Source organism: Mobula hypostoma, chromosome 4 (assembly GCF_963921235.1).
Source record: "Mobula hypostoma chromosome 4, sMobHyp1.1, whole genome shotgun sequence".
Taxonomy (NCBI): Eukaryota; Metazoa; Chordata; class Chondrichthyes; order Myliobatiformes; family Myliobatidae; genus Mobula; species Mobula hypostoma.
This window is the reverse complement of record NC_086100.1, coordinates 36029028-36173206: the sequence shown is the minus strand read 5'-3', so window position 1 is coordinate 36173206 and position 144179 is coordinate 36029028. Positions and strand designations below refer to the sequence as shown.

The window sequence follows — 144179 nt, the reverse complement described above, 5'->3', positions numbered from 1 at the left end:
TTCCCACTGCTGCCTATAAGGAGTTTGTATGTTCTCCCCGTGACAGTGGGGTGGGTTTTTTCCGGGTGCTCCGGTTTCCTCCCACATTCCAAAGACGTAGTCATTGGTAGGTTAACTGGTCATTGCCAATTATCCCCTGATTAGGCTCGGATTAAATTGAGGAATTGCTGGGCAGCGTGGCTCAAAGATCCAGATGGCTTACTCCGTGCTGTATATCAAGAAATAAATGAGATTTTGACATAATCTCTGTGGATTTCTACTTGATTAGTGAACCTTAATCTTCTTACCCATTCCATACAGCTTAGGATAAATTTTGAAGACAGATATTTTTCTTTCTTCTTGTGAGATATATGTTTGGTGACTGGGGCCTTATGGCTGGTTTTAGTGACCACACTTCAAGGAATTATTCAGAATGAGGATACAAATTACGGGAAATAAAAAAAAACTTCACTATCAATAATGGTGGTGTCTGATCTGAGCTGTAAGTCTAGTTACTCATCAAAGAATTATCAAGAAGTTATTATCTCAGACAATAGCAGCTGGTAGCATGATAACTCGCACATCTACACATTACAACTCAAAGTCTAGCTAGTAATGGTGGTGTCAGAGCTGTAAATCCAGTTATTTACCAAAGAATTATCAAGAATTTATGATCTCAAACTGTAGCACTTGGTCGCGTGCCAACTTGCACATCTCCACGTTACAATTCAAAGCATTGCCACTGCTTTCTCCAGCCAACCTATTTACTTTAATTCAACAGCTAAGCATTTAACTAGGACTAAATATAGTCAGTAAAAAAAAGTTTAATACAAGATGATATGTTTTTTTGTTTGTATTATTTTCATTCTGATTTGTTTAAGTAATGAAATAATCTACCTGCACTATAATTTTAGTTCCACAATAAACAGCTTAAAATAAATTAATGGTTGGGGAAGGAGCAAATTGTTGTATATGGCAGGAATTACGCATCAATTTTCCTTCAGTTCCTTTAAAACATTTAGCATGACCTTCAGCTGGTTAAAGTGTAGCATAAATGCAAGCCTTTTCCTTCCTTTTTTAGCTTAAGTAACAACTCTGCGTTAGATAACTCATGGAGCTCATGGAGTGAAGCAAAGTGAAGTGCGAAAGAGAAAAAGATTACAAGATTTTAAAAGCACAATGAGTGTTAGGGCAGTTTATCTGAATGCCTGTAGTATTTGAAACAAGGTCAGTGAACTTAGGCACAAATCAGTACAAGCAGGTATGATTTAGTGGCTATTACAGAAACATGGTTGCAGGGTATCCAAGGATATTAGGTAATATGGAAGGATAGGCAGAAAGATTAGAGAGGTGAGGTAGCGCTCTTAATTAAAGCTGAAATCAGGGTGATAGTGAGAGACAATATAAGGTCTAAGGAGCAGAATGTTGAATCCACCTGGGTAGAGATTAGGAATAGTAAAGGGAAAAAATTACTGGTGGGAGTTGTCTATCGGCCACTGATTAATAACATTACAGTGGCACAGACAATAAACAGAAATATCTGAGGCATGTAAGAATGGAACAGCAGTTATCGTGGGGGACTTTAACTTGCACATAGATTGGGTGAATCACGTTGGTCGAGGCAGTCTTGAGGAGGACATCATGGAATGCATACATGATGGCTTTCTTGAACATCATGTTACTGAACCTACAGGGGAACTTGCTATCTTAGATCTGGTCCTGTGCAATTAGACTGGTAAAGTTAGGGATCCTCTTGGAAAGAGTGATCACATTTCTCATACAAATGGAGGGTGCAATAGTTCAATCAAAAACCAGTGTGCTATGCCTAAACAATAGAGACCTCAATGGGATGAGGGAGGATTTGGCTAGTGTGGACTGGGAACACAGGCTATATGTTGGACGGTTTGGGAAAAGTGGAAGACTTTCAAAGAGATTTTTCACAGTGCTCAATGAAAATATATTCCAGTAAAAGCATGGACAGCAAGAGTGGGGAGAGCCATGGATAACTAGGGAAATAAAAGAAAGCATCAAACTAAAAGCTTGTGGACAAAGTCGCCGAGAGTAGTGGGGAATTGGAAGATTGGGAAAACTTTAAAAAGCAACAAAAAACCACTAAGCAAGCAATAAAGAAAGGGAAGGTAGATTAAGAAAATAAACTAGCACAAACTATAAAGAACAGATAGTAAAAGTTTTTTTTATAATTATATAAAGCAGAAAAGGGTAGCTAAAGTGAACATAGGCCCTTGCAGGACAAGAAGGGGAATTGGTATTGGGTAATGAGGAAATGGCCGAAGATTTGAATGACTATTTTGTATCAGTTTTCATGGTGGAGGACACACTTAACAATGGGAGGTGAGGACCTGGATACAATAGCTATCACTAAAGAGGTAGTGCTGAGCAAACCTGTGATCTTGAAGGCAGATAAGCTCCTTAGTCCTGATGGAATGCATGCCAGGGTACTGAAAGAAATGGCAAAAGTTATAGTCAAGGCTTTGGTGATAATTTACCAAAATTCTCTGGATTCTGGGCAGGTCCCGGCAGATTGGGAGACAACGAATGTCAGGCCATTGTTCAAAAAAGGATGTAGGCAAAAGGCAGGTAACTATAGGTCAGTTAGTTTAACATCTGCAGTTGGGAAAATGCTTGAAGCTATCATTAGAGAAGAAATAGTGAGGCATCTGGAAAGAAATGGATCCATCAAGGTGACATTGCATGGATTCAGCAAAGCCAGGTCCTGTTTGATAAACTTACTAGAGTTCTTTGAGGATATCACGAGCACAGTGGATAGAGGGGAACAGATGGACTTCATTTACTTGGATTTCCAGAAGACGTTTGATAAGGTGCCGCATAAAAGACTTATCCTTGAGGTAAGGATGAATAGAGTTGGGGGTGATATATTAACATGGATAGAGGATTGATTAACTAATAGAAAGCAGAGAGTTGGGATACACGGGTGTTACTCTGGGTGGCAATCAGTGGTGAGTGGTGTGCCACAGGGGTCAGTGCTGGGCCCGCAACTGTTCAAGATATACATTAATGATCTGGAAGAGGGGACTCAATGTAGTGTATCTAAGTTTGCTGATCACACTAAGTAGAGTGGAAAAGCAATTGTGTGGAAGATACAGAGAGTCTGGAGAGAGATATCGATAGGTGAGTGAGCAAGAGTCTGGAAGATGGAGTACAATGTTGGTAAATGCCAGGTCATCCACTTTGGAAGGAGAAATGAAAGAGCAGATTATTATTTAAATGGTGAAAAATTGCAGCATGCTGCTGTGCAGAGGGACTTGGGAGTGCTTGTGCATGAATCACTAAAGGTTGGTTTGTCGGTGCAGCAGGCTATCAAAAAGGCAAACGGAATGTTGGCCTTCATTGCTAGATGGTTTGAATTTAAGAGCAGGGAGGTTATGCTGCAACTGTACTGGGTACTGGTGAGGCCAGACCTGGAGTACTGTGTGCAGTTCTGATCTCCTTACTTGAGGAAGGACATACTGACTTTGGAGACGGTGCAGAGGAGATTGACCAGGTTGATTCCAGAGATGAGAGGGTTAGACTCTGAGGAGAGATTGATTGGCCTGGGACTGTACTCACTGGAATTCAGAAGAATGAAAGGAGATCTTATGGAAACATAAAAAAACTATGAAAGGGATAGCTGCAATTGAGTCAGGAAAGTTGTTTCCACTGGTAGGTGAGACTAGAACTAGGGGACATAGCTTCAAGATTCGGGGGAGTAGATTTAGGAGGAGATGAGAAGGAACTGCTTTTCCTAGAGAGTGGTGAATCTGTGGAATTCTCTGCCCAATGAAGCAGTGGAGGCTACCTCAGTAAATATATTTAAGACAAGATTGGATAGAGTTTTGCATAGTAGGGGAATTAAGGGTTATGTGGAAAAGGCAGGTAGGTGGAGATGAGTCCATGGCCAAATCAGTCATGTTCTTATTGAATGGCAGAGCAGGCTCGATGGGCCAGATGGCCGACTCCTGCTCCTATTTCTTATGTTCTTATGTTCTTACATGTCATGGTAGTGTAGTTATTACAGCTTCGGGTGTTGGAGTTCAGAGTTCAATCCTGGTGTTGTGCATAAGCAATTCAGCCCATGACTGTGAACACCTCTGGGTGCTCCGTTGCCTCCCACAGTCCAAAGGCATATCAGTTAGTTGGTTAAATTGGTGGGATGCTAAGCAGAGAGGCTTGTTGGGCTGAAGATTCTATTCTGCATTGTATCTCTAAATAAAAATAAAAATTTCCAGCATCTACAGAATCTCTCGTGTTTATGAAACTCCAAGGATCTCCTCTGCTTTACCAGATCTATTCCTTTCTGGTCCAACACAGTTTACCTCACATTCATTGATATTAAAGTCAATCTATTACAGATTTGTCCACATTGTTTTGCTGCCACGTATTTCAGTTTACACAAGCTAGTATGATGTCATCATCAGCAGCCTTGAAGCTATGACACTGTTGTTATTGAACGCAGCGAATAGTGAAGGAACACAAGAAGCTGCAGGGAGTTATGGACACGGCTCAGCACATCTGGATGGATGGCATGCAAGACAAAGTTTCATACCTCAGTGCCTGTGACAATAATAAACTAATTGATCAATTGATCAATATATCCGCGTGCGATCCTGGTGGGAGACCAGATCATTGAGAAGTACAATGATATTGAGTTGCTGAACTAAGTGCCAGAATTCTGGACCATGGAGCCAGAGGCACACAAATGAGCCTCACAGTGAGTTCAATTAATTAAATAAATGTAGAATTTAAAACAAAAATCCTCAGTAAATGTACTAGTTTATGTTAAAACCTCATCAAGTTCATTAATGCTCAATTATGACTCTAGATGTGCCTGAATTGTAGTCTCCTCAGTTCAAAGGCTATCAGGGAATAATAATCAAGTCTGCCAATGCCAGCAATGTCCATGGCTCATTACCTGGAGATGAGGTGAAGCCAATCTATAGATGTGTGGTGGAGAGTTTATTGACTGGCTGCATCACAGACTGGTATGGAAACATCAACGCCCTTGAATGGAAAATCCTAAAAAAAAAGTAGTGGATATGACCCAGTCCATCATAGTAAAGCGCCCCCCCCCCCCACTAGAGAATGCATCTACAGGAAATGTTGTCGCAGGAAAGCAGCAGCCAACATCAGAGACCTTCACCACCCAGGACACGCTGGCTTCTCACTGCTGCTATCAGGAAGAAGGTACAGGAGCCTCAGGACTCGCATCACCAGGTTCAGGAACAGGTATTACCCCTCAACCATCAGGCTCTTGAACCAAAGTGATAACTTCACTCAATTTCACTTCTTCATCATTAAGATGTTCCCACAGCCTATGGACTCAAGGGCTCTTCATCGTATATTCTCAACATTTATCGCTTATTTATTTATTATTATTATTTCTTTCTATTTGTATTTGCACAGTTTGTTGTCTTTTGCACACTGGTTGAATCCCAAGTTGTTGCAGTCTTTCACTGATTCTATTATGGTTATTAATTTATTATGGATTCATTGCGTATGTCTTCAAGAAAATGAATGTCAGCATTTTATAAGTTGACATATATGTACTTTGATAATAAATTTACTTTGAACTTTGAACCTTGAGATTGTTGCGGTTCAGGGTCTAAAATGCTAACAAAGTCTCAGACGACCAGGGACACTGCTGCTAGTGTAACTTACACAGAGCACCACACGGTGCTGTGGTCTCCTCTGGCACTGTGATGTGGTCTTTGCTGAGGGGGCTAAATGACCGAATGTGTGCATGCAATGCCTCTGCAGTTCACACAGGGAATGGAGTGGCAGTTTATGCCCAGTGTTCTTAAGGATTTCTTTGTTTCTGTCTTTAAAATGAATAGATTATTTGAAATCTGCATAGATGGGAAGTCAAAGTCAAGTCAAGTCAAGTCAAGTTTATTTATAAAGCACGTTTAAAAACAACCCATGTTAACCAAAGTGCTGTACAAACCATAACAGGTAGCTAAAATCACAAATACAAGAAACAGAGATATAAACAACAAGGTACACAGCTCAAACATCAAAGTTGCTGGTGAATGCAGCAGGCCAGGCAGCATCTCAAGGAAGAGGTACAGTCGACGTCTCAGCCTGAAGTGTCGACTGTACCTCTTCCTAGAGATGCTGCCTGGCCTGCTGCGTTCACCAGCAACTTTGATGTGTGTTGCTTGAATTTCCAGCATCTGCAGAATTCCTGCTGTTTAAGGCACACAGTTTATAGGCACAAAATAAACAACACACGAGCCTAGGCACAAGCCAAAAGTCAGCTACATCAGGAAGATTCAAACGCTAGTGAATAAAGGTAAGTTTTGAGCCTGGACTTAAAAGGGTCAATGGAGGGGACAGATCTGAAAGGGAGGGGAATGCTGTTCCACAGTCTAGGGGCTACAACAGCAAAGGCGCGGTCACCCCTGAACTTAAATTTAGATTGTGGGACAGCCAGGAGACCCAAGTCAGCTGACCTGAGGGACCTGGAAGTAGAATAAGGGGTTAGGAGGTCTGTGATATAGGAGGGGCCCAGCCCATTTAGGGCTTTATAAACAAACAGGAGAACCTTAAAATCAATTCTAAACCTTATTAGTAGCTAGTGGAGAGAGGCCAAGATAGAAGTAATATGGTCCCTCTTCCGGGCACCTGTCAGGAGCCTGGCTGTGGCGTTCTGGACCAGTTACAGGAGGGACAGGGATGACTGACTAATCCCAGTATACAGGGAATTGGAGTAGTCCAAGCGGGAGGATATAAGGGTGTGGATGACTTTCTCGAGATCTTTGAAAGAGAGAAACTGCTTGATTTTTGGCAATAGTACGAAGCTGGAAAAAACTGGTGTTTACAACTGCATTAACTTGCTTGTCAAACTTAAAGGCAGAATCAAGTATCACACTAAGATTTTTGACATGGGGTTTGACAAGGGTGAACAGGTTACCAAGACTGTTGGTAATCACTTTGATGGAGTCAGGGGGGCCAAATAGGACAACTTCAGACTTGCCTTCATTCAGCTGTAGGAAGTTTTGTGCCATCCAACACTTTATGTCCTCAATGCAGTTCATGAGGCTGACTAGATTTCACTGGTCATTTGGTTTCAAGGGGAGATAAAGCTGTGTGTCCTCAGCATAACAATGGAAGGAAATGTCATGTTCTTGAATGATCTGGCCGAGGGGAAGCATATATATAGAAAAAAGAATGGGAGCGAGGATGGAACCTTGTGGGACCCTGTAGGAGAAACTAGCTGGAGAAGAGGGAAATTTGCCTATGTTCTATTTTTGAGGTAGGATGTGAACCAGCTCAAGACAGTGTCATCAACACCAACCCCGTACTGGAGACGGTCTGTTAAAATGGCATGATCCACAGTATCAAATGCTGTACTAAGGTCAAGAAGAATTAGGATGGCAGAGCCACCTGAGTCGGTAGAGAGGAGGAGATCATTGTACGCTTTCGGGAAGGAACTATATCTTATTTTTTTAAAGCTTAATTATATCTTAGCATTCTTAAACTGCCCTTATACTTTATGACACTGAATAGAGTCATATAGATTTATATGCTTGATTACAGTTGTTTACTTAATGAGTGAATACTTCATTTGTAGCTGCTGGCTACAAGAAAACTGGTTTTATTATTTTAGTGAGGAGAAAATGTAGTCTTTTGGGCAATTTTGCTTCCATTGCTAAAATCAAATGTATTGGTATTATAGTGGAGTAAAGGGAATTACAGAGGCATGAGAGAGGAGCAGGCCACAGTTGATTTTAAGGGGACACTAGCAGCGATGATGGTAAAGAAGCAATAACTGCAACTTCTGGGAGTACCTCAGAAAGTGCAGGATAGGTTCATCCCAAGGAAGAAGGATTCTAAGGGAAGGATGCGGCAACATGGCTGACGAGGAAAGTCAATAACAACACATAAACAAAAGAGAGGATGTACAAAATAGCAAAATTCAGTCAAAAGCCAGAAGATTCTGAAGCTTTTAAAACAAACAGATGGCAACTAACAAAGCAACACGGTGAGGAAAGATGACATATAAAGGTAATATAAAAGAGGATACTGAAATCTTTTTCAGAAATATCAAGGATGTGGAAACTATAGAAAGGGCGCAGTGGTGATTTACAAGGATGTTGTCTGGATTGGTAAGCATGCCTTATGAGAATAGGTTGAGTGAACTTGGTCTTTTCTCCTTGGAGTGGCAGAGGATGAGAGGTGACCTGATAGAGATGTATAAGATGATAACAGGCATTGATTGTGTGAATAGTCAGAGGCTTTTTCCCAGGGCTGAAATGGCTAACATGAGAGGGCACAGTTTTAATGTGTGAGGAGATGTCAGGGGTAAGTTTTTTTACACAGAGAATGGTGAGTTGGTGGAATGGGCTGCCGGCAATGGTGGTGGAGGTGGATACGATAGGGTCTTTTAAGAGACTCCAAGATAGGTACATGGATCTTAAAAAATAGAGGGCTATGGTTAACCCTAGGTAATTTCTAAGGTAAGTACATGTTCAGCACAGCATTATGGGCCGAGGGGTCTGTATTGTGCTGTAGGTTTTCTATGCTTCTATGAGTAAAAGTGTGGCAAGAGTGGATGTCATACCATTGAAAATGATGCTGGAGAGATAGTAATGGGGACAAAGAAATGGCGGATGAACTGAATAAGTATTTTGCATCAGTCTTTACTGTAGAAGACAATAACAGTGTGCCCCACATTCAAGAGTGTCAGGGGCAAAAGTGAAAGCAGTCACTATTACTAAGGAGAAGCTGCTTGTGAAGTTGAAAGGGCTGAGGGTGGATAATTACATGGATCAGATAGACTACACTCCAGGGTTCTGAAAAAGGTAGCGGAAGAGATTGTGGAAGCATTTGTAGTGATCTTTCAAGAATCACTAGTTTCTGGAATGGTACCAGAGGACTGGAAATTGGCAAATGTCACTCCACTCTTTCAGAAGACAGTGACGTAAAAGTCAGGAAATTATAGACTTGTTAGTCAGTGGTAAGGTGTGAGAGTATATTATTAAGGGGGAGGTTTTGGGGTATTTGCTAGCACATGATAAAATATGCCAAAATCAGCATAGTTTCCCTAAAAGGAAACATTGCCCCTCAAATATGTTGGAATTTGAGGAAATTATATGCAACATAGACAAAGGAATGTCAGAGGATGTTGTTTACTTGGATTTTCAGAAGGTCTTTGCAAGGCACTGCACATGAGGCTGGTAAACAAGATAAAAGTCCATGGCATTACAGGAAAGATACTAACATGGACTGAAGATTGGCTGGCTGATACGAGGCAAAAACTGGGAATAAAGGAAGCCTTTTTTGGTTGGCTGCTGGTAATTAGTGTTCCGCGGGTGCTGGAGTTGGTTCTGCTACCTTTCACATGATCTGTTAATAATCTGGGCGGTTGACTTGATGGCTGTGACCAAGTTTCCAGATGATAGAAAGATAGGTGGAGGGTCAAGCAGTTTTGAGGAAGCAGGGTGTCTGCAAAGGACTTGGACAGGTTAGGAGAATGGGCAAAGGAGTGGCAGGTGGAATGCCATTTAGGAAAGTGTATTGTCATGCACTTTGGTAGAAGAAATGAAAGGATTGACTATTCAGGAATACAGGAAGGGGAGGTGCAGTTTTGGGCCCCATGCCTAAGGAAGAATGCACTGGCTTTGGAGAGGGTCTGAACAAGGTTCACAAGAATATTTCTGTGAATGAAAGGGTTAATGTATGAGGAGTGCTTGATGGCTCTAGGCATGTATTCACTGGAGTTTAGAATAATGATGGGGAGTGGGAGTTTGCATTAAATAACCAAATATTGAAAGCCATAGACTGAAAGTGGAGAGGATGTTTCTTATAGTGGGAGAGTCTAGGACCAGAGGTCACTGCCTCTGAATAGAAGGATGTCCCTTTATAACAGAAATAAGGAGGAATTTCTCTAGGAAAAGAGTAGAGAATTTGTGGAACTGATTGCTATAGAAGGTTGTGGAGGCCAAATATTCAATGGATTCTGTTTAATTGGACCATCGGTTAATGGGGGCAGCTACTTATTTGGGTCAACACTTAAAGAACAAAAAGTAATCAAGAAAATAACTGCAATTCCCTTCATTTATTTGGACCACTATGCTTCTCAACTGGGACCTGAGACCGTGCCGAGCAGTTTCTAACTAGCATCTATCCAGTGTGCCTGTGTGGTCGTTAGCTACTGCAACATGCTTTGAGTGAACAGTTTTTAAATAACATCAGTTGTGTGTGTTAGTCTTCAGAAAGCAATGATTTGCTGAGAAGTAAGCAGTAAGACAGTTCTGAATTGTTCTGCTCACTGCGCTTGCAAGCATTCATACTTGGAAATGACAGAAACAACTGGGAGTGAAAATGAAGCGATTTCAATACATCAACAAGTTAGGAATAGTGATGAATTTGAAGGTATTGAAAATCATCTTGAATGTTACCTTTGGTCGCCGTGATGAGTTGGTGTGCAGGAAGGAGATAGTCAACATAATGACATGCTGTTGTTGCAACTTTTCCCTCAATGTCAGCAAAGAGCTGGTCATTAACCAAGAAGGGGGCAGGGCACATGCTCCTATTTATGTCAACAGTGCTCAGGACAAGAGAGCTGAGAGTTTCAAATTCCTAGGAGTCGACATTAGTCTCCCAAGGAAATAAAGGTGTTGCTCAGTTTTCTTGATTTATCTATGTTGATGCCACAACTAAGAAAGCTGAACAATGCTTTTGCTTCTTCAGGAGACTAATGAAATTTGACATTTCTTTTTAATCCATCCCACTTTATATCAATGCACCATACATAGAAAGCATCCTGTCTGGATATGTCATGGCTTGGCATGTCAACATTCAACACTTGAAACTGCAGAGAGCTGTAGTCACAGCTCAGTACATCACAGGAAACCAGGAAAAGCCTATACCAGAAAACCAGGTATGATTTGCAAAGGGCTATTTCAAGGGCAAAGTGACAATTTCGAACGAGATTGGAGGCGATATCAGATGCACGGTAACTCTGGCAGGGACTGCAAGACATCACTTCCTACAAAGCGAAACCCAATAGCATGAGTGGCAGCGATGCTTCACTACCAGATGAACTCAACACCTTCTATGCCCACTTTGAAAGGGAGAACATAACTACAGTTGTGAAGATCCCTGCTGCACCTGATGACCCTGTGATCTCTGTCTCAGAGGCCGATGTTAGACTGTCTTTAAAGAGAGTGACCCTCAAAAGGCAGAAGGTCCCGATGGAGTACCTGGTAAGGCTCTGAAAACCTGTGCTGACCTGTGCGGGAGTATTCAAGGACATTTTCAACCTCTCACTGCTATGGGCAGAAGTTCCCACTTGCTTCAAAAAGGCAACAATTATACCAGTGCCAAAGAAGAATAATGTGGGCTGCCTTAATGACTATCACCCAGTAGCACTCACATCGACAGTGATGAAACGCTTTGAGAGGTTGGTCATGACTAGACTGAATTCCGGCCTCAGCAAGGACCTGGACCCACTGCAATTTGCCTATCGCCACAATAAGTCAATGGCAGGCGCAATATCAATGGCTCTCCACACTGCTTTAGACCATCTGGACAACACAAACACCTACGTCAGGATGCTGTTCATCGACTATAGCTCACCATTTAATACCATCATTCCCACAATCCTGATTGAGAAGTTGCAGAACCTGGGCCTCTGTACCTCCCTCTGTAATTAGATCCTCGACTTCCTAACCGGAAGACCACGGTCTGTGCAGATTGGTGATAACATATCCTCCTCGCTGATGATCAACACTGGCGCACCTCAGGGGTGTGTTCTTAGCCCACTGTTCTACTCTCTATATACATATGACTGCATGGCTAGGCATAGCTCAAATACCATCTACAAATTTGCTGATGATACAACCATTTTTGGTAGAATCTCAGGTGGTGATGAGAGGGCGTACGGGAGTGAGATATGCCAATTAGTGGAATGGTGCCACAGCAACAACCTGGCACACAACGTCAGTAAGATGAAATAGCTGATTGTGGATTTCAGGAAGGGTAAGGCAAATGAGCACATACTAATCCTCATAGAGGGATCAGAAGTGGAGAGAGTGAGCAGCTTCAAGTTCCTGGGTGTCAAGATCTCTGAGGATCTAACCTGGTCCCAACATATCCATGTAGTCATAAACAAGGCAAGACATCAGTTATACTTTATGAGGAGCTTGAAGAGATTTGGCATGTCAACAAATACACTCAAAAACTTCTATAGATATACCGTGGAGAGCATTCTGACAGGCTGCATCACTGTCTGGTATGGAGGGGCTACTGCACAAAACCGAAAGAAGCTGCAGAAGGTTGTAAATCTAGTCAGCTCCATCTTGGGCACTAGCCCACAAAGTACCCCGGACATCTTTAGGGAGCGGTGTCTCAGAAAGGCAGCGTCCATTATTAAGAACCTCCAGCACCCGGGACATCCCCTTTTCTCACCGTTACCATCAATTAGGAGATACAGAAGCCTGAAGGCACACACTCAGTGATTCAGGAACAGCTTCTTCTCCTCTGACATCCGATTCCTGAATGGACACTGAAGCGTTGGACACTACCTCATCTTTTTTAATCTACAGTATTTCTGTTTTTGCACGTTTTAAAAAATCTATTCAATGTATGTAATTGATATACTTGTTTATTTATTATTACGTTTTATTTTATTTATTATTATTTTTCTCCCTCTGCTAGATTATGTATTGTATATACTTGTTTATTTATTATTATTTTTCTCCCTCTGCTAGATTACAGAAACATAGAAACATAGAAAATAGGTGCAGGAGTAGGCCATTCGGCCCTTCGAGCCTGCACCGCCATTTATTATGATCATGGCTGATCATCCAACTCAGAACCCAGCCTTCCCTCCATACCCCCTGACCCCTGTAGCCACAAGGGCCATATCTAACTTCCTCTTAAACATAGCCAATGAACTGGCCTCAACAGTTTGCTGTGGCAGAGAATTCCACAGATTCACCACTCTCTGTGTGAAGAAGTTTTTCCTAATCTCGGTCCTAAAAGGCTTCCCCTCTATCCTCAAACTGTGACCCCTCGTTCTGGACCTCCCCAACATCGGGAACAATCTTCCCGCATCTAGCCCGTCCAATCCCTTTAGGATCTTATACGTTTCAATCAGATCCCCCCTCAATCTTATGTATTGTACTGAATTGCTGCTGCTAAGTTAACAAATTTCACATCACATGCTGGTGATAATAAACCTGATTCTGAAACCAGCCTTGTCTCCGTAGACTCTGCCAACACTTCTCGTTGCCTTGGTAAAGCAGCCGACCCTGGACATTCTATCTTTTGCCCCTCCCATCGGGTAAAAGTTTCTGAGGGTGCCACAGTTCCTGAGGGAACAAAGATCGTGTTAGGGCAACAGACAGGAGGTTCCTTGGACAAGAACGAAATTCCTGGATGGTATATTGCCTCCAAAGTGCCACAGTCAGGGACATCAAGTCCACAGCATTCATAGGTGAGAGGGTGAGCAGCCAGAGGTCGTGGTTCACATTGGTATCGATGACATGGGTAGGAAGGATGACAAGGTCCTACAAAGTGAGTTCAGGGAAATTAGGTGCTAAAGTAAAGGATCGGACCTCCAAGGTTGTGATCTGAGGATTGCTACCCATGCCATGTACTAGTGAGACAGAAGTAGGAAGCTCATACAGTTTAAAATGTGGCTAGGGAGATGGCACAGGGGCGAGGGTTTCAGATTTTGGGATCAGTGGGCTCTCTTCCAGGGAAGTTGGGACCTGTGCAGAAAGGATAGTTTGTATCGGGACTGGAGGGGGACTAATATCCTTATAGGACAGTTTGCTAGTGCTGCACCGGTGGTAGGGGAGAGGGGTTAAACTAGAGTCGCAGAGGAATGTGAACCAGAGTGCCAGAGCAGATAGTGGAGTGGTTGTGGAGGCAGACGTTGTTCAGTCTTCATACAAAGTCAGGAATTGAAAGACTGAGTGTCTTATGACTAGTGTTCTGAGATGTGATAGAATGGGAGGGATTAAGGGGGGGGGTGGCATTACTAGTCAGGGAAATGTCAAAGCAGTGCTCAGACAGAACAGACCAGAGAGCTCGTCTACTGAGGCTATGTGGGTGGAACTGAGGAATAAGACAGGTATGACTATGTTAACGGGATTCTATTATAGACCACCCAACACCCAACAGAGGAGCAAATTTGTAGAGTGATCACAGACTGTTTGACAGTAGGTGATTTTAACTTTCCACAAATTGACTGGGACTCCCATACTGTAAAAGGTATGATAAAGTTTGTAAAATGTGTTCAGGAAACTTCCTCTGTTTCAAAACAGAGACGCGGAGAAATTTCTTTAGCCAAAGGGTGGTGAATTTGTGGAACTGATTGCCACATGCAGCTGTGGAGGCCAGGTCTTTGGGTATATTTAAGGCAAAGATTGACAGGTTCTTGATTGGACAAGGCATCAAAGGTTATGGGGAGAAGTCTGGGAATTGGGGTTGAGGAGGAGATAGAAAAAAGGATCAGCCATGATTGAATGGTGGAGCAGACTCGATGGGCCAGATGGCCTAATTCTACCCCTATGTCATATGGTCTTAAACAATATATTTAAGGTCCAACGAGAGAGATTGCAATACTTGATCTCCTATTAGGGAATGAGACAGGGCAGGTGACAGAAACTGCGTAGGGGATCACTTTGCATCCAATGACCACAATGCCATTAGTTGTAAAGAAAATATGCAGAGATAGGTCTGGTCCTTGGGCTGAGATTCTAAATCAGAGAAAGGCCCATTTAATGGCATCAGATAGGATCTGGCAAGTGTGGATTGGGACAGGTTGTTCTCTGGCAAAGGCGTACTTGGTAAGTGGGAGGTCTTCAAAAATGAAATTTTGAGAGCACAGAGTTTGTATGCTTTTGTCAGAATAAAATGCGAGGGTAACAATTTTAGGGAATGTTGGCTTTTGAAAAATAATGAGGCTCTGCTTAAGAAAAAGGAAGAGGTCCATAGCAAGTATAGATAGGAAGGAGCAAATGAGCTGCTTAAGGAATATAAGACATGCAAGAGAACACAATAAAGAAATCAACAGCACCACATTCCCCACATTCCAAAGACATGCACCTAGGGTTAGTGAGTTGTGGGCATGCTATGTTAGCACTGGAAGCATAGTGACATTTTCTAGGACTTTGTTAGTTGCTGACAAAAAATTGAGGCATTTCACTATATGTTCTAATGATTCAATGTTCTTGTGCCAAATAAAGCTAATCTTTCTGGGTATGGGAACTTCATCAGTTAATGGTACATGCTTGAATGTTTCAGGTGCATGTAAAAGGTGCTGGCACAACTAACCCATCAGCAGAAGATACGTGGACAAGGAGCCTGTGAATTTCATGTCTTCTCAACATCAAGGATAATGAGTGTTAAAAAAAAGTGTGAATAATTGGCTGTGGTCTGCAGAACTGTTTTCCCAACATTATGGAGGAATGTAGGTGTAAATTGTTCTGTTACATTCAACAAAAAATTAAGTTTAACAGAAAAGTGAGAGTATACAGCAATGGATGTTCAATGAGATGTACCCCTTGCAACACATTGTAATAAAATTGACTGAGCTTTTTTGCTCATTTAAGTATTATGTATGATTTATTTAATTTATTTTTGTTGTTAACGTTGCTTTTATGAAGCTATTTGCCCATTATGCTGCTGTAAATAAGCTTTTTACTTGTGCATATGACAATAACCATGACTTTGACTTTTGAGATAATGACTATCTTCATTATTGTGTGTGTGTAACCCTAGGTTCAGCTAGCAGCTTAATCTCGAGGAAGACAGCTTCCGGCCCGGCCAAACTTAAGAAATCTTGTTTTGAGTGGATGCTGCGTGATGTGTTACCCTGTTACAAATCAGTACCATGAAATAACAAACAGTACACAATATGTGATTAATTGATTGAGCTTTATAATTCTTAATTTGACTCTATGGTTACTAAAGAAACAAAAAAGTAAAGGGCCCATTCTCATGAAACAGTCTAATGCACAATATTGGAGCTCATGGTTCCGTCTAATTGTTCCCCGTCGACCTCCTCCGAGCATCGCCGACCTTCGGACCCTCACTCAAAATCCATTCCATCCGGCAGTCTACCAACTCTCTCCATTCGCGTCTTCTCTCCTCATCTCTCCCCAGCAAAAAGACCGTGAATCCCTTCTCTCAGACACGCAAGAAAGAAACAACATGCCTCTCATAGTCATAGTCATACTTTATTGATCCCGGGGGAAACTGGTTTTTGTTACAGTTGCACCATAAATAATAAATAGTAATAAAACCGTAAATAGTTAAATAGTAATATGTAAATTATGCCAGTAAATTATGAAATAAGTCCAGGACCAGCCTATTGGCTCAGGGTGTCTGACCCTCCAAGGGAGGAGTTGTGAAGTTTGATGGCCACAGGCAGGAATGACTTCCTATGATGCTCTGTGTTGCATCTCGGTGGAATGAGTCTCTGGCTGAATGTACTCCTGTGCCCAACCAGTATATCATGTAGTGGATGGGAGACATTGTCCAAGATGGCATGCAAATTGGACAGCATCCTCTTTTCAGACACCACCGTGAGAGAGTCCAGTTCCATCCCCACAACATCACTGGCTTTACAAATGAGTTTGTTGATTCTGTTGGTGTCTGCTACCCTCAGCCTGCTGCCCCAGCACACAACAGCAAACATGATAGCACTGGCCACCACAGACTCGTTGGATGGCACACATTCCAAAGCCCCCGTTATCTCTAGTCATAACCCAAACATTGCTGCTACAGAGAAACCATGACATTAGCAGTGAAACATTACAGTGTGTTACACTGTCCCCCCACCAAATTTAGTCATGTCCTCATGACGTTGAGATAATTTGCCAACCTTTCCTGCAAAACACAAAGTCCAATCCAGTTGTAAAAGACAATGACGTAGCTCCCCGAAATGGTAGGGGTCACATTCTGTTCCCCCAGTGCTACATTGGCCAGTCTATCTGGTGCTCTCCTAATTCTCTGGACCTCTGTTCCCCCTCACCTAACTCTTCAGGTTCTGACACGAGTGGGGCTAATCCTGGTCTCCCTGGCGAGGCCTCCCCCGGCCTCTCACTCATGCCCACCGGCAACCTGGACCCCTCTGTCCCATGGCCAAGCCCTGCTTCATACCTTGAAGGTCCCACTGCAACCCAGGCTGACCACAGATAGTCCCCCCCAATTTCACCTGTCTCAGTGGGAGAAGGGCTGGGACTCTCTACCTCAATCAATAATGAGTTAGCAAAAGGCAGCATATACCACACATCCATGTCCTCGTCCCCCGAATCAGTATCACTGTTAGTCCTGCAGTTGCTTTTCCGCAGAGTCCTCTTATTAGGTGTAGGCTCCAGGTTGGACTCTGGGTCTACCTGCACCTCTTGTCCCAGGGGCAGAGGTGCTTCTGATGGAAAATGATGACAGGTCCATTCCCATCCTCTGGTTTCACCCGGAAAACTGGTAGGTTTGGCACCTGACTCCCCACCACATAGGGCGTAGCCGCCCTGCGGTCAGCCAACTAATGCTTCTCAGGTAGCCCCAGATTCCTTATGAAGACTCGGTCTCCTGGCAGGAGTTGGGAGAACCTCACCTTTTAATCATACCTCCTCTTATTTCTTTGATTCTGCTTGGCAACTGCGAGCCCAGCTAATTCATAAGCCCTTTTCAAATCTCTTCTCATATCAGACACATACTTCAGATAAGTCTTCGGTGGTAAGTCACCCTCGCCAATCCAAAAACAAAGGTCAATGGGCAACCTTGCGTTGCACCCAAACATCAGATAGTATGGCGAGTATCCAGTAGCCTCATTTTGTGTAACTGTGGACCAGATATCCAATATGTTGACTTCACCTGCTCTTCTTGTTGATCTCCAGGGTCCCGAGCATGTCTAGCAAGGTCCGATTAAACCTCCCTGGCTGGAGATCACGCTGCGGATGATAGGCATGGTTCTCGACTTCTCGACTCCAAGCGTGCCCCATAACTCATGGATGAGCCTACTCCCAAAATCCTGTCCCTGATCACTATGTATCTGTCTGGGCAGGCCATAATAAATAAAATACATCTCCCATAACACTTTGGGCACCGTGGATGCCCTCTGGTCCTTGGTAGGAAAAGCCTGCGCATATCTGGTATAGTGGTCCGTGATGACTAAGACATTTACCGTGTTCCTGGAATCGGGTTCTATTGACAGGAAATCCATACATACCAGGTCCAGGGGGCCCGCACTCTGCAAGTGCATAGGCAGCGTCTTCCGCCGTATGCATCGAATGCACGACTTGCAGTATTCTTCAACTTCCAACTTCATTCGGGGCAAGTGAGAACGGTTTCTGAGCAATCCATAGGTCTTTTCAACCCCCAAGTGTCCTGAATCATCATAAAGTGACTTCAACGACATCCTCCGATACTTCTCCAACAGAACCAGCTGACGATGCCGAGGTCAGTCCGGGGGTGACGTGACCGATATAGAACCTGGTACAGCAACTCCAAACGAGGCCATTCTCTCAGTAATTGAGGCACTACCGCGTGTTTCGTCTTCTCTGCCTGAGCCATGTCTCCCTTTTTGACCACTGACCAAATGGTACTGATGCCCGTGTCATCTCGCTGAGCAGCTGCCACTTCCCCAGAACTCAATTCCGGCAGCTGATTTGTCTTCAGAGCAGTCAGGTTACAGTAAACTTGGGGAATGGTGTCATCAGAAGCTCCCAATTGATCCACCGCTTGATCTTGTCCCTCCTTTCTCTCTGCCTTCACGATGATGGCAACTGACACACGGCAATCGGGATTCCGCAAAAGCCAGCACTGGCGCCTAGTTCAGCAGCTCCTTCAGCGACTGAAAGGCCTCCTCACACTTTGCATCCCACCTTGGTCCAAAGGGCTCCGATGGGCTAAGATACTCTCACCCTCCTGTCCTTTTATTCCCCCTCCATTTCTTCCCCAAGGGAAGGTAACCGCACAGAAGCTGATTCAATGGGTGACTTAGCTGGATCGTAGCTACTCCATATCATGAGACTATGTGCCCAATGTAGCTAACAGATGTTTGGCAGAGCTGGCACATGTCCAGGGAAAGATTTAACCCTTCAGCTTTCAGGTGGCCCAGCACCTTCAGTAGCCTCACTTCACGTTCTTCCAAGGTGGACCCAAACACTATGAGGTCATCCAGATACACCAATACCTCAGACAAGTTCATATCTCCCACCGCCTTCTCCATGACTCACTGGAAGGTTGCAGGAGCTCCCAATATGCCCTGGGGCATCCTTTTGAACTGGAAGAATCCCTGGGGACATATAAATGCCCTTTTCTCATTGTCGGCCTCACTCATGGGGATCTGGTAATATCCACTCCTCAAGTCCAGCCCACTGAACCACTTCACACCACTCAGACATACCAGCGCATCTTTGATCCTCGGGACCGTATACTGGTCAGGGATGTGTCCAATGAGCTTCTAGCTGAAAATTGTGACCAGAAAGGGAAGTGATTAAAATTTATTCTGAATCAGATGTGAAATTTTAAGTATGTATCATTAGGGAACTTCAGCAGGGAACTGTAAGAAAATCTTTCAACAACAGCTGACATATCAGTTCATAACTGCACCTCACCTAGTTTGTTTTGAGAACTGAATTTAACCGGAACTGACAAGTATTAGAAGAGCTTCAGGCTCTGGAAACTTACGTGAAAGAAAAAGCTGATTTATTTCTCTAATTTGTCCTGATGAATATTGGTACAAAATGTCTGTTGTAACAAGAACTCTGATCACAGGATTGGCCTGGAATCTTCAGAACTTGTGTCTTAATCAACTGCTCACAAGCAGGAGAAACTTGGTATTAAAAAAAAACATGAGGGGGCTAAAAGAACTGTTCTGGTTTTAAATTTTCATTAACTTCTTTATTGCTTGCAAAATAAAGTTTGTTTGGAGTGATCGACTTCAGGAAGCACAGTGGAGTCCAAGACTTTGTCTATATCAGAGGCAGTAAGGTGAGGGTGCTTGAGAATTTCAAGTTCCCAGTTGTAATTATCACCAACAATTTGTTCTTGTGGATGCAAAGGCAAAGAAAGCACACCAATGCCTCTCAGAAGGCTAAGGGAATTCCACATGTCCTTGACAAGGTTACCAAGTTTTACAGACACACTATAGAGATCTTCTTATCAGGATGCATCACAGTTGGTATGGCAACACTCCACCTGAGACTGCAAGAAATTGTGGAGAGTTGTGAACACAGCTTAGTCAATCACACCAACCAGCTTCCCTTCTATTGACTCCATCTACGCTTCCTGCCGCCAACAAAAAACAGCTAACATAATCAATGGTCTCTCCCACCCCAGTCATTCTCTCTTCTTCCCTCTTCCATTGGGCAGAAGATACAAATGCTTGGGCGCATGTAACAACAAGCTCAAGGATAGCTTGTATCCTGCTGTCATCAGATCTTCCATACTAAAAGATGAACTGTTGAGCTCTTAATCCCTGAATATACCTTGTCGTGGCACTTACTCTTATTGAGTATGTTGTTATCTACAATGAACTTTCTCTATCACTGCAACACTACATTTTGCATTATTCCTTTTCACAGCCTTCGTGTAATTATGCATGATATGATCTGGCAGAATGACGTGCAATATGAGAGCTTTTCACTGTATCTTGGAGCATGTGCTGATAACAAACTTATCAAAACCAGTGTGAAAATGAGATATTTAAACGAGAGATTTATAATTCAGTTACTGGAAGAAATTCATCAGTCGAAGAGGTCATCAGGCATAAATTCAGCGCTAATCCTAATATCATGTTCTAGGTGACTGCATGATTTTATATTTGTGCCATTCTGAATGCTGGAATTTAATTACTGAAGATTGAAATCATCAATCACTTCTGGTGACAGTAACATGACAGCAAAAGGCCTTCTGTGTTTCATTCAAACCGGATCAGCATTGGAATCAGAACCAGAATCAGAATTATTATGTCATGCAATTCGTGGCTTTGTAGCAGCAGTACAGTGTGTTGTGTTCTTTATATTTATACATACCGTGGGTTACTAATAAAGAATCATGTTCTGGAAGACATAGAACTTTTATGTACAGCAACAACCAAACCACGTTTTTACAGAGCCATGTTCTCGATCATTCTATCATTTCTACGCATGCTCAGAACTCTCTCCAATCACGTTCTGACATGTCATATCACCATATCTTCCTTTCCTTAAAAAGAAAAACAAGTCGCAACATTGACCAGAGCAAATGCATAATTTAATGCCTCTATCAGTCTCTCTGGGGGTTTACGAACACGAGTAGACCTTCTAAATGGTTCACACAGTTCTTGTGTTTCATCGTTACTTCCACGTTTTGTCTGGTCTGCATCAGTTAACTGAAACTCTGAAGTTGGCTCTTTCTTAAGGTCTTAGCGATCTCTTCTTAGCACTGATCCTGTCATGGTCCAGTCCATGAAATCCGCATTCCGGTTCACGGTCCGGTCCATGTTCCTTATTCCAGGTTTTCTGGTTTTCCCCAGTTTCTGTTGAGGCTGGCTACATAAATAGCTTCAGGATTCAGCCTCTGGCTGTGACTGGAAAATGGGGGGGGGGGGGGAGAGAGAGAGAGAGAGAGAGAGTTACTCGCTGGTTGTAAAGAAGATAGATAGAGAGATAGATATACTTTATTGATCCCGAGGGAAATTGGGTTTCATTACAGCCACACCAACCAAGAATAGAGCATAAATATAGCAAAACAAAAACCACAAACAATTACAACAAAATGCAAACTGTGCCAGATGGAAAATAAGTCCAGGACCAGTTTATTGGCTCAGGGTGTCTGACCCTCCACAGGAGGAGCTGCAAGTTCGATGGCCACAGGCAGGAACGACCTCCCATGCTGCCCAGAGTTTATCTCAGTGGAATATGGCCGAAGTCCACCAGTAAAAAGTTCAATATCCGGTCTACAAACATGTTCCCCGATCGTAATATGACCCGGATTGCACCATCTGTTGTTAACCAGAACAGTAAGCACCCAACTCCTTTACGCTTACCGCTTTCAGTGCACTTCCGGTCAGCCTGAACAGTCTGGAAGCCGTCCATGGAAAAGTTTTGATCGGGTATGTCCTCGTGCAGCCCCGTTCCAGTGAAACACATAACACTGCACTCCCGAAATGTTCTCTGACGCCTGGCTAACGCCGTGAACTCGTCCATTTTATTACCCACCGAACTCCTTTTCTCCATAGTCTCTGTTGTCTTGACCCGGTCCTCTTTCCTCGACTTTGTGATCCCCCTCTGCATCCTCTGTGTGTTTTCCTCCAGATTTCAGCAGGGGTGTCCGCCGCTCTGCTCGCTAAACCGGCCGGCATTAGCGCAAGCAGCTGGTCCCTGGAATAAACAATGTGACCGTGCTTCTGTCCCGCTAATGAGATGTGTCGGAATCTAACTATTTCCAGCGCTAAAAACCCAAATAAAACTCTCACTACCAGCATGTTAGAGAGGGTGCAGCTTCAACGTGTTACCGTGAAAAAAAACAAAAAATAACGTAAGTTAAAAAGTAAGAAGAAAAAAGTAAGAATACTTATCGGAACAGCTGTAACAGGCTGCATGCACGACTGGCGCATGCGCACTAGAACAAACAAGTACAGTACAAATGATCTAGAAAATGGTTCAAGAAAACTTCAAACCTCAAGAATTTTTTATCTGCTTTACTGCAAGTAAAGACAAGATCTGTCATACGTTATCAAAATGAGAAAGAACTTTGATACAATAGAGAAAAGCCACTGTATTGGTTGGTGTCTGCAGGGGTCTTGAGAAAACAATCAAAGGGAGAACCCAGAAGAACTTTTGAATACAGTGGATGTTTATAGTTTGAAGTAGCCTAGCTAAAGTAATCAAGGAAACAGCTTGAAAAACAGATGAAAAATGTGCAAAGAACAAAAGAATCATTGTGATCATTATCGACAGTAGGAGTATGATTTCCGCCAACTGCTTCTAAGTTTTGCTGTTATGTGATTGGAATACTTATCTTCAGATTGGAAACTTCAAAATCAATCTATATATCCAACTTGAAGCCAACCTAACTATTGGTAAGAAAGGGAATCATTAAAATGGGAAATAATTCACCAGGAAGAGAACAACATAAAAGGAAAAATTCAGGATGCAATATCAGGATTGGTGTGGAGGATCAAAACAGTTCAAAGTTCAAATTAAATTTATTATCAAAGTACGTATAAGTCACCTTGAGTTTAATTTTTTGCTGTCATTCACAGTAGAACAAAGAAATACATTAGAATCAATAAAAATTATACACTAAGACTGACAAACAACTAAACTATCAAATACTAAATAAATAGATAAATTTGAGAACATGAATTGTAGAGCCATTGAAAGTGAGTCCACAGGTTATGGAATCAGTTCAGAGTTGAGGTTATTCACACTGGTTCAGGAGCCTGATGGTGTCCTGAACCTGGTGGTGTGGGACATAAGGCTCCTGTCCATCCTTCCCAATGGCAGCAGTGAGAAGAGAGCATGGCCTGGATGGTGGAGATCCTTGTTGATGGACACTGCTTTCTTTCACACAAGTGGAGAATGTCTCCTTCAATTGTTTTTGTTCGCCTACAAGTAAGAGGCGGTGGGGGGGGGGAACAAATCAATGCAGAAAGCTATATTTCTGGAAGGAGAGAGGAAAAAAAGTGCAGTTAGCTGCTGCTGTTAAATTTGGTAGTGGGTCCTAAGGGCTGTCATGTGGCCATGCAAAGATGAAGTGCTGTTTCTCAGACTTACACTGGGGCAATGTAGAATGTGGAAAGCAGAGAGGTCAGTGTGGGAGTCTGGTATCCGTGTCAGGTGAAAAGTGAATAGAAGCAGATTCAAGATAGATTTTAGTCCTTGTATGTTGACAGAGAAGTGCATTGGATAAGTTGGTGAGCTGCCGACATGATTAGCCGTACAGAATTTTCCAACAACCAGTGTATTGTTAAATAAAGGGACGAGAATAGATTCTAAATGTTCTGGATAAAAAATATCGAAGTACCAAAGTGGGGAAACTGGGAAAGGATAATGAATGGTTGCAATGATTAAGGAGGACATTGTGTTGCTGAAAAGAGATAAAATATCCTGAAAGGAAAAATACCAAATTTATTTGTTCAGAATTAAGAAATAATAGAAATGCAGTTACAATTATTAGCTACTCTATAGGCTAATAGTTACTGTGGATAATGATAAGAGCAATTTTTCAGAGATCTTGCAGAAATATGTAAAAGCCATAGGGTAATGATAATGGTGGTGGAGGGTGGGTCTTCAACTACCAGGGCCTGACATGCCACACAAAATAACATGTAGGACAGTGTTGTATAGTTGTTATTTCCAATAAATGCAGGCAACATGGACAGTTAATTAACAGATCACAACACATTGGAGGGTTGCAGATGTTGTTCTCTAATTCAAGAAAGGGAGTAGAGAAAGCTCAGGAAATTATAGACCAGTGAGTCTTACTTCAGTGGTTGGTAAGTTGATGGAAATTATCCTGAGAGGCAGGATTTATGAACATTTGGAGAGGCATAATATGTTTTGTAGTCTGGGGAAAAATACACACTCAAGACAACAAATACTTTTTCGGGTTTTAATTCCTTTATCTGTTTTAGATGTTTTAGTGCCGGAAGAGGGTCTCAAAACAAAACGAATGAATTTACAACCAGTTCCTGCCATTACAATCTCAGTTTAACTTTTGATCCACACCCTTGTGTATCGACGAATTGTGTATGCAGTATAAAAATACATAAAGCAAACCGCACAAAACTAATGCAAAACTAATACGGTAGTGGCAATTCTGAAGGAACACAATACGAACAGCATTAGAATCCCACCAACCCTGTACCTTATACATAGCAGCACAAATGTAAATGAATACATCTCATCTAAGATGTCTACTCCCTTTTAGTTCACACGTGCTGAACTTCCGAACAGAGGCTAAACATTCACGTTACGTGGTTACATTCACAATCAGTAATGATACAATAAAGTTAGACAAAAGGTATATTTTGGCACAACTTTTACAAGATATTGCCTGGTAGTTAAATTACAGGAGGACTGACCTGCTTGGCTGGTGAGGAACTTTGCACAAGCCATGCTATCCAGCGTTGATGCCTTTACTCATCAAAATCTCAAGCATCCACATGTAAAACATGTCAAATTACCAATATTCTCGATTCGCCAAGAAGCATAAGTGAATTCGCATGGATATCGTCAGTTAATACTCACCTTTCCTCACCTTGTCCAGTATTTCTGGGAGGAATTTAATCCCAAAGCCCCACCAGCTTCTTCTGCAAAAAACAAAAAATGGTCTCCCCACTATCCCGCGCGTGTGTAATGACATCACCATCTCCACTTAAAGGCACAGACAACTATTCTAGTATTACCCGGATGGATGCCTAAGTACACTTTTAACGATAATGAATAAGATTTGATGGTCACCTGGTTACATATGGTTAGGAATAGTCAGCATGGTTTTGTCAAAGGCAGGTCGTGCCTTATTAGCCTGATTAAATTTTTTGAGGATGTGACTAAAAACATTGATGAAGGTGGAGCTGTAGATGTACTGTATATGAAATTCAGCAAGGCATTTGATAAGGAACCCCATGCAAGGCTTATTGAAAAAGTAAGGAGGCATGGGATCCAAAGGCACATTGCTTTGTGGATCCAGAATTGACATTCCCACAGAAGGCAAAGAGTTGTTGAAAACGGGTCATTTTCTGCATGGAGGCCAGTGACCAGTGGTGTGCCTCAGCGATCTGTTCTGGGAACCCTTCTCTTTGTGATTTTTATAAATGACCTGGATGAGGAAGTGGAGGGATGAGTTAGTAAATTTGCTGATGACACAAAGGTTGTGGATGTTGTGGATAGCGTGGAGGGCTGTCAGAGGTTACTGCGGGACATCGATAGGATGCAAAACTGGGCTGAGAATTGGCAGAAGGAGTTCAACCCAGATATATGTGAGGTGGTTCATTTTCGTAGGTCAAATATGATGGCAGAATATAGTATTAATGGTAAGACTCTTGACAGTGTGGAGGACCAGAGGGATCTTGGGGTCCGAGGCCATAGGATGCTCAAAGCAGCTGTGCAGGTTGACTCTGTGGTTAAGAAGGCATATGGTGCATTGGCCTTTATCAACCGTGGTATTGAGTTTAAGAGCCGAGAGGTAATGTTCCAGCTATATAAGACCCTGGTCAGACCCCACTTGGAGTACTATGCTCTGTTCTGGTCACCTCACTACAGGAAAGATGTGGAAACTATAGAAAGGGTGCAGAAGAGATTTACAAGGATATTGCCTGGATTGGGGAGCACTCCTTATGAGAATAGGTTGAGTGAACTCGGTTTTTTCTCCTTGGAACGGTGGAAGATGACAGGTGACCTGATAGAGGTGTATAAGATGATGAGAGGCATTGATCATGTGAATAGTCAGAGGCTTTTTCCCAGGGCTGGAATGGCTAACATGAGAGGGCACAGTTTTAAGGTGCTTGGAAGTAGGTACAGAGGGGATATCAGGGGTAAGTTTTTTACGCAGAGAGTGGTGAATGCGTGGAATGGGCTGTCGGTGATGGTGGTGGAGGCGGATGTGATAGGGTCTTTTAAGAGACTCCTGGATTGGTAAATGGAGCTTAGAAAAAGAGAGGGCTATGGGTAACCCCAGGTAATTTCTAAAGTAAGTACATGTACGGCACAGCATTGTGGGCCGAAGGGCCTGTATTGTGCTGTAGGTTTTCTATGTTTCTATGTTTCTAACAGAAAAGAAACCAACAGGCCTCTGGCGATGAGAATTCTCCTGGTATCATTGCCATGAGAACCCGGGCCTTAATGGAACAAAGAGATGCTTCGGGTATCAAGTCACCAAACCCTGATCAACTGATGACTATTGTGGTTAGATGATGTCAGAAGCAATGTTCTGAATCTTTCCATCATAATTTGGTCATGTTGAGATGTTGCACCTTAAGCCGGAGAGTGCATAAAAGTGCCGTGCATCATTCAACCAAGCAATGTGAGCAAACAACACCAGCAAGGTGAGCAGACCACTCTCCCTCTTGCTGTGAAAGATCAGCTGTAGACACTCCAGGTCGACACCCTTCATCAGGATTGAAGGGAAGAGGGGATTTAACTGATATTTAATTATGTTCCCTCGGGTTTCTTGCTTTGTGGCTGACTGTGAGCAGACAACTCTTAAGGTTGTATAATGTATACACACTCTGATGATAAATGCACTTTGAATCCTTTGACTCTCAGTGGGAGGAGTGTGTAAACACTGAAATCTCAAACTTCCAGTAACTGTTCTCCCTCTGTGCATTTTCCCTGTCTTTTTTATTTCTCCTGATCTGCCAGGTCCACAGTAGTCTGTCTCTTTCCTTACCCCCCAACTCCTTCAACTGACAATCACCCACACACTCCTCCAACTGGTATACCCTCACTACTTCCCTCCCTTCACTCCATGCCCCAGTGTCCTCTCCAAATAGCAGCCAACTCCTCATCCCTCTACCCTCCCAGCTTCCGATATCACTACGTTCTTCCCCCCCTCCCCCATCTGCTTACCATTCTCCCCACCTGGATCCACCTATTAGCCGCTAGCTCATTTTCCACCCCTTCCCTCCACCTCTTTCTCCTGGTTATTGCCTCTCTTTCCTTCAGTCCAATGATGGGTCTTGATGCAAAGCATCAACTGTTCATTTCCCTCCATAGATGCTGAATTCCCAAAGGGATCCAGGTCCCAGCATCTGTAGTCTCCTGTGTCTCCAAACGTAAATGCTTCACTTTTTGACCCAGTTGAAATGAATGTGAATGATTCTTGACAGGACCATTCCAGAAAGCCGATGTTTAGGAGCTGGACTGCACAACTAGGGCAGAAGTGGAGGTGGATTCGATGATGGCATTGAGTAGAAAGGTGGATATGTGGATAAAAGGACAGAAATTGCCGGGTTGTGGGGAGTGGCTGGGAAATGATTTTCACTGGATTGAACTTGATGGGTTAAATTGCCCCCTTCATGCTGTAACTATTCCATGATCCTGTGATTTTTAAGGAGAACTCAAATTTATGAAATAGTTTTGAAAAAAGAGGCTGGTGAAATCAAGTCTGATTATTCTGCCACTCTAGTTTCTGTTACCTCCGCCTGAGTGCTGCTCCTGAGACAGTACAGGGTGTTCAGGACAATTTAGCAATAGGAATCTATGATAATGGCAGACTATCACAATTTGCAGTGGATTACGGGAAACACTGAATGAAGCAGGGGCATGGTGCAAAGATTGCTGATGTGAAACTTTATCAGTAGTCATATGCTCAATTGTTTGTAATTTACAGTTCACATTCTTCACTGGCTCACATAGCCTCATTCTCACCTGTAATTAAGTTAGATAGCTCAACAACTACAGTATAATCTTTGTTTTTACTTCAATCCATCTTGACCTGATTATCTTAACCACACATTCCAAAGTTTTAACCAGTGAGGTGATACCTTGCAATCATACGGCCTATGGAGATAAGAAAAGAGCATCGCTTTGCAACTTCTGAACAACTGTCTGTAAAGTTCAACCTACCCAACACTCATTTCTTCAGATATCTCCAAATTAGACATTTTATCAACCCTTTAATACCAAACTTTCCTGAGGTACCTGATAGAAATGTTGTGGACTTGTTTCTTCGTATGAACCCTTTGGGTAAAGGTTTAATATCCACTGTTCGGGATATGTTAGCGATTTTGAGGCGAGCCCCCTTTGACAAAATTAAAACTGCCTGGGAGCATGATTTAAATTTTCCTCTGTCTGACGAGGTTTGGGATTCAATTCTCAAGTCAGTTAATTCAACTTCTTTATGTGCTCGCCCCTGTCTTTTACAGTTCAAGGTTGTACATAGGGCTCAGATGTCTAAAACTAAATTATCACGGTTCTATCCTGATATTAGTCCCTGTTGCGACAAGTGTAAAGGGGGCGAGGCTTCCCTTATTCATATGTACTGGGCTTGTCCTAGCTTGGGGAAATTCTGGAGAGATGTCTTTTTAACTTTATCCCATGTACTTAATTGCTACTTGGAACCTAACCCTCTGATTGCTCTCTTCGGCACCTTGGGAGAAGTTAACACGCATCTGTACATTGGGTTAGGTACATATACAACGTCGTACATTGTCTTTTGCCTCTCTTTTGGCCAGACGTGCAGACCTTCTCAAGTGGAGAGATGTTGCCCCACCCACTCATGCTCAATGGCTCAGAGACATTATGTCCTGCTTAGACCTCGAAAAGATTCATTATTCACTTCTTAATTCAGACATAAAGTTCCAAAAGGGGTGGGGACCTTTTCTTGAATATTTTCATAATTCCCATTTGGATTAAGGGTTCTTCCCTCTTTTTTTCTTTTGCGTTTAAATCCCTTACTCCCAGCTTCTTTCAGTTAAGATTTATGTTTTTTTTTGACGATTAAAGAAGAGGAAGTACCAGCGCTTTTAAGGAATATAAAAGTGGATAAGTCTCTGGGTCCGGACAAGATAATCCCTAGGACCTTGAGGGAAGTTAGTGTGGAAATAGCAGGGTCTCTGACAGAAATATTTCAAATGTCACTAGAAACGGGGGTGGTACCGGAGAATTGGCGTATTGCTCATGTTGCTCCATTGTTTAAAAAGGGTTCTAAGAGTAAACCTAGCAATTATCGGCCTGTGAGTTTGACGTCAGTGGTGGGTAAATTGATGGAAAGTATTCTTAGAGATGGTATATATAATTATCTGGATAGACAGAGTCTGATTAGGAACAGTCAACATGGATTTGTGTGTGGAAGGTCATGTTTGACAAATCTTATTGAATTTTTTGATGAGGTTACTAGAAAAGTTGACGAGGGTAAAGCGGTGGATGTTGTCTATATAGACTTCAGTAAGGCTTTTGACAAGGTTCCACATGGAAGGTTAGTTAGGAAGGTTCAATCGTTAGGCATTAATATCGAAGTAGTAAAATGGATTCAACAGTGGCTGGATGGGAGACGTCAGAGAGTAGTGGTGGATAACTGTGTCTCAGATTGGAGGACGGTGTGTAGTGGTGTGCCTCAGGGATCTGTACTGGGTCCAATGTTGTTTGTGATATACATTAATGATCTGGATGATGGGGTGGTAAATTGGATTAGTAAGTATGCAGATGATACTAAGATTGATGGAGTTGTGGATGATGAAGTAGGTTTTCAAAGCTTGCAGAGAGATTTAGGCCAGTTAGAAGAGTGGGCTGAAAGATGGCAGATGGAGTTTAATGCTGAAAAATGTGAGGTGCTACATTTTGGTAGGACTAATCAAAATAGGACATACATGGTAAATGGTAGGGCATTGAAGAATGCAGTAGAACAGAGGGATCTAGGAATAATGGTGCATAGTTCCCTGAAGGTGGAATCTCATGTGGATAGCGTGGTGAAGAAAGCTTTTGGTGTGCTGGCCTTTATTAATCAGAGCATTGAGTATAGGGGTTGGGATGTAATGTTGAAAATGTATGGCATTGGTAAGGCCAAATTTGGAGTATTGCGTACAGTTCTGGTCACTGAATTATAGGAAAGATGTCAATAAAATTGAGAGAATATAGAGGAGATTTACTAGAATGTTGCCTGGGACTTCTCTGTTCTTGGCCACAATTGTCTGCCTGACACAACAGCCCATATCTCATAAAATACTAGTTTGAAAGCTCATCTTGCCCATATACTCTGGTCTTCTGTGATCTTCCCTTCTCAGCAGTCTCCTTACACTGTGAAACCAATAGTAAGCAAGGGCTAGTCTACGGTTGTTTCTGAAAATCCTGCTACTCCTTCTCCTCGGCCTGTTTTGAGTTTCAAGGTCTGGCAGGATAAGTGACAACAATGCTGATGTGGCCATTGAAACATTCAAAATGAAGTTATCATATTGTCACATCCGTAATAGGGAAAATAAGTTACAACTTTTATATACCTTGATCCAGCATTTTCTAAGCATTCCCTCTGCACAAACTCTGTGGACAAAACCTCTGAAAGGGCTACAGATGTGTGGCTGTGCTATATTAGTTTGGCTGCAAATCATTCAGTGGAAATGGTCTTTTTGCTTGATGTTCACCCTTCCCTAAATGGAAAGTGATCCTCCGGGGATCAGCTTGCTGTGTCCTGGTTATTGGTGCAAATTTCTGATGTTAGTTTTGTAGGACTGAGATTTTTAATCAAATGGCAGTACAGGGAAAATGATCAAAAGCCTATGAGGGTAAGAGTGAGGGTAGGGCGGAGGGATAGAATTGGTAAAGTTAAGCCTGTGGACTTGGAGAGTGGGAAAGAGATGGTAGATCAGAAATTGGAGTTAAGGCCTTGGATAGGTGAAGAGCATCAGTATGAAATGGCAGGGAAGGAGGAGGGAAAGGAGTGAAGACAGACCTGAATGCTGTACACATATGGCTGCACAAAGTCATGGAATGTTTCAATTTCTGGGGTGTTGCAGATGGAATTAAACTTTTTGTAATTGTCAGCAAACATTCTTCCATTAGCTTTTGGAGAGAAGGTCATTCAGAAATATGCTGAAGGTGGTTGGGCCAAGGAATGCCTTGAGGAATGCCTGTAGTAGTATGTTAAGGTTAGGACGATTAACCCACATCTGCTGTTGCGTCTGGTGTACTCTGACCATGGGTGAGTTTTCCTTTGGATTCTTATTGACATTACTGGGGATCCTTGATGCTACAATCAAATGCTGCCTTGATGTCGAGAGCAGTGACTCCCGCTTCATGTCTAGAACTTGGCTCTTGATCTACTTTCATCAAGGCTGTAATGAGTTCGGCAGCACAGTGATCCTGGCGAGACTCAGACTGGACAACAGTGAGTAGGCTAATGGTGAGTGAATGCTGCTTGGTTGTACTTCTGTTTACACTTACCATCATTAGACAGATTCAGCAGTTAGAACAGTCCTGCTTTTCAAGGACTTGGACATACGTGGGTAATTTTTCTATTGGTCTGGTAGATGGTACTGTTGTAACTGGTTCAGCTAGGGACATAGCTAATTCTGAAGCACATGTTTTCATCAAGCTTTACCTTAACCAGTGTTCTCAGATAACGCAGAGAATGTACTAAACAGACTGAACTCTGCCTTCTGAGATCTTGGAGGAAGCTAGACTTCAGACTTTCCTGCTGAATTTTGCTACAAATCATTCCGCTTTCTTTGGTGGACACACTTGACCCAACTTTCATTGACAATGGGGACATTCTAGGCAAATTGTCCTCCTCCATTGAGTTGTTTAATTGCCTATCATAAAACTTGACTGGATTTGGTAGGACTACAAAACTTTAATCATGGGTTCGTTCCATGACAAGCAAAAGATACACTGTCTTGAACTCTTGCCAATACAAGGGCCACTCCAGAGAACTATTGGGCTATAAAACAATCAACTTAATCTAAGATCCCTCTCACTTCAGGCATTTCCTTTTCTCCCGCTTCCCGTCAAGCTCTGTAGTTTCTCTGTAGCTATGCTATATTGCACTATATTCTGCCTTCCATCTTTCACTTTTGCTACTTCGATGTATTTAAGAATGACCATGCTGGATAGCATGAAAACTGAAGCTTTTCACATTTTCTTAGCACATGTGACAATAATACACCAATATCAGTACCCTACAATTTACAACCAACACTCAGGTGGACACTGTGCAACCTGTTTAGGATCACAGTGCAGTTCTGCAGGGATGTAATGCATTTATAGTGTTAGAATATAGTCTTACTTGGTCACCAAACTCTCAGAAGATCATGATGCTCTGGGGAAACGTTATGCAGTCCTACCAGGATACAAGTGGATTCTTTATGGTCCAATTATTAGTCAATCCAGGGCATAAGTGCTGGCCATTTGGAGTTTGAACTACCTTCCTTTTTTAAATTGTGTTTCCCCTCCGGTACTCTGATTTCCTCTCATGTTCCAAGGATGCTGCTGGTTGATAGGTGAATTGGTATAGTGTAGGATAAAAGAATCAATTGGCGTGGAAGGGATTCCATAAGACCATAAGACCATAAGACAAAGGAGCAGAAGTAGGCCATTTGGCCCATCGAGTCTGCTCCGCCATTTTATCATGAGCTGATCCATTTTATCCTATTTAGTCCCACTGCCCCACCTTCTCACCATAACCTTTGATGCCCTGGCTACTCAGATACCTATCAATCTCTGCCTTAAATACACCCAATGACTTGGCCTCCACTGCTGCCCGTGGCAACAAATTCCATAGATTCACCACCCTCTGACTAAAAAAATTTCTTCACATTTCTGTTCTGAAAGGGCGCCCTTCAATCCTGAAGTCATGTCCTCTCGTACTAGACTCCCCCATCATGGGAAACAACTTTGCCACATCCACTCTGTCCATGTCTTTTAATATTCAAAATGTTTCTATGGGGACAAGGGAAGAAAAATGAAATTAGTGTGCATGGGCGCTTGATAGTTGGTCAGATGTGGTGAAGAGCCTGTTTCCAGACTGTGTGACACCACAACAGAGAAAGACAGAGCAGTCCTGAGGGAACAATGCAATCTGAAATGGTCAACACACGCTCAAATGCTGGAGGAACTCAGGCAGCATCTATGGTAGGAAATGAACAGTCAACATGTTGGACTGAGATCCTTCATCAGGACTCATTTCCTTCCATAGATGCTGCCTTATTTATTGAGTTCCTTCACCACTTTGTGTGTGTTCTCAGGGTTTCCAGCATCTGCAGAAACTCCTGTGAGTCTGAAGCAGTGACTGTGTGGTTCTACTACAAAATAGCAAAGTCCTTAAAGGACATTACAGCTGAAGGGTGGACTGCATTTGTGCAAATAATCCAAGCTGCAAATATTAGGCCAGCTACATGACAGGCTAAGGTTCAGTTCATATTTGATCTTCACTTCTAAGGGCAACTCAAAGAGACGATCTGCACAGAGCCATACACATTGGATGTTGATTGCTGCAGGCCTGCTTCCTTTGCTTGGTGGAGAGACAGGCACAGAGGAAGACGTGTCACCTCAGTTGTAGTGAGGACTAGACCTTAAGCCACCAGCTGGTGTTGTCGCTTGGTGTCCAGGCTCAGCTGAGGGTGGTCTCTCCCGTCGGTGCTGCCCTCTGCCCTCTGGAAAAGGGCGAACGGTATGCTGGCATTCATAGCAAGAGGATTCGAATACAGGAGGTGGGAGGTACTACTGCAGTTGTACAAGGCCTTGGTGAGACCACACCTGGAGTATTGTGTGCAGTTTTGGTCCCCTAATCTGAGGAAAGACATTCTTGCCATAGAGGGAGTACAAAGAAGGTTCACCAGATTGATTCCTGGAATGGCAGGACTTCCATATGATGAAAGAATGGATCGACTAGGCTTATACTCTCTGGAATTTAGAAGTTTGAGGGGGGATCTGATTGAAACGTATAAAATTCTAAAGGGATTGGACAGGCTAGATGCAGGAAGATTGTTCCTGATGTTGGGGAAGTCCAGAATGAGGGGTCACAGTTTGAGGATAAAGGGGAAGCCTTTTAGGACCGAGATGAGGAGAAACTTCTTCACACAGAGAGTAGTGAATCTGTGGAATTCTCTGCCACAGGAAACAGTTGAGGCCAGTTCATTGGCTATATTTAAGAGGGTGTTAGATATGGCCCTTGTGGCTAAAGGGATCGGGGGTATGGAGAGAAGGCAGGTATAGAGTTCTGAGTTGGATGATCAGCCATGATCATACTGAATGGCTGTGCAGGCTCGAAGGGCCGAATGGCCTACTCCTGCACCTATTTTCTATGTTTCTATGTTTCTTTCTTTGATCGGTGGAATTCCAGGCTGGACTGCAGGGAACCACCAATTTGTGGGACTTGTTGCTCAGGGTCTTGAAATAAAAATGTGTTTTCTTAGTGACTATGCTTTGTTTTCTCTTTCTCAATATTTTGAATGTGCTTGTATATTGTTGCACCTTGGCCCTGGAGGAATGATGGCTCATTTGACTGTATCCATGTATGGTTTGAATGACAATTATAATTGATTTGATTTGATTGATTTGATACACTAGAGTGGCTGAAGGTATAAATCTTAAATAGTTCTTTTACTGACACATACACGAAAGTTTTGGATTGAAATTTACTTTTTGGGGTGTGAGTTTGTCTAACTGAGCTGGATTCAAACATTAGCTAGAATAGAAGTTGCTAACTGTGTATACTCTTTAGGTAGCAGATATACAATGTTACAGTATGTAAAATACACTTAACTTTTGCTCGCCAGATAATGGGAAAGACTGAGCCATACACAGAGGTCTATTATATAACAATTTTATTTAACAATCCAATTCTTAATAAAATATTATAAGGTTTTGAAGGTATCAGCTTTAGTAATTAATTTCCAACTTTAAGAATGATACAAATATAAAATCACACATTCACATTGAATGTAGGACTTGGTCTAGCACTGTGGTTGACTTTTTGACTGCAGACTTGCTTTGCTGATGACCATTAGATATCAAAATGACATCAGTCTTCTCTATCCATTTGCAGTCTGCCATCTCATGCCATTCCAAATTCATTTTCCGCATCAATTAACAGGGGGTTTAATGACATTTTAAAAATTGCAGTACTGCTTTTAAACACCCTTGTGACTCTTGTTCTGACGTGTTCCTGCTTGAGAGCACTGAATTATGCAAACTGTCCTGAAGTTTTCAGATGAATCCTGAAAGGTTAGCCATTTAGTACAGATGGGATACAATCTTGAGCAGCTTTACCATAGTGATCTGATTTCAATCAGCAAAGAAAAAGAAGAAACTATGGTTACTCCATTTTCCACCATGTCCTTGCTTTATGCATTGGAGTTTCACTCTAACGTTGCTCTTCACAGCACACAACTGACGGGCTGACAACAATATCAATTGATATTAATATCGACTGAAGACAGTACATCCCAAAATGTTCATTAAGGAAGAAACTCTAATAACATAATCAATACACTCCTACTGCAATATCCAAAGTCTATTAATTGCAAGCAGTTGTGTTAATCACCTTTCACAATAAGTCTGCTCATTGAGATGCTGGTCCGCTTTTCCTTTCTAAGTATTTGCAGTGGCTGCTTCATTCGGTTCCTAAATTCCTTTATGTTCATCATGCACAGGAGGAAAATGAAAACTCCCTAAAACACAAACATTCTCAAGTTAATCACTTACTATATGATATGCATTTTTCCGAATGCAACAGTGATTAATTATTTTAATAAATGCAAGTTCAGGTGTTTATATTGGGAAATAAGAAAGATAGATTTAGCCCTAAATTTGTCTGAATAACGGAAAACATATATTTTTATGTCAGCTTCTTCAAGCATCAGCATGAAAGGTGATAATTTTAAAAGAAACGCATCCTTAAACTCCTGGACAAAGAACTCTGGACACTCCTCTGCAAATGGATCTTTTTTATTTCCTGGTCAACGGCTGAAATCAGTAAGGCCAGTTGACATAATCTCCTCCACGATTATCCTCAGTACTAAAGCCCACAAGGCTCTGTTCTCAGCTCCATACTTTCTACACACTCATGACTCTGTGGCTCGGTTCTCCTCTAATTCCATTTGTAGGTTTGCAGGTGACACCTGTGTTGTGGGGTGGATCTCAAAGGATGATGAAGGTGGAGTACAAGAAAGTAGAGAGGCAAGTAGCATGATGTCAAGATGACAACTGCTTCTTCAGTTGAAGAAGGTGGTCATTGTTTTCAGGAAGTAAAATGGACTACATATACCTGTCTGTATCAGTGGTGCTAATTCATGATGGTAATGGTTAAGTGCTTCAATTCCTAGGTATAAGTATTCCTGATCAGGCTGTATGGATGGTATGGACAAGAAAGCACACCAATGCCTCTGCTTCCTCAAACAGCCAGAGAAATTTAGCTATTTTTGCAGTTGCACAATAGAAGGATCCTATCTGGATGCAGTACAGCTTAGTATGGCAACTGCTCTACCCAAGACCACATGAAATTGCCCACCTCCACTGAATTCATCTATACTTTTCACTCCCTTGGGGAAAGCAGCCAACATAATCAAAGGCCCCTTCCACCTTGGTCATTCGCTCTTCTCCCCTCTCCTGTTCAGCACACAAACACAATCTTTCCACTCTGTGTTGGTAAATGTTACAATAATGAATCAATGCTAATTTTTATCCCAGTTTTGACATAATTTCAAGCATGACTCCAGATGAATATAGATACAGAAACCTTTTTTCAATTTGTTTTTTGATCACAACAATGCTTGTCTGGACCTAAAGGGTGCATTGGCTCTAAAATTACTCATTATTGTACTCTGATATATTATTGGCATATGAACAGTATAACAAGTCCTCGCCTTCCAACTGGAGCAGGAACCCATGGCTTGAAAATTCAGTGCTGCGCTGGTAGTTATGTTATTTTGAGCACCCTGTTATCTTCTGGCAGAGTTCCAGAGTAATCAAAATGTATTTGAAGGAAAGCCAAGTAGTTTACATTGTACAGGGTAATTTGAAGTGCAATAAATGTGATGTGTTGGTTGTCAGTGGAAAAACATAGGCCGGCAGAAATATGGCACCTTCCACACTGCTAGAGTTGAGAGTGCTTTAAAAATACATTTGTTTTGAGTTCCCTTACCTGGAAAGAGTTCAATATACAAAAAATTGTGCTGAAAAAGGCGTATGTTACTTCAATAAGCATTAAATAACCAATGACCCAGCTGATGCCCAATGTCACGGTGTTAGCAAATATTACGGCAAAATTCCTTTGAAGAGTTTTCTTAAATTCTCTATAAAAATAAAGATAAGTTTCAGTTGATAATTTTTAATAGAACGTGAAAGGCACTCATGCAGACTGGTTCATTTAAATTTACTTGACGAAGTATCATATTGTTCAGATATTATTGTTAGATTTACAGTTAGAGAATATGACAGTGTTACTGAAGACATACTTGTACCAATGTTCACAAATTAGCAAAATATATCCACAGAGGAATGTTTTCCATCTTCACACTAGATGGCGGGGAATGAAAAGTTATAGATCTCCTATATGTCTCGGCTCTTGTTAAATTCAGTTCTCAAAACATTTCAGGTGATTTTCAGATATGATTCTGCTCAATGCTGAAGTTCATTTATGATTTTATGAACTCAAAATATCAATTAAACCATGGAACATGTATTCTTTCCATTACGTGTGAAATGAGTGATTTTAATCAGTGGTTTGTAAATGCATTAGTTCCCCGTGACGCAGTACAAGCATTTGAAAACTTATTGTACCTACTACATCATACAATTAATGGGATTTTTAAAAAGTACATGAATGTTATTCCAAATATTTTTACGTTAATAATTTTAATTTGTTTGTAATTCCAACTTTTAAAGTGCCCATGCACAAGTCTCATTACAACCTCAACACTTGCCCACTCTTCATTAGTATTGTGAGTGGGATAGAAGGACTGTATACATTAGTTGGTTTGGATTAGGGGTTCCCAACCTTTTTCATGCCATGGACCCCATCATTTACAGAGGAGCCTGTGGACCCCAGGTTCTGAACCCTTAATTTGATTGTGCAGAACTCAATGCCACAGCATAAACTCGGATGAGGAGAACGATAGTAAGGTAAGGGAATCTTGGATGACCTGAGAGGTCCTAAATTTAGGTAGGAAGGAAAAGGAAGCAAACGTGAGGCTTTAGAAGCTAAAATTAGGCTTGGCCCTTGCCAATAGTAAGAAAGTGTTCAAGAAGGCAATTAAGTAGGTCAAACAGGGGCCATGAAATGTCTTTAGCGAGCAAGATCAAGGAGATTCCCAAGGCGATTTATAAATATAGTAAGAAAAAATGAGGGTGACACAGGAGAGGGTAGGTCTACTCAACAACAAAAGAGGGAATGCATGCTTGGGGTCAGAATAACTGGCATTGTACTGCAGGACAGGAAAATTGCAAATGTTATTCCGCTATTTAAGAAGGGTGGGAGGCAGCTGAAGGGAAACTATAGACCTGTTGGCCTGACATCAGTGGTTGGGGAGTTGTTGGAATTGATTGTTAGGGATGAGATTACAGAGTACCTGGAGGCACATGACATGATAGGACAAAGCCAGCATGGTTTCCTGAAAGAAAAATCCTGCCTGACTAACCTACTGCAATTTTTTGAGGAAATTACAGGCAGGGTCGACAAAGGAGATGCAATAGACATGGTGTACTTGGATTTTCAGAAGGCCTTTGACAAGGTGCCGCACATGAGGCTGCTTAGCAAGATAAGTTCCCATGGAATTACAGAGAAGTTACTAACATGGGTGGAGCATTGGCTGGTCGGAAGAAAACAGAGAGTGGGAATAAAGGGATCCTATTCTGGCTGGCTGCCAGTTTCCAGTGATGTTCCACAGGGGTTGGTGTTGGGACTGCTGCTTTTTATGATGTATGTCAATGATTTGGACTATGGAATTAATGGATTTGTGGCTAAATTTGCCGATGATACAAAGATATGTAGACAAGTGGGTAGTGCTGAGGAAACAGAGCCTGCAGAGAGACTTAGATAGTTTACGGGAATGGACAAAGAAGCAGCAAATGAAATACAATGCTGAAAAGTGTATGGTCATGCACTTTGGTGGAAGAAATAGAGAATTCAAAATGCAGAGATGCAAAGGGACTTGGAAGTCCTGGTGCAAGATACCCTAAAGGTTAACCTCCAGGTTGAGTCAGTTGTGAAAAAGGTGACTGCAATGTTGGCATTGATTTCTAGAGGAATAGAATACAAGAGCAGGGATATGATGTTGAGGCTCTATAAGGCACTCGTGAGATCACACTTGGAGTATTGTGTGCAGTTTTGGGCTCCTTATTTTCGAAAGGATATACTGACATTGGAGAGGGTTCAGAGGAGATTCACGAAATGATTCCAGGAATGAAAGGGTTACTGTATGAGGAACGTCTGGCAGCTCTTGGGCTGTATTCCCTGGAGTTCAGGAGAATGAGGGGGGAATCTCATAGAAACATTCCAAATGTTAAAAGGTCTGAACAGATTAGATATGGCAAAGTTATTTCCCATTGTAGGGGATTCTAGGACAAGAGAGCACGACTTTAGGATTGAAGGACGTCCTTTTAGAACAGAGATGTGGAGAAAGTACTTTACTCAGAGGGTGGTAAATCTGTGGAATTTGTTGCCATGAGCGGCTGTAGAGGACAAGTCATTGGGTGTATTTAAGGCAGAGATAAAAACGTTCTTGGTTAGCCAGTGCATCGAAGGGTATGGGCATAAGGCAGGGGAGTGGGGATGACTGGAAGAATTGGATCAGCCCGTGATTTAATGGCAGAGCAGACTTGATGGGCTGAATGGCCTACTTCTGCTCCTATATCTTATGGTCTTACCTTAAGTACTAAACTTGTACTTAATGTCAATATTTACTGAGAAGGATTTGGAAGACAGGGAAGGCAATGTGGAGCATACTGATGTATTGGGACAATTTGAGATTAACAAGAGGTAGTATTGGAGGGCTGGGTCTTCAGAAAAAACATTAAATTGGATAAGTCCTCAAGGTCTTCAGTAAAGCATTTGACAAGGTCCCTCTGTTGCAAGGACGAGGCTGAGGACAAACCCAACTTCAGGACACAGGCATGAAGTCAGAGTCGTGAGGCGTTAGCACCACCGCCATCGGGGAACCAGTATCCAGGAGAGCCTTTGCACAGAGACAAGGTTTGCGTAGGGTATCCAGGAAACAAGGCAGAGCTTAGAACTGACAGTCCCAAGGAATCAGGAAGCAAGGTTTACTCACACTAGAGTCGACCAACAAACTGGCAAAGCATGGCTGTGCCACCTGAGTTTTAACCTATGTTTCCTAATGTGTTCCTATGTTTCCAAGTGTGCTGTAATTAGTGGAACTGGGAATGCTTGGAAATCAGACGAGGGGATTAAGGCCCAATTAAGGAAGTAATAGCAAGATGGGGAATTGCCAGACAGGACCATGACACCCTCATCGTATGCTGATTCAGAAGATAAAGATGAATTATATTCGGGGTGAATTGAAAGACTGGAATCAGAACTAGCTTGTCCATTGAAGACAGAGAGTAGCGGTGAAAGGCTGTTATTTAGGCTGGAGTTCCATGACCAGTTCTGTTCTGCAAGGATAGGTACTGGGATCTCTGTTTGTGATATGCACCAATGATTTGGATGAAAATGTAGATGGGTGGATTAGTACATTTGAGGGTGATCCAAGATTGGTGGAGTTGTGGACAGCGTAAGAGATTATCAAATAATACAGTAACATATGGATCAGTTATAGATTAAGGCAGAGAAGTGGCAGATGGAGTTTATTCTGGGTAAGTGAGGTGTTGCACTTGAAGAGGTCAAATGAAAGGAGGAAGAATACATTTAATGATAGGCCTCTGAATCGCACTGAGGTATGGAGAGATCCTGGGTCCAGGTCTGTCATACACTGTAAGTGGCAATGCAAGAGGATAAGATGGTGAAAAAAAAGTAAATTAGACCATAAGACCATGAGACATACAATCAGGGCAATATTAAGCAAGTTGGCACATCGATTCAGCTCTGCCATTCCATCATGACCAATTTATTATTCCTTTCAGCCCCATTCTTCTGCCTTTTCCCCGTAACCTTTGACACCCTGATTAATCATGAACACATCAACCCCTGCCTTAAATATACCCAATGACTTGGCTTACATAGCGACTGTGGCAATGAATTCCACAGATCCATCAAGCTCTGGCTGAAACATTTTCCTCCTCTTTGCTTTAAATGGATATCCCTTTATTCTGAGGCTGTGCCCTCCATTCCTAGACTCACCCACTATAGGAGATATCCTCTCCGTACCCACTATAGGAGACATCCTCTCCATATCCACTCTATCTGGGCCTTTCAGTATTCTGGCCAATGCCTCAAAGCGGCATTTCATCCTTGGCTTTTGTATTCTAGTCCTAAAGTCATAGAAAAATACAACCTATAAACAAGCCCTTTGGTCCATCTAGCCCATGCCGACACCATTTAAACTCCTACTCCCATCGTCAGAGAGGAGCCCTCCATACCCCTATCATCCATGGTCCTAAACAAATTTCTCTTAAACATTGAACTTGAGCTCACATGCACTACTTGCACTGGCAGCTCATTCCACACTCTTACGACCCTCTGAGTGAAAAAGTTTCCCCATATGTTCCACTTAAATTTTTCACCTTAACCCATGACCTCTGATTGTAGTCCCACCGAACCTCAGAGGAAAAAGCCTGCTTGCATTTACCCTATCTACACCCCTCATAATTTTGTATATCTTTATTAAATCTCCCTTTAGTCTTCTACATTCCAAGAAATAAAGTCCTAACCTATTCAATCTTCCCTTGTAAGTCCCGGCAATATCATTGTAAATTTTCTCTGCACTCTTTCAAACTTATTTACATCTTTCCTGTAGGTAGGTGATCAAAACTGCACACAATACTCCAAATTAGGCCTCACCAGCATCTTATACAACTTCGACATAACATTCCGTCTCCTGTACTCAAAACTTCGATTTATGAAGGCCAAAAAGGCAAAAGCTTTCTTTATGACCCTATCTACCTGTCTTGCCACTTTAAACAAATTATGGACCTGTATTCCCAGATCCCTTTGTTCAACTGCACTCGTCAGTGCCCTACCATTCACTGTGCTGGTTCGTCCTTCTGAAGTGTGTGACGAGAATACACATAGATAAGATGTTAGCTGTCCTGTGTGATCAGCAGTTGGTCTGCCACCTGTCTTCAAGAGAGAGATAAGGAACACAATGAAACAGCATCTGGAGATGTGTAATGAAGGGACGGGAGAGAGAGAGCTGTCTGGAGCGGCTCCCCCTTTGAACCCTGAACTGTTTGAAGTGATGGACAGGCGATACCCCAGCAGGGGGATAAAAAGGGACAGGTTCGCTAAGGCAGGATACACAACACCCGAGGTAACGAGACCCTGGAAGCGGTGCGCCTCTCACGAGTCGGTGGGAAGTATCAGACAACGCACAGGGTGGAAAGGTACGATCAGCAGGAACCCGGTGTGTGTCCGCCCTTGCTTGGGTGCCGGGTTCACTGCAGAGGATCGACCGCATCTGGAGGAGGGGTCACAGTCGGTGACCTCAGGTGACATCACCAAGGACCTGCCCAAAAGCTGCTTGTGAGCAATTATCGCCGGTCTGTGAGTGGAAGCTGTTTCTGAATGATCAGTCGTTCCCGTTCTCTCTCTCTCTCTCCCCCCACGTTGTCCATCACCATGGCAACGATTACTGCGAACTGAACTAAATTGGACTGAACTTTTGTGTCACTTTGAAATTTGGTCATTTACCCCTAGACAACGATAGAGCTTGATTGATGCTGTTATCTTAATTCTGTGCACATGTGTGTTTATCATTGCTGAACTGTTGCATTTATTATCCTTTCGATTACTGTGTTGCTTGTTTCTTTAATAAAACTTTCTTAGTTCTAGTAATCCAGACTCCAACTGAGTGATTCATTTCTGCTGGTTTGGCAACCCAGTTACGGGGTACGTAACAAGTGCAATACCTTTACCATCTGCCATTTATCGGCCCACTTTTCCAGCTAGCCCAGATCCAGCCGCGAGCTCTGATATTCTTCCTTGCTGTCCACTACACCTTTGATTTTGTTGTCATCTGCAAATTTGCTGATCCAGTTATCATCCAGATTGTTAATATAAATGACGAGCAACAATGGACCCAGCATCAACCCCTGCGGTACACCACTAGTTGCAGGTCTCCAGTCATAGAGGCAACAATCTACTACCCCACTCTGGTTCCTCCCAGAAGGACATTGTCTAATCCAATTTACTACGTCATCTTTAATGCTGAGCAACTGAACATCTTGACCAACCTCCCATGCGGGACCTTGTCAAATGCTTTGCTGAAGTTCATGTAGACAAAGTCCACTGCCCTGTCTTCATCAACTTTCCTAGCAACTTCCTCAGAAAGCTCTATAAGATTGGTTAGACATGAGTTACCACGTACAAACTATGCTGACTATCCATAATCAATCCATGTTTTACCAAATATTCAAATATGCAGTCCTTAGGCTATCTTCCAATAGCTTTCCCACTACTGATGTTGGACTCACCAGCCTATAATTTCCTGCTTTATTTTTAGAGTCTTTCTTAAACCGCGGAACAGCATTAGCTATCCTTCAGTCTTCTGGACGATTGTCACTAAAAATGATTCCAATATCTCTGCTGGCGTCTTTGCAATTTCTGCACTTGCCTCCCACTGTTGGAGGAAACTCCTTGTTTGAGGCCCTGTGAATTTATCTACTGTAATCTACCTCAAGACAGCAAATACCTCCTGTTCTGTAATTTGCCTGGGGTTCATGACCTTGCTGCTGCTTTGCCTCATTTCCATAAAATAGAAAATAGTCCACTCCTTTATTCCTTATACAAAAGCACATGAACATACACTTCCCTACACTATATTCTCCCAGTATTGATCAGTCTTTCTGGAGACACCCTCCTTCCTCAACACCACCTATCTTTGTATCATCTGTAAATTTGGCTGCAAATTCCTTCATCCAAATTATTGGCATATAATGTGAAAAGAAGCTGTCCCAATACCGATCCCTGTGGAACAACCCTAGATACTGGCAGCTAACCAGAAAAAGCTTCCTTTATTCTCACTTTGTTCCTCCTGCTTTCCCATCTGTGCTGATAGCTTTCCTGTAATGTCATGGGCTCTTATCTTGTTAAGCAGCCTTATGCATAGCACCTTGTCAAATGCCTTCCGAAAATCCAATTAAACAACATCCACTGATTCTCCTTCGTCTATCCTGTCTGTTACAGTATTTCCTTAAAGAATTCCAATTGATTTGTCAGGTAAAAATTCCCCTTCAGGAAAACATGGAGACTTTAGCCCATTTTGTCACTTGCCTCCAAGTACTCTGAACCCTCATCCTTAATGATGAATCCCAACATCCTCCCAACCACTGAAGCCAGGCTAAATGACCTATAAGTTTCTTCCTTCTATCACCCTCACTTCTTAAGAGTGGAGTGACATTTGCAATATTCCATTCTGGAATATAGCGATTCTAGAAAGATCATTATTTCTGGCATTCTACCAGTGTCTTCCACAGTGAAGACTGATGTAAAATACCTAACTTCATCTGCCAATTCTTTGTCCCCCATTTTCTTTACCTTGGGAATAGGTTTTAATGGGTAGTAGTGGAAACAGGCAGTTTGGTTACCATGGGAATAGGTTTTAATGGGTAGTAGTGGAAACAGGCAGTTTGGTAACCATGGGAATAGGTTTTAATGGGTAGTAGTGGAATCAGGCAGTTTGGTTACCATGGGAATAGGTTTTAATGGGTAATAATGGAAACAGGCAGTTTGGTTACCATGGGAATAGGTTTTAATGGGTAGTAATGGAAACAGGCAGTTGAAAAGTTTCAGATAGACACATGAATACGAAGGGAATAGAGGAATATGGATTATATGCAAGAGGAGGAGATTTAGTATAAATTGGCATCAAATTGGCACAACATTGTGTTCTGAATGTACTGTTCTATGTTCTGTAATTCCAAGTAACATCACTCAGAGCCTCACCCTCTGTATGCCCTCAGGTTTTTCTGGTTGCAGACCATTTTCGACATGATCAATCCAAAGATCACGATGTTCACTAGTAGCACCAAAGAGATTGGAAGCAGGAATGCCCACAAAAGCACATTTTCTCCATCAGCATATTTGCTTGTTGCAAGCCAGCAGCTGAAAGTAAAACCTTCACACTTTAAGTAAACAATGGTAATCAGACAAATCAAGGTAAAATTTTACTTTACGGTAATATTCAGTAAAGTATCAAGGAAGCTTAGAAAAGGTTTAGCTCAACAATGTCAGTGTGATTTCTCCCCTCTATGCCGATTTCAAATTAATCCATTCACCTTGAAAACAGATACTGTACAAAGATCACTGGGCAAAAAAAAAACAGCCAAGCCAGTGCCAATCCATTCTTGTATGTGACCTCTAGTGACACTGCATATACATCACATCTCCTACCATCATCAGGGCTGTGCTGGAGCTTATTTAGCCTTCCCAGTAAAGATATCACTCTTGCCAGATGAGGACACAGCACCAGGTGGTGCCCTGAGTTGTAAACTCCAAATACCTCTTTAAGGGGAGAGGGATGACCTGGGCTTTCTTAGACTTCGTTCGCATTTTGAACCTTGAACAGGTACAGTAAATGGGATTCGATGCAAGTTAGTGTTTAACAGTGTAGTAGAACGACTATTATCTGTTTCTACTGCTCAGCCAAAGAAAACCTTTGTGAGCTAAATATTTTTCAATCCCCACCAGTCCTACCCCCATCTTTATTGAATCAGAATCATGGTTATTATCACCGACAATATGTTACGAAACAGTGAGAAAACATCGCAGTCAGTGGCAATCATCCATAGTCAGTCACATCAGGTGTATATGAAGAATTTAGACTGGACTTGGTAAAACTTATATTTACTAATACTTGTACAAATGTTAATCATAATAGCCTAGATAATCACGTTAATTTGATCCTCTCACCTTTATTTTCAAGTAAAGATGAGAAGGAATATAAGTGTGGCAAAACATTTGTACTGGAACCATCATAAAGTTCATTTCAAGCAAAATGCTCAAGACCAGGTAGATGTCATCGTTATCACGAATGTGAACCACAAAGCAACACACATCAAAGTTGCTGGTGAATGCAGCAGGCCAGGCAGCATCTCTAGGAAGATATACAGTTGACGTTTTGGGCCGAGACCCTTCGTCAGGACTAACTGAAGGAAGAGCTAGTAAGAGATTTGAAACTGGGAGGGGGAGGGGGAGATCCAAAATGATAGGAGAAGACAGGAGGGGGAGGGATGGAGCCAAGAGCTGGACAGTTGTTTGGCAAAAGGGATATGAGAGGATCATGGGACAGGAGGCCCAGGGAGAAGGAAAAGGGGGAGGGGGGGAAAACCCAGAGGATGGGCAAGGGATATAGTCAGAGGGACAGAGGGAGAAAAAGGAGAGGGAGAGAAAGAATGTGTGTATATAAATAAATAACGGATGGGGTACAAGGGGGAGGTGGGGCATTAGCGGAAGATGAAGCCACACTCAGGTTGGAGGAACAACACCTTATATTCCGTCTGGGTAGCCTCCAACCTGATGGCATGAACATTGACTTCTCTAACTTCTGCTAATGCCCCACCTCTCCCTTGTACCCCATCCGTTATTTATTTTTATACACACATTCTTTCTCTCTCTCTCTCTCTCCTTTTTCTCCCTCTGTCCCTCTGACTATACCCCTTGCCCATCCTCTGGGTTTCCCCCCCCTCCCCCTTTTCCTTCTCGCTGGACCTCCTGTCCCATGATCCTCTCATATCCCTTTTGCCAATCCCCTGTCCAGCTCTTGGCTCCATCCCTCCCCCTCCTGTCTTCTCCTATCATTTTGGATCTCCCCCTCCCCCTCCCACTTTCAAATCTCTTACTAGCTCTTCCTTCAGTTAGTCCTGACGAAGGGTCTCGGCCCGAAACGTCGACTGTACCTCTTCCTAGAGATGCTGCCTGGCCTACTGCGTTCACCAGCAACTTTGAAGTGTGTTGCCTGAATTTCCAGCATCTGCAGAATTCCTCGTGTGAACCACAAAGGGTTTTTTTTTTAATGAGGTATGGGTGTCGTTGGCAATGAGAGTTTTGTCATCTTTCATTGCCCTGAAACTGAGGTAAGTCTGAACTTTCACATTGAGCATTAATGAAGGATGGGGGTTTTACCAAAATCCGGTATATCTGTACTTGTTTTTTTTCCACTAACTTTCTTTTAAATGACATATTTATTAAATTAATTGAATTCATATCCTCCAGCTGCAGTTGTGAAGCTGAAACTCATTTAATAGATTCATGATGCAGAACTCTGGCCCTTAATTCAGTGACATAACTATTTTAACACAATATCCAAAAACAAGTTACTACCCAAAAGCACAAACACGAGGAATTCTGCAGATGCTGGAAATTCAAGCACCACACATCAAAATTGCTGGTGAACGCAGCAGGCCAGGCAGCATCTCTAGGAAGAGGTACAGTCGATGTTTCGGGCCGAGACCCTTCGTCAGGACTAACTGAAAGAAGAGCTAGTAATAGATTTGAGAGGGGGAGGGGGAGATCCTTCTCCTATCATTTTGGATCTCCCCCTCCCCCTCCCAATTCAACTTTGATGTGTGTTACTACCCAGAAGGATTTGTAAAGGTCCCTTCATTATTCATTGCCTTGTTTTTAAATTTGAACTCACATTTTATCTTGTCTGTAAGACTTAGGATATGTTGCACCAATTGTTATAATCGCAATTAAAGCTGGTACACCTAAAAGAAGAACAAAAGTTTGGTTGGTACAATGCATCTATTCCGGGAATGCAGCAAGTTTTGTTATTACTCCCCTTTGTTATTCTTTCTAGATGGTGATTAATAATACTGATTCTACAAGTGACAGATCACACGTTAACTCTTCAAAATAGCATTATTTCTTGGAGATTCTGAACTGGTAAGACAATAAGAGCAAAACAACATCAATGTACCCAGGTAATGTGCACTCATGCATATTTCTTACATCTTCTCACATATTCAGCCCATCAAGACCATGCTGGCTCCAAGCAGAGCAAGCGCGTCCATTCAGTTCTCCCTCATCTCATTCCTCTGTGCTCCTGCAACTTTTCCTCTCTCATGAGCCCAGTAACCTCCCATTATAATCCTTTTGCTACCTACCAGCACTAGAATGTGATAAAAAGGTGGGCAATTCACCTATCAGCACATCTTTTTGGATGTGGAAAGAAACCCGTCTGAGTGCAATTGGTCATGAACAGATTGCACAAACTCTACCCGATAGCCCTTGCTTCAGGGCTGAGCCAGATTAGTAAATACCAATAATCTGCTGTCTGATTATTCAGAAATCCCAGTGATTTGACATCTGACCCAATGGGTATTGATACCACACTCTTTCTGATTCTCTGGGGCTTCCATTTCCCACATTATCTCTGCTTCCCTGGGATCTCCAGTATCCATACATCCTGTGATTCACCGGGACTCCCAAATTCCCACACTCCCTCTGACACACTGGAGCCCTGATTACGGTGTTCTCCCTAATATACTAAGCCTTGGTTACAATGTGCCTTCAGCCACACAAAGCTCCTGTTTATTCTGCTCCCTCATACATAATGGGTCCCTGGTTACAGTGCAGTCCTGATCTCTACCAAATACTTAATATAACACTGATGGTTATATACCTATGTGTGAAACCATGGATTGTCATCAATTCTCACCCAGCAGCAACATGTTTCAATAAAAGTTAGCTACATGTGCACATCATAGAACTTTTTGATAAGGATTTAAAGGATGCTTTATTAATAAATAACAAAATAACATTCTGGTAAGCAGTTAGAATACAGACCATAATATCACCATATGCTGACGAAATGAAGCTCAGAAATGTAGTAAACGACAGAGAATTTTAAAGAAGAGAAAATCTGTAGAGGCTGGAAATGCAAGCAACACACACAAAATGCTAGAGGAGCTCAGCAGGCGGGTGCGATATGTGGAAAATAAAATTTTACACATACAGGAAAGTGGATGAAGACAAGGCAGTGGATGTTGTCTGCCTGGATTTTAGTAAGACAAGGTTCCACATGGGAGGCTGGTCAAGAAGCCAGAGAGTGGTAGTAGAGGGTTGCTTCTCTGACTGGAGGCCTGTGACTAGTGGTGTGCCACAGGGATCGGTGCTGGGTCCATTGTTATTTATTATCTATATCAATGATCTGGAGGATAATGTGTTTAGCTGGATCAGCATATTTGCAGATTACCCCATGATTGGGGGTGTATTGGACAGCGAGGAAGGCTGTCATAGCTTGTAGAGGGATCTGCATCGACTGGAAAAATAGTCTGAAAAATGGTCGATGGAATTTAATGCGAACAAGTGCAAGGTTTTGTACTCTTTTAGGACCAACCAGGGTAGATCTTACACAGTGAATGGCAGGGTACTGAGGAGTGTGGTAGAACAAAGGGATCTGGGGAGAAAGGTCCATAATTCATTGAAAATGGTGTCACAGGTAGATATGGCAGTAAAGAAAGCTTTTGTCACATTGACCTTTATAAGTAAATGTACTGAGTACAGAAGATGGGATGTTATGTTGAAGTTGTATAAGATGTTGTTGAGGCCGAGTTTGGAGTACTGTGTGCAGTTTTGGTCACCTTCCTACAGGAAAGATGTAAAGAAGATTGAAAGAGTGCAGAGAAAATTTACAAGGATGTTGCCAGGTCTGGAGGACCTGAGTCATAAGGAAAGATTGAATAGGTTGAAGATTGAATATTCTTTAAGACCTAGAAGATTGAGGGGAAATTTGATAGAGGTATAAAACATTATGAGGGGTTTAGATAGGGCAAGTGCAAGCAGGCTTTTTCCACACAGATTGGGTGGGTTTCACCACCAGAGGTCAGGGGTTAAGGGTGAAAGATGAGGTTTAAGGGGAATATGAGGGGAAATTTCTTCACAGAGAGTTGTGAGAGTGTGGAATGAGCTGCCAGAATAAGTGGTGCATGTGAGCTTGATTTCAATGTTTAAGAGAAGATTGGATAGGTACAGTACATGGATCATAGGGATATGGAGGACTACGGTTCTGGCGCAGGACGATGGGAGTAGGCAGTTTTAATGGTTTCGGCATGGACTAGATAGGCCAAAGGGCCTGTTACTGTGTTGGACTTTATGACGGTAAATGTGAAGTAGGAAGAAGGATGAAGGCTGGAAAATGAAATGACTGCACAGAGAAATCTTTGAATATCGTAAGGTAAGTTGAGAAGATGATTCATGAGCACAATTGTTAAGCTACCAGACAAGAAATTAGAGTTCTGAACTTTTGATTTTTCTTATTGCTTAGATCTTGAACTCTGCAGAGTAATGATCATTAGCAGTTGTTACATAATTAGTACAAGCAGAGTGCATCAGTTTCTTACCCCATGCCACGCCTGCTGCCACTTTGGGAAAGTAGCTTGTCTCCAGTTGCTGAATGATGCGATTAAATGAACTATACAATGCAACTCCCTGTGCACACATCCAGCCAAAGGAAGCCAAAAGGAAGAAATGTAATAAAAATGTTGCTGCTGTGCAGAAGGAGCTGTTACTTTTTGCATCTTTTGATCTTGAATTCTCCTGTGTGGTATTTCCTGCAGATATCTCAGCCTCAGTTGTTGCCCAGGAACTGTTGATTGCCCCAGACAGAAAGGTGATGTACACCCCCAGCAGAGCAATGGATAGGTTGACTTGCAGTTTTCCATTCACACTTCTACGATAATCCCTTGATTTAAAATTAAATAAATTAGACAGTGTCACACCATAAAATTAGTATGATCGACACATTAGGCATTTTTCTTATTTATCTGAGTTTAGCTAAAAAGTAAAGGAACTTTAAACTCATCTTTCCCTATTATATTCCTGTGCAACTGAGGCAAAAATGGAACTGAACTATAAATGCCTTGTAATTTTCTCCTGACCAACACACAAAAAGAATGAAACTTATGTTTAAAATCAGCCAGGGTTGGGGAAAAAAAAGGAGCCAACTGTGGGTGCAGTGGAGGTACCCTGGAAAGTGATCAGCCAATCTATGTTTAATGTGGAGGAGACCATATATTAAGTACCAAATGAAATACTCCAGATCAGAAGTGCAAGTGGACCACTGCTCTGTCAGGAGGGTCTTTTTAGATCCTTTAATGTTGGGAAAGAGTGAAGTAAAATTAGCTTTGCATTTCTTTTGGTTGCATGGGGAATTGCCATGAGAGGGGAAATGGAGACAAACGAGCCTTTAATTGTTTAAGTGGACCTTGAAGATGAATGGTGGTAGAAATGTCAGAGAAGAATTACGAAGGATGATTTGTTGAAAGTGCAGGCTAGTGGGGTGGAAGATGAGGACCAAGAATCCCTATTTTTGCTCTAGTCAGGTACTGAGGAGGTGAGAGAAATGGTGTGAGAAAAAAGATGAGATGTAATTGAAGTCTCTGTCAGCTACAATAAAGGGAATTACCTGATTCAGGAGAAAGGAAAACATTTTGTTGACTCTGGTGTAGAAAGTGTGCCATTATCAGAGCAGGTAGAAATGAAGTGGAGGAACTGAATGAATGGAATGGAGTCATTACAGGAAACAAGCCAACAGGAACTGTAGCTAAGGTAACTGTGGGAGATGCTGGGCTCAAAGTGGAGATCAGAAATAGGGAAAAGAGAAATCCAGAAAACAAAAGAGAGAAGTCAGAAATAGATGTGAAATTGGTAGCAGAAGTCAAGAAAATTCAAGGTTCTGTATTTGCACATGAAACTGCGCAAATATAGTCACCAATGTATTGGAAAAAGAACTGAGGTAGGAGGTCTAAGTAGGAAGAGAGTCCTGACTGCCAGTTTTTCCTGCACTGTACCAACAAGGCCCATCAAAATCCAAAGGAACAGCAGCTTATTTACCAACCATTCATATTTCAGTGAAATTCAACAACTTTTTAAGTTTATGCCAGATCAGACCAGTAAGGTTATCTATCTGTAACAACAAGACAGTATCTCTCTTTGCATAGACAATGCTTGAAGAGCCTGGAGATTTTCACCATTTTGCTTTGGCTTCTGGTTTCAGCAACAGTTGAGCTGGACCTCGCTATTTTAAATGTCCCATTTTCCTTTGACCTATCCCCATTGCCCTATGAACCAAAATCCTGCATAAACATTGGAATTGCCTCGATCAGATACATTCTCTTTGTCTTGTCCATCATTTCCAATCCTCTTAGTTTGCAACTTAAAGTTAACTTGTTTACTCACTTTCTGATGAGGGCTTTTCAATCTGAAACATTAACTCCGTTTCTATTTCCACAGATACTGACTGACCTTCAGAGTGTTCCTGTTTTTATTGCAGCAGACTTCCAGCTTCTGCTATTCTCAATAATCTATGAGGTATCCCTACTATGGAATGATGGGTATCATTTAAATTCAAAATTAAAGCAATTTTTAGAGCAAATTTTCAGCATTTGTAATTTGAACTTGCATGTTGTATTTGTTATTGAGGGATAGTGCAGAGCACACCAGGGCACCAGCATGCAGGATTCTCAACTGAACTTTACTGATAACTCTGCTTGTGGTTTGTGAACTCCTCCCAAGTGGACATGGTTAATTGAGTGGCATTGGAATAACACTGTTAACTATCACTACATTTCCCCTTCTTAAAAAAAAGTAAAAATAGGTATGTACATATTGTCCAGGGAACTGCATTGAAATTGAAATTGAGGGATTCAGTTCACTTTACACATAGCACATAACTTATGCTTCTCACATAAATGTATAAGAGTTGCCATCAATTATAACTGTCTTTGTTTTAGCGGTCTCTCACTCTCTTTGTATAAAAAAAAATGGCCAATATTATAATTGTCTTCCTCTTTGTTTTTAAATGGTCTCTCTCTTTGTTTACCTCCTTTTTTTCCACAAATTCATTTTCTTTTAAGAACAGTTCTGCGCAGGGTTGGAGGTGACATCGGATGCATATCAACACTGGCAGGGTTTGGAGGACATTAATTCCTATAACGCAGAATCCAACAGCATGAATGACAGTGATGCTTCACTACCGGATGAGCTCAACACCTTCTGTGCCCACCTTGAAAGGGAGAATATAACTACAGCTATGAAGATCCCTGCTGTACTCGTTGACCCTGTGATCTCTGTTTCAGGGGCCAATGTCAGGCTGCCTTTCAGGAGGGTGAACCCTTGTAAGGTGGCAGGCCCTGATGGAGTACCTGGTGAGGTTCTGAAAACTTATGCCAACCAGCTGGTGGGTATATACAAGGACATTTTCAATCTCTCATTGTTATGGTCAGAAGTTCCCAGCTGCTTCAAAAGGGCAACAATTATACCAGTGCCCAAGAAGAGCAGCGTGAGCTGCCTTAATGACTATCATCCAGAAGCACTCACATTGACAGTGATGAAATGCTTTGAAAGGTTGGTCATGGCCAGAATGAACTCCTGCCTCAGCAACAATCTGCACTCACTGCAATTTGCCAATAGCCACAACAGGTCTAAGGAGATGCAATCTCAATGGCTCTTCACACAGTTTTTAGATCACCTGAACAATACAAACACCCATGTCAGGATACTGTTCCTTGACTATAGCTCAGCATTTAACACCATCATTCCCACAGTCCTGATCAAAAAGCTACAGAAACTGGGCCTCTGTACCTCCCTGTGCAAATGGATCCTCAACTTCCTAACCGGAAGACCACAATCTGTGTGGATTGGTATTACCATAGAAACCATAGCCCACTGCTCTACTCTCTCTACACCCATGACTGTGTGGCTAGGTACCGCTCAAATGCTATCTATAAATTTGCTGATGATATAACCATTGATGGCAGAATCTCAGATAGAGATGAGATATACCAGCGAGTTGAGTAGTGTTGCAGCAGCAATCTTCCACTCAGTTGCAATAAGACCAAAGAGCTGATTGTGGACTTCAGAAAGGGTAGAATGAGGAAACACAAACCAATCCTCATAGAGGGATCAGAAGAGGAGAGAATGAGCAATTTCAAGTTCCTGGGTTAAAAGATCTCTGAGGATCTAACCTGGTCCCAACATATCAATGCAGCTATAAAGAAGCCAAGACAGTGGCTATATTTCATAAGGAATTTGAGGAGATTTGCTATGTCACTCGAGACACTTGAAAACTTCTACAGGTGTACCATGGAAAGCACTCTGACAGGCTGCATCACTGTCTGCTATGGGGAGAGGAGAGGTGCTACTGCACAGGACTGAAAGAAGCTACAGAAAGTTGTAAAATTAGTCAGCTCCATTTTGGATACTAGCCTCCAAGACATCTTTAAGGAGCGGAGACTCAGAAAAGCGGCATCCATCACTAAAGACCCCCATCACCCAGGACAGGCCCTCTTCTCATTGTTACCGTCAGGAAGGAAGTACTGTATAGAATCCTAAAGGCACTTGCTCAGTGATTCAGGAACAGGTTCTTCCCATCTGTCATCCGATTCCTAAATGGACATTGAACCCATGAATACTCCCTCACTTTTATTATTTCTGTTTTTACACTACTTTTAATTTAACTATTTAATACACATATATACTTACTGGAATTGATCTACTTATTTTTCCCCATGTATCATGTATTGCATTATACTGCTGCCGCTAAGTTAACAGATCTCACGACATATGCCAATGATATTAAACCTGACTCTGAGTCATTATGTGAAATGTTTTCAACATTAGAACCCTTTTTAAAAAAACACTAAATTTAACGGAGGTCAGGGAGACTATCTAAACACTCCGCAAGTCACTTGCCCTGATTAGACCTTGGAGTACATCTCTGTGGTGGAGCAGATAAATGACCCGAACTGGTATAGGTTCCTGGAGCGGATGGAGATTCTTGAACAGGTGTAAGTGGTCCTCATCATAAAGATCAGGCCTCTCTATATCTATCGTTACCTTTCCTAGATTTTGAAGGTGCACAACCACACAACTGTTCCACCTGATTTCTCCTTGTGATCAAGCAACACACCCAAAATGCTGGTGAAGGCAGCAGGCCAGGCAGCATCCATAGGAAGAGGTACAGTCGACGTTTCGGGCCGAGACCCTTTGTCAGGACTAACTGAAAGAAGAGATAGTAAGAGATTTGAAAGTGGAAGGGGGAGGGGGAGATCCAAAATGATAGGAGAAGAGAGGAGGGGGAGGGATGGAGCTAAGAGCTGGAAAGTTGATTGGCAAAAGGGATACGAGAGGATCATGGGATGGGAGGCCTAGGGAGAAAGAAAGGGGGAGGGGGGAAGCCCAGAGGATGGGCAAGGAGTATAGTGAGAGGGACAGAGGGAGAAAAAGGAGAAAAAAGGAGATGGGAGGGGGAAGAGAGAGAGAGAGAGTGTGTGTGTGTGTGTGAAATAAATAAAGGATGGAGCCCGGAGGGGAGGTGGGGCATTAACGGAAGTTAGAGAAGTCAATGTTCATGCCATCAGGTTGGAGGCTACCCAGGTGGAATATAAAGTGTTGTTCCTCCAACCTGAGTGTGGCTTCATCTTGATAGTAGAGGAGGCTGTGGATAGACATGTCAGAATGGGAATGGGATGTGGAATTAAAATGTGTGGCCACTGGGAGATCCTGCTTTCTCTGGTGGACAGTGCGGAAAGCAGAATGACTTCTCCTGCTCTGCGCCCCACGTCCAAACGTTTCTCTGAGAGAGGTGGTCATGTAGTGGCTTTGTTTTCTCTGCCAAATTTGGAATGAACTTTCCCAGCTGGTTTACCTTGCCAAGGAAACTACAGATCTCTGAGACATCTATAGTTCTGAACTCCTCCCAGCCTGAATCTGGTTGCACTCCCTCTGAGGACAGTTGGTGGCCTAAGAACTTCACCTCCAACTTTGAAAATTCACATTTCTTTTTTATTCAGGGTGATTCCAGCCTGTTTCAGTTTCTCCAAGGCAGTTTCCACTCTTTTGTCATGTTCCTCAGTCTCTGAAGATGAGTATATTATCCATGTGGCAGACTATTCCTTCCAGACCCTCCAAAATTTGGTTAATCCTCTTCTGAAGGAGTTCAGGGCTGATGAGATGCCAAAAGGGAGTCTCTTGAAGGCATTACATCCATATGGTGTGATAAAGGTTGCGAGCTTCTGTGACTCAGGAAATAAACGAATCTGCCAGAACCCTCGGTTTGCATGTAGTTTGGTGAAGAAATTTGCTCCACCCAGCGTACCCAATGTGTGCTCAACAGAGGGCAGAATAAACTTCTCCCGCCTCACTGCATTATTCAATTGTGTTAAATAAATACAGATCCTCAATGTGTCATCTGGTTTGGGAACAGGAACAAAGCCAGCACACCAGTCAGTAGGATCATTCACTCTCATTTTGATGTCAAACACCTCCATTCTCTCAAGTTCATCTTTGACTTTGTTCATCAATGGGACTGGTACATGCCTCTTTGTGGTCAGAGAGTAGGGTGTCACTCCTGGCCTCAGTTGGATAGGGTACTCTTCTTTCAGTACCCCCAGGCCTGTGAACAACTCCAGGTGCTTCTCCTGCCACTGAACATCGTTTAGCAAATCCAGCCTTGCAGTGAGGTTCAGCTTCTCAATGGCATGTCGTCCCAGTAGTTGTGTGTGACAACTGCCGCAGTGTAGATTTTTGAATATCACTGCCTCATTTTGCAATTGCATGGTGCATGCTGCACCAGCCTTGTCTAATTGAATCCAGAGCCCCAAGGAAAGCTCTCTCTTCGCCTGAATCATGGTCTCCTTTGACCTCCTGAATATCTGTTTTTGAGTGACACTGGCTTTTTATTGGCTAACTCAATTGAAATGGCGACACTTGACTGCTTTTGCTGGACAGAGCTCTTGACGTGGAGTGGAGACTTGTCACATCTCCTGCAGTTGGACATTTTACCAGCTCTTTGTTTCGCTTGTCTGTTTTGTGTGAGTTGAGCTCTACTGTCACCCTTTTCTGTAGTATTTCCGACTGCACCTTGTTTGTCCCCTTCCTTTGCTTTTGTACCGCTTCTCGATTTTCCTTGGCATTGTTTTTGTGACTGAGTTCTGCCTGTTGCCAACGTACATTCTCACTCTGCCTGACCGTTGTAATAACTTCCTCTGGTGTGGGTTTTGCCTGCAAACATTCGGTGTCCAGAAGCCCGGCAACAATCCTGTCTCTAATGAACTCATCTCTCAGATTTCCATATGCACAGTTGTCTGACTGGGCATACAATGCTAACATGAAGTCATTTACACTTTCATCTAGCTCCTTTTTTCTGGAGTTGAACTTTGTCCTTTCATATATCACATTTTACTTTCCTGTGAAATATTCTTTGAATTTGTCCTGAAGTTTTGTACTCCTTTTTCTGACATTTGTCAGTCCAAATCCACCCACAATGTCACCTGCTTTGTCACCCATGCAGTGTACCAGTGTTTTTCTGAAGCCTGAGTGATATTGCTTTCAACTCTAAATCTCTCAAAGTGCCTGTGCCATCCCTCAAAGTCCTCTGGTTTAGAGAAATCAAATGTCTCATGGGGCTTTATTAAGTAGGCAGGTGTAGATACAGCATGTATTTGCTCTATTTTCCTGTTTGCTTGTTTGTTTATTTATTATTTTATTTATTTGGACTACAAAAGTTTTCTTTTCTCTCCCTGACAGTTTGACTGACTTTCCTGCTGCGCTTGTGTCTCTGTGCACTTCCCCTAGCTAGTGGCCCACAGCTTATTACAACATATCCACTTTAAGGTGTGGCTTGAAGGTGTTGCCTAGCAACCCTGGCCCTTTCTCAGCTCAGCCTCGTGGTGCATACAATTAGCAAATTAGCATAGGCAGTTCAGGTTGATAAGTCTACGGATTTTTTCCATAGATATATGAGAACAAGAGCAGTCATACTGTAAATTCTTTCCTGTTGGCAATCTCTCTTGGTCTGTAGCACCAACTCTTCAATGATCAACCACTTCTGACACCATGTTGAGTTTGTTAGTGAGGGATAGAGCAGAGCCCACCAGGACAGGATACTCAGCTGAATTTTATTGACAACTCAGCTTGCACAGTATGTGAATTTCTCCCATTTGGGAGTGGCAAACTGAATGGTATAAGAATAACGCTATTAACTCCATCTTTGCAAACATAGTGAAATCATACTGTAAACATTGGTACTTCTATGAAAGTACTGCACTGAATTCAGCACCACCATAAGTTAGAATTTATAATGGTGCTGATTTTTATGATTTGTCTACACAGAAGCTCAGATGTGCTTCAGTGAAAATCTGCCTAACCCCATTTTCATCAGCATGTAGATCATATGAATGTCAGGTCTGGCTCCTGAAAGCAGAAACCCCAATAGCCCAAGGCATCAGAACCACAATTTAATTTTTAAATACTTGCGACTCATCCTGGATGCTTCAACTGTTGTTGCCCTAAACCCTAATCCTTATGGGAACCCATGGAGCTGGCACAGGAAAAGGCAAGACGACTTTAAGTAATTAAAGTTACTTGCATAGATTTTTGTTTACAGTTACTGCACTGAGCAAACACTGTTAATCCTGGCTCATGGTTGCCTGCCTTGATTGACATGGTTGCTTTCTGTGGGTTTTGTTTTAGCTGAAACTGAATGGCTACCATATCTTAAGCTGGTTTCCAATGGAATTCACAGGGTCCTAACATCAAATGGTCCATCAAGTGGTTCAGAATTTTTCTGTCTGCATATTACATATTGATTCCTTGTACAAAAAAAGTCACCACGATATAAGTTATAAAAAAAAGTCCTTACCTCATTCGGATTGGTACCACAATGGTTGCCAATAGTCCTATGATGGATAATGCACATCCAATGTATGTAATTATGTCCAAGTATTGTAAAGTATCAGGACTAACACTCTAGATGGAAAATTTAATTAACTACCATTAACTATTATTTCATTTGTGATTATGAAGAATCAAAGCAATTCATAATGATACTATATAAGTTGCATGACTGAACATATTAGATTTGTTGCTCATGTTTCTGGTTCAATACTTCAAAACAATATCTTAGCTTGTCATTATTAAGACTATTTAAACAGCTAGTTGAGGTGATCATGTTGCTCTGTTTTGTGAAACAACAGGCTAACTTAAAGGACTAATCTCCAACCTACTTTGAGTCACTCTAAACATAATTTTGTGCTTTGACATGCAGGAACTGAGATAGGACACTCCAGACAGGACTAGTAACTGAGCTAACTGTGATGATTTGATAATGTGGATCCAAACTGCAAAAGCAAGACCATGATGGACCAGATGAAGCAAAATATAATGCCTGTCCCTTCACCGAGGTACCCTTTCTTGACTTCCATGCTAGTTGTTATTGTTGTAAGAACCCCACTGATAGGTAACATTTTGTTTAACTATCTGAATTTTGATTTTGTGTGGTTTAAGGACATCTTCAATCTCTCACTGCTGCAGCCAACGTTTCCACCTGCTTCAGAAGGGAGACAATCATACCAATGCCTAAGAAGAGCAGGTTGAGCTGCCTCAACGACTATCGCCCAGTGGCACTCATATCTACTGTGATGAAGTGCTTTGAGAGGTTGGTCATGCTTGAACCAATTCCTGCCTGATCAAGGACCTGGACCCATTGCAAATTACCTATCACCACAATAGGTCTGCAGTGGATGCAATCTCACTGGCCCTCCACTTGGCCCTGAATCACCTGGACAATAGTAATACCTGTGTCAGCCTGCTGCTGATTGACTTCAGCTCAGTCCTCATCAACAAACTCCAAAACCTGTGCATCTGTACCTCTGTCTGCAAATGGATCCTTGATTTCCTCACCAGAAGATCACAGTTTGTGCAGATTGGAAATAATATCTTTTTCTCACTGATAATCAACATTGGCATACTGAAGAATGTGTGTTTAGCTCTGCTCCACTCTAACTACACCCATGATTGTGTGGCTAAGCACAGCTCAAACTCTATCTATAAATTTGCTGATGACATAATTATTGTTGGCAGAACTTCAGATGGTGACAAGGAGGTGTACAGGGGTGAGATAGATCATTGGTTGAGTGGCTTCACAACAACAACCTTGCATTCATTGTGAGTGAGACCAAGGAATTGATTGAGGACTTCACAAAGGGGAATTTGAGGGAAGATGCACCAGTCCTCAAAGAGGGATCAGAAGTGGAAAAGGTGAGCAGTTTTAAGTTCCTGGGTGGATTTTGGAAACATAACAATAATAATAATTATTATTATCATTAAGTTTATTTCACATTCTGATTTATAGAGTACTTTTCATACAGATGATGTACTTCAAAGTGTTTTATAATGGGATAAAAGTACAAAATTGAAAATAAAATAAAAAATAAAAAAACATGAAGATAAAAGACAAAAATACTTTATTAAAAGTAAGATTAAATATATAGATTTTGAGCTTGCATTTAAAAGTGTCAAATGAGTTTGCATCCCTTATAGTTTTAGGTATTAAACTCCACAGTTTAGGAGTGTAGTTCAAAAAAGCTGACCTGCCAATAATCTTTTGAGGGAGATTGTTTAAATTTAAGAGACCAGTGGAAAAAGACCTGAGAACTTGAGCAAAATTATAAAACAAAAGCGATTCTATGATGTACTGTGGTCTAAGAATATTAAGAGCTTTAAAATAAGAAATCGAACTTTAAAATCAATTTTAAAAGATTGAGGAAGATAATACAGTGAAGTTAGTACAGGAGTGATCCGTTCCCTCATCCTGGTTTTGGTTAAAGGTTTAACAGCAGCATTCTGAATGAGTTGAAGTTTGTTGATAGATTGCTTTAGAAACCCAGTAAAAAGTGCATTGCAGTAATCTAGTCTATTTGATATAAAGGTGGTGAATTAGTTTTTAAGCATCATTACGTCATGGAAACAAGTGTGTCTTTGCAACATCTTAAGTGCAGAAATGCTGCACTGGTCACTCCTTTTATGTGGGACTGAAAATTCAAATCTGAATCAAGGATAACATCCAGGCTTGATCCTTCTGATTTTACAAGGAGAGTCAAGTTCCCAAGTTAGTCAAGAAGTTTATTTCTTTTGGCTTTGGGACCAACCAAAACTATTTCAGTTTTATCTTCATTTAGCTTTAGGAAATTGTTGCTCATCCATTTTTTCATTGCAGCCATACCAGAAGTCAGAGAAGATAGGGTGTTATCAGACTCAACCAAGACATACAATTCTGCCATCTGCATAAATGTGGACATTAGGTATAAGCTCTCCAATGATGTCTCCTAAGGGGAGCACGTAGGAGGAGAAGAGTAGGGGACCAAGACAATTTTCTGAGGAGAAGTTACATTGTATCTCTTAGAAAATTGGTCTCCAAAACAGACAAAAAAATTTCTCTCTAAGATAATGAACGAAATCAATTAGGGGCATTACCGGAAGGCCATCCCAGTTCTCAAGGCAGTCTAGGAGAATGTTGTGATCATTTGTGTTGAAGGCAGCTCTTATATCTAGAAGAATTAGAACTTAGCCTTTGTGGGCATTAATGTTGATCCTAAGGTCACTGACCATTTTGGTAAGGGCCATCTCCATGCTGTGGTTTACACTAAAATCCAACTGAAACTCTTCTAGAATATTGTTGTCATTCAGAAAGTGGTTGAGTTAATTCAAAATGACTTTAAGAACCTTACCCAGGAAGGGAAGATTTGATATTGGTCTATAGTTAGCTAGTACCTCACTATCAAAATTTGGATTTTTAAGTAGGAGTTTGACAGTTGCAGTTTTGAAGGCATTTGGAAATACTTCAGTTGCAAGGGATGTGTTAATAATTTTCCTAACAGAATTGACAACACTATTAAAAGTGTCCTTAAAAGTGCAGTAGGGACAGGGTTGAGACTGCGAGTAGACCGTTTACTCTTTGTTACAATCTTATTGAGTTCTGAATGAGAAATACTTGTAAATTTTAACATAGTTGCTGTGGTTTTACAAGGATAGTGGTAAAGGTTACCAGTATCTGTAGCTATACTCTCCCTAATGGAAATATTTTTTTGATAAAAAATATTGTGAAATCTTCACATTTTGTGGCAGATAGTTACAATGGCTGCTATCGCAATTGACTTTAACTTCCCTAATATTGATTGCACCCCCCCCCCCAACTTAGAGCCAAAGGTTTAGATGCAGCAGAAATTGTTAGGTGTGTCCAGGAAGGATTCCTGACACAATATATGGACAGGCAGACTAGAGGAGAGGCCATATTGGATCAAGTACCAGGCAATGAACCTGGTCACTCTTGGTGAGTGAGCAATTCGGAAACAGCAACCACATGCTCCAGACCTCTACTATAGCATTGGACAGGGATAGGAGCAGATGATAGGGAAGTATTTAATTGGGAGAAGGTATATATTATGATGCTATTGGGCAGAAACTTGGGACCGTAAATTAGGAAATGCACAATAGAAGTGTGGAGGGGGTTTAGGGAGCACCTGCACGGGGCTCTGGATAGGCTTGTCCCATTGAGGCAAGCAAGGTGAAAGCACCATAGTTGTCAAGAGAAGTAGAACATTAAGATGTAGGAAGCAAGGATCAGAGAGAGCTCTTGAGTTATAAGATAGCCAGGAAGAAGCTGGAGCATATTTTGACTGGAGTTTGGAGACCAGTGGCGTTCCAGAGGGATTTGCTCTTCTCTTGGTGATTTTTATAAATAATTCATATGAAGAAGTGGAATGGTGAGTTAGTAAGGACATAACTTTAAGGCAACTGGAGGAAAGTATAGTGGCTATGTCAGAGGTATGCTTTTTTACACAGAGAGTGGAAGTATGTGATACGCCCTGCCGGAGGTAGTGATAGAGGCAGATACATTAGTGACATTTAAGAGACTCTTAGATAAGCACATGGATATAAGAAAAATGGAATGTCACGTGTGTGGGAAAGGTTAGATTGATTCTGTAGTAGGTTAAAGGTCAACACAACATTGTGGGCCAAAGGGCTTGTACTGCACTGTTCAGTTCTACATTCTATTTTCTTTCTAATAAAACCCTCTTATTCTTACAACCGTGAGCACGTAAAATCCCCATTCCTGCTGACCATTTTGGGGGTCTATGTTACAGCCCCACTTGAGTGACACTCCTCTCCTTGTTTCTAAGTTCTACCCTTAAGGCCTAATTAGACCATCCCCCAGAATGTCATCAGAGCACGGCTGTTATTTTTTTCATTAGTGTATGCCTGTACCTTTGTTGCCTGAGTATCTGTATTCTGGAATATTGAGCTGCCCTTCTCTCAGTCATGTTTTCATGTTTTTTTTAATGACTATAACATCCCAATCCGCAGAGACAATTTGTGCTTTGAGTTTGTCCGCCTTCTCTGTTAAGCCTTGTACTTTGAAATAAATGCAGTTTAATGGAGTATTCCTTCACTGCCTATACTATGCCCTTGACCATCCTGATTACAAGATTGGTCTTAATGGATACTGCTTTACCCATGACTTGCTCCTGCTCAGTGTCCCAACCCCTGCTATTCTAGTTTTAACTATACTAGCAAATTTTCCTGCAAGGATATTATCACTACTTTTATCTTATCATCCAAAATAAAGACAAAGTTTATTATATCTTACCATGAGAACTGCGAAGTTAGTTAGATGATCACAATTACATGTAAAATATGAGTCACTTTTTGCTAGTTTACATCCATTTGTACTCCATTCTCTAGTGGTGTAATTCCAAAAGACACATTCATTTTTATATGAATAGAATCCATCATTTAGCTCCTGTGAAGAGAAAATAAAATGGGGTTCAAACCTAGAGAAAGCTTTTCTGTAATCTCTCCTGAAATATAAATTCCCTTTAATTTAGCCAACATAACCTGGGAGGTAATTTTAATATTGGTCACAAAAATAGTCTATTAAACTCTAACAGAATGATTCAATTCCAATTTATCCATTTACAAGATGACTGCTTATTAAAATACTTTATAATATCCAATCTCCTTTGAAACATCAAGCATTTTGGCACCAATAAAGAAAGGAAGAATTTCAAAAAGAAAAATAATGGTATTTCATTAAAAAAAATTGATTTGAAGATAAATATCAAACACAGTCGAAGTCTCCTTTCAAAAAAATAAACTCACAGTGCACATTTAGTCAACTTATCGCCAGGAATGGATTGCATGCTAGGAAGTGGAGGGAGAGGTTGAAATGGCCTTCATTTGTCTGCAGTGTCTTGATTATGTTCTTTGAAAGCCCATGTCATCGGCGCAAAGGAATGGTGGCTCTGAACCAATAGACATTGGGAAGCAGCATTGTTTGTAATAAAGTGTTTGAAGATGTAAGAAAGCATTAGTGTGGAGTGTCCAGTATGCAAAATATAGAAGCATAGAACATAGAAAACCTACGGCCATATACAGGCCCTTTGGCCCACAATGCTGTACCAAACATGTACTTACTTTAGAAATTACTTAGGGTTACCCATAGCCCTATATTTTTCTAAGCTCCGTGTACCTATCCAGGAGTCTCTTAAAAGACCCTATCGTATCCGCCTCCACCACGGTCACTGGCAGCCTATTCCAGCACTCACCACTCTCTGCATAAAAAATTTACCCCTGACATCCCCTCTGTACCTAATTTCAAGCACCATAAAACTGTGTCCCTTCATGTTAGCCATTTCAGCCCAGGGAAAAAGCCTCTGACTATCCACATGATCAATGCCTCTCATCACCCATAGGCATATATATGAAGATAAATATATGTTGGGATCATCTATTGTATCTGGTCCTCCTAATGCGGCCTTCTCTACATTGGTGAGACCGAATCTATATTGGGGGTCCGCTTTATCGAGCACCTCTGCTCTATCCACCAAAATCATAATTTCCCAGTGGCCAATTTTAATTCCTATCCCCATTCTGAGCTGCCCCAGTCCTGTTCTGCCATGATGAGGCCACTCTCAGGCTGGATAAGCAACACCTCATATTCTATCTAAGTAGCCTTCATCCTGATTGCATGAACATTGATTTCTGCTTCCGGTAATTTATTGCCTATTTTTCTTTTTCCCTCCCCCTTCCCTCTTCTTCCATTTCCAACTCTGGTCTCTTACTTTATCTCCTCACCTGCCTAACACCTCCCGCTGGTGCCTCTCCTTTCCTTTCTTCAAAAGTCCACTCTCATCTCCTTTCTTTCCAGCTCTTTACCTTTCCTACCCACCTTGTTTTTCCTTTCCGCACTTGTGGCACGTTGGGCACAGCCTTTCATTTTAGCACAACTTTAGCATTTTGTCTGTTTTTTATGAGAATAAAAATGCTGGCTCGACGCTGAACCCAGCACAGAAGGAGAGCGTGCAAGGAGCTGGCCGGATTCAAAGCCGGGATCACCTGCCTGGAAGTCTGGTGCAGATACCACTACACCACTGGTTCGCTTCACCACCCACCTTGCTTCTAACTTGTTCTCCTTCCCTTCCCTCACGTCTTTGTTCTGGTCTCTTCCCTCTTCCTTTCCAGCCCTGATGAAGGATCTTGGCTCAAAATGTTAACTGTTTATTCATTTTCATAGATTCTGCCTGACCTGCTGAGTTCATCCAGCAGTTTATGATTGCGCTAAGTAGGCTGCGAATGTGTAGAGTGATGTATATTAACTTAGCAATAATGCTGATTTATTGGCACAGCTTGACCCTGATTCAATTGGTTTGGAGTTCAAATGACTCAGAAGGCTTAAGCACAAATACCTTGGTTGGGAATGAGGTCCATGTTGCAGATGCTGAACCAAACCTTTAATAAGATTCAATTTTTCATCATTAGTGATGAAAATCATTAAGTTCTTCCGTAAGTTTACAGCATATGAAGTTCTTTGGACCAAAGGTCAAGTGCTTTCCTGGCATATATGATGAATAAACTCTTCATGGGCTTCCAACCAAATACAGGTTTGTCTTCAATAATATTTTCCAACACATTGGTCCAAAGAACAAATAAACTCTTCTCAGGCTTCCAGCTGGGACCAGGTATCAATTATAACCTATGTTTCGATGGCAAACTCTACCATCCCCGATGAAGTTGGCAGAGTTTGCCATCACAATGTCAGTTATAATCAATACCTGTACCCAGCTGGAAGCCTGAGAGAGTTTATTTGTTCTTTGGACCAAAGTGTTGGAAAATATTATTGAAGACAAATCTTGGGAATTGTATTTCATTAGCTTCATTTGGGTGAATAGATACTGATGTCAGAGAACAGAAAATGTTGCTCCAAAATCAACCATATGAGATTAAATAGTGACATTATCACATTCAGAGACAAGGACAAAATTACTTAATGCTACATTAACCCAATTTTTAACATTTATTTTTCCAACATATCATAGGGCGGACAAATTTTTATTTAATTTAGAGATACAACAAGGTAACAGGCTATTCTGGCTCATCAAGCCTATAATGCCTAATTACACCCATGTGACTATTTATCCTACTATTCCATATGTTTTAGGAAAGTGGGAGGAAACCAGATCACCATGTGGTCATGAGGAGAACATAAAAGTTCCTTACGGACAGCGGCAGGATTTTACCAGGCTGAGTTTATTTTATGAGACTGAACTGGATTTTATGTGACAGGAACAGGACAACCTGTGTTGCTGGCTAACCACTACACCACCCTATCTAGTCCAATTTCTAATTCAAGTTTTTTTTTGGAATTCGAAGCGTTCACTGTGAATTCAGAAGAATGGCATGACAAATGCAGCTCTACCCACCCCGCTTGCCTGTTTTTGTATGTCCACCCATTATTTTGAGTTTTCTTACCATTTTCCTTAATTTTACTGTTGCTTTAATATCTGTTTTATGGTCCTGAACAGAGGCAGCTATTACTTGTGTCTTCAAAACCACACCGCGTGTGCTTTTAGGAACTGGAAAAAATGGGGCTTTGTCATAGAGAACAAATCCAACGTTATCTGCATCCTCTAAATTAAGGATAGAAAATAAAGAAGATTGAGAAATTGCAATTAATAATCAACATCATACAGAACAAGTTTAACTTTAACATAATTTATATTAAAAGCAGAAAACATTCACAATACTCAGTACAAGCAATCAAATGCCTAGGTTTGATGATGATGATGATGACATTATCTCAGGCCTGAGAGGCCAGCATCGGGCATTTTTTCATGCCTTACAAGGATCGGAAGGCTGTGTGGGGCACCACTCCTCACACAGACATTTCGCAGTATTTCTTTTTTATTTTACTAGGTCAAGTTGCGAGCTTAACATGCAACCCGGCGCGGATGGAAAGTGTTCTCGGGAGCGACCTGACTGGATTCAAACCCGGGAACCTCCGTTCCGGAGTCCGGCGCTGATGTCACTGCGCCACCAGCCGACAAATGCCCAGGTAGGTCTAAGGTAAGGACATGTTTGGCACAGCTTTGTGGGCCGAAGGGCCTGTATTGTGCTGTAGGTTTTCTATGTTTTCTATGTTTCTATGTAAATACAACAAAGCACTTTATAGATGCCAAACTAGCAGATTTTCTGTATACAGTATTAGGTTCTTTTGCTACCCAATACACATTCAATTCACTTTTTCTTTAAAGTGACAAATTGTTTTACAAAGTTTCCAGTGAGGTTAAAGGAAACTGAGAATTATGGCATTGTGATTTAAAAGGAGCATGGGCTGGGCCCCTAATGATTTTAGAGAATGTACTGGAACAGGACCCCCCCTGGAGTTAATAGGCATACAGCAAAAGGGGCATGGTGAGTTGAAGGAGGTGCAGGAAAAGTGGCGTCTTGTGGATAGAAAAAAAAGATAGTAAATCTCTGATTATATACTAAATTTAGTGTAGGAATCAGAGCCATATAAGTAAGATGTTGAAATACCAGGATTTCTAAAAAATCAAATAGTGCTTAAGTAGAGATTTAATATCTGAGCCTTTTCCAGCCATAGAATGGCACTTTGCAAACTTTAGTGAACAGCGCATGTTTTAATTTTCTTCCTTGATTTTAACTTGCATTGCAGTCGAGCCTCAATTAGTGGGAGTATGCTGGAAGGAGAGAGACAGACAGGAAGAGAGATGAAGTCCTGCAAAGTGAATACAGACGATTAAGAAAGCAGAAACTCTATGGTTGTAATCTCAGGATTAGTCCTTGTGCTAGTGAGGGTAAGGATAGGACGTGAAAGCAAATGAGTACGTGTTTGAAAAGCTGGTGCAGGTGGGATACCTCCCGCTACTTGGCGCATTGAGATCCACTGGGCAGGTCATGAGGTGTGGAAGATCTGACAGGCTAAACTGCAGAATATCTCATGGGGAACTCAGATGAACTTAAAATATAGATCACCATGTGCGACTGTGGTGGTTATTACAGTCTCCCCATGAGCTCAGCTCAGCTCAGCATTCTGAGGAAGATATGCTTCCAGAATTTTAGAAGTGGGGTCAAGAGGGGAAATCACACTATTGACTAAGGAGAACAGCACAGCAGAGTACTTAGAGTGGCAACACACACAAAATGCTGGAGGAACTCAGCAGGCCAGATAACAGCTATGTAAAAGAGGAAATAGTTTGTATTTCAGGCCGAGACCCTTCATCAGGGCCAGAGTACATAGAACATAGAACATAGAAATTTACAGCACATTAAAGGCCCTTCGGCCCATAATGTTGCGCCGACCAAGTAACCTTCTCTAGATACTGCCTAGAATTTCCCTAGCGCATAGCCCTCTATTTCTCTAAGCTCCATGTATCTATCTAAGAGGCTCTTAAAAGACCCTATTGTATCCGCTTCCACTACCGCCACCGGCAGTGCATTCCACACACCCACCACTCTCTGTATGAAGAGCTTACCCCTGACATCCCCTCAGTACCTATTTCCAAGTACCTTAAAACCATGCCCCCTCATGTTAGCCATTTCAGCCCTGGGATAAAACCTCTGGCTATCCACACGATCAATGCCCCTCATCATCTTATACACCTCTAACAGGTCACCTCTCATCCTCCGTTGCTCCAAGGAGAAAAGGCCAAGTTCACTCAACCTATTTCATAAGGTACACCCTCCAATCCAGGCAACATCCTTGTAAATCTCCTTTGCACTCTCTAAGAGTACTTAGAATAGGCATCCCAGGAGTGGATGTGCAAGAATTCCATATGCATAGAATTTAGAAATAAAACTATTAAAAGGCCCCCAATAGTCAGGAGGTAAAGGAAATAGATTCATTGGCCACTGACTGTGTGTTCATGGTCTTCTGCTGCTGCAGACCATCCATGTCAAGGTTTGATGTGCTGCACATTTGGAGATGCTCTTCTGTTCACCATTGTTGTAACCCATTAGAGGAGTGGCTAATCTCCTCTGACCACTCTCATTAACAAAGCATGCTCATCCTCAGAACTGCCACTCACTGGATGTTTTTTTGTTTCTCACACCATTCGCTGTAATCTCTAGAGACTGTTGTGCTGAAAATCCCAGGAGATCAGCAGTTTCTGAGATACTCAAACCACCCTGTTGGCACCAATAAACATTCTATAGTGAAAGTCACTTGTAACACATTTCTTTCCCCCTTTTTGTTTGGTCTCAACAACGACTATACCTCTTGACTATATGTTTTTATGCATTGAGTAGTTGCCATGTGATCGGCTGATTAGAAATTTGCATTAATGAGCAGGTGTACTAGCGTAACTAGTAAAGTAGTCAATGAGTGTGTATGTAAGGAAATCACAGATAGATGTAGGAATAGTAGAAATGTAATAGTGGCTAATTTTAATCTTTGTAATATTGACCAAGACTGACTTTGTACTAAAAGATTTGTGTAAAGCTTGTCTACAAAAGTTTTCTGATGAACCTATGAGAGAAGGGGCTGCATTAGATCTGCCCTGAGGAAATAAGGTTGGAGAAGTGATTGATGTGTCAATGGATGAGGACTTTAGGATCTGTGGTGAGATGAAACAGAGTTTGTGATCTCCCTTTTGGAACAGTTATAAAAATGATTTAATATGTTGACCGGATGGATATCAAATACTGAAAGGCCTAGATAGAGTGGATGTGGAGAGGATGTTTCGAATAGTGGGGAGTCTAGGACCAGAAGGTACAGCCTCGGATAGAAGGATGTCACTTTAAAACAGATGAGAGGGCATTTCTTTAGCTCAAGGTTGGTGAATCTATGGCATTCATTGCCATAGATGGTTGTGGAGGCCAAGTCACTGGGCATATTTAAAGTGGAGGATGACAGTTTCTTGATTAGTAAGGGCTTCAAATACTATGGGAAGAAGGCAGGAGAATGAGATTGAGAGTGATAATAAATCAGCCATGAGAGCAGACTCGATAGGTCAAATGGCTTAATTCTGCTGTGTCCTAGTGTCTTATTGTCTTATTAGGGCTTGGGCTATCAGGTGTTAGGCTTAAAGAGAAAAGAGGCTCACCCTGGGATATCACAATTAAGCTCAGGGTGAACAGCATGCTTAGTTTGGTTAGAGTAGAAGTGGGATAGGTGCACCCCAGCTGCAGAGCTATCAGTTTTAGCACAGTAAGAAGCCATGGCTAGATCCAGGCCAGGACAGCAAAGACAAAAAAAACCTCTTTAAATTAGGAATTCTGTCTCTGAGCTGTTCAATGCTCAATATTACCACAGGAGGGTGGATGGTGGAGGGAGCAGCCACATCAAATTTCCATCAGCAAACTCCCACCAGCATTTTCAACATCTTCCTGGGGTAATGTATATCAAATATCTCTCACTCAATAGACCCTATTTTGGGCTAACAATATGCAGGAGGTTGGCAATGTAATCTGATTATGCCCGAAGTAACTTGAGGGATATGAGTTTATCGATCTTTCTGCTATCTGTTAGTGTAGGTCAAACTACAATTCTAATACAAAATACTGGACTGGAGATGAAATACGACAAAATAAACAAGGAACATTAACATTTTTTGCTTGTTATAAATAAAGTGCCAATGTTTATAAAATGATATTTACAGCATTGCCATGTAAAATCACAAAGAATTTAAGCGACACAGATGCACCAATAATAATTACATCTTATAAATAATAATACCTGTACCATAATCAATATAATTAATCTTTCATTGAAAGTCTCTTTTGTTCATTTACTAAACAGATCAAAATTTATTTATAGTTAACGTGAAAAGTTCTTACTGATGTCAGGTAGGAAGATGTGTGCCTGAATATTTGATTCATTGCTATCGTTGTCATTTTTTACAAATTCAATTGCATTTTTTTGAAGGATGTTGTTGGTACCTGTAGAAATGCAAAATGCAGAAGATTATTTAAATACACTAGCACCAGGTATGAAGACATCAGATCTCTTTTGTTTTAGCTTTTATACTTAATTCCTTGAAAAGTTGAGGTACTAAGAAGAGTAATAGATTCAATAAATATGATAGAGAGGAAAAAATACATCCCTTTCATGCATGCTTCCAGTATAAGGAATAGTTACTTTAAGATTATTGTCAGTCCTTTCAGCAATACTTTCGCTTTGGCACATATGGAAAACTGTGGAAGTCAGAAACAGTACCAGGACACTTAAGAAAAAGTAACAACTGTAAACAGTGCACTGTAATTTTCCAGTGAACTTTGAACTGTCCCAAGCCCAGCTGTAAAAAGAGGAGTGTTGGATATGGAACTAGCAACCCCATCCCTTTAAAAAAACAAACTGCAGAAATTCCAACAGAAGCTCCTAAGAGCTCATCCCTGGGCAAGGAAGATGGGCTATACCTGGGAACTTGAAAAACTGACCCAGGGTAGAGGACTCTGACGAGTGACTGTTGGTGGCCTCTGCCCCAGTAAGTGTGATATGCTTCACTAACTAATTTTCCAGTGAAACCACACTGAGTTTTTTTTATAATTACAGAAACGTTGAGACATTGGAAATGGATTAAACAGGAAATACTATTTTGTTTTGAAAATGTATTTGTGAATTTCAATCTAGTTGATACTTGTGCCTCTATTGTTATTGCTATTCATTTGATTTATAAAGTGTGCAGTCAGGAAGAACAATTGGATCTTTCATTTAACACTAACACCAATGTTTTTTTTCCAACAGTTTATTGCCAAAAAATAAATAATGGAACTTTTTCTAAGAGATCAGAAATATTCTCTTAAACTTCAGTGATATAGTTTTGATATTAATCTAGGCAAAGGACTGAAGGTGTCAATGCACGCAGTATACGGAATAAGGTAGATGAACTTGTAGCGCAGCTATAGATTGGCATGCATGATGTTGTGGGCATCACTGAGCCATGGCTGAAAGAAGATCAGAGTTGGGAGATTGAAATGCAGGGATACGCACTGCGTCGAAAGGACAGGCAGGTCGGCAGAGGGAATGGTGTGTCCTGGTTGATAAAAAATGTAATCAAATCCTTATAAAGAGGCAACATAGAACTGGAAGATGTAGGATTTTTTTTTAATAGAGTTAAGAAACTGATAGGAATTATATACAGCCTTCTGAACAGTAACCAGAATGCGGGATATAAATTATAACAGGAGTTAGAAAAGGCATGTAACAAGGGACAATAGTGTTAGGGGATTTCAACATGCAGGTAGATTTGAAAATCAGGTTGATGCTGGATTCCAAGAGAAGGAATTTGTGCAATGCCTTCGAAATGGATTTTCAGAACAGCTTGTGGTTGAGCTCATGAGGGGGAAAGGGAATTCTGGATTGGATTTTGTGTAATGAATGAGATTTAATTAAGGAGCTTAAGGTAAAAGAACCCTTAGGAGGCAGTAATCATACTATTATATAATTCACACTGCAGTATTAGAGAGAGATAAAGTCAGATGTATCACAATTAATGCCCTGGCTCACATTTTTACTGCTGTCCTGCTAAATAAACCATGATGGAATGGTAGAGCAGACTATACTGGAGTGGCCTATTTCTGCTCTTATGGTCTATATTCATGTAAAATCTTACTTTTATAAAGAACAAGTCCTCTGATATTTGTTCCATTTTGCTTTGATTTCACTGCCACCAGCGGACACACTTCATCCAGCTCCACTTCAGTTGTCTTATTTTCTAGTGTCAGAGACAAACTGAAACAAAAAAGTAATATATTAATTAAGCTTATTACTCACTTTAGGGAAATAACTTTCACTAATCATCGTCTCATATCATGCAAGAGGTGGCATGCCAAAGAAAGCTTCCATTGATTTATAGTTTTGTTCTCACCCCAATGTCTTCATAAGTTTTAAAACTTTACTCTAAACTCTAGAAAGAAAATTTGCCTAGATAAATAATGCTAATGAGTTTGACACCAAAAATGTGCTGTTGTACATGTGTACTGAATCCATAGTGGTGAGAGGCAATGTAGAGGAGGCCCAGTAGTCCCATTTGAGAGGCAATTCGAACAGTGGAACCCTAACATTAAAATCTAATTACTCAAGGAACACATTTAATCTTTCGACCTACCTAACTTATTTTCTGATTTGTTGCATTTTACAAATCATCTGTATAATATTGTTTTCTGCAGATAGCTGGCCTACTTCAAAGCAGTCAGGTAATTATTCAGGCAAACACGAGGAAATCTGCAGATGCTGGAATTTCAAGCAACACACACAAAATGCTGGTGAACGCAGCAGGCCAGGCAGCATCTATGGGAAGAGGTACAGTCGACATTTCAGGAGGGGGAGGGGGAGGGGGAAGAACTGAAATGATAGGAGAAGACAGGAGGGGGAGGGATGGAGCCAAGAGCTGGACAGGTGATTGGCAAAAGTGATATGAGAGGATCATGGGACAGGAGGCCTAGGGAGAAAGAAAGGGGGAGGGGGGAAGCCCAGAGGATGGGCAAGGAGTATAGTGAGAGGGACAGAGGGAGAAAAAGGAGAGAGAAAAAAATTAATAATAATAAACAAATAAATAAATAAATAATGGATGGGGTACGAAGGGGAGGTGGCGCATTAACGGAAGTTAGAGAAGTCAATCTTCATGTCATCAGGTTGGAGGCTACCCGGACGGAATATAAGGTGTTGTTCCTCCAACCTGAGTGTGGCTTCATCTTGACAGTAGAGGAGGCCATGGATAGACATATCAGAATGGGAATAGGACGTGGAATTAAAAATGTGTGGCAACTGGGAGACCCTGCTTTCTCTGGCAGGGGTGATATACTGCGGCCGGTGCTCCCGATGCGGCCTTCTATATATTGGTGAGACCCGAAGCAGGCTGGGAGACCGTTTCACTGAACACCTACGCTCAGAGAACACTTGTAAGGATATTGTCAGGTCTGGAGGACCTGAGTTATAAGGAAAGATTGAATAGATTAGGACTTTATTCCTTAAAATGTGGGAGATTGAGAAGGGATGAACATCCCCTCTCAAGAGGAGGGGAAGATGAGGGGAAACTTCTTCACTCAGAAGGTTATGACAGTGTAGAATGAACTGCCAGCAGATGTGAGCTCAATTACAGCTTTTAAACAAAGTTTGGATGGGTAGATGGATAGTAGGGGTATGGAGAGCTATGGCCCCAGTATAGGTTGATGAGAGTAGACAGTTTAAGTGGCTTCATCGTGGACTAGATTGGCCAAAGGGCCTGTTACTGTGTTGTTCTTCCCTATGACTCTATATTGGAAGTGCTACATAGTGTGGATGTGGTGAGGACGTTCCCAATACTGGGATATCCAGAATCGGAGGGCACAGCCTCGGATTTGATGGACGTCTCTTTAAAACAGATGAGGAGGATTTTCTTTCTAGAAATTTTCTTTCTAGGAAATAAGGCAGAGTGGAATTGTTCCATTCCACACCTTTATGACTATCATGCATTTCTGATGTGATGAGCACAGTATGCAGCGTTTATTCACTTTTGACTTTAATAAGTAAGAAACGTAGGTGAGGTAAGAGCAAAAGTAAAGGTTTACAGTTAAAACATTGAATAACATAATTAAATTAAGAAAGGCATGGCAGGGCGAGTAATGTGCTACTTTCGCCATGCGTCCCAGCTAATAGGTGCCACTGAGACCCATGGTGGACACATCTGTAGTAATTTTCTATAGCTCGAGGAACTTGAACACAAAATTGACGGGCTGGAGTCCAAGGGTCAGATACTGACAGGGCTAAGTCACCTACGTACTTTGTTCCAGGAGCCAGTCACGCTCCTTAGACGCAGTGTGCAGAACTAATCAGTCCATAGGGACAGGGATGTGACAATGAGCAAGGGTGATATGGGAGTTCAGAAGGTAGTGTTAGAGCAGCTCCAGCTCTTGCAAATCCAGCAGATGTAAAATTCCTGCAGCTTGTTGGGGCAAGAGCAGAAATTGCAAACAGTAAGCAAACTGACCACAGCACCATAGTGCACGGAGACATTCAAACTGGGATATTGTGATTGAGTACAGTATAGCTCAAGGTATAGGCATCATTCTCTGCATCCCTGGGCCCAAGTCCCAAGGGTTGTGCTGCCTGCTTGCTACTGGTGTTTTTATTGAGTCTAGAGAAAAATTTATATGGGATGGGGGTGATCCAGATTTTATGGTCTACATGGGAAGCAATACAAGAAGGTTCTCCTGAAAAAGTGTAACAGCTAGATCTCAAACTTAAAAGCAAAATTACAAAGGTAATCTCAAGGTTATTAACTGAATCACTTACAATTTGACAGAGGACAATTACAAATAGGACAATTGAATGTGCAGTTAAAAGATGAATGTGGGAGAAAATTATTTGAAATCATAAAGCAATGGCACCCATACTGGTGAAATAGGGAGCTGTTTCATGAAAACAGTCTTTTGGATCAAACTGGGGCAGTATCCTAACAAATCACATTAACTAAAGCTGTGGATAAGGCTTTAAACAGGAGGGAAATTCAGGTCAAGGGATAAGAAGAACAAAGCAGATACCCCATAATTATAATTTCCTTTTTTCCTAATCACAATACCTTTGCAGCTGTTGCTGTGCCTCAGTAATGACAATATCGTCTGCTTTCAGTATATTACAGAATCCCTCTATTACGTTTGCTTGAGTCTGTAGAGAAACACAACTTCAGTCATAGCTTAATTTCATATTAAGTCTGCAAGTATGCACGTTCCTAATGAGCAAAACTTAAATAAATCAAATAAGTTAGAGTTAATAAAGTTGGTTAGTAAGTGCAGAAAGAAACAATTCTCCTTAAAATTGCATCAGTTTTTCTGGCTCAGAAGAGGCTGCCTGGTGTCCTGGATAAGGGGTCCCCAAACTTTTTTGCACCGCAGACCGGTTTAATATTGACAATATTCTTGCGGACCGCGGACCGGGGGGGGGGGTGTTCAAGTAGGGTTAAACTCACCTCAACATGTCTTTTACAGTTGGGGTTGCCAACTTTCTCACTCCCAAATAAGGGACAAAAGTAGCAGTCAAATCCTGACGAAGGATCCCAGCCCAAAACATCGACTGTACCTGTTCCTATAGATACTGCCTGGCCTGCTGCGTTCACCAGCATTTTTTGTGTGTGTTGACGGGACACTTGTGTTTACCCCAGGAAAGACTACCATGACCATGAAGCCTTGCGCGGGCACCTATGTGCACATGCGTGATGTGCGCATGCGCGTACATGCCGATTTCCCCCCCCCACAAATCAGTTTTGGCTTAATCCTCCCGCCTACACTGTACATACATGATTTCTTCTTTATATAGGCTGCGTATTTATCATATCATTCCTGCTATGTTGGAGTTATTTTAGGTTTTATGTGTTATTTGGTATGATTTGTTAGGTTATGTTTTGGGTCTGGGAACACTCAAAAATTTTTCCCATATAAATTAATGGTAATTGCTTCTTCGCTTCACGCCATTTCGGCACGAAAGGTTTGATAGGAACGCCCTACCTTAGTGGGGGAAATACGGGACAAGGCCGGTCCCGTATGGGACAAACCAATTTAGCCCAATATACGGGATGCCCCGGCAAATACAGGACAGTTGGCAACCCTATGTTCAAGTTCAACAGTGCGTGACAGGGAATGAGGAAAGGTGCAGCTGACTCCTATTGTTTCCTCCCGGCCCGGTAGCACATACTTTGCGGCCCGGTAGTTGGGGACTGCTGTCCTGGATAGTTCCAACAGGCCACTTTGCAATCACCATAACTGTAGCAATCACTACAGTTCTAATGCATTTTTTCTCTATAATCAAGTAATGCTTAACTGGAAAACCCTAAAATACACTTCACGCAAATATTTTGTCTGTTCTCTTCACTCCTCCTCCACCTCTCTGCGGCTTAAAAGATCAATGTTTTCCCACTTTTCCAGTTCAGATGATAGGTCATTTAACTAAAAAAAAAGACTCTTCTCTTTCTTGCTCCTTAGCTACAACCTGACCCGCTGAACTCTTTCATCATTTTGAGCTTCAGATTCCTAGCCCCAGAAGTTCTGTTTTCTTCAATTACTGACTCTTCTTGTGACCTGGGCTAATGGAAGTTAAGAGAATTCCTTGGGGAAAAGTGGCAAAAATGGATGTAGAGGAAGATAAATTTCTCTTAGCAGCCTTGTTTTCTCTGTCCACCTCCATCCCAGTTTACCAAAAGCCTCTGCAATATTTAAAGCATCACAACCTATTGCCTGACGAAAGCCCAGCATCACCAAACACAGTAAGTACTGATTTATAATGGAAATCCAGTTACGCTAGAAATTAAATACCATCTTTTCTAGCTTAATCACTTATTACTAACCTCAGAATTGGCTTTTTCAAGATTTTTTATTACTCCACTGAGAATCTTTGTGGCTGTTATAACTTCTTTTTTCCCTAAGTTTTCTGAATTTGATGTCAGAACCACAACTTGACTTGCTGCTTCTGTAGAATCTGCTGAGTTATTGAGAGCTTCCTGTGTGAAAAGAAACAAAAACTAAACATAAAGTTCAGGAATAAAATAAATTAAAAATTTAAATAAAATGCAAAATGCTGTAACATTTCAAGTATAATCTTTATCAGAACTGTAATGTAATGGTGTCATTGTCCCTTTGTAGCTGAGAGATTGATTATTAGACCACAAGACCAAGAGACATCGAATCAGAATTAAGCTGTTTGGACCACTGAGACTGCTCTGCCATTCAATCATGGCTGATTTATATTTCTTCTCAACCCCATTTCCTGCCTTTTCATACCTTACTAACCTACCTTACTTTGACAGCCTTACTAATCAAACTGCACTTTGAATTGACCCACTGACCTAGCCTCCACAATTGGAAGTGGTTATGATTTCCACGGATTCACCACCCTTCGGTAAAAAAAAAATTCTCCTCATCTGCTTTAAAGAGACGTCCATCAATTCCAAGGCTGTGGATATCCCAGTATTGGAAACATCCTCTTCACACACTATGTAGCCCTTTGAATATAGAGTCACAGAGAAGTACAACACAGTAACAGGCCCTTTGGCTAATGTAGTCCATGATGAAGCCACTTAAACTGCCTAATCTCATCAACCTATACTGGGGCCATAGCTCTCCATACCCCTACTATCCATCTACCCATCCAAACTTTGTTTAAAAGCTGTAATTGAGCTCACATCTGCTGGCAGCTCATTCTACACTGTCACAACTCTCTGAGTGAAGAAGTTTCCCCTCATGTTCCCCTCCTCTTGAAAGGAGATGTTGATCTCTTCTCAATCTTCTACGTTTTAAGGAATAAAGTCCTAATCTATTCAATCTTTCCTTATAACTCAGGTCCTCCAGACCTGACAACATCCTTGCAAATCTTCTCTGTATACTTTTGATCCTATTTACATCTTTCCTGTAGGAAGGTGACAAAAACTGCTTTTTTTAATGACCCTATTTACCTGTGACACCACTTTTAATGATTTATGGACCTGTATTCCCAGATCCTTTTGTTCTGTCATGCTCCTCAGTGCCCTATCGTTCTCTGTATAAGACCTACCCTGATTTGTCCTACTGAAGTAATATCTCACAGTTGTCTGCATTAAATTCCAACTGCCATTTGTCAGCCCATTTTTCCAGTTGATGCAGATCTTTCTGCAAGCCATGACAGCCGTCCTCACTCTTCATTATCACCTTTCTTGGTGTCATCCCCAAACTTGCTGATCCAGTTAACCACATTACCATCCAGATCATTCATATGGATGATAAACAACAGTTGACCCAGCACTGATCCCTGCGGCACACTATTAATCACAGGCCTCCAGTTGGAGAGGCAAACACTTACTACCACTCCCTGGTTTCTTCTACAAAGCCAATGTCTAATCCAATTTACTATCTTATCTTGAATGCCAAGCCACTGAAACTTCTTGACCAACCTCTCATGCAGGATCTTGTCAAATACCACACTCCCTTCAATACCCCAGGCCCTGGGGTTCCACACTCCCTTCAATACCCCAGGCCTGAGGTTCCACACTCCCTTCAGCACACATGGGCCTGAGGTTCCACACTCCCTTCAGCACACATGGGCCTGAGGTTTCACACTCCCTTCAGCACACATTGGCCTGAGGTTCCACACTCCCTTCAATACCCCAGGCCCTGAGGTTCCACACTCCCTTCAGCACACATGGGCCTGAGGTTCCACATTCCTTTCAGCACACATGGGCCTGAGGTTCCACACTCCCTTCAGCACACATGGGCCTGAGGTTTCACACTCCCTTCAGCACACATGGGCCTGAGGTTCCACACTCCCTTCAATACCCCAGGCCCTGAGGTTCCACACTCCCTTCAATACCCCAGGCCCTGGGGTTCCACACTCCCTTCAGCACACATGGGCCTGAGGTTCCACACTCCCTACAATACCCCAGGCCCTGAGGTTACACACTCCCTTCAGCACACATGGGCCTGAGGTTCCACACTCCCTACAATACCCCAGGCCCTGAGGTTCCACACTCCCTTCAGCACACATGGGCCTGAGGATACTCTCCTTCTTTGACTCTCACTGGCCTCCTATTCATGCTGTTTTAAAACTCACTGGGTTCTATTTCCCATAGTACTTTTAAACTAATAGCTTTTATCTGGGATATTTATTATTCTACAGTGTAACAGCTAAAATTTAATGCATTAAACATATAGTAGAATATTGATTGGATTAACATCCAATATGCCTGAGCATTTGCCAGTTTGGAACCATGAAATTTGTGGATGTGCTGAGTTAACAGAGTTTTACCATAGCAGATTTTAACCTCTTTTTTTCCCTCTTTGCTGAATTGTCTATAATTCGAGAGCATATGTTTAAGATCATGAACAGCAAGTTTAAAGGGATCCTGAGAATAATTTACTGTTGACCAGAGAACAGTTGAAATTTGGAATGCTGTTCTTGAGGGTTGTGGAGACAGGTACTTTCTCAGTATTTAAAATGTATGCAGACAATCACTTGGACTGTCATAGCGTATGTGGACTAAGTGATGGCAAATGGGAATAGTGTAGATAGGTATGATATTTGCATTGACATCACGGGAAGAAGCACCTGTTTCTATACCAAGTGACTCACTGACCAGTCCTCCTTCGTGTGATGCTCTGGTGCAAAGTATTCTGACTCCCCTCCTCTGCATGACAGGCCTCATAGATAAGGCGTGTGAATACAGGTGCCTTACCCACTAGTTCAGTGCCATCAGCAGTAGTCCCATTTTCTCTTGCTTAGATCCCCATAACCTTCCTTTAGTTCTTGGGCCACACACCCATACTTGGAGAAATTGCAGTAGCTATCAACTCACCGGCCAGCACAACTTTGGCATGTGGGAGAATATTAGAGAACTGAAGGCAGTCACCTTCTGCTGTGCTCAGTGGCTGAGTGGGAAGTCAGATTTAGCCTCTGGCTTCAATACTAGTAGCCCACTACTGCTGATGCAACAGGATCAAACAATAAGAGGTGACAGATCTGAACTTCTATATCTGTTTTTGTTCCTTTGAGATATGGCATTTATCCATAATATTTGCAATGTTTCAGAATGCCATTCACAATCAATTACACTCAAAGATGATTATACACCGAAAGCAATATCTAATAAGGAGTTTGAGGAGATTTGGTAGGTCACTAAACACTCTAGCACATTTCTACAGATATACTGTGGAGAGCATTCTGACTGGTTGCATCATTCACTGGTATTGAGTCTCCAATGCACAAGTTTGAAAGAGGTCGCAGAGGACTGTAGACCCCACCATTTCCGTCACAGGCGCAGGTCTCCCCACCATTGACAATATCTTCAAAAGGCGGTGCCCCAAGAAGACAGCATCTATCATTAAGTACTCTCACCATCTGGGACATGCCCACTTGTAATTTATAGATTTTTATGCTCTTGCACTGTACTGTTGCCACTAAACTACAAATTCCACATCCCATGTCATGGTAATAACCCTGATCCTGATTCTGAGGTCAGAAGGTAAAACAGGTAATGTCAAAACAATTGCTCACTAGCACAGTGTGACAAAAAAAAATACTTGTGGTTGAAAGGAAAAGCCATAATATTTTTCCAGAATTTGCAGTGAATTTCCAGTGGTCAAGCAATGCTTAAGAACTTATATGAAGAGGAATTTTTGCACCTTAAGGGAAGGAATGTATTCAGCTTCTGGTAATATGGGCTGAATTCTGTGTTAGAAGTGAAATGTCAAAAACTCTATTTTTTCCTGTGTTTCCAAATATGACTAAAATAGGCACTTTACCTCCCCATCAATTCTGCATGAAGACTGGAGAAGCCTCCTTGACTGCCAAGATGCAGCATTCATTACAATATGTATCAGTTCACAAAATTGCCCAGTCACAAAATATGACTGCTGCAACTTTCCACAACCTGTTTTAGGTGAAGGCAAGGTTGTTTGAAATGGTCAAAGGTTGCCTCCAAATTGATAGTCATTCAGAAAATAGCAAATTTAACGTCTCAAACCTCATACAAGGCACAAGGCTTTTAAAAACTTCTGGCTTTCATATGCTAACACATCATTTCATAATGAAATTTCTCTCCGCATTGAGGTGAATACTATTAAGACCAAGATATAACATAATCTCCGTATATCATGTCAATGCCTCCAATTCTAAAGTTAGGAAGGAGAAGACCTGATCACTGCAGTGCAATTTCTCTGTCAGAACTTCCCCAAATACCCTTCATCATCACTTCCATTCTTGAAAAATGTTACAAAGAATCTTTAGATAGAAACAGACTATTAAGTCCAATTGTCTAGGCTATTGTCATGTTTCATCACACCATTCACAGGAGATGGTATGTTATTTATATTATATATACTGATATAAATTGTCATCATTCAAGTTCATTAATTGTTTATAGTTGATATTTTCACTTACCAATACACCATCCAGAGTCTGAGAACATTTAGTCAGAATTGGGTTTGTAAGATTTAATCTGCCGTTCTTTAAAATACATCGTCGAGTTGCAAGATTTACTCCAGCTAATGAAAGTGAAAATTTATAAATTGACTGTTTTAAACATGTTTTAATTAGAATGAGAGAGTCATAGAATGTTACAACACAGAAACAGGCCACTCAACCCATCTAGTCCATGACAAACTGTTATTCTGCCTGGTCGCATTGACTTGTACCTAGACCATAGCCCTCCATAACCCTCCAATTTATGTACTCATCCAAACTTCTATTAAATGTTGCAATAAAACTCACATCCACCACTTCCACAGGCAGCTCATTCCATATTTGCTCCATCCTCTGAGTGAAGAAGTTTCTTTTCATTTCCACTTAAATACTGAACCTTTCACCTTTAATCTACCGTAAAACCTATAGGTCCAGTGTCACCCAAACTCACTGGAAAAAGACTATCTATACCCCTCAAAATTCTGTTACCTCTACCAAATCTCCCCTCATTCCCCTGTGCTCCAGGGAGTAACATCTTAACCTATTCAGTCTTTCTCTCTAACTCATGCCCTCAAGTCCTGGCACATCCTTGTACATTTCCTGGTACTCTTTCAATCTTATTGATACCCTTCCTTTAGGTACAGTAGGAGACAAAACGGCAAACCAATTTGGCTTCACCAATATCTTATACAATATTAACATAAAATCCCAACTCCTGCATGCAATACTCTGAATTATGAAGGCCAATGTGCCAAAAACAAAACAATTATGATTTAACCATTTGACAGTATGGCTAGAGCAATTAATGAAGATGGTGAACACTACTTTTTCTTGTCCTCCGTCTCCCTTAAAAGAATGTAAATATCTCCAAAGATTGCAGGATCAATTTTGGACAAAATATGTTGTAACAAAACATATTGGTGAAGGCGGAGTAGTGGATGTGGGGGTAAGTCATTGGATCAGCTTCCCCATCGTCAGCTCATCCAGAAAATCATGAGGCATGGGATCTATAGAAGTTTGGCTGCATGGATTCAGAGTTGGCTAGCCCACAGAGAGTGGTGTAAATGAACCCTATTCTGCCTAAGGTTAGTGACGAGTGGCGCCCACGGGGATTGTTCTGGGACCCCTGCTGTTTGTGATTTTTATAAATTACTTAGTTGAGGAAGTAAAGGGTGGGTTAATACATTGGTGGATGACACAAAGGTTGCAGGTGTGAAGGGTTGTGTAGAACATTGTTGCAGATTGCAGTGAGATACAGACAGGACACAGAATTAGATGGAGAAGTGGTAGATGGAATTCAATCCAGAAAAGTGTAAAGTTACACATTTGGAAAATTGAACTTGAAGGCTAAGTCAAGGTTGTTGTAAGGAATGTGGAGGAACAGAGGGATAGAACATACACAGTACTGAACAGTACAGGCCCATTGGCCATTTTCTCTATGCCAAGGTCAATCTAACCCTTCCCTCCTACATAACCCTCCATTTTTATTTCATTCATGTGCCTAATTAAGAGCCTCTTAAATGTCCCTAAAGATCTGTCTCTACCACTGTGACTAACAGTGTGTTCCATGTACCTACCACTTGCTGTGTGAAAAACCTACCTCTAACATCCCTCCCATGCCTTCCTTCAAACCTTAAAGGTATGCTTGTATCAGCCATTTCCACCCTTGGAAAAAGTCTTGGCTATCCACTCTATTCCTCTTATCATCTTGTACACCTTAATCAAGCCATGTCACATCCTCTTTTTCTCCGAGAAAAGCCCTAGTCACTTAACCTTTCCTCATAAGACATGCTCTTTAATCCAGGCAGCATCCTGGTAAATCTCCTCTGCATCCTTTCTAAAGCTTCCACATTCTTCCTAAAATGTGACAAAGCTGAACATAATACTCCAAGTGTGCCTAACCAGTATTTTACAGAACTGTAACATTACCTTGTGACTCTCGAACACAATCCCTGAATAATGACACATCATACGTCTTCTAAACCACCTTGTCCATTTGTGCTGCAACTTTGAGGGATCTGTAGTTTATTGAGGGATCTATAGATCTATTGTTTAACGTGTACTTGACAGACAGATAAATAGAGGGATAGCTTAAGCGAAGCGGCCTGTGGAAAACGGCCAGTGAGTGAGTGGGCCAGCGGAGGAGTGGAGATTTGAGGCTTTGACTTGAGAGGCTTCGATGAGAAAAGGCGGAGGACAAGCTAGCTCGCAGTTAGTCTTTACAATGTCTCCTGAGATGGTGATGTGCCTCTCATGTGAGATGTGGCAGTCTTGGGGGAACTCCCCTCTCCCGCAGAGTCACATCTGCCAGAAGTGCATGCGGCTGCACGATTTGGAAGACCGTGTAAGGAAGCTGAAGCAGCACCTGGATGACCTTCGACTCATAAGGGAGAATGAGGCAGTCACAGATGAGAGCTACAGGGAGGTAGTCACACCTAGGCTGTCGGAAGCAGGTCGTTGGGTGACAGTCAGAGGGGGGAAAGCGAAGGTGAGCAGACAGGTAGTGCAGAGCACCCCTGTAGCCATTCCCCTGAATAATAAGTTTACCATCCTGGATACTGTCAGCGGGGACGACCGACCAGGTGTGAGCCACAGTGGCAGGGCCTCCAGCACTGAGTCTGACCCGGTGATACAGAAGCGTGGGACGGAGAAGAGGAGAGCTGTCGTCATTGGAGACTCTATAGTCAGGGGAGCAGACAGGAGATTATGTGGACATGAGAAGGACACCCGCATGGTTTGTTGCCTCCCCGGTGCCAGGGTCTGGGATATCTCTGACTGGGTGCACGACATCCTGGTACGAGAGGGAAAGCAACCAGAAGTCGTAATACATGTTGGGACCAATGACATAGGCAGGAAGAGGGATGAGGTCCTGAAGTGTGAGTTTCGGGAACTAGGCAGAAGGCTGAAGAACAGGACCTCAAGGGTGGCGTTCTCAGGATTGCTGCCAGTGCTACGTGACAGTGATGGTAAGAATTGGAGGAGATGGCAGTTGAATGCGTGGCTGAGGAGTTGGTGCAGGGAGCAGGGTTTTGGATTTTTGGATCATTGGGATCTCTTCTGGGGAAGGTGGGACCTGTACAGATTGGATGGGTTGCACCTGAACTCGAGGGGGAGCAATATCCTTGCAGGTAGGTTCGCTGGCATGGTTCGGGAGGATTTAAACTAATTTGCAAGGGGGATGGGACCCGGAGCGATAGAGCAGTGAAAGAAGTGCATGGAGTAAAGCCAGACCTAACATATGGAGAGGCTTTGAGGAAAGAGAAGCAGAATAAACGGTGTAAAGACAGTAAGGTAGAAGGGCTGAAGTGTGTGTACCTCAATGCAAGAAGCATCAGGAACGAAGGTGATGAACTGAAAGCTTGGATACATACATGGAATTATGATGTAGTGGCCATTACAGAGACTTGGCTGGCACAAGGGCAGGAATGGATTCTCAATATTCCTGGATTTCAGTGCTTTAAGAGGGATAGAGAGGGGTGGCATTACTGGTCAGGGATACTATTACAGCTACAGAAAGGGTGGGTAATGTAGCAGGATCCTCTTTTGAGTCAGTATGGGTGGAAGTCAGGAACAGGAAGGGAGCAGTTACTCTACTGGGGGTATTCTATAGGCCCCCTGGTAGCAGCAGAGATACAGAGGAGCAGATTGGGAGGCAGATTTTGGAAAGGTGCAAAAATAATAGGGTTGTTATCATGGGTGACTTTAACTTCCCTAATATTGATTGGCACCTGATTAGTTCCAAGGGTTACATGGGGCAGAGTTTGTTAAGTATGTCCAGTACGGATTCCTGTCACAGTATGTGGACAGGCCGACTAGGGAGAATGCCATACTAGATCTAGTATTAGGTAGTGAACTGGGTCAGGTCACAGATCTCTCAGTGGGTGAGCATCTGGGGGACAGTGACCACCGCTCCCTGGCCTTTAGCATTATCATGGAAAAGGATAGAATCAGAGAGGACAGGAAAATTTTTAATTGGGGAAGGGCAAATTATGAGGCTATAAGGCTAGAATTTGCGGGTGTGAATTGGGATGATGTTTTTGCAGGGAAATGTACTATGGACATGCGGTCGAAGTTTAGAGATCTCTTACAGGATGTTAGGGATAAATTTGTCCCGGTGAGGAAGATTAAAGAATAGTAGGGTGAAGGAACCATGGGTGACAAGTGAGGTGGAAAATCTAGTCAGGTGAAAGAAGGCAGCATACATGAGGTTTAGGAAACAGGGATCAGATGGGTCTATTGAGGAATATAGGGAAGCAAGAAAGGAGCTTAAGAAGGGGCTGAGGAGAGCAAGAAAGGGGCATGAGAAGGCCTTGGCGAGTAGGGTAAAGGAAAACCCCAAGGCATTCTTCAATTATGTGAAGAAAAAAAGGATGACAGGAGTGAAGGTAGGACTGATTAGAGATAAACGTGGGAAGGTGTGCCTGGAGGCTGTGGAAGTGAGTGAGGTCTTCAGTGAATACTTCTCTTCGGTATTCACCAATGAGAGGGAACTTGATGGTGGTGAGGACAATATGAGTGAGGTTGACGTTCTGGAGCATGTTGATAGTAAAGGAAAGGAGGTGTTGGAGTTGTTAAAATACATTAGGATGGATAAGTCCCCGGGGCCTGATGGAATATTCTCCAGGCTGCTCCATGAGGAGGGGGAAGAGATTGCTGAGCCTCTGGCTAGGATCTTTATGTCCTCGTTGTCCACGGAAATGGTACCAGAGGATCGGAGGGAGGCGAATGTTGTCCCCTTGTTCAAAAAAGGTAGTAGGGGTAGTCCGGGTAATTATAGACCAGTGAGCCTTACTTCAGTGGTGGGAAAGCTGATGGAAAAGATTCTTAGAGATAGGATCTCTGGGCATTAAAAAAAATAATGGTCTGATCAGGGACAGTCAGCATGGCTTTGTGAAGGGCAGATCGTGTCTAACAAGCCTGATAGAGTTCTTTGAGGAGGTGACCAGGCATATAGATGAGGGTAGTGCAGTGGATGTGATCTATATGGATTTTAGTAAGGCATTTGACAAGGTTCCACATGGTAGGCTTATTCAGAAAGTCAGAAGGCATGAGATCCAGGAAAGTTTGGCCAGGTGGATTCAGAATTGGCTTGCCTGCAGAAAGCAGAGGGTCGTGGTGGAGGGAGTACATTCAGATTGGAGGATTGTGACTAGTGGTGTCCCACAAGGATCTGTTCTGGGACCTCTACTTTTCGTAATTTTTATTAACGACCTGGATGTTGGGGTAGAAGGGTGGGTTGGCAAGTTTGCAGATGACACAAAGGTTGGTGGTGTTGTAGATAGTGTAGAGGATTGTCAAAGATTGCAGAGAGACATTGATAGGATGCAGAAGTGGGCTAAGAAGTGGCAGTTGGAGTTCAACCTGGAGAAGTGTGAGGTGGTACACTTTGGAAGGACAAACTCCAAGGCAGAGTACAAAGTAAATGGCAGGATACTTGGTAGTGTGGAGGAGCAGAGGGATCTGGGGGTACATGTCCACAGATCCCTGAAAGTTGCCTCACAGGTGGATAGGGTAGTTAAGAAAGCTTGTGGGGTGTTGGCTTTCATAAGTCAAGGGATAGAGTTTAAGAGTCATGATGTAATGATGCAGCTCTATAAAATTCTGGTTAGGCCACACTTGGAGTACTGTGTCCAGTTCTGGTCACCTCACTATAGGAAGGATGTGGAAGCATTGGAAAGGGTACAGAGGAGATTTACCAGGATGCTGCCTGGTTTAGAGAGTATGCATTATGATCAGAGATTAAGGGAGCTAGGTCTTTACTCTTTGGAGAGAAGGAGGATGAGAGGAGACATGATAGAGGTGTACAAGATAATAAGAGGAATAGATAGAGTGGATAGCCAGCGCCTCTTCCCCAGGGCATCACTGCTCAATACAAGAGGACATGGCTTTAAGGTATGGGGTGGGAAGTTCAAGGGGGATATTAGAGGAAGGTTTTTTACTCAGAGAGTGGTTGGTGCATGGAATGCACTGCCTGAGTCAGTGGTGGAGGCAGATACACTAGTGAAGTTTAAGAGACTACTAGACAGGTATATGGAGGAATTTAAGGTGGGGGCTTATATGGGAGGCAGGGTTTGAGGGTCGGCACAACATTGTGGGCCGAAGGACATGTACTGTGCTGTACTATTCTATGTTCTATGTTCTATTTTGCACTCCAGTAAGTACATAATACTTCACAAATCAACCAACTGATTCCAATGGCATGGAAACCACGATGATTGGAGCTGATGGATTTGTTGCAGCCTTCATCCGCCTTCACAGCCGTTGAGTTCGAAGTAACTTCATCCGCCTGTTCCACCAGTGAGGTCTTGGTTGGATTGTTCTTCGTCAGGGACCTCACCCTCGACCTTACCACCTTGGGTCACCCTACCAGAAGCATAGCTCCAGACAGCATCGCTCTCGGGATCTCAGGACCACACAAGCCTCTCCATCATGACAAGGTGACAATCCTTGGAGAAGGTCCGTTAAGTGTCGTTGTATTACACTATAGGTTCGTTAAGTGTTTGTTAATAGCCTCTGGATTCTTTCTTAGCCTTAGGCACTAGTAGCATGAGAATAAAAGACCAAAGAATGTATCTGTCTCTGCAGGTCTCTCAATGCTTGAGGATTGAATCCCTATTTAATGAGGCATCTCTTGCTCAGTTCTTGGGAACCTCGACCAAGGATTGTGATCAACAGGTGCCTGGGACTGATCTAGGCTGATTTCATGAGTTGGAATTCAGAGTTCCTCTGACAGTGGCCACAATCAAGTAGCGGCTGAGAATTGTGAGCCCTGAAAGCTTTACTGAAATCTTTGTAACTTTACCACAACTTCCAGCAAGACGGCAGTGTGACTGGTCACAGTGGCTTCCAGAGAGTCAACAAAAGGTGCTATGGAAGTGTACTTCGAATGATCACAAGATCTTGTTATACATTAAAAACTTAAAGTACTGCAGGACTACGCCATCTGCAAGATGCTCGCTTGAAGGAGCTGTGCAACGTGCTGTTGCCTGTATTGAAGGAGGCTGACAGTCAAATAGCGAGTGGCCGTCATGGTCGCTTCTCTTGTGATTGCAAGATCCTTGTGGATGTTGTTAATCTGGTACGCCACAAGTCTGATTCACTGATTTATTGGATGAGAGCAGGAGTGGATGGCGGGGGAGCTCCCTGGCGTAACACTCAGCAAGGACTAGGCCTGAAGCCACGGTGTTGCCTGTTTGCAGCTGCCGAAATGAGGAGACGAAGCCATTGTGCTTCACTGGGGGCGGTGTGGCACAACATTCAGAATGGAGTCAGTGCTGCTCTCCCAGGGTTCCACTCGGCAGAAGACAAGCTCTGTTGTGGTTGACTGCAGACTTCTTGGCAGCACTCAATCGACTCGGGCCTCAAGCTGCGGGGTTGCTTGCATTTCAGCTGCTCCGGGAGAGGCGTCCGAGCTGTCGTGTTCTACCAGGGTGGTGTAGCACAGTCGTGGTCGACTGAAAATTTCAATTGGACTGAGGGATCTGGATTATACACCGTACATATATATTTGACTGGTTGTATTTTTACTAACACTCTATATCTCCCTATATATGTGAGCACTGGGCCTCTAAGCTGCAGTATCACCTGTTGAGAAATGATCTCGGTGGGCTGGGAGCTCTGGACTATATACATGCATATTCTGTGTTATTGAATTTTTATTAATATTCTACAGTATATGTCTTGTATATGCGAAGACTGGGCCTCAAAGCCACGGTATCACCAAATGGGTTGACATATAATATTGGTGGGCTGGGGGTTCTGGACTCTACATGCATATTCTGTGTCGTTGTATTTTACTGGTATTCTATACGGGTTTGTTGACTTGTGGTGCAAAGGCTGAACATCTTGCCATGGTGTCACAGGGGTGGGGTGGGGGTGGACTGTCAGGACTCTCTTATTCAGTGAATGTGTTCTTGTGTGTGACTTAGTAATGTGTTTTAGTACCTTGATCCCATAGTGACGCTGTCTCATTTGGCTCTATTCATGTATGGTTGAATGACAATTAAACTTCAATTGAATCGAATTACTAGCATTTTGTGTGTTTATTTGTGCTTTCTGTTTTATGATAATAAATTCAGCTTAAGTTACTTTGTTGTGCCTTTACACTTATTACCACAGTTTCTGGGTGCTCAAATTGGTTTGGGTCTTTTGGGTCTGATCAATACAATTGATAGTCCTCTCTTCCTTTCCCATTCTATTCCAGTACCTCATTCACCAATTTGCTTTAATTTCCAATTCTGATTCACAGTCCCTTTCCCACCCACCAAATACATGGGCTTACTCTTTTCCAATTCTCCTCTCCCCTCATCCCTTCCAGAGACAGGTCCTCAATGATATTTTTTCTTGTAGTTTCACTTGATTACAACTTGTCTCATACACAATCACATCAAAAATCGGTTGCAAAGATCAGGGTACAGTATGTTGATCCGCAGAGTAACAAGCTCAAATTCGGCTCAGAGTCTTAGGCTCGAAGTAAGGGATTAGGCATTGAGAAGGGAAATGAAAACAAATTTCACCTTGCGCTTGCAGAGGTTTTATAGTCTTTGAAGTTCTCTATTTAAGAGGACTGTAGAAGATCAAGAGAGAGATAGATACATTTTTAATCAAAGGATACAGGGACAATGTAGAAAAGTGGTATTGGTATAAGACATTAGCTATATGACTCAAAAACTTCTTTAGATGTACTGTGGAGAGCATTCGGAAAGGCTGCATCACTGTCTGATATGGGGGTGGGGGCAGGGGTGGCTACTGCACAGGACCAAAAGGAGCTGCAGAGGATGTAAGTTTAGTCAGCTCCATCTTGGGCACTAGCCTACGAAGTACCCGGGACATCTTCAAGGAGCGGTGTCTCAGAAAGGCAGCGTCTATTATTAAGGACCTCCAGCACCCAGGGCATGCCCTTTTCTCACTGTTACCATCGGGTAGGAGGTACAGAAGCCTGAGGGCACACACTCAGCAATTCGGGAACAGCTTCTTCTCCTCTGCCATCCGATTTCTAAATGGACATTGAACTCATGAACACTAGCTCACTTTTTAAATATATATTATTTCTGGTTTTTTGTACGTATTATTTCTTCTTCTATATTATGTATTGCATTGAACAGCTGATGCTAAGTTAACAAATTTCACGACATATGCTGGTGATAATAAACTGATTCTGATTCTGATTATAGAATGACAAAACAGGCAAAAGGGACCAAATATCCTTTTCTGCTTTTGCATCTTCTTAAAATGTTAAGTTCTATAAATATGGCCAAGGATGACAAACTCTGATTATTTGCAAGGACTGTTTTTAATTAGCTTTGTTGCAATCAAATAAAACTAACCAACACAGCAACAGGAAGGAAAAATTCAATTTACTTACCATTAGCAGTGCTGGGGTTACAGAGCTGTTTTGAATAGCCAATGGAACCCAGATAAATTTCCTCAAAGGTAACGTTTTGGCCTTCAACTTCCATCGAAGAATTTCCGCAGACAGCCGCTGTAAAGGAAAAATAACTTTTTCAGGAAAATACTCTACAATGTGAAACCTCTCCTTTTCCTGTTTGTTTCTTTCTCTTGAGAGTTCCCTTTCCCACTGGGGTTGACTCTCTGGGCATCAGCGACTCTCCAATTGTGAATGTTATGTGACACGTCTGACCCAGGTGTGCTGAAACTAATTAAGTACCCTTATTACATTCCTAATTGGTGACCACAAAGTGGAGATCACATCCCAATGCAATGTAATCTCGACCTTTGGAATCTGGCAATGTCTGCGAGGACAAAGGAGTTCTGAAACTGCATTATTTACCATGACATACATTGCACATTTGGGTGAAGCACGCTAGGCTGAAATCTACAGTGTGGCTGTTGGAAAACAAGAGATGTTGAATGTTTGGATGTGTAGAAGATGACAGTCATTTAGAAGCCATCTCCAGTCGGCTGCCTTTCACATGCAACCTCAATATGACAGATGAGCAAAATAGGGCTACAAAACAAACAAGCTGGTAGCTTATAGTGATGCCAGCATGAATTTGGAAGTCTTACTGGGAGCCCACTGGTTTCCTAGGCTTCCTGGAACTAGATCATGAAATCCAGGTTACTAAAGGTGGGGTGGGTGGGAGTGGAGCGGGTGTGAATGAATAATAGACAGCCAGACCTATTAATGTGGTGCAACTTCACAGATGGAACTCTTTCAAAGGTTTTTTACACTGTATTTGTGTGAAAGGATTTCTTAAGCATTGCTGGAGTGAGGTTTATAAATGTTGTAACTCACTTATTTTACTATGGAGGTGACAAGATGGAATATACACATTTCAATGGCTGAAGCAGAATGGTAGGTATTTATCCTGCCAGACCTTGGACTGCAGACATCCTTTTAAGGGAAAGACATGGAATGCAGAGATGCAAACCACATATAGACTCAACAAGATTCAAATTTACAGTATGCCTTGAGAAAATAGCAGGAAGGAACAAAATAAAGAGGACACAAAATAGCAAACAGAATGACAACTAAATAGGGAAATGCTCACAAGAACCGAGAAAGAAACTTACAGAAAGGATGCTATTTCTTCAAACGTTAGCTATGTGTGAAAGTCCTTTTCAGTTACATTATTAAATTCCTTGAAAAAGTATAATTGTTTGAATAACAGCTGCCAATTGAACTTAATGATTGGTTAAAAAAAAAAGTGGAAATCAATTTCAGGGAAAGAATTCTTATTCAATATCTTGTAGAGAAGAAAAACTAATATACTTACATTCATTGCAAAGTTTTCCATGGTATTCATTGGTGCAGATACAACTGCATTCATTCCCATTTGCTATGCAGATTCCATTATTCTTACAGAAATTGGGACTACATGAACAACTTGTTGTTGGAGTTGAGGTTGTTGTTGTAGTTGAGGTTGTCATTGGAGTTGAGGTTGTCGTTGGAGTTGAGGTTGTCGTTGGAGTTGAGGTTGTCATTGGAGTTGAGGTTGTCGTTGGAGTTGAGTTTGCCGTTGGAGTTGAGGTTGTTGTTGGAGTTGAGTTTGTTGTTGTAGTTGAGTTTGTTGTTGGAGTTGAGTTTGCCGTTGGAGTTGAGGTTGTTGTTGTAGTTGAGTTTGCCGTTGGAGTTGAGTTTGCCGTTGGAGTTGAGTTTGTTGTTGTAGTTGAGTTTGTTGTTGTAGTTGAGTTTGTTGTTGGAGTTGAGTTTGTTGTTGTAGTTGAGTTTGTTGTTGGAGTTGAGTTTGCCGTTGGAGTTGAGGTTGTTGTTGTAGTTGAGGTTGTCGTTGGAGTTGAGTTTGTTGTTGTAGTTGAGTTTGTTGTTGTAGTTGAGTTTGTTGTTGGAGTTGAGTTTGTTGTTGGAGTTGAGTTTGTTGTTGGAGTTGAGTTTGCCGTTGGAGTTGAGTTTGCCATTGTAGTTGAGTTTGTTGTTGTAGTTGAGTTTGCTGTTGGAGTTGAGTTTGTTGTTGGAGTTGAGTTTGCCGTTGGAGTTGAGTTTGCCGTTGGAGTTGAGTTTGTCGTTGGAGTTGAGGTTGCCGTTGTAGTTGAGTTTGTTGTTGTAGTTGAGTTTGCCGTTGGAGTTGAGGTTGTTGTTGTAGTTGAGTTTGCCGTTGTAGTTGAGGTTGTCGTTGGAGTTGAGGTTGCCGTTGTAGTTGAGTTTGTTGTTGTAGTTGAGGTTGTCATTGGAGTTGAGGTTGTTGTTGTAGTTGAGTTTGCCGTTGGAGTTGAGTTTGCCGTTGGAGTTGAGGTTGTCGTTGGAGTTGAGTTTGCTGTTGGAGTTGAGGTTGTTGTTGTAGTTGAGTTTGCCGTTGGAGTTGAGTTTGTTGTTGTAGTTGAGTTTGCCGTTGGAGTTGAGTTTGTTGTTGTAGTTGAGTTTGCCGTTGGAGTTGAGTTTGCTGTTGGAGTTGAGTTTGTTGTTGTAGTTGAGTTTGCCGTTGGAGTTGAGTTTGCCATTGTAGTTGAGTTTGTTGTTGTAGTTGAGGTTGTTGTTGGAGTTGAGGTTATTGTTGGAGTTGAGTTTGTTGTTGTAGTTGAGTTTGTTGTTGTAGTTGAGTTTTCCATTGGAGTTGAGTTTGTTGTTGGAGTTGAGTTTGCCGTTGGAGTTGAGTTTGTTGTTGGAGTTGAGTTTGCTGCTGGAGTTGAGTTTGCTGTTGGAGTTGAGTTTGTTGTTGTAGTTGAGTTTGCTGTTGGAGTTGAGTTTGCCGTTGTAGTTGAGTTTGCCGTTGGAGTTGAGTTTGTTGTTGTAGTTGAGTTTGTTGTTGTAGTTGAGTTTTCCATTGGAGTTGAGTTTGTTGTTGGAGTTGAGTTTGCCGTTGGAGTTGAGTTTGTTGTTGGAGTTGAGTTTGCTGCTGGAGTTGAGTTTGCTGTTGGAGTTGAGTTTGTTGTTGTAGTTGAGTTTGCTGTTGGAGTTGAGTTTGCCGTTGTAGTTGAGTTTGCCGTTGGAGTTGAGTTTGTTGTTGTAGTTGAGTTTGTTGTTGTAGTTGAGGTTGTCGTTGGAGTTGAGGTTGTTGTTGGAGTTGAGTTTGCCGTTGGAGTTGAGGTTGTTGTTGTAGTTGAGTTTGCCGTTGGAGTTGAGTTTGCTGTTGGAGTTGAGTTTGTTGTTGTAGTTGAGTTTGTTGTTGTAGTTGAGGTTGTCGTTGGAGTTGAGGTTATTGTTGTAGTTGAGTTTGCCGTTGGGATTGAGTTTGCAGTTGGAGTTGAGGTTGTTGTTGGAGTTGAGTTTGCCGTTGGAGTTGAGTTTGCCATTGTAGTTGAGTTTGTTGTTGTAGTTGAGGTTGTCGTTGGAGTTGAGTTTGTTGTTGTAGTTGAGTTTGTTGTTGTAGTTGAGGTTGTCATTGGAGTTGAGGTTGTTGTTGTAGTTGAGTTTGTCGTTGGAGTTGAGTTTGCCGTTGGAGTTGAGTTTGTTGTTGTAGTTGAGTTTGCTGTTGGAGTTGAGTTTGTTGTTGTAGTTGAGGTTGTCGTTGGAGTTGAGTTTGTTGTTGTAGTTGAGTTTGTTGTTGTAGTTGAGGTTGTCGTTGGAGTTGAGTTTGTTGTTGTAGTTGAGTTTGTTGTTGTAGTTGAGGTTGTCATTGGAGTTGAGGTTGTTGTTGTAGTTGAGTTTGTCGTTGGAGTTGAGTTTGCTGTTGGAGTTGAGTTTGTTGTTGTAGTTGAGTTTGTTGTTGTAGTTGAGGTTGTCGTTGGAGTTGAGGTTATTGTTGTAGTTGAGTTTGCCGTTGGGATTGAGTTTGCAGTTGGAGTTGAGGTTGTTGTTGGAGTTGAGTTTGCCGTTGGAGTTGAGTTTGCCATTGTAGTTGAGTTTGTTGTTGTAGTTGAGGTTGTCGTTGGAGTTGAGTTTGTTGTTGTAGTTGAGTTTGTTGTTGTAGTTGAGTTTGTTGTTGTAGTTGAGGTTGTCATTGGAGTTGAGGTTGTTGTTGTAGTTGAGGTTGTCGTTGGAGTTGAGTTTGTTGTTGTAGTTGAGTTTGCTGTTGGAGTTGAGTTTGCCGTTGTAGTTGAGGTTGTTGTTGTAGTTGAGTTTGTTGTTGTAGTTGAGTTTGTTGTTGTAGTTGAGGTTGTCGTTGGAGTTGAGTTTGTTGTTGTAGTTGAGGTTGTCGTTGTAGTTGAGTTTGTTGTTGTAGTTGAGTTTGTTGTTGTAGTTGAGGTTGTCATTGGAGTTGAGGTTGTTGTTGTAGTTGAGTTTGTCGTTGGAGTTGAGTTTGCCGTTGGAGTTGAGTTTGTTGTTGTAGTTGAGTTTGCTGTTGTAGCTGAGTTTGCTGTTGGAGTTGAGTTTGCTGTTGTAGTTGAGTTTGCTGTTGGAGTTGAGTTTGTTGTTGTAGCTGAGTTTGCCGTTGGAGTTGAGTTTGCCGTTGGAGTTGAGTTTGTTGTTGTAGTTGAGTTTGCTGTTGGAGTTGAGTTTGTTGTTGTAGTTGAGTTTGCCGTTGGAGTTGAGGTTGTTGTTGTAGTTGAGTTTGCCGTTGGAGTTGAGTTTGCCGTTGGAGTTGAGGTTGTCGTTGGAGTTGAGTTTGTTGTTGTAGTTGAGTTTGCCGTTGGAGTTGAGGTTGTTGTTGTAGTTGAGTTTGCCGTTGGAGTTGAGTTTGCCGTTGGAGTTGAGGTTGTCGTTGGAGTTGAGTTTGTTGTTGTAGTTGAGTTTGCCGTTGGAGTTGAGGTTGTTGTTGTAGTTGAGTTTGCCGTTGGAGTTGAGTTTGCCGTTGGAGTTGAGGTTGTTGTTGGAGTTGAGTTTGCCGTTGGAGTTGAGTTTGCCGTTGGAGTTGAGTTTGTTGTTGTAGTTGAGTTTGCCGTTGGAGTTGAGTTTGCCATTGTAGTTGAGTTTGTTGTTGTAGTTGAGGTTGTCGTTGGAGTTGAGGTTGTTGTTGTAGTTGAGTTTGTTGTTGTAGTTGAGTTTGCTGTTGGAGTTGAGTTTGCTGTTGGAGTTGAGTTTGCTGTTGTAGTTGAGTTTGCCGTTGGAATTGAGTTTGCTGTTGGAGTTGAGTTTGTTGTTGTAGTTGAGTTTGCCGTTGGAGTTGAGGTTCTTAGAATCCTGGTTGTTGGTGGAATTAGGCTTGTTGTTGTCGATGAGGTAGTTGAGGTAGTCTTTGTTGGTGTTGACGTAGTATCTAATAGCAAAAATATTGTTTGAAAATAATCATAAGCACATATGAGTATACTGCATAATGGGAAACTATGCCAGAAACATCATTCTCTTCTCTGCAGCTGTAACTAACCACCATCACTTCATCATTCTGTGCAAATCACATAACATAAATTATAATTAAAATTATTAATGGCCAAATAACAATAAATTACTTAAGGCAAACAATTTCTCTGTGCAATTAGTAGAGAAAAAATATATTTGCTGAGAAGATTAAAATATAGAATGAATTTAGATGGAGATAAGATTTAGCAAAGGGACAAAGTCAATGGTGAGAACGATGTATAGGCCCACACGTAGTAGTTACATTTTAAGACAGTGTATAAACAAAGAAAATTGGCCTTGCAAGATATGTATTCCAATAAATATGCGGACTCCAACCATAAAGATTCAACATACAAAATTAGCAAAGGTATTCCTGACTACAGCTTCATGTGGTGCAATTGAGAAAGTGCATAGTAAAACAACTAATTTTATATCCTGCAGTGTGTAATAAAACAGGATTAATTAACTATTTTACAGTAAATAATTCTCTAGTGAAGAGGTATCACAACATGATGGAGGAGAATACTTTTGTCTGCAACTTGGTCTTCAAATTAAATAAAGAAAATAACAAAGGAATGAAGGCAGAGCTGACTAAAGTGGAGTAAGATTGCTTTAAAGCTAAGGTGGTGGGTAAGCAATGATGGATATTTGAAGGCATACTGCATAATTTTCAACAAAGAATCAGTGCTAACCAACTTTATCCTATATTTCAGCATTAGGTCGACAGTCGTGCAAGTCCAAAGTTCAGAGTAAATTCATTATCAAAGCAGTATCAGTGGCACAATCACACAAATTGAGTAAGGTGTTCTATTGAGATGTTGTCTACTGCAGCATCCTCAGGTGGCTGCAGAGGCCGGTCTGAGTTTTACCAAAGTACTTACTGTAAATGGCACCGTTACATATATTACCTTAAGATTCATGTGCAGGCATACACAGGAAAACAGAGAAGCATAATAGAAACAATAGAAAACTACACACAAGCAAAGACTGACAAACAGCCAATGTGCAAAAAAAAACAAACTGTGCAAATAAAATAAATAAGTAATACTAAGTTTTACAGCGCTTGAAAGTCCATCCATTGGTTGTGGAATCAGTTCAGAGTTGAGGTGAGTGAAGTTATCCTCACTGGCTCAGGAGCCTGATGGTTGTAGGGTAATGACTATTCTTGAACATGATGGTGTGGGAACTAAAGCTCCTGTACCTCCAGCTTAATGGCAGCAGTGAGAAGAAACCATGGCCTGCACAGTGGGGGTCCTCGATGATAGATGCTGCTTTCTTGTGGCAGCGCTCCGTGTAGATGTGCTCAATGGTGGGGAGGGCTTTGCCTGTGAAGGACTTGGCTGTATCTGCTAATTTTTATGGACTTTTCTCTTCCTGGACATTGGTGTTTCTATACCAGGCTGTGAAGCAACCAGGTCACAGCTCTTTAAGTGCACAGCCAACTTCCATTTAGGTATGATGAGGGTTTCTTCCTTTCAGACAGTGAGTTCAAAGGGCGGTTCCTCATAGCAATCATGGTAAATATTTAAAAAAAGATTATAATGAGAAAATAACGCTACAAGAAGAATGTTCCATCCATAGTTAAATAAAAAGGATTGAAGTAAAGGATTGGAGGTAGGGCAGAAAATTAGGAAAATATTACAAACCAACAAGGCTGCATGGCCAATAAAGGAGGTAAAACATACTTTGAGAATAAGTGAGCAAGTATAGAACCCAGCAGTTAGTGCTCCTACTAGAATAAAGCAATTAAAGTAAAGTTTGGTTCCTTGGAAGATCAAGTTGATTAAGTAATAAAGGAACCTAAGGTAAAGACTTTGAGCAAATATTTTCTAATCTCTCTTCACAATGCAAAGCATGAATGAACCCCAATGTCGAGGAAAGTAGGGAAGCTCAAGGGAAGGAAGGAGTTAAAATCATCACTCTGACGGAAGAAAAACTATGAGATAAGCCAATGAAATAAAAGGCTGCAAATCCCAGAACCTGATGACCTACATTAGGATTGTCAAAATATGGGTGAGAAAGAGGGGATGTGAATTGAAATGTAAAGAATTGCAGATGGTGAAAATCTGAAAAAAAAAGAAAACAAAGTACTGGGATGAAATCTGAAATAAATTCACTAAGTGTTGTGAATCATTTGGCTGAAGGGCCTATTCCTTGCTATATCTCTGAATAAATCAGATAAAGTGCAGGAAATGCTCAACAAAAGAGTCAGCATCTGTGAAGGGAAACAAAGTTAATGCTTCAGATCAACAACCCTTGATCAGAAATTAGGAGGTAGTTGATGTGATGTTTAGAAATTTCCAACAGTCTAGAGAGTTTCTGGTGGATTGCTGCACCAATTCAAGGATGTAGTGTAATGGAAAACAAGAGACTATTCATTGGTTAGCCTAACCTCTGTCATGGTTAAACAGCTTAAATCAAATTAAATTGCATACAGCAGGACTCCAAGAAAAGTATATCATTAGACAGTGTCTTCATAGTTTTATGGAAGCATGACCATGTTGAATTCTTTGAAGATTTAATTAGCAGGGCATATAATACAAAATCTATTAGGATTTTTAAAAAGCGGTAGATAAGGTAGCTAATAATAGATTCCCATAGAAAATTAGAGTTTGTTGTGGGTAATATAAATGTATGGGTCTAAATAAAAGTTATAGTGATCAAATTGTCATCTTCAGGCAGGCTATATCCCACTATAACAAGTGGGATTGAAGCATGGGCCTCAACAAAAATACAACCATTAGCTAGGAAGGCAAAAGAAACATTTGTCTTTATTGAAAGAGGGTGATAGCAAAAAAAAAAGGGAAGGGAGTTCTTGCTACAACTGCTCAGACCATTGATGGGATCATAACTCCTGTGCCATTTAACGTTGCCTGCTTAAGGAGAGACATGTCTTATTGGAGAGAGTGTACAGGAGACTCTTTGAAATGAATCCTGGGATGGAAGGATAGCCTATGGCGGATAATTAACTTACATTCATTAGCTTTTAGAAGAAGGAGAAGTGATCATATTGAAACATAAAATTCTGAGGATGTTTGACAGAGTAACAGCTGAGAGCACATTGATTCCTATGGAGTGTACAGAACAAAGAATGTAATTTTCGAATGAGGAGCCAACCTTTAAAAAATAGTAAGTAGAATTTCTTTACTCAGACAGTCATGAATTTCTGGAAATATGCACACAGAGAGCTTTTGAGGTTAACTACATGAACATACCTAAGGCTAACATCAATATTCTGTCAGATTATAGGAGTCAAGTGTCATGGGGATCAAGGAAGAAAATTTATCTGAGGACAGGCAGTCAAATCTTATTAAATGGTAAAGTCAACTTGAGGTGTCATATGATCTCTTCTTATTGGTATTTCTTCTTATGCAACGTCCTCATAAATAATTTCTGTCTTTAGCAACCGCAATAACACATAGTCCTGTGACTGTGTAACAATCCTACAAAAAATTTTCTCATTCCTGTATGCTATGCATTGAACAATGAATGCAAGTATCTCATATGCTGTTTTAAAAATGTATTCTACTGTATATGCATGAACTGTTGGAGCATGCATTGGGCTTCTTTGTAAAACTATGGCCTGGATTTTTCTTGGTGGTATCTGCCATCCAAAACATCCACTGGGAGATTCCATTGACCCGTTGACTCCATATGTTTGATCCAGATTTAGAAAGGCAAAACAGCCTACGAAGAGCAAAAATGGGTAAAATGGGTGGGCAACAAGACAAGTTATCAACACACCACTGTTAAAACCCAGTACACTTAAGAACTTCCCCTTTACTCTTGACATTCTGAGCCACTTAAAAAGAGGGATATAGGAAGAGTTTGTCCACAATACTTAGAGGATGAATGACTTCCAAACATACACAAACATTTAAATTTTCTTTGAAAGCATAAGAGATACTTGATTTCATAGTTCAATGCATAGCGATAATTTACAACAAAAATCTATTATTTTATTACCCCCCCCACCCCCCGCAAAGACCATTAGAAGCTAAAAGAAAGAGCACAACCTTGGAAAAAGAAGTAATATTTGAATGTGAGATAACACGTAGGAAAAATAAACATGAGAACCACTTCATCTCCAAATGAGATTCACTATCTGTACCTTCTGGTGTTGATAATGGTACAGACTGCTGCTTTGTAGTACTGGCTGATGTTGTATAGGTAACAGATGAAGTCAAATTGTCCCAAGATGAAGTTTTTTCAATGGGAAGGAATGTTGTGGTATGGTTATCCCAAAACGTTGTCCCTCTTGTTGGGAAAGTTAAATTGATTGTGGATTGGCTAACCCACATAGAACTTGTCCAGTTTGTTGGGAGTGAATTCACTGTTGTGAGGTTATACCAGAGTGTGGTTGTTCTTGTTGTCGGGAATGTTGAATTAATTGTAGTGAGACTATTCCAGAGAGTGGTTGTTCTTGTTGTCGGGAATGTTGAATTCATTGTAGTAAGGTTATTCCAGAGCGTGGTTGTTCTTGTTGTCAGGAATGTTGAGTTCATTGTCGCAAGATTATTCCAGAGTGTGGTGGTTCTTGTTGTCGGGGATGTTGGATTCATTGTAGTAAGATTATTCCAGAGTGTGGTGGTTCTTGTTGTCGGGGATGTTGGATTCATTGTAGTAAGATTATTCCAGAGTGTGGTTGTTGAATCTGTAGTTGGGAATATTGGATTCACTGTTGTTAGATTCTTCAAGAGTGTTGTTGTACTCGTTGTTGGGAATGTTGAAATCATTGTAGTGAGACTATTCCAGAGAGTGGTTGTTCTTGATGTTGGGAATGTTGAATTCATTGTAGTAAGATTATTCCAGGATGGTGTTGTTCTTGTTGTCAGGAATGTTGAAGTCATTGTAGTAAGGTTATTCCAGAGTGGTGTGGTTGCTGTTGTCAAGAATGTCGAATTTGCTGAGGTTTCGTTAATTGACCACTTACTTGCCCAATTTGTTGATAATATTGAATTCATAGTTGTCAGATTATTCCCAACTATTTTTGCTGTTGTGGAAGTTGTATTCACTGTGGTTTTCTTTGTCCACAACATAGTGGTCCAATTTGTCATCATTGTTGTGTACAATGTGATGTGTTTCTCTGACTGTGTGGTTGCAAGTTTTTTTAGGATTGTTGCTTTTTGTGGTGCCTCTTTAGCTCGCAGTGTAGTCTTCTGTGATGTGGAAAGGTTTGTATTGAGTATCATCTGGTTTTCTCTCAGTGGTGCAACTTCTGTTCCAGTAGGCTTTTCCTCTGACATCTCGCTTCCCTGCTGTTGTGTTCTTTCAGTTATTGAATGCAAAGTCGTATTCATTATTGCCTGCTTTTTGTTTTGCACAATTCTTCCTGTCATAGGATGAAGATGTGCATTCACTGAAGACTTTTCTATCAACTGATTATCTTCTTGTAAATTTAAAGAAAACATATTGCCCTCAGACATGTTATTTGAACTTTGCTTACTTGTCCTTGATCTTACATTCTTCAACTTGAGATCTTTTAGCAATGTTCTAATTAGTGGGGGCATTGTCTGATTTTCCAACCCTCGTTGTCTTCCTTTTTGCAATTTTGAATGAGTTGTTGATGCTTTTTCCAATGGTATGGATTTGGACAATCCAAAGGTCTTTGGGCTTAATTCTGAAGTTAAAGCAGCACTATTTTCCTCATTTTTACTATCCTTCTTTATTTCCACTATGTGTACTGTGGATTGATGCTGGCCATTTCTTCTTTCTACTCTCATTGTTTTATCTGTTGCTGTATTTAATGGACTTTGTAAAAATATTGATGGAAGAGGACGTTGAGGATGAAGAGTAGAATTCATGTTAGCCTTTTGTCTTGTATTCTTGGAATCAACTGGTCCAGTAATGTCTGGTGATGCATTGCAAATCTGTTAAAAGAGATAGGGATGCTCTAAAAACTATCTCAAAAAATACATCCTTTTGAAATTTTGCAGTAATTTGAATGGAAGTAAGCAATTAGCCACATCCCAAAGAATATATGCTGGGACTTTATCGATTTGCTACTTTTTTTTAATGAAACCAATAACTTAACGGTGAGCTAGTTATTTTCAAATTTGCCAAAGTGTGAATGACCTCATTGAATGGAAACACATTTCATTTCAGGGAAGTGTGGGATCATCTGTAATAGAGAGGTGGGTGCAATTTTTTTCAGAAGCTGAATAGCTAGGAAATGTGGTTCCAATCAATTCTTATTATTCATTACTTATTGTACATGGGTCACTAAACTACAGTGTAATAAAATGAGGTAATGCGGCAGAGCAGTCTGCAACCATGGAGAAAGAGCAATAACCTGTATTTTCATTAGTGAAAATTCAATCATGTTTTAAGTTGCAGATAGTGCAAGAGGTGGATGGAGAGTGAATGCCTGCATGTTCAGCTGACGTGATTGTTTCTGGTACTTTCTAAAAGAAATAAACAAATATCTACTAGTCATAAAAGTAAAAGAAAACTGCAGCATTTATGAAATAAAAACATAATTAATATTACAGATCCAAACCCCTTTGTGGGAACAGGGAGCTTGTTTTAAGTAACATAAGGCAAGATCGAGGTAACATTCAGGTTTGGGCTGACAATGGCCATGTTCAAACCACATACGTGCGAGGAACTGGCCATGTCTGTCAAGCGGACCCAACCACCTCTCCTTGACCTTCAGTACTATTACTATATCCCTCATCTGCTGAACCTCTCTACCATCTTCTCATTTCATTTCAGGTTTTCAGTATCCGCAGCTTTTTATTTGCTTTCCAATTAAAATGTCATGGTCTGCTGTAAAATATAATCCCAAAGGCAATGACCATGATATGGGTATAAAATTGTGGTTGTACAAAGCCTGTGGAACTCTGTACAGTTTTTGGAACCACAGAACAGGATATTGGTAGAGTTGTGTATCAAAGTTTAGATTATGAAGTGAGATTCCAAATACAAATCAATAAGCGGTGACTCCATTTGATTTCTTTTTTAGAATTTACGGGGTATATAGAAGGAAACATTTTTAATAGTAGTCAGTGATAGTGCTTCTTATGTTTATTTGTCCCACCAGCACTTACCAAAGCAGCAGCAGTGCGGGCACCCAGACTTGCCCCATCACAGTACAGGAAAATGGGTGCCCTTGTTAGTTGGTTTATTTCCTATCATCCACTGCTTGCGCTGCGGGGAACTCCACTGCAATGGGAGCCTTTGAAAGTTTCCACCCTAATGTCTGCAGTCTGCCTCTGACAAACTGATTCCCAAAACATTGTGGTGAATTATTGTATATGGACAGCACATCCACACCTTATGGAAAGATGGTTATTGATCCAATAGAGTCATAGAGCACTACAGTACAGAACCACGCCCTTCAGATCTGGCATAGTGATTAGTATGTGTTGTTGTTGTTCGTCCATCGTTGACGTTGATGAGGACCTCGACACCATAATGATGGTGTCGAGATTAGCGCGTGATTTGGATTTAAGTGAGCGAGAGTTGCACAGCGTCAGCCTCACTCTCTCGTCCCAATTCCCATCTGGATCCAGTGGCAAGACAGAGTCTAGACGGCTGGAGATGGGACTAGGCGCAGTGGATGACCAGGACGTCTTCTGTGTCTTGTCCTGCTCTACACGTTCCACGACGCTTGCAGAGACCTTCTTGACCGTTGGACCTTTCATTGGTCTCGTCGGCTCAATCCACCGGAGTCTGTCTTCACATGCTGGGATAGACAATTCCCTATCACACCGAGGGTTTGAGACCCGTCGGCTACCCTCACCTGGGTTAGCCGGCTTGTCGAAGCTGTTGCCCGGGGTGTGGCCGCTGTCGCATGCAAACAGCTACAGGGAGCCACAGGTGAGAGCTGAGTGCCAAGTGGGGACCAAAGGTGGACTAACCACCTTGAAAAGGACGCGACATGTTCCCCCACCAGAGGTGCTACCCCTCCCTGACACCCCATATACCCCTTAGTACCCCTTAGTAAGTGATTAGTATAGCACTTTCATAGTGCTAGTGACTGAGTTTGAATTCCCGCCACTCTTTGTACGGAGCTAGTATATTCTCTCTGGGCTCCTTCGAGGTGCTCCAGTTTCCTCCCACTTTCCAAAAATGTACGGGTTATTGGGTTAATTGGTCTCATGGGTGTATTAGCAGGCTCATTGGGCTGGGGGTGTCTGTAACCAGGCTGCATCTCTGAATAAAATTAACAAATTTTTCACCTGACCATACTAATTCTGAAAGTACTGTTATATGCTATAGTTGAACGAATCAATTGAATTTTGATCTAAGAATAAAAAATAACCAGTTTCATTTAAACACCTCCAAGGAAGAAATGGTGCAGCAAATAGAGCATTGCCTTGGATTTCCCGATACCTCAGTTGGATCTCAACCTTAAGTGGAGTCTGTGTGGAGATGGCACGTTCTCCCTGTGACTGCATAAGTTTTTTTTTCCGAGAAGCTCCCATTTCGTGACCCATACAATAAAGTTCTGATGAGTATGCTAGCTACTATAAAATTACCCCTCACCATAGGATAATAGCAAAACAAAATGAACAGGGTGCTGATTGTCTTTTGAGAGAGAATAGGCAGTGAGGTGGAGGGAAATGAAGAGAGGTAACAGGACTAGTGAGATTGCCCTCCCACTCAGTGAGCCAAATAGTCTCCTTTTGTGTCATTATAAATAAACCAAAAATAAACTATTAAACATAAATCATATCAGAATGCTTACATTAAAAAAATTAGAAAATAGATGGAATTTAACATTGAAATATAAATAAGCGTTACTGAACTTAGAGTTTAAGGCAATGGTAAAAACAACAATAACATAGTAAACTTCTGAACTGAACCAACAAAAATCTTACCTGGCACAGAATGATGAGCACACAAAAATTTCTTCCACTGGCTGCCATTATTAGGGGTAAAGAAAAGGTTGCTTCTTAAAGGGTTTATTCAAATCTTTTGCTGTTACATAGAAAGATCTAAGCGACGAATTGAGGAGATAGGACTGTGTTGTACTTCAAATATCAGCTGATATGTATTTATTATGTCTTCTTTATAAATACATACAAAGCAATCTTCTACGCCTTTACTTATTTATGTTTCTCTAAGGACTTTCCCCTGTCATATAGTCATTTAGTCTTATTAATCATTATCTGAGTAAAAGCAGCAAATGGAAGGAGCATATGACAGGTTTCAAAAGATAATGAGAAGAATGTATTTTGTATTTTAAACCAGGCCAGTGTTTCTGGCTCAGAGATGGAAAATGTAATGAAAAAAGGAAAAAAAAATACAGATGCTGGAAATGTGAAATAAAAATCAGACCAATCACTTGAAACATTCTTTCTTGCTCTGTAGTAGTAGTAATAGTGCATTCACGTGAGTCGAGTATGATGTTCTCCAAGTGGTTGTAATCTGGGATGGAAGGATGGATTCCCTTAATGAAGAACACCTCTACATGACTTGGTTTAACATTGGGAGACTGTTTCATGGGCAGCCACCACATGGTCCTTGACAGATCGGGGTTGGGGTTCACTGGCATGGAATGCAAGAGGACAGGGGATCCCTTACAGCTGCAGCCTTCCTCTGCCTTCACTGCTGTTGTGATGTGTCATTATCTTCTGCCAGCTCCACTGCTGAGGTCTTGGTTGGATTGCTCTTTGTCTGGATAGTCCGTGAGCCAGTAGGGTTGGTCGGTACCATCTGAGGGGAATAATGCTCATAGTGATTTTTGGCAAGGTATACATCTCAAGAGTTAGAAAATATGCGATAGCATTGCACCAGTGGTAGCTTTATTACTTCAAATAAGTAATCGTTTTTTGTACATATTCCATATTAACATCAGCACAGCAGAAAATGTTACCCCGCTCCCCAAAAGGTATAAAACCTAATTTGGAGAGATTTCTGGAGTTTTATCAATGTCATGATATTTTCCATATTGTTGTATCAAATCAAAACAGCCTTAAGCTTTTGTCATAGCATATAGAATTACAGTACAATAACTCAAATGTGGGGTTCCACACGACCATAATCTAGGCTCCATTTGGTTGTAAAATGAATATATTTAATCAAAGATTGCTTTCCATACTTTCATAACCTATTAATAATCTTAATAATTTTTCAAGTCTTCCACGTCTTCCACATCTTCATCTGAACTTTCCACACGCTCTGAGGTGGATGCCTAGTTCTCACAGTCAGCTAGTCTACACACGTGAATACACCTGAGGCCATTTGCAACACACATACATCTTGGGAGTGAACATTTTTTTGGACAGTTACAGGCCAGTAGATCCAGGACGTCATTGGGTGCTGGCTGGCCTTCCATCCAGTGCACCACCAACTGTTCAGCTTCCTCTTCTCTCTCCATCTTCCATCCTCTGCCAACAGGGCTTGGCACTTGTGGGTCCTTCTCCAAACATCTTCTCCATATACCAGCCTGGTAGTTGGCTCGCAGTGCATGTTTTGTTAAGCAGTCCTTGCATGGTGGGAGTTGATGACTTTCGATTTCACCTTTTTTGGCACAGAAAAGGTGATACCTGAGCTCATTGACCTTGGTGGTCGATGCTTTTGGGGCACACAGGAGACATGTAAATGCCTCCAGTTTGTCCATCAGTTCTGGGGAGAGGTCCCATTCCTGACCCAACTCTAAGAATGTGTCCCGAGTTTCCCTGTTGCTGGTCAGATGTTTTAGGTCACTTGGCTTCTCTTTGCCTGCAAAAGCACTTACAGTGTCACATCCTGTATATACGTGCAACCCAATGAGAGCCCTACAAAACTCCATGCCAACAGTGGCAGCAACTTTCCTAATGTCTACAAGCCTTGTACGGGTTCTAGAGCCACACTTCTGGAACAATGGGGCCTCAATCTTGTCACAAAATGCTAAAGACATGATAAAGATATCTGTGTCTTCTGAGCAGATCACTACAGATTGGTATCCCTCTCTTGTGGCATGGGCAGCATGGAGAAGTAGGTGACCATCTGCTTCTTCTTGTTGACACTGAAGAGCTGACACCTCCTCACTGTCTTGAGATGTGATTCTATAACACTTGTCATTCACAGTTGCATACAGAATCTTCTCCTGTAGCTTTGCTCTGTACTCCGCCTTCCTCCATTCATGGACTATGAAGCTAATGAGACTATTTTGATACTGACTTTGGTCAGGAAGCTCCTCCACTGCCTCACCATCTGTGTGCCTGTGATACCTTGCAACTCATGACCAGTCTCTTCACCCTGTAGAGATCTTTCACTATTGTTGATAGAGTTCTCCTTGTATGTGTTGAACACAACATCTATTCTGCTACTCTGATTGCCTTCCCTCAGAGCCATACCCAGAATTGTTGTGGCAACATCTCTGAAAGTAACTTGATCACCTTTCACTCTTTAGACCAAATTCATTCCATCAACCACTGTAGCAGAGTTTCCTGGGAGTTGCTCTTCTACTGCTACATTTTTCTGCAAGGTTGTGGCTAAAGTAGCTTTATTTGTCTTTCTCAGCAATTATTCTGGTGTGGACAGGGCCCAGGGCAATGGTCCAAGGGGATGAGAAAGGATATCCTCCATACATAGACTGCGCCCTTGTGCCATCACTATGATGCGTCCAAATAAAGATCTGTCTGCTTTCAAGATGATTGCCCTCCCATTTGATTTCACTTCTCTCTTCTTACACATATCACTGAATGTTTTCAGCTTGTTGGTTTTCATTGGGTCATGGAATTTCTTTGCTGGTGGGTCTTCCTCCAGTCTCTCATCCTTGAAGGTTGCATAGCATTGCTCAACAATCTCATGTGCCTTCATCAGGTCGGAGGCAATGTCCTTGAGGGCTGCCTTTGCCGTAGAGATGCTAATGAGGTCCCGCTTCTCTGCAAATGGTTTGACCCATTCATGTATGAGGCTAACCACTGCTGAAATTGCTTCCTCATCTTTCTGGATTCTTGGCCGCTGTAGCTCCGCATGACAAAGCTCTGACTTGTTGCCTTGCACCAGCTCCCTTAACTGTCCCAGGAATGCACTGCAGTGCTCAGCTGTTATGTAGTAACGCTTGATAGCTCCAGCGTTCAGGCTGAATTGTGATGTGCCTCTAGGAGTCTGTGTGCCTTTGTTCACTGTGGCTTCGATAGCCTGGTCCACAGGGATCTGCCCAAAGGGAAAGCTACCACCGCTGCAATGCTATCACATATTTTCCAGCACTATACCTTGCCAAAAATCACTATAAGAATTATTCCCCCCCAGACGGTACCGGTGGCCCAAATTTGGGGTCCTGGCTCATGGACTAGCACCAGATTGCTAAACTCCTCTAGGGATTGCTCTAGGGATCTCAGGTACTCACAAGCCACGACAAGGTGATGATCCTCAGAGAAGTCTTTCTCCATAGATGCTGCTTGACCTACTGAGTATATCTGGCAATTCCTGCTTTTCTTAAGAAAATATGAATGTTGCTTTATTGAATAAATAACAAATGAGGCAAAACAACTGATTAATAAATTAAAATAATCATTAAATTCATAAATTAAAATGATCAAGTAATTAAAACCGTAATTCATATATGGAACAGGGTTTAATCAGAAATCCGGGCCAATGATACGTTACACCTTCAGCCTAGGAATTTAGTGAATCTTTCCGTGAACCCAGGAATTCCAGTAAAGTGCTGGTGCAATGATTAAAGTACCATCTTGATAACCATGAGGCCTGGACTAACATTCCACAGACCTGACTTCAAATTCTACCTTTCTAGTTGTGGAATTTGATATTTTTATGCACTGGAAATGAAAGCAAAAAACATTGGTAAGGATGGCCACACATTTACTGGACTCGCATTACCAGGCCAATCTGTAATTTTAGATTTATTGCGAGGGAATTCTTCAAGCTTGTCTGGTTGAATTCCTCTGCAATGATCAGGAAGATATTCGGGTGCACTGTCTTGTAACTTTGATCACAATGTTCAGCTCCTCGAGTGCCAGCTTGGCGAAGGTGGAATGTACACTGCAACCAGGATAACTGCCAAGGTAGACTGGATGACACATGACTGCCAGATGTTTCAGCTCAGGGAGCAGGACAGGGCAGAACTGCCACATCTATGTACCATGATGAGCTAATCATGCTGCCATCTCTGCCTCTACCTGACACTTCTGTCTGATTCATGTGGTGGATTGTGAAGCCCTTGGGCAGGAGTACTGAATCTTGAGTATGGGTGTGAGCCATGTCTCTATAATGCAAAGTACATAATAATCTCTGATAAGGCCATAAGACCATAGGACAAGGAAGGAGAATGAGGCCATTTGGCCCACAGAGTCTGCTCTGCCATTCCATCGTGACTGATTCTTTTTATCTCTCTCATCACCATCCTCCTTCATTCTCTCTGTAACTTATTCAATCCTTCAATATAACTCTGGTCCTCAAGTCCTGACAACATCCTTGCAAATTTTCTCTGCACTCTTTCAATCCTCTTTATATCTCTCCTGTAGGCAAGTGATCAAAACTGCACACAATATTCCAAATTAGGCCTCATCAATGTCTTATACATATCATCCCAACTCCTGTACAGAATACATTGATTTATGAAGGCTAATGTGCTAAAAGCTTTCTTTACAACCCTATCCACCTGTGACACCACTTTCAAGGAATTTTAGATCTGTATACTCAGATCCCTTTGTTCTACAACATTCCTCAGTATCCTCCCACTCATCATATAAATATAATTACAAAGAAAACAGGACAGCACCTCAACTTCCTCAAGAATCTGCAGAGATTTGGTATGTTATCAAAAACCTTGACAGACTTCTATAGATGCATGGTGGAAAGTGTGCTGACTGGCTGCATTACGGCCTGGTATGGGAACACCAATGCCTTTGAGCGGGAAATCCTACAGTGGGTAGTGGATTTGGGCCAGCACATCACGGGTAAAACCCTCCCAACCATGAGCAAAGCTACATGAAATGTCGTAGAAAAGCATCATCCATTATCAAAGATCCTCACCAACTAGGCCATGCTTTTTTCTCGCTGCAGCCATCAGGTAGAAGGTACAAGTGCCTCAGGACTGGCACCACCAGATTCAAGAACAGTTACCACTCCTCAACCATCAGGCTCCTGAACAAAAGAGGATAACTTCACTCATTCCAGTTCTGCACTTCCCTCAACTAGTCATCTCACCTTTAGGACTTTTTATTTTATTATTTCATGCTCTTGTTATTTATTGCTATTTATTTATATTTGAAATTGCAAAGTTTGTTGTTCATTGATCCTGTTTACAGTTATTGTTCTGTAGGATTGCTAAGTATGCCTGCAGGAAAAAGAATCTCAGGGTTGTGTGCGGTGACAAGTAAGTACTCTGATAATGAATTTTACTTTGAACTTTGAGCAAAAGGATAGAAAGGGACAAAATTAGTCCTATGGTAGATCAGAGAGGTGATCTACTCATTCTTTGCATCTGTATCTACTGGGGAGTTGGACACAGAGTCTATAGATGTGAGAATTTGCAGCAATGAGGTCATGGGCCCTATACAGATTACAGAAGAAGAGGTGTTTGGTGTCTTGAGGAAAATTAGAGTGGATAAATCCCTATGGCCCGACAAGGTGCTCCCTTAGACCCTGTGGGAAACTAGTACAGAAACTGCAGGGGCCCTAGCAGAGATATTTAAAACAGCTTTGGTCGTGGGTGAAGTGCTGGAGGATTGGAGGATAGCTAATGTTCCATTGTTTAAGAAAAGTTCTAAGAACAAGCCAGGAAATTATAGGTCAGTGAGCCTGAAATCAGAAGTGGGTAAGTTATTGGAAGGTATTCTAACAGACCAGATATATGAGTATTTGAATGGATTAGAGATAGTCAATATGGCTTTGTGTGTGGTAGGTTATGTGTAACCAATCATACTGTCATAGGGAGGTGGCTGGGAACGGATGCAAGTGCAAGACACAGACACTGAACTACTAGGGACAGGACTAGGATACAGGGTGAGGGCAAGGACATGGACACAAAAACCGGGAACCCAGAACAGGACTGAACAAGAGAGCTAGGAGCCCGGGCTTGGACTCCAAGCCAGAGACTGGATGGACAAGGACCCAGTACCTAGGTCTTGCCTCTGGCTTCTACCCCAGAACTAGACAAGGATGAGGCTTGGCTGGCAGGTAGGACGAGGCTGGAGTCTTCAGGCTTGAGGCTAGAGGCTAGAGGCGAGGCTTGGCAGGAGGCAGGAGGCTGGAGTCTTCAGGCTTGAGGCTAGAGGCTAGAGACTTGAGGCGAGGCTTGGCAGGAGGCAGGAGGCTAGCGGCTTGGCTGGAGACAAGAGGCTGGAGGCTTCTCCTGGGCAGGGCGTGGAACTCCACCCGACGGAGGCAAGGGACAGGAAGGGACAGAACGAACAACGAACCACAGGTAACGACAAGACGGCCTGGCATACCTGATGGAGGCAAGGGTTAGGAAGGGACAGAACCAACTGTAGGTAACGGCAATATGGCCTGACTTACCTGACGGAGGCTAAGGACAGGAAGGGACAGAACCAACCGCAGGGTAACGGCAAGACAGTCTGACTTACCCAGCGGAGGCAAGGGACTGGAAGGGAGCTAGGTATGGGGTGGCTCCAGGACAAAACAGCAAGACAAGGCAAGACTTCAGGCAATGCAAGGCAAGACAGAACTTCAGGTGAGGCGAGAGTTACCGGCAAGACAAGGCAGGGCTTCAGGCCAGGAAACAGAAGGCGGGGAAGGGATACAAGGAGTAAGGACAAGAACAATCCAACAGCCACACCCTGGTCTCTGAAGTTATTTATGCAGCCAGCCCCAATGAGCATTGGCTGCCTCAATTAGAGCTCCACAAGAACAGAAATAGGGTAGACAGGAAAACGTGGAGCAAGGGTCGATGGACCGGACTGTGAACTGGAATACGGACTTCACGGACCGGACCATGACACATACAGTTTTTTTGAGGATGTTACCAGAACTGTTGATGAAGACAAGGCAATGTATGTTGGCTACATGGACTTTAGCAAGGCCTTTGACAAGGTCCTGCGCAGGAGGTTGGTCAAGAACGTTCAGTCACTTGCCATTCAAAGTGAGGTAGTAAATTAGATTACCCATTGGCTTCACAGGAGAATACAGAGAGTGGTTGTAAGAAGTTCCCTCTCTGACTGGAGATCTGTGACTAGTGGTGTGCTGCAGGGATCAGTGCTGGGTCCTTTGTTCTTTGTCATCTACATTACCAATCTGGATGATAATGTGGTAAACTGGATCAGCAGATGATACCAAGATTAAGGGTGCAGTGGACAGTGAGGAAGACAATCAAAGCTTGCAGCCAGATCTGGACCAGCTGGAAATCTAGGCTGAAAAATAGCAAATGGAATTTAATGCGACAAGTGTAAGATGTTATAGTTTGGGAGAACCAACCAGAGTAGGACTTAGACAGTGAGCGGTAAGACAATTAGGAGTGTGAAGGAATAGACGGATCTGGGAACACAGATCCATGATTCCTTGAAAGTGGCATCACAGACAAATAGGATTGTAAAAGAGCTTTTGGCATACTGACCTTCATAAATCAAAGTATTGTCTACAGGATGTTATGTTGAAGTTGTATAAAACCTAATTTGGAGTATTGCCTGCAGTTTTTGGTCATCTACCTGTGAGAAAATGTAAATAAGATTGAAAGAGTGCAGAGAAAACTTACAAGAATGTTGTTGGGTCTTGAGGACCTCAAGTTATTGGGAAAGGTTAAATAGGTTAGGACTTCATTCCCTAGAACATAAAGGATTGAGGGGAGATTATGGAAAATTATGAGGGGTATAGATAGGGTAAATGCAAGCAGGCTTTTTCCATTGAGGTCTGGTGAGATTGGAACTGGAGGACATGAGTTAAGGTGAAAGGTAAAATGTTTAAGGGGAGCATGAGGGAGCACCTTGCCACCCAGAGCATGGTGAGGGAGTGTGAAACAAGCTGCCAGTGGAAGTGACGGATGCAGGTTTTATTTCAATGTTTACGACAAGTTTGGAGAGATACATGGATGGCAAGTGAATGAAGAGCTAAGGTCCAGGTGCAGATCGATGGGGCCAGGCAGGTTTAAATTCTGGTGTGGACTAGATGGGCTGAAAGGCCTTTCTCTGTGCTGCAGTGTTCTCTGACTCTGTTGGGGTTCAATTCCCACCACTGCTTGTAAGGAATTTGTCTGCTCTCCTTTTGGCCATGTGGGTTTCCTCCAGGTGCTCCTGTTTCCTCCCACACTCCAAAGACATATGGTTATGGTTGGTGTGTCATGGGTACGCTATCTTGGTGATGGAAGAATGGCGACTGTTGTGGGCTGCCCAGCATAATCCTTGGTGATTTGACTTGACGCAAAGAATGCATTTCACTCAATGTTTCGATGTATGTGTGACAAATAAAACTAATCTTTTCTGGACCCAGTGTCTTTTCTCTTAGGCCTACCCAGCAGTCATATTATTAATGCACATCAGAAAAAACTTTTTAATATCCTGACTTTTTGTGTGAGGAAGAACATTTTACTTTGTTGGATATCCAATAAGGCCCCTGGACTTTCTGGTTGGTGTAAATTAATCATGAAATACATTCCTTTGGACTTTTTAACATGTCATCATCATCATCATCATCAGGTGCCATGTGCAGTTTGAGCTTTGACTGCCATGGCCCACACACTCCTGTTTCGGGTAAAGTGGATCAATTCATTGGTGTTCATTTCCAATTCTCTGGCTGCTGTCTCCATCATCATTTGTCTTTGTCTTCCTCTTGCTTTCTTCCCTTCAATCTTTTCCGTAATTACCATGCATTCTAACTCCTCTTTCCTAATCACATGTCCAATGAAGCTACATTGCCTTTTCATGATCTCATACATTATTTCTCTTTTTGTGTTTGCTCTGTTCATGACATCCTCGTTAGATAATCGTTTCATCCATGATATTCTTTGCATTCTCCTCAAAAACCACATCTCTGCTGCTACAATTCGTTTCCTCATGTTACTAGATATTGTCCAACATTCTGAGCCATATAACATAACTGGATAAACGTAACATTTCAGTACTCTGAGGCAGGTTGTCACACCTAGTTTGGTATTGGTTAGTATACTCTTCATTCTCATAAAGGTGTCTTTTGCCATCCCTATTCTTCTTTTGATGTCTTTGTCACACCTGCCATCTGATGTCACCCAGCTTCCTAAGTAGCAAAAGTTCTGTACTTGTTTTATGTCTTTCTCATTTATTCTCAGCCTGCAGATAGAATAGTCCTTCTTTTTGGATATCACCATACATTCTGTCTTTTTGCGATTGATAGGTAGATCCATTTTTGCAGGAACGACCTCCCGTGCCACCCAGTGTTGAATCTCGGTGGAATATGGCCGAAGTCCAACAGTAAAAAGTTCAACATCCGGTCTACAAACAAGTTCCTCGATCGCAATATGACCCGGATTGCACCATCTGTTGTTAACCAGAACAGTAAGCACCCAATTCCTTTACGCTTACCGCTCTCAGTGCACTTCCGGTCAGCCCGAACGATCTGGGAGCCGTCCATGGAAAAGTTTTGATCGGGTATGTCCTTGTGCAGCCCTGTTCCAGTGAAACACATAACATTGCACTCCCGAAATGTTCTCTGATGCCTGGCTAGCGCCATGAACTCATCCATTTTATTACCCACTGAACTCATCTTCTCCATAAGTCTCTGTTGTCTCGACCCGGTCCTCTTTCCTCGACTTTGTGATCCCCCTCTGCATCCTCTGTGTGTTTTCCTCCAGATTTCAGCAGGGGTGTCTGCCGCTCTGCTCACTAAACCGGCCGGCAATAGCGCAAGCAGCTGGTCCCTGGAATAAACAATGCGACTGTGCTTCTGTCCCGCTAATGAGACGTGTCGGAATGTAACTATTTCCAACGCTAAAAAACCAAAACTGATTTTTTTCATCTCTTAAAAACATAGAAACATAGAAAATAGGTGCAGGAGTAGGCTATTTGGCCCTTCCAGCCTGCACCGCCATTCAGTATGATCATGGCCGATCATTCAACTCAGAACCCTGTACCAGCCTTCCCTCCATACCCCCGATCCCTTTAGCCACAAGGGCCATATCTAACTCCCTCTTAAATATAGCCAATGAACTGGCCTCAACTGTTTCCTGTGGCAGAGAATTCCACAGATTCACCACTCTCTCTGTGAAGAAGTTTTCCTAATCTCGGTCCTAAAAGCCTTCCCCTTTATCCTCAAACTGTGACTCTTCGTTCTGGACTTCCCCAACATCGGGAACAATCTTCCTGCATCTAGTCTGTCCAATCTCTTTAGGATTTTATATGTTTCAATAAGATCCCCCCTCAATCTTCTAAATTCCAACGAGTATAAGCCTAGTCGATCCAGTCTTTCATCATATGAAAGTCCTGCCATCCCAGGAATCAATCTGGTGAACCTTCTTTGTACTCCCTCTATGGCAAGGATGTCTTTCCTCAGATTAGGGGACCAAAACTGCACACAATACTCCAGGTGTGGTCTCACCAAGGCCTTGTACAACTGCAGTAGTACCTCCCTGCTCTTGTACTCGAATCCTCTTGCTATGAATGCCAGGATATTGGTATTATTCCAGTCTCATAAATGTCATTGATTAAATCAGTAAGTTTTTCTATTCCATAATCTTCAAGGGCAATAATTTGTTCTATTTTTAATTCATCAGGACCTGCTGCCTTTCCTTTCTTCATCTTATTTATTGCATTACGAACTTCAGATTTTAGAATACTTGGACCTTCAATGCTTATCTTAATTTCTGGCTTTTCGCCTCGATTGTCTTCAAACAATTCCTGAATATACTCCGTCCATCTGTTCATAATCTCATCTTTTTCATGATAATGGTACCGTCCTTTGCTTTCAAAGATCCACCTGAAGAACAGGGGAGCTTTTTACCAGTGATATTCTTGATTTGTTGAAGTAACCTTTTTGGATCAGTAATAGGGATTCTTTCTATTTGCTCACATTCCTGGTTTAACCATTCTTCTTTGGCTTTTTGACATAAGCTTTTAACTTTTTTATCTAGGGACTTATGTTCTATAGCATTTGCTTTCTTCCGTCTCCTTTCTTCCATTAGGTTTTTGATTTCATCTGTCATCCATTTATTCTTTGTGCTTTTTTATTTTTTAGGAATCACTGAATTTGCTGATTCTACCAAGGCATCCTTTAGAGAGTTAAATTTCATTTCTACATGATTGCTATCATCTTCAACAGATTCTATTTCTAGACTTTGAAATCTATTCCTTACTTCAGTTGTAAATTTTTGTCTTAAGTTTTCTTCTTTAATTAATTGCAAGTAGTCAACATGTATGGTACACTCAAAAACAAATAGTTTTCATATAACATGGCAACCTTTTCTACAATACGTAGATGTAAACCTGTCTGTTATACTAATAAGGGCTTTTGTATAGGATGTGGTGATGATGTCTATACTTCGATGGAAGTGTTCTGATAGCTGATATCTGTGAGGGGAAGAAATGTAAATGTACCTGGAAATTGAAAGTTTTGTTCTGCTGAGCAAAACAAAAAATTAAAAACAAAACAAACTAACCTTTTATCTTTTATAAACAAGTCAAGTCTATTGTTACATGCTAAATTACTGTAAAGTACAGTATGACAAATAACTTGCTTGCCACAACATCCTAAACACGTTGGTACAGACAGCATAAATCATACATGAGTTATACTGTACATAAAATTATACCACGATGTAAAACTAAAAATAGACTATGTCAAAGCAAGACCTTGTGCACATGAAATGACACAGTTAAGGACAAGAGGTGGACCTTTGTGTCCTATTGTTGGAACATGGTTAGTGAGAAGAGAACATGACCCGGATGAAGGTGATTCTGGTTGCAAACTTCTTCCATCGGCGTCCCTGTCAATGGTGTGGGAGGCCTGTGCCTGCAGTGTCCACAGCTCTGCAGTTCTTGTCGTACTAGGCATGATGTTAGGATGCTTTCAAAAGTGTGTCTTTGGAAGTTTGTTAGAGTATCTGGTGGCAAACCAAACCACCTTGAGCTTTTAAGAAAATACTGGCGCTGCCTTATTCTTCTGCTCTGTGTAGCACTCAGAGGAACAAAATTAATGTTTGAGACCAATGATATTTCATCAGAAAACTGGAACAAAGGATAAGTCCGTAGTTTACTACATGGGGTATGTATGACTCCTGGCATGCCTCATGAAGCTCTTGGAGAAACAAGAAAGACCACAGGTGCTGGAAATCGGTACAGCATACAAAATGCTGGAGGAGCTCTGCAGGTCAATCAGCATCCATGGAGGGACATGGTTCAGTTTGAGACCCTTCATCAAGAATGGAAAGAAAGTGGGGAGATAGCTAGTATAGAAATGTGGGCAGAAGGGATGGAGCAAGTCCTGGCACGTGATAGGTGAGAGGGGAAGATAGCTTCTTTCATCATTCCCCCCCCTCACCCTTCCCCCATTTGACCACCTTCCCCGTTCATTCACTCGAGTAATATGCCAACGTACCAGTGAATGGTATAAATGACAGTGCACCTGAGTTTCTAGGCAAGTACTCCATCCAGTGGTTCTCACCGGCCTGTACAATTTGCAAGGCTTCATTCACCAAGAGAGACACGAGAGACTGTAGATATTGGAATCGGGAGCAACAAACAGGAAAGTGAAGGAACTCAGCATGTCAGGCAGCATTAGTAGTGTTAGTGGACAGCTATGTTTCAAGTTGAGACCTTTCATCAGTCCGGAGGCTGCCTGACCCACTCTGAGTTCTTCAAGCTTCTTGCTTGTTCATGCAACAATGTTTTGTCAAACTAATGAATAAGTGAGGATTCATTATTATATTCCACGGCCTTCCAAAGCAGAGATGGTTTCACTGCAGACCGCATAGAAATTATTGTTGTATATCAGTGTTCAAAGGAAGTTAAACTAAGTTTTATAAACACAAGTTCCTGCAGAGTCTGGAAATCCAGAGCAACACACACAAAATGCTTTCTGTTTTGTAATTCCTAACTGGAAATTTCCCAATGTCCCTGTTCTTAATAAATATAAGTGGAAATATTATAGAACGTTTGGGTAAATATCAACTTTATAACTCATACTCCCTGTCGAAGTAACTGTCATCACTGATGGTAAAATAAAATAACGAAAATAACTGGGCCCACAACACACGCACTCTTGCATTTAAAAAAAATGTTCTTGTGCACAAGGAGGACGGCATCACACTGTTCTGATGTCTGAGCAGAAAACTGCTATTTTTATACAGAATTAGCCTCAGTTATAGATATTTATCATTGTCAATTGTATTCGTTTGAATTCCTTACTCTCAAGAGCAATCGTCATTCTCAATAGAGTTGTTAAAAGTCAATTGAAACTTCGAGCGGATATCCAATGATATTTTGAAGTTAGTAAGGACAATAGAGTTGTTAAAACTCAATTGACACTTCGAGCAGGCAACTGATGATATTTTGATGTAGTAAAGACCATAGAACCTTAGTTTTTGGGTATATTTCGCATTCTTCTGTTATTTCGTCTGTACCCCCTATTGTGTAAAGGGACATTATGCCTCAGAAAAACCTGTTGTTTTGTAACTTCAAAACATTAAACTAATTCAAGGGAAGGCGTGGGGAGTCCGGTAATGTGAGTTTGGCTTCGTCTTTACTTTAAGCAAAGCACGCACGTATCATGCAGTAGCGTGGTGAGTTATGCAATTAATGTATTTTTACGTATAACCCATCATTAATTATTTAAACGAATAAGAATACTTCATTAAACAATATATATACAAGATTACTCAAATATTATTGAAGTATCAAATACACAACACTGCTCCCTACTTGGCTATAAACTCCAACTCAAGGTAGAATGCATCTCGACTATAAACACGGTAGATTATATAATACAACTACCTATATACAGGCATTCACAGCTTAGTAAAATTTAAATTGTCCAATTCAGGCCTAAAGATTTAATCATTGTTGAGGATTTCTTTCTTTTGTGGTATAACGTCTTTCTTGACAATCCAGATCATTCTGTTTGGCCAGTTAAACAATCTTAGGTTCTGGGGTGTTCTCCGTGGTGGCAGGATGAGTTCAATATGAGACTGCAGGTAATTGTTCTGACAGCCCTGGACACCTTTCTTCTCCTTTTTTTCTCTCTGGATCTACTTTGTTCCCTTTATTTTTCCTTCTTATATTCCTTCTCTCTCTCACACCATTCTCTTCTCATTCACATGCTTTCTCTCCAGCTCTTTCCTCCTTTACCTTCTCCTCGTTTGTGCATCCTGATCTTGGGAAGTTGCATTTAGTTCACTGGAGTATCCTCTTATTTATCCTTCTATTGCTCCCTTTATGATCTGATCTCTGTCATAATAGAGAGATTTTCAACTTGCATTAGGGCAAACTAATCAAGAGGGGTGTCTTTTTCAGTAAAATTTTCTGGTACTTTCTTTTCTAAAGGTAAATGAGACAATCTATCAGCATTTCTATGATTAGTTGTCCTCTTGAATTTGATCTTGTAATTGTGTCCTCCAAGAAACAGAGCCCATCTCTGCATTTATGCTGTTAGTGGAACACCCTTCTGTGGATTGAAAATGGATACTAGTGGCTGATGATCAGTATGAGGGTAAACCCCCTCCCATACATGTACTGGTTGAAATGTTTTACACCCCAAACCAGACTCAAGGTCCCTCTATCAATCTGTGTGTATTTTTTTCTCTGTAGTGGTAATGAATGTGATGCAAAGGCTAGGTGGCGTTCACTTCTCTCACTCATAACATATGACAAGACTGCACCTAAATTGTGAGGTGAAGTGGATCATAATCTGTCAGTACAGTGCCTGATATCACTAGTTCCTTTACCTTTTGGAAAGCCGTGTCACACTGCTTTGTTTGTTGCCACTTCTTCCCGATCAGTAGTAAAGAGTTCAAGGGGTGGAGCACAGTAGCCAAGTTTGGCAGAAACCTGATACAGTACTTATTGAGTGCTCTGCTTCAGTATTGACCAAGGGAAAGGATTTGGAGATCAGTGCTGAGGGTATAATTAAGTTAAGACATTTATAGGTCAAGGAGGGGGAAGAGTTGGGCCTCCTAATGACTACTAAGGTGGATAAGTCCTGAGAGCCTGATGGAATTTAGCCCAGGTGATTGAAGGAGGCAAGAGATAAGATTGTTAAGCCCTTGACCAGTATCTTCAAATCCTCTCTAGCCACAGGCGATGTCCAGGAGGACTGGCAAGTGGTTAATGTTGTACATCTGTTTAAGAAGGAAACAAGGGAAATCCCTGGGAACTATATACCAATGAGTCTCATGTCAGTTGTTAGAGAAATTGTTGGAGAGAATTCTTTGGAGGAGGATATATGAGCATTTGGAAACCCATGGTCTAAATAGGGAGAGGCAGCATGGCTTTGTGCATGGCACGTTATGCCTTACCAACTTGAAGTTTTTGACAAGGTGACGAGAGAGATTGATGAGGGTCGAGCAGCAGATGTTGTCTATATAGATTTAAATAAGGCATTTGACAATGTCGCTTATGAGAGGCTAATCCAGAAGCTTAAGATACATGGGATCTGCGGCGAATTGGCTGTTTAGATTCAGAACAGGCTTGCGCATAGAAGACAGAAGGTAGTTGTTGAAGGGACCTATTCGAGCTGGAGGTCTGTCATTAGTTCCACAGCAAACTGAGCTGGGACCTCTGCTGTTTGTGATGTAGATAAATGACCTGGATGAAAATATAGATTGATAAGTTTGCAGATGAAACCAAGATTGGTGGAGCTGTGGATAGAGTAGAAGATTGGCAAAGAATACAGCACAATATAGATCAGTTGCAGGTATGGGCTGAGAAATGGCAGATGGAGTTTAACCCAGATAAATGTGAGATATTGCACCTTGCTAGGACAAAAACAAGGTGACAGTGCACTGTTAAGGACAAGATCCTCAACAGTGTTGTTGAGCAGAGAGATCTTGGGGTCCAAGTTCATAGCTCCTTGAAAGTGGCTAAGGTGGTTAGGAAGGCTTATGGAATACTTGCTTTTATTAGTTGAAGCATTGAGTTCAAAAGTCAAGAAGTTATGTTGCAACTTTATAGATCTCTAGTTAGGCCAGATCTGGAGAGTTGCATACGGTTCTGGTCACCCCATTATAGGAAGGGTGCTGAAGCTCTGGAGGTGGTGCAGAAAAGGTTTACCAGGACCTTGCCTGGTTTAGAGGGCACGTGCTATTATCAGAGGCTGGGTAAACTTGGGTTATTTTATTCGGAGCAGTGGTGGCTGAAGGGAGATCTGATAGAGGTTAACAAGATTATGAGAGGCATTGACAGAGGAAACAGGGAGTATCTGTTTCCTAAGGTTGAAATGTCTAATACCAGAGGGCATGTATTGAATGTGAGAGCGGGTAAGTTCAAGAGGGATGTGAGGGGTAAGTTTTTTACTCAGAGAGTTGTGGATGCCTGGAATGTGTTGCCTGTGGTGGTAGCGGCAAATGCATTACAGGCTTTAAAATGATGCTTGGATAGGTACATGGATGTAAAGAAGATAGGGGGATATGGACATGGTATAGGTAGGAGAGATTAGTGTTTGGGTGTTTTTGATTTGCTTTTTATCTGGCTCACCACAACATTGTGGGCATAATAGCCTGTCCGTGTCCTTTGGTCTTGGGTCACCCACCACTGCTTGAATTTTTCTCGCACACTATTTAATTCTTGTGCATCAGTACTGTGTGACCACAGTAAGTGATGCTTGGTTTAAAGAACTCACGCTCGTCGCATCATGTTCTGAGCCATAATTTTCCAATCTCTTTAACACTGTGTTGAGGTTTTGGAGATGCTCCTTGTCATGCTCGCTGGGTAACAATGACACCATCCTGGTAACACTGAGTGCCAGGGCGGCCTTGTAGCACCTGGTCCACAGATTTCTGCCAGAGTGCAGGTGTAGATACCACTCCGAAGATAAGCCAATTATAGCGATAAAGCCTTTTGTGACAGTTTATGGTGAGAAACCCTTTGGATGTTTCTTCCATCTCCATCTGCAAATTAGTACACTTTGCTGAAGTGTTTTCCTCCAGAAGGTTTGCAAACATATCCACTATCCTGGGCGGAGGGTATTGTTCTGCTTTCAGTATTGGGTTGATGGTAGCCTTAAATTCATCACAGATCCTGATAGACCCATTCTTTTTGGCTACTGGGACCATTGGTGTTGACCAGAGATCCCCTCAACTTTGGAAAGAATTCCTTCAGCTTCCATGCAATCCAGCTCACTGGCTACTTTATCCTGGATGATATAAGAAACCAGATCCGATTTGCAAAACTATGATGCGGTATTTTCATTTTACACTATCCTACCTATGATATGTTTGAGTTTTCCAGTGCCACCCTTGAACACTTCTGTGGCATCATTCAGCTGTTTGCTTTCATTTTGCTTCATCGCTGGGGACGTGGCATGCAAATGGTGGATGGAACTCCAATCGAGTTGTAATTATCTCAACCAATCACACCCCACAATGCTGGTCCTTCTGTCTTACCATATACTTCATACAATCTCAATGTAGTTGGTTGGTTGTTGTATTTCACTGTTACAGAGGTCATTCCACAGGAGTTATCTTTTCTCCAGTACAAGCTCTTGGTTGAATATCTGCAGGCTTCAATTTGGTATCTTCAAAATGCCATTCAAACTCACCTTGTGGAATGACTGAAGCAGCTGAACTAGAGTCTGAATCCATTTTAATTATTTTGCCTTTCACTTCTGGCGCAAGTTAATTAACTGTCTATTGTTAATTTCCAAATTGCAAACCTAAGAGTACACAATCCTGTGTCACTTTCATCATTATCAGGTTTTTCATTGACAGTGGGCAGATTAGTGCTCTTTGTGAAACGGGCACTTGACTTTCTAGCTTTTTCTCTTCTCTGAGCAGCCCATTGGTTTTTGTCTGCTCGACTTGCTGCATTGTAGCATTTTCAGCAAGTTTGTTCTTTAAATCTACATTTGTTTGGTGTATGCGAGCCCCTCCAACAATAGTAACACAATTCTTTGGCCAGTCTGGTTTCTGTTTGTTTAGATGATGCAATTTTATGCACGCTGACTTTCAATACTCACTCTTTTGAACCCATGAATTCTTCCGCTTTCTGGCTTAAAAAAACTCAATCATGTCTTCCCTTCTGAAGGATATGTGATACGCTGCTTTTTGCTTAAAACCTGACCATCTTGCTGCACATGTCGGACTGGGCATTTTACTCTGTGTGTTTTTTTGTTAGTTTGATCGTTTAGCTCCGTTTTAACAGGTCAGTAGCCATTTCGAGTTCATTTTAAAAATACCTCGTCACTAACATTATGGTTTGTAACTTCAAAACATTGAACTAATTCAACGATCTCACAGGAGTCCAAAGGTATGCATATACTTTGTTTACTTCAAGCGAGGTATGCACATATCAAGTGGTAGTGTGATGATGACGTATGCAGTTAACGCATTTTGATATATAACCGGTAATTAATTATTTGAATGAACAATACCACTTAAACAATATTATACGAGATTACTCAAATATTATTGAAATATCAAATACAGAACAAGAGCTTTTTGGAAAAGTCTCACTCCAGAGGCCTCACTCATTTGGTTTGAGTACACACTGCCACAATCTATCTTGTCTGTAGTAAGCAGAGGTATCTCTGGTGGTCTCACTTGACCAAAACTTCCCCAGGCTATCATTATCTTTACTGCAACTTCCACATTCCCATCCACTTAGTCAAGCTCTGTAATGTTGTTAGTATTTTGAAGGTGGACAACAATGAAATTCGTAGTCACCATAGAGAAGAACTTGATTCACTGTGGTGGATAATGGTGTGTTTAAAGCTTGATGAAATGTGACAATGTATGGCCTAATGACTAAATGATTGGCTGTTTCTTTCCAGACATTGATGAATGTGCAAGAAACACACATAATTGTCAACAACTCTGCATTAACACGGTTGGAAGCTACATGTGCAGATGTTTTCCTGGCTTCACAGTAGCCAACGATCATTGTACTGGTAAGATGTGGATCTTCTGTAACTGATAAATTCAAAACTATTGAATAGAAACTCATCTGCATGATACTGCTCTCGCCATTGGAAGTGAAACACAATGTCTATCTCAGGGTCATTTGAGCTACTGGATTTTGCCTGTTTTTTTTCTGTACACAAGTTGCCTTGCAGCCCAGCTACCATTGTTGGGTCAGTTCAGTGGGTATTTAACAATCCTTTTAGAGCACTACAGGGAAATTTGGACAAAACTTGGTCCAGATGCAAAGAGCCAATTTTTAGTGACAGGCAAATATTCCTCCCAAATGAGTCAACTATATATCATGGATCTTATGGTCATTGTTTGCTTTGCTCCAACCACACAATCCCAATGCCCTTTGATCTTGCTCCTGTTCCCACAACAGTCTTTTACCCTGTCGTGATTCAGGTGCATCACCAAACCTGATAATAACCCAGGCCTGGCTCTGACCATCTGATTTGCCCCAATACCTTCCCTATTCCCTCCTCTCCTCCCCTATCCACACCACTGCCATCCAATTTCCTAGTCCCCATCTCACATCTTACTGCTGGCATCCGATCACATCTGGCAAGAGGGGTTACAAACCACTCCTCTAATCCTTTGTCAAAATCACTTCTGTTCTCTGCCCTCTTCTTCCTGCCACAGCATAGGTAAAATCGGATGTATGAATTCCTTGAGTGTATATCAGTATTTCTTGACAAAATATTCCACCTAGTGGTTCTATTTGCCTACACAATCTGCAGGCCTTCATTTGGCAATGTTTATCTGCTTAATGGTTGTCAGGATATTCATCTTCTTTTTCTTGATGTCACTTCAGACTTCTTTGAAACTATTGTGGCAAATCAATTCCAGGAAGAAATGTCAAGCATATATTTCAAGTTTCATAAATGCAATTTAGTATTTTGAAGGCTGAGCACATCAAAAAATCTATTGTTAGAAAGAGCAAATTAACATACCATATGATGACATATTAAAAATGTAATGAAATTTGGCGCTGTCCAGCTTTATGAAATAATGGACATTTTCTCCCAGATGTCAATGAATGTGCAACAAACACATCAAACTGTGATCAAGCCTGCATCAACACATATGGACACTTCGTTGTAATTCTGGTTTCAGCAATGACTTGATCAATCCTTCGCTTTGCGATGGTAGGAATTTTTCTCTGAAATCAATGATTTGGAAATGACTTTCTGATAGAATTTCTGATTGGACTGTTCAATCTGGTTGTTTTCAAAACAAACTTTTCTCTTTAAAAACTTATTCCAAACTTCTGATGCTACAGGAATATTTTCATATCAGAATTGGATGTCTGTCCTTCCTGTAGGATGTTATCGTTCATTGATTCAATTGAGTTTCTTGGATTTACTGTGAATGCCCATATGAAAATGAATCTCAGGGTTGTACTTTGTCATACAGTATATACTTTGATAACAAACTTTGAAATTTGTCTAGGTCATTAGTTAATGCCAGCCTTACTGTATAGGGAGTAGGTACTGATGGAACATGGAAGTGAGCAGTAGAATCATTTCCCATGATCGTGGGAAATACCCGCTCACCTAATCACCTAATCTGTCTTAATTTATCTTGGTCTTTTGTTTGACATCTCGCTCCTCGCCTACAACTCTGCCTCTGCATTAGGTTCTTTGACCCAAAATTTTAACTGGTTTCTCTTTTGACAGCTGCTGTTTGGCTGGCTGAGTTTTTTGATGAGTTTTGTATTTGTTTCAGTAAAGTGTTAACTCAATCTTCTTCAGATATCGATGCATATGTGACCTACATGGTAAACTGTGAAGGAATCTGCATCAATACTTGTAAAAACTTGTACTGCAGCTGTCATTACATCTTCAGCATGGGCATGTACAATTCATTGTCTGATGTTACTGTTACTGATTACATGCATATTTTCTATCAAATGAATTACTTAACTTTATTAAAGTTTATGTGTCACATATTAAGCATGGTTCAATGACCTTAATATTTAATTGTAGATGTTCTAAATGTGTGGTTATTTGATTTTCCACTTTATTTAAGCCAAGAATGATCCTACGTTAAATATTTAAAGCCAAATAGAATGCCAATTCACCTGACCATATTAGGATTCATACTTTAATCTCCACACAAGGTACTTAATTTGCTTATTTTTATTTACTTCCTCTTGCAAAATTTCCCTTTACGTGCTAGATATGAAGGGTGTGTTTACTGCAGAATTTGATAGTCATGCAATCTTTCATATTCAAACCATTATTTCCATTAGTTAGTAGTAATTTTTGCATTATTTACAGCACAGTATAAAATTATTTGATGATTCCTGCCTGTGTCACTCGACAGTGAAGATAGGAAGAGAATGAGGTGATAGATAAATGCATGGCTGAAGAATTGGAGCAGGGGGCAGGGATTCAGATTTTTGGATAATTGGGACCTCTTCTGGGGCAGGTGGGACTTGTACAAAAGGGACAAGATGCGCTTGAATCCAAGGGGTACCAATATTCTTGTGGGCTGATTTACTAGAACTGTTGGGAGTGGTTTAAACTAATATGGCAGGGGGTTGGGAACCAGGATGACAGAGCTGAGGGTGATGGGTGTATCATGAATTTAAGGAAGGACCAGCTAATGATTGGGTACAAATGCAGACAGAGCAAAGAGTTAAATTGTACCACAGAGGCAAGATTTAAAAGGGCAAAGAAAGTAGGACTGAAGATGTTGTATTTAAATACATGTAGCATTTGGAATATGGCGGACAAACTTGTGGTGCAATTAGTTGGTATGATATTGTGGGCATCACTGAGCCATGGCTGAAAGAAGGCCACAACTGGGAGCTTAACATCAAAGGATATACTTTGTATTGTAAGGACAGGCAGAAAGGTGTGAGCGGTGTGTGGCTCTGTAGATAAGAGATGGAATTACATCTTTAGAAAGAGGTGACAGAGTCAGAGAATGTTGAATATTTGTGGGTGGAGTTAAGAAACTACAAGTGTAAAAAAACCATCATGGGAATCATATATAGATAAGATGTGGGGTTGAAATTGCAAAGGTTGCTGGAAAGGCATGTAATAAGGGTAATGACACAATTGTAATGGGGGACTTCAATGTGCAAAGGGATTGGGAAAATTAGGTTGGTGGCATATTGCAAGAGAGGTAATTTGTTGAATGCCTACAAGATGGCTTTTTCGAGCAGATTGTGCTTGCACCTACTTGGGGAAAGGCTCTCTTAGATTGGGTGTTGTGTAATAACACAGATCTTATTAAGGAGCTTAATACAAAGGAATACTTAGCAGGCAGTGATCATAATATGATTGAATTCATACTGCAATTTGAGAGGGAGAGGCATAAGTCACATGTATCAGTATATCACTATCACAGTGGAACAAAGGGAATTACAGAGGCATGAGAGAGGAGCTTGCCCAGGTGGATTGGAGGAGGATACTGGCAGGGATCACAGTGGAGCAGAGATGGCTGAAATTTATGGGAATAGTTCACAAGGCGCAGGAGAGATATCACACAGAAGAAGTTATTACCAAATGGCAAGGATAGGCAACTGTTGCTGACAAAGGAAAGTTAAGGACTCCGTTGAAGCCAAGAAGAGGGCATACAAGGTAGTACAAGTAGAAGGTGGATGATTGAGAAGCTTTTAAAATCCAACAAAAGGCAACTAAAAAAGCTATAAGAAGGGAAAAGATGAAAACTGAGGGCAAACTAGCCAATAATGTAAAGCAGGATACCAGAAGTTTTTTCAGTTATGTAAAGAGCAAAAGGGTGGTGAGAATTGATATTGGACCTCTGGAAATTGATGCTGGTGGACAAAGAAATGGCAGGTGAACTTAATGGGTACTTGGCATCTGTGTTCGCTGTGGAAGACACAGAATGGTTTCTGTAAAGGGAAACCTTGTCTGACAAATCTGTTAGAGTTCTTCAAGAAAGTAACAAGCAGGGTGGACAAAGGACAGGCAGTGGATGTAATTTACCTGGATTTTCAGAAGGCATTTGATAAGATGCCACACATGTGACTGCTTAACAAGATAAAGTCCTGTGGTGTTACAGGAAAGATACAGGCATGGATAGAGGAATGACTGACAAGGAGGAGGCAGGAGGCAGTGAGTGGGGAAAAAAGGGACCTTTGTTGATTGGCTGTCAGTGACAAGTGGTGTTCCTCAGGGGTTAGTATTGGGACTGCTACTTTTCACATTGTTTATCAATGATTTGGATCTGTCATGGTCTGGATCGGGGTCCCTTTAAATTTAGCTTGTTTACGTTATGATCCGGACCGTTGATTCTCTGTTTTCCCATGTCCCTTGACTTTGGTGATTAGAGGCAATTAACACTTGGCTGAACTGGTAGTTTATAGTCTCTGGCTTTCAGCCGTTCGGTGCGGGAGCGTCTGCAAAGTCATCCAAGGTACGGTGTGCCAATGTCATCTGGCTGGAGCAAGCCTAGTCTCTGCCGAAGCGAGTGCCGGTAATTCGCCTCTCCTCACCGGAGCAACCCTGTCAAGTTACCTCACCAAAGCGAGCCTGCAAAGTTTCCTCACTGAGGTGGGTCCGTCAGTTAACCTGCTGGAGGGGATCAAGAACCGCTGTCTACTGTTCCCGGGTCGAGTCGAGAGCTCGCCACTACCCGGAAGCTCCAAGTCAAGTCCTGGCTCCGGGTGCATTCAAGCACCAAGTCAAGTCCTGTGCCTGGCGGCAATCAAGCACCAAGTGGAGTCCTGGCCCTGGCGGCAATCAAGCACCAAGTGGAGTCCTGGCCCCGGCGGCTTCCCAGTTCTGAGTCAAGTCCTGGCCCTGGCGGCAATCAGGCACCAAGTGGAGTCCTGTGCCTGGCGGCATTCAAGCACCAAGTTGAGTCCTGGCTCTGGCGGCAATCAAGCACCAAGTGGAGTCCTGTGCCTGGCGGCATTCAAGCACCAAGTTGAGTCCTGGCCCTGGCGGCAATCAAGCACCAAGTGGAGTCCTGGCCCCGGCGGCTTCCCAGTTCTGAGTCAAGTCCTGGCCCTGGCGGTCTGTGATTCCTGTCCTACCCCCTTGTCTGAATCCCTTCCCTACCCCTCTCGCCTCTAGCCCTCGTCTGCAGCCCTCACCTGCACTTCGGTCTAGTTCTGTCTCCGAAGCTAGATAGGTACTGTCTGGTGTTCTTTCGTGTTGGTCTTGTCTTGTCTTGTCCTTGCCTCTGTGGGGTAAGTCTGGCCATCTTGCCATTACCCCGCAGAAGATCATGAGTCCCGGCCCTATGTCCTGTACCCAAGGAGGGGTCCCGACTCTGTGTTCTGTGTATGTGTCTATGATTCCATGTACCTGCTCTCCCGAGACTGAGGCTCTGTTTTCCATGTTCCTCCTCTCCCTAGCCCATGCCATGTCCATGCCTGGTTCTGGGGTCCGAGCCCGAGGCAAGACCCAGGTACTGGGTCCTTGCCCAGTCTCGGGCTCGGAGTCCATACCCCAGCCTCTTCATGTCTCCTCTAGTTCTGGGAGCTGATTCCGAGTCCTAGCCCAGACCCTTGGTCCCAGCCTAGTTGTAGTCCTCAGTCCTTGTCCAGTTCTCTATTTCCTGCTCCTGCCTTTCTCTCTTGGTATCGAACAATAAACTAAATCTAAGTAACCTCACAAGGTGTGTCTTGCATCTGGGTCCACCCTTGCTCCTATGCCCCAGCCATTGTGACAGGATCATGGAATTGATAGCTTGTGGCAAAGTTTGCAGATGATACAAAGATAGGTTGGGGCTAGGTAGTGCTGAGGAAGCAATGCGATTGCAGCAGGACTTGGACAAATTGGAAGAATAGGCAAAAAGTGGCAGATGGATTACAGTTTTGGGAAATGTATGATAATGCAGTTTGGTAAAAGGAACAGAAGTGCGGACTATTATCGAAATGGGGAGAAGCTTCAAACATCGGAGGTGCAGAAGGACTTTGGAGTCCTCGGACAAGACTCCCAGATTGAGGTTGAGTCTATGGTAAAGGAGGCAAATGCAATGTTGGCATTTATTTCAAAGGGAATAGAATATAAAAGCAAGGAAATAATGCTGAACCTTTATAAGACATTATTCAGGCCGCACTTGGAGTATTGTGAACAGTTCTGGGCCTCATAGGACTAGATAGGGTCTATGTGGAGAGGATTGATAGCTGCTTATGCTGTAAAAGGTCCAGAGCCTCATATATACCAAGAGAAAAGGCATAGGATAAAATTACAGAGCAATTTAGACCCAAGATTAGTCCGGAGGGATAAATGCCCACTATAAATCCATATGCCTTGATTCTATTAATATCAAAAAATCTAATCATCCCTGTGATGAATATATCCATGAATGAGTGTACGCAGCTCTCTTGTATACAAAATTCTGAAGAATCTTTACCTGCTGTGGCCTGAAACTTATTTTGATCGCTGTTATTTTGAGACAGTGGCTCCTAGCTCTGCATCAGCACTGTATTTTCTATCCGGCCTGTCAAGCTCCTCGTGTACACTTCAGTCAGCTTCCGCCTTGTTCGTCGAACTTCAAGAACGAAAAGAGCTAGTTTGCTTAATTTCTCCTCATATGAGATACCCACCACCCCAGGAATGAAGCCGGTGAACCTTCAGAGTACTCCCTCATTTGAAGTAAGGAGACAAGAATGACGTACAGTGCTGCAGATGGTGTTTCAGCAGTTCGCTGTATAAATGGAGCATGTTCTCCTCCAGTACTGAAATTATTTTGGAATAAAGCCAATTAATCATTTGACTTCATTATTCTTCCTGTACTTGACTCATCTACAATCATACACAGAACCATTTTAACACTGATATTTTCTCATTAGACTTTTTATATTTTCTACTAAAGTGGATGAGCCCCTACTGAAACTTTCCTGCAACCTCTTCAGAGTTCATACTGTCACCAAGCTTTGTATATCAGTTAATCTGCATCCTGATCTCACTGATCACTGAGGTACATACACATGGATATGTCTTAGTAACACCCCTCTAGTCACAGCCTCCCAACTAAAAATGACCTGGTTATTCTTACTTTTGTATTTTTACCCATCTACTAATCCTTAATTCACAATAAATTAACCTCAGCTGTGTGCATTTTAATTTTGGTTAATAACCTATTTGGAAGGCCGTTTGAAAGCTAAACTATTCCGCAATGAACAATTCACCATATTTTTTATGCCCCAGGTACAATTGCCTCCAAGTGCTTCATCAATATCCACTGCGTTTCTCCAAATATATTTAACTTTTATTGAGAAGCCAGTAGCAAACAAAGGCAATTTAACATTAATCGCAGATTCTGGTCCAATTACTTTTGAATGATCTGGCAATGAATAATTTATTCTCTGATAATTCCATGGACTACTTCACCAGGAAGTGACATTTCCTGCTAGCCATAGCTGAAACAAATACTTTAACCAAATTTGAACCTGCTTACTGTGTAATACTGAAGTTATCTTTGCCAGAAGAACTGGGATGGTCCAGAAAGCTGTCTGGGCACCTGCTTTCTCAAGTACAATTAGGAATGCTTGATACTGGTTTTACCGGAATTGCCCACTGCTTCTAAAATTTAATTATAAAAGGAAACTCCCATTACAAGAGATATTGAAGAAGAACAGTAGAACCAGTAGGAACCTGCCAAAATTTCATTCAGCGACTCTTATTTTTTTAGGAGCTTCAGGAGATTTAGTATGTTACCAAGGAGTTACAAATTTCTATAAATGTATAGTGGAGAGCATTCTGACTGGTGCATCATAGACTGGAATGGAGCCTCCAATGCATAGGATCGCAAGAGGCTCCTAAGGGTTACAGACTCATTCAACTCTCATGGGCACAACCTTCTCCACCATCGCAGAGCCTTAAGGAAGCTTACTATCGGGGACATGACCTCTTCTTGTTACTAACACTGGCAGGAGGTACTGGTGTCTGAAGAATGAGACTCAATGATTCAAGAATTCCTCTTCCTCTTCATCTTCAGATTTCTGAGCAATCTGTCAATCCATGAAGATTACAGTATTATTCAGTGTTTTTGCAATATTTATTTATTTATATAATTTATAGATGTGCATATCATAGCACTTTACCGCCGACACAAGACAACAAATTTCACATCAAGGGCCAATGATAATAAAGCAGATTTTGATTCTGAGCACACTCGACATGAAGATTGTTACAATTTGATGTTGGTCTTGTTTTTAATCTAACCAACAGGAATACCATGGTAAAGTGCAGAATGGAATTGCATCAGGTTCAGATTCCATTCATGTCTCAGGGTGAGTAAATACTGACATAGGCTTGTTGGACTGCACCATAAATATCTTGGTAACATGAGCTTTTTGCATTCCACCATCAGCATTTTGTGATCACTCTGATTCTGGGTGAACCAATGGCAACTTTAGATTGAAGGGATCCATGAATATTAATGCCAGTCTGTCTGGGAAGCAAGAATTTCAAAATTCCAGATGGTTTCATTGACAGCAATTACTCCATGACTGTTGCAATGTGAACTTGTCTTGCACGGTAAACATAGTTCTGTGACATTCTACCCAATTCAGTGCGTTTGAGGGGTGTGTACTTGTTGTGGTAGCAGCATTCTGACTGATGAACCCATTCTGGAGTTTCAGAAGACCTTTATCAAGGTGGTGTACATGAAGCTGCTTAACAAGATAAGGGCCCATCGTATTACAGGAAAGTTATGATCATGGATAGAATATTGGCTGATGGCAAGAGGCAGAGTCAGAATAAAAGGGGCCTATTCTGGTCAGTTGCAGGTGACAAGTGATGTCCAGCAGGGGTCATTATTGGGACCGCTTCTTTTCCTGTTATATGTCAACGATTTGGATGATAGACTTGATGGTTCTCTGGCCAAGTTTGCAGACGATACAAAGATAGATAGAGAGGCAGGTAGTGCTGAGGAAGTAGAGATTCTGCAGGAGGACTTGTAAACATTGGGAAAATAGGCAAAGACGTTTCAAATATAACGTAGTGTGGGGAAGTGTATGGTCATGCACTTTGGTAGGAGTAAAGTCAGGAGAAAATCTGTAGGTGTTGGAAATCCAAAGCAAGGGCCTCAGGCTGAAACATCAATTTTTTATTCTCTTCCATAGATGCTGCATGGCCTACAGAGCTCCTCCAGCATTATGTGTGTGTGTTGCTTTTGATAAAGCCATAGACTGTGTTCTAAATGGGGAGAAAATTCAAAAATATGAGGTGTAAATGGACTTGGGAGTCCTTGTGCAAGATTTAACTTGCAGGTTGAGTCAGCGGTAAGGAGGACTAGAATATAAAAGCAAGGATATAAAGCAGAAGCCTTATAAGGCATTTGTCAAACCGCACATGGAGTAATGTGAGCAGTTTTGGGCCCCATATCTAAGAAAAAATGTGCTGTCGTTGGAGGGGGTCCAGAAGAGGTTCACAAGAATGATTCCATGAAGGAAAGGGTTAATGCATGAGGAGTGTTTGATGGCTCTGGGCCTGTACTCACTGGAGTTTAGAAGCATGGTGGGGGGGGGGGCGGAATCTCATTGAAATCTATTAAATATTGGAAGGCCTAGATAGAGTGGATGTGGAGAGCATATTTCTTATAGTGTGTGTGAGTCTAGGACTTGATGGTACTGTGGTAAACCATATATATATGTTGTAACTGGGTTACCTGTCTGGACACGCCCCTCTGCTGACTGCCCCTGTGGCTCCTCCCATGGACCCCTGAATAAAGGCGATTGGGCCACTGCTCCTCTTTTCAGTCCAGGGGCAGATACTCAGCATGGTCGAGGTCACATTTTACTGCTAATAAAAGCCTTTCAGTATTTACTCTACTTCCAGTCTTTTGGAGTTATTGATAGTGTATCAGGTACAGCCTCAGAATAGAGGGACGTCTATTTAAAACAGAATTGAGAAGGTATTTCTTTAGCCAGAGGGTGGTAAATCTGTAGAATTCATTGCCACAGATGGCTGTGGAGACAAAGTCATTGTATATATTTGAAGTGGAGGTTTAGGTTCTTGATTAGTCAGGGCATCAAAGATTATGCGGAGAAGGCAGGAGAATGTCGTTTAGAGGGATAATAGATCTACCATGATAGAATGGCGGAACAGACTTGATAGGTCGAGTGGCCTAATTCTGCTCCTATTCCTTATTGTCTTATGGTCTCCTAGGAGACTGAATTACCCTTTCAGTCATTGGTATCTAATTTGGTTCGATACTGAGAAAAAATAGACTGGGGAGAATTGAACGAAGAACTAGAAAAATTATTGAAAACTATTTTACATTATTATTACCTTAGCATTTTTTAGTACAATTCTCTGCACCATTTGGTTGTATCGTGCTCCTCTCTGTATTTATTGCTGAATTTATTATTCCCATGTATACCATTTGCTAATATTTACACGGACAAGAAATTTCATTGCACCAGGTGTATATGACAATAAACTTATCCGAGACTTCTGATATAAACCTTCTCTTGTCATAAGGTTCTCTTTCAGAAAGTGAACATTCGCTGATACACAGCAGTTTAGATTGCAGTCAGTAAATACGAGCATTGTTATGAAGCACACGCTACCAGAAATCAACCAGTTTATCAGTGAGGAAAGATTTAGAATATGGGCAGTGTTTGATGGTACTTGCCTGAGTTTAGAAGGATGGGAGGGTGTCCTTGGAAGTCTTTGTGCAGGATTCCCTAAAGGTTAACTTGCAGGTTGAATTGGTCCAGAGGAGGTTCATGAGAATAATTCTGAGAATGGAAGTATTAATGTACAAAGACCGTTTGATCTTTCTGGGCCTGTACTCACTGGAGTTTAGGAGAATAAGGGGAAATGTCATTGAAATCTGTCTAATATTGAAAGGCCTAGATAGAGTGGATGAGGAGATGATGTTTCCTTCGGAGGGTCTGCCTAGAATCTGAGTGCACGTCCTCAGAGTGGAAGGGCGTGCATTTTTAATAGAAATGAGGAAGAATTTATTTCACCAGAGAGTGAAACTGGTGCCATTTTAAACCTTTCCGTTTAAGATGGTGCTGGTGAACCTCAGTGACGTCTGGCAACAAAACAGGGAAAATAACTAACTACTTTGTTTATCGCACATTTTCTGGAAAACAATAATTGGAAGTAATAGTCTGTAACTTCCCTTTGGACTTGAAGGCAACTCGACGTGGCGGAACTGAAGCAAGGTGAGGCAGCGGGCCTCTTGCTGAGAGCAAGGAAGGCCTGAGCTTCGATTGATTTAAGCATCATGCCAAATTGGACAGTTCGGCACCAGTGTGTACGAAAGTGACTGAACCCAATGTTTAGATGGAGACAGGGGCTGAATCGGAAAGGTGGGTTACAGGCTGAGTTGAGGCGATGGGGTATTCGCCCCAGAGCGTATTGAGATGATTAAACCTGATGCTTGGACATTGCTGGGCCATTTTGAAAAGGTTAGGATGTCGGGGCCCAAGGTGAGGAATGGGCTGGTTCAGATCACTACTCCACAACTCAGTTCTGTACTGAACTATAGGGCTCCCTTTGCGGACTTCAGTTCAGAATGCTATTATTTACATGCTTAGTTTTCTTTTCTCTCCACACTGGGTGTTCCTTCTCTTATGGATTCTTCTGGGTTTCTTTGTTTCACGGCTGCCTGTTAGGGGACAAATCTCAAGGTTGCATAATGTGGACAGACTTTGATGATAAATGTACTTTGAACTTTGGTGAATCTGTGGAATTCATTGCCATGGATGACTGTGGGAGACAAGTCATTGACTACATTTAAAACAGAGGTTGATAGGTTCTTGATCTGTCAAGGCATCAAGGATAATAAATTAGCCATGATGGTATGGCAGAGCAGAATCAATGGGCTGAATGGCCAAATTCTGTTCCTAAGATTACATGTTGTATCAGAGGGATAGGAAGGTAGGCAGAGGGGGCTGGCTTAGCTCTGCTGGTAAAGAATGGCATCAAATCAGTAGAAAGATGTGACATAGGATTGGAAGATGTTGAATCCTTGTGGGTTGAGTTCAGAAAGGGTACAAGGACCCTGATGGCAGTAATATACAGCCCTCCCAACAGTAGCTGGGATGTGGACCACAGATTACAATGGGAAGTAGAAAAGGCGTATCAAAGGGGCAATGTTATGATAATCATGGGAGATTTTAACATGCAGGTCGATTGGGAAAATCAGGTTGGTAATGGATCTCAAGAGAGTGACTTTGTTGAATGCCCACGATATGGCTCTTTAGAGCAGTTTGTCGATGAGTCTACTAGGGGATCAGCTATACTGGATTGGGTGTTATGTAATGAACTGGAGGAGATTAGGGTTCTTAAGGTAAAAGAACCCTTAGGAGGCAGTGATCACAAAATGATTGAGTTCAACTTGGAATTTGATAGGGAGAAAGTAAAGTCTAACTCAGCAGTATTTTAGTGGAGTAAAGGAAATAACAGTGATATGAGAGAGGAATTGGCCAAAGTAAATTGGAAGGAGATGCTAGCAGGGATGACAGCAGAGCAGCAATGGCATGAGCTTCTGAGAAAAGTGAAGAAGGTGCAGGATAGATGTATTCCAAAAATGAAGAAATACTCAAATAGCAAAATAGTACAACTGTGGCGGGCAAGGGAAGTCAAAGCTCATGTAAAAGCAAAAGACAGTGCATATACCAGAGCCAAAATTAGTGGGAAGATAAAGGATTGGGAAGCTTTTAAAAACCTACAGAAAGCAACTAAAAGAATCATCAGGAGAGAAGAGATGAAATATCAAAGCAAGCTAGCAAACAATATCAAAGTGGATAGTACAAGCTTTTTCAAGTATGTAAAAAATAAAAAAGAACATAAGAACATAAGATATAGGAGCAGGAACAGTTCATCTGCCCCATCGATCCTGCTCCGCCATTCAATAAGATCATGGCTGATCTGGCCATGGACTCATCTCCAACCAACCTGCCTTTTCCCCATAACCTTTAATTCCCCTACTTTGCAAAAATCTATCAATCTTGTCTTAAATATATTTTCTGAGGTAGCCTCCACTGCTTTATTGGGCAGAGAATTCCACAGATTCATCAATCTCTGGGAAAAGCAGTTCCTCCTCATCTTCACCCTAAATCTACTCACCTAAATCTTGAGGCTATGTTCCTTCATTTTAGTCTCATCTATCAGTGGAAGCAACTTTCCTGCCTCTATCTTAACTATCCCTTTCATAATATGATATGGTTCTTTAAGATCTTCTCTCATTCTTCTGATTTCCAGCAAGTATAGTCTTAGGCGACTAATAACAGGGGACAAGGGGATGGTAGAGAACTAAATGAGTATTTTGCATCAATCTTCACTGTGGAAGACACTAGTAGTGTGCCAGATGTTGAGGGAAGAGACGTGGGTGCAGTTACTGTTACAAGAGAGAAGGTACTCAAAAAGTTGAAAAACCTAAGGGTACATAAGTCACCTGGACCAGATGAACTGTACCCTAGGGTTTTGAAAGAGGTAGCAGTAGAGATTATGGAGGCATTAATAATGATCTGTCAAAAATCTTCGGACTCTGGCATGGTGCCAGATGACTGGAAAATTGCAAATATTTCTCCACTCTTTAAGAAAGGAGGAAGGTAGCAGAAAGGAAATTATAGACCAGTTAGCCTGACCTCAGTGGTTGTGAAGATGTTGGAATCAATTGTTATGGAGTACATGGTGACACTGGACCAGATAGGACAAAGTCAGCATGGTTTCCTTAAAGGAAAATCATGCATGATGAACCTGCTGGAATTCTTAGAGGAGATTACAAGTAAGACAGATAAAGGGGGTGCAGTGGATGTTGTATATTTGGATTTTCAGAAGGCCTTTGACAAGGTGCCACACATGAGGCTGCTTACTGAGTTAAGAGCCCATGGTATTATGGGAAAGTTACTGGCATGGTTAGAGCATTGGCTATTTGGTCGTAGGCAGCAAATGGGAAAAAAGGATCCTTTTCTAGTTGGCTGCCAGTGACTAGTGGTGTTCTGCTGGGGCTGGTGTTGGACTGGTTTATTTTTATGCTGTATATTAATGAGTTACGATGGAATAGATGGCTTTGTTGCTATGTTTGCAGATGATACGAAAATTGGTGGAGGGGCAGGTAATGTTGAGGAAACAGGTAGGCTGCAGAAGGACCTAGACAGATTAGGAGAATGGACAAGAGAGTGGCTAATGGAATACAATGTTGAAAAATGCATGGTCATGCACTTCCGTATTAGAAATAAATGTGCAGACTATTTTCCAAATGGGGAGAAAATCCAAAAATCTGAGATGCAAAGGGACTTGGGAGTCCTTGTGCAGAACATCCTAAAGGTTAACTTGCAAGTAGTGTCAGTGATGAGGAAGGCAAATGCAATGTTAGCATTCATTTCAAGAGCTCTAAAATACAAGAGCACGGATGTGATTTTGAGGCTTTATAAGACACTGGTGAGGCCTCATCCTGAGTATTGTGAAGTTTTGGGCTCCCTGTTTATGAACAGATGTGCTGGCATTGGAGAAGGTTCAGAAGAGGTTCACAACCATGATTCTGGGAATGAAGGGGTTATCATACGAGGAACGTTTGATGGCTCTGGGTCTGTACTCAATGGAATTTAGAAGGATTGGGGGGATCTCATTCAAACCTTTTGAATGAAGAAAGGCCTAGACAAAGTAGATGTGGAATGTAAGAATGCAAACATGAGAAAATCTGCAGATGCTGGAAATCCAGGCAACACACACAAAATGCTGGCCAGGCAGCATCTATAGGAAGAAGTACAGTCGATGTTTTGGGCCGAGACCCTTCGTCAGGACTAGCGGACTAACTGAAAGAAGAGATAGTAAGAGATTTGAAAGTGGGAGGGGGAGGGGGAGATCCAAAATGATAGGAGAAGACAGCAGGTGGAGGGATGAAACTAAGCTGGACAGTTGATTGGCAATCTCGGAATGCTCTCCTGCACTGTGGAAAATGATCAAGATGTTCTTTTTAGATTAGATTAGATTTATTGCCTTTCCAACATCTAGTGGAGTGCAGCTTCAGTGCAGTTAGCCAAGTTCTTTCAAAGCAATGAAGCAGACTGCAAATTATTGAATGTGGGGATCTGAGACCCCTTCTGAGTGACATTCAGCCTGATACTGAGAAGCTGATATCACTGCACAAACCTATCCTTCTCATTGAAAGGCAATGAGGTACTGAATAGTTGCACAACTAAAGTATGCTCTAAAATTGTCAATGAAAATTGTTTAACTGTAATTAAATAAAGAAATTATTTTATTTGTAGCTTTAAGTAGATTCTTTCCTCCAAGAGGACCACAACCTTGTTGTGGTTTGAAGGTTTGCGTTATTCAATGACCCAGAGAGCTATATTGGCTGGAGTCAGGGTATTATGCTTTCGCTCTGGTAGGGTCACCAATGCCAAGCAGGTCAAAGCGTAGAGCCTCTGCCCTCCACCCCGTTCTGTCCCACTTGGAAAATTTGGTCTCATATGCAAGGTTGCTGTTTATAGACTTCAGTTTGGCATTTGAGAACATCATACCCCAGAAACTGGAGCATAATTGAGAACATCCTTACACGTTACATGTCCCTACAAAGGACTGCAAGGATGGCGGAGAGGGTCATAGGGGTCCTCCATTGGGGATACTTAAGCAGTGCTGCGTACACAGGGCCCATGGTATTATTAAGGATCCCGCCCATCCATCCAGTATCCTCCTTGATTTTTTACCATCAGGCAGGAGACTCCAATGCATAAAAACTAGAATGGTCAGGATGGGAAAGAGTTCCTTTCTCGGGCCATTCAGCTACTGAACTCATGCCGCATTGCATTCAAAGTGTCACTGGTTAATTTGTTCTGTACCTTACAATACTCAATGTATGCACTTCAGTTTGTTTATTTGTGGGTAATCCATCTGGATATTTCATCCATATTTTCATAAGTTACTGTGTATTATGTATACTACAGTGCTTTACAACGTGGTTTGGAGAAACGTCTCGTTTGCCTGTATACATGTATAGAATTAAATGAAAATAAACTTGACTTGATTTGACTTGACATAAGAGTACAGACTAAGAGTGGTCCACTGGTCCTCCAGATTTCGGCGTTCAGCTCAGGGCTAACAATCCTGACTGGTAAAACAAAGCTGTTACAGGAAAAGCAATGAAGGATTCTTGTACATCTGAGTGTGATGGTATTCCTGAGTCTCCATGCGGAACCTGCATGATGAACAGTAGTAAAAACTGAGAGGAAGTTACTGACAAGAACAATGCCAGAGATGAAGGACCTTCATTGTTGCCCTAAACACCAACAGCATAACCAAGCAGTAAATTCAAATAGATTTGAATGTATTTTGCAATTAGTTGCTGCTGCTTTGAATTTGCAGTTCCCATTTTCTTTTACTGTGCATCATAATTCAAATTTCTTTATATTTTATATGTAATGACTGGAAAGAGAGGGGGTATTGGGGGCGTGATCTTTGGAGTTATGGGGGCGGGGGGGGGGCGGTGGTGATAAGCCAAAGAAAGATTGGGAACCATGGATCTACAGTGTTATACTTTTTCTCATCACTTTGGATCCAGCTTAGATCCAACTTATCAGGTCAAATATTCCAAACTCAGGATGTCATTGCAGAATTTCTCAGGGCAGTCCCAACAGTAGTCAACTGCTTCATCAACAGCCTTCCTTTCATCCTAATGTTAGAGGTAAGATATTCACCAATGTTCAGTCTTGTTTAATTAGACTTAAAACTTCTTGGCAAAGGAAGTCATCCACACCGCACGCAGCAAGAACTTACTCACATTTAGGCTTAAAAGAAAGACAGAGAATACTGAAAATACTCAACATATCAGGCCAGTGGGAAGGGAAAGAATTAATATTTCAGATTTAAGACCCTTTGTCAGATCTGGGAGGGAGGGGTGTGTGTGTGTGTGTGTGTGTGTGTGTGTGTGTGTGTGTGTGTGTGTGTGTGTTAAATGGGAGGCCTTCAAAAGTGAAATTTGAAGAGTACAGAGTTTGTATGTTCCTGTCAGAATAAAATGGTCTTTGAGAGATATTGTGGACCTGGTTAAGAAGGAGGAGGTGCATAACAGATATAGGCACCGAGGAACAAATATAGTGATTGAGGAGTATAAGAAACATAAGAGAAGTATTTATGATGGTAAAGAAGACATATGGTATGCCTGCCCTCATATGTCAGGCCATTGGGTATAAGAGTTGGCAATTCATGTTGCTGATGTATAAAATTTTGGTTAGACAACTTTTGGAACATTGTGTTCAGTTTTGGTCCCACCTTACAGGAAGAGAAGAGGGGAGGCTATGTCATGTTGGAATTTCTTTGAAGCTGGTCAAAATGGAGGAGAACGATCCAAGTAGCAGAGGTTATTTGGATGGAAAGTGAAGAACAGGGGAGCTCTATGCTTATTCTGTCCCAGGAGAGAGGAGGGAAAAGCAGAGGTGCTGATGGACAGTGTAGTAGTAGTGAATAGTGTTATTCCTGTGCCACCCAGTTAGCCACACTCACATGGGTGGAGTTCACAAACTGTACAAGTAGACTTATCAAAAAAGTTCAGCTGAGAATCCTGCATGCTGGCATCCTGGTGTGCTCTGCACTATCCCTCAATGTCAAACGCAACATGGCATTAGAAGTGGTTGATCGTCAATGAATTGGTGCGACAAACCAAGTGAGATACCCAACAAGCAAGAATTTATAGTGAGACTGTTCTTGTCAGCATAAATTTATGAAAAATACCCAGAGACATATCAACCTAAACTGTCTATGTTATGACACACACTTAACTGCACCAGCTTCCGGCGTTTAGATGCTCTAACTCTCCGGAATATGGATATCTAGCATGCTCCTTTAAGTGTTCAAGACTGGCCCATTAATTGGAAATCATGCTTTGGGTGCCAAGTATTGAGTATTTAAAGAGCACCTGAACTGAGGTTCCGTGCTCAATAATAAGCCTCACTAGAGATATCATTCAGCAGTTTGTTTTTGCTCTGTTCTCGTTCCAGCCTTACACTGAATCTCGCTTCCAGCCTTGGATACTCAAGCAATTGTGTCCTAACCATCCTTGTCAAGGACTCTTGTTACAGGACAACTGAGCTAACATGGATCCTGCGGGGTATCAGAGTCTCTCAACCACTGTGGCCAGCCACTGTGAGAGGATATCCAGACAGAATCTGGAGCTACACAACCTGTGTACCAGCTATTGCGAGGAGGATGCCTGAGTCACTCGGATGAGACTGTCGGTCTCTCTGTGGAGCCAGTACATCTTCTGACTCGACAGAAACCCAGGCTCTTGCTGCACCTTCCTCACTCAATGCTCATTGGTGTTCAAACTCCAGCCATCCTGGTTCCCTTCGGAGTGCGGAAAAGTGGCTTTCATGATCTCTCTCCTGACTGGGAGAGCCCTGGCCTGGGCTACCACATGTTGGGAATGAAGGTTGGAGAATTGCACGGATTTGGAGGAATTCATGGCCACCATGAGAGAAGTATTTTATCATCCTGCTGGCGCAAACAGTGCCTCGGACATTCTGACGAAACTACATCAGGTAATTCAGTCAACGGCTCACTCTACATGAACGAATTCCGAACTTTGGAGCAAGAGAGTGGTTGGAATGGGGGAGCCTCGGCCACTCAGTAATGCCATGGACTCTGCGTCAAAATAAAGGGTGCCCGTGCCTTGGGAGAGACAGCAAGGGACTCAGAGGTTCTCATTGACCAGTCTCTCTGCCTTCACAACTGTCTGGCAGAACATAAGAGGGCAGAGAGGGCAAGTCCAAGCCCAACCTCAATGCGTTGTGATCCCACCGCCCCCCCAATCTCAGACCATGCTCCTGCTCGGGACTCTATTGAGCCCATGCAGATCGGCCACATGGGGCTCTCCACTAACGAGAGGTCTCGGTATCAGAATCAAGGCGGTTGTTATTACTGCGGGGAAGCAGGTCATTAGCGGGCCAAATGTCTGAAGCTGCAGCCACCTGGAGAACTGCTAAGCCCATCCAGTGTCGGGAGTGACTGTGACAGTAGCAGCCACTAGTCCCACTTTCACCGATTCTGGTTTCGTGCTGAAGGCGGAGTTCACCTGGGGAGAGAACTTCAGGCAGGTGAAGGCTTTCGTGGACTCTGGGGCAGCGAGTAGTTTTCTGCACTTAGGAACTGCCCGTCGGCTCAACATACCACTGTGAGAGTTGAGCTAGTCCATGGCCACAACTGTCTTGGACGGCCGCTGCTAGATTCCGGGCAGATCCAGCAAAAGATGGT

General features: G+C 41.9%; 1 protein-coding gene across 1 annotated transcript; it reads right to left on the bottom strand.

Moving 5' to 3' along the window:
* Positions 1-35274: 35274 nt before the first annotated feature.
* LOC134345927 (putative uncharacterized protein DDB_G0282133) lies at positions 35275-122858 on the bottom strand. Its single transcript, XM_063047279.1, has 19 exons — positions 122754-122858; positions 100319-100338; positions 94241-97023; positions 93208-94203; positions 91836-91952; positions 82451-82554; positions 77892-78044; positions 76134-76219; positions 73188-73306; positions 71413-71514; positions 67087-67244; positions 63926-64078; positions 59141-59247; positions 50841-51181; positions 48134-48203; positions 45442-45600; positions 37525-37675; positions 35926-36052; positions 35275-35660 (listed from the first exon to the last, which is right to left on the bottom strand). The coding sequence occupies exons 1-19, from the start codon at positions 122856-122858 to the stop codon at positions 35608-35610; spliced, it is 5904 nt and encodes a 1967-aa protein (XP_062903349.1). The 3' UTR covers positions 35275-35607.
* Positions 122859-144179: the final 21321 nt, after the last annotated feature.

Excerpts from the sequence above, each read along its gene's own strand:
- LOC134345927 (XM_063047279.1), bottom strand. The coding sequence starts at position 122,858 with ATGGTGTCATTGTTACCCAGCGAGCATGACAAGGAGCATCTCCAAAAC. Across the intron at positions 78,045-82,450 it reads AGACTCTGGATGGTGTATTG|GAAGCTCTCAATAACTCAGC; the intron begins GTAAGTGAAAAT and ends CTTTTCACACAG. Across the intron at positions 48,204-50,840 it reads GGCAGCAGGCGTGGCATGGG|GTGTACCAGCTTTAATTGCG; the intron begins GTAAGAAACTGA and ends TTCTTCTTTTAG.